At 33.2% G+C, this 131,433-nt stretch overlaps 2 protein-coding genes across 2 annotated transcripts; both read right to left on the bottom strand.

Moving 5' to 3' along the window:
- Nucleotides 1-22,635: 22,635 nt before the first annotated feature.
- Nucleotides 22,636-46,489, bottom strand: LOC118182281 (cathepsin L-like). The gene is made up of 9 exons (XM_035351606.2): nt 46,363-46,489; nt 45,009-45,101; nt 39,799-39,948; nt 39,481-39,627; nt 39,162-39,285; nt 37,867-37,967; nt 29,115-29,275; nt 27,256-27,366; nt 22,636-22,916 (listed from the first exon to the last, which is right to left on the bottom strand). Exons 2-9 carry the CDS (start codon nt 45,099-45,101, stop codon nt 22,817-22,819), a joined length of 987 nt encoding a protein of 328 aa, XP_035207497.1. The 5' UTR covers nt 46,363-46,489; the 3' UTR covers nt 22,636-22,816.
- Nucleotides 46,490-59,646: 13,157 nt separating this feature from the next.
- On the bottom strand, nt 59,647-129,255 carry LOC118182284 (cathepsin L-like peptidase). The gene is made up of 9 exons (XM_085808240.1): nt 129,211-129,255; nt 126,543-126,635; nt 124,467-124,616; nt 123,941-124,087; nt 114,503-114,626; nt 71,747-71,847; nt 63,887-64,047; nt 61,484-61,594; nt 59,647-60,616 (listed from the first exon to the last, which is right to left on the bottom strand). The coding sequence occupies exons 1-9, from the start codon at nt 129,253-129,255 to the stop codon at nt 60,520-60,522; spliced, it is 1,029 nt and encodes a 342-aa protein (XP_085664366.1). The 3' UTR covers nt 59,647-60,519.
- Between the last annotated feature and the right edge of the window lie 2,178 nt (nt 129,256-131,433).

Below are 131,433 nucleotides of genomic sequence, written 5' to 3'. Positions count from 1 at the left end.
GTAATGTTTCAATATGTTTGTTACAGAAAATGGGTTCTGTTTAAAAAAAAAGACTTTCTTCATTACCTAATAATCATTTACTCATGCTAAGAGTTTTTAACATTTGATAAAATGGCACCAAATGTAAAATTTCAGCTGAGACCAATTATATATTATGTTCTTTATTTAATTTTAAAATCCATTTCTGATATCTTTATTATTATTAAGGAATCTGGCTTCCATCTAGGTTTTGAATTAAGTAGACCTCCTTATACAGACAAGCTGTTCCAAGGTAACAAGACTGATAATCGACATCGAGTAATTTCTACTTGAGTGTGAGACTGAATTTTCAACATGAAAAACATGATCGCTACGATTGGCCGAAGGTATAATCACTGAGAGTGACGTTAGCGCTTTTAGTTATGTAATTTAACTTGATGGAAGTAACTACTTTCACTATCATAAAAATGAATATCTTTTTTTTTTTTTCGTCCCAGAAATTTCCCAGCAGCTTGAACCTAAATTGCCCATTAGCTGAAGTAATTACTCAATGTAGAAACCCCATGAGATTAAGAGAATGGAAAGATATGTTTCTTCAACTTAATCGTATAAAATTTATGTAACCTCCTTTTCTTTCAGAATCTTGAATACCGTTTACATCTAATTTTGAAGTATGACTTACAATTCTCCTTGAGACTATGTTTAACAGAGTTTCCAACATCGTTCTCTGATTGGGTGTGTAGTCTTCGCTAAAAATGTTTTACTAACTTTGGAAGCATAAATCACATTTTTACAGGTTTATTTATTACAAAGTTGAATGCAACCTTACTGATAGTAATACTGCTGATAAATTTCAAAGATCTCTTTTTTAAATGCATAATAAAATTATCTTTAATGGAAAGTAACAAAATTTTAAATAAAATATTTATCTTTATGCAAGGAAAAATGTTTCTTATAGTTTGAAGAAGGGACTGCATTTATTTTAGTTATAAATAAAATACTGTTATACTTAATCTTTCCTTTCTTCTCTAAATATTAATAGTTTCAAATACATAATCATAAATGTTTCAATTTTCAAGACGTATTTCTGGGATCCTGAAACAGTAAATCATCAGAAAATCTCCTTAAAAAGTCTCGGAAAGAAAACACTGCATTTTTCTAAAACTTAAATTTCTCTGTAATTTTCCAAAAGCCTAAATTTAGTGATTAATGCAAGAAATCAGTACTTGAGGAAACTGGGATAGCAGGAAGATTATATTGAGTAAAATCTGTCGAGATAATATGAATTTCCCGAAACCCATAAAATAAAGTTTCCTGTAAGGCTAGTCTTCGGGACTAAAGGATCAATCGCCATTCAAGAGTAGATTTTGAATACGCAAAACATATAATTTCAAGTGTGCATAACTACGTTTCCAAAATGCATATGTTTTGAAAAACATTCCTAATACGCGTTTATGTAAATAATGCTAATATGGCATTTGATAAAAAAGAAGTGAAAGAGAATTCTGAAATTAAATACCTGTTTATTAATGTGTCACTGTGTGAAGGGTGCATCTGGTCAGATTACATAAGTAGAGCGCTAATTTCAATTAGGTTACTTTATCAAGATCAAATCCTCTCCGTCTCATAGTTAAACGGAAATTAATGGTAACTTGTTAGCAGTTTTCTATACTGAATGATAGAGCCAAACAGCGATATGAAAAGGCCTTTCTCAAGTTTTCTTAACTACAGCTCCCTTGGTTGCACTACCCTTTTAATAACGTCTTTACCCTTTTTTGTACGAACACATTTAATGCATATGAAGCTATTTTTATGCTATACGGTATAAATATGTGTGTAATGTATATGTGTATTATATATAGAAGTATAGTTGTGATTTATTTATGCATAAGTATATATATATATATATAGTGAGAGAGGGAGAGAGAGAGAAAGAGAGTGAGAAAGAGAAAAAGAATAAAGCAATAAAGCTAAAATATAAAATTACAAAATATAACAGACATTTTATACAAACCTACGCGCACTTATATTTATATATATGCACAGTGTCCAAAACAATTCTTATCCGGCCTTTATTTTCGCAACCCTTGGTCGTAGACATCTATTTTAAATGACAAAAATGTTTTAAAGTACTCAAATATTCATGTTTGGGCACTTTAAAATTTAAAGATATCAACTTTTTAAAATTATGAAATTGAACTTTTCCTACGTTCATCTGAACCATATTCTATTATTCAGGAAAATGCTGTGTTCTCTATCAAAAATAAAATACAGGAAGTTTGACACAACAAAGTATACTTGCCTCAGATCATCTGCCACTGATAAAAATTAACTAAGATATTTAATTTTAAAATTTACTATTTTTGACGTCATATTCAATTTGCTATGAGACGTCGGTTCATAAATAAATTAGAATAATTCGAGATCGATTAATTCCCTTTAAATGCAATGATATTGTTTTATTATATACTAGTGCCTTTAATTTCCAGTTTTGTTACATTAAGCATACAAAAGAAAATTTCACACAAGCATCTTATTAATTTTCAATGTCTAAAAACAGATCGTTAATATTCTCGAAACGTTTTATGCCTTTAGCATTATAACCTAGCTAAACATTCATTAAACTGCATATATGTTTCACGCTTAGATAATACAAATAACATTACAATTTGGCTGTGCAAGTCTAAAAAATTTGCGAATAAGATCTCTATTTTGAAAACCTTTCATTGATCAATACCTTCCACAATAATCTGCCTAGAAACGCCCGTCACTTAAACTTTTAATATCAGACACTTTTTTTTTCTAAACTGATATTTTACTTACCCACACAGGCAAACATTTTTCTCTCCAATTTATGTACAGTCCCTAAATACGATTCCTGACTTAAATATCTCAGTCAATTTTTGCCGTACGGAAATGAAACGGTTTGTGTTTTATTTTTTGAAACAACAAACATTCATGGGCATAATAAAGAACATTTCAGCATTATGTCTATCCTTATCTATCATTATGTATTGAACCAAAGGTTCTAGTTATGCCACCGAAGAATCGTGCAGATATTAAAATTCGAATACGTAAGCGTATATGTGCATGTCCTAGGAGTTGTGATTGGGGAGGGGATATAAGCGCACGAGGAGGTTTCGGCGACTTGTGTGCTCGTACTTCTTCACGACATTCGCCCTGTTTCTCGCAAGAGCTAGTTAAATTTTATAAGGTATCAGGTAAAATGAGCAGCCACGAACGTATGGATGACGGAATGAGATGGAGAGCTGTCGGTAGACTGGAGGCAATCACTAGCACAGGTAGTTACAAGGCTCAATGTAACTGTTGAAATATTTGTAATCGCACTCTTATTGGTTAAAAAGAATTATAGCTTTCTGTCACGTCCGATGTATTCTGAAACTTAATCCTATTTTATTTGTTTATATTTTCTTTATGCTATTAGTGATTGGTTGTTTTCTGTGTTTTGTTTGTGATTCGCTAAACCATAATCTGCTGTTTGTTTTTTGAACATGGCGTTTTAAATGTTCAACAGCAGAGCGTGGTTCATCAAAATTTAGAATTCGCTGATCTTTTTTTTCATCTAACCTTCTATGCCAGTGTCATAATTTATCGTTCATGTGATTTTGATTTTGTTTTGCTTTTTCGTTAATGATAGCTTTTTCAACCGGAAGTGAAAAAGAAGTTTTTGGTGTTGCGCCATTTGATGGCGTTAATAACTTTAATGTTTGGTGTCGAAGGGTTCAAGCAGTATTTACTGCAAAGGAATTGGATACATTTTTAGAAACAGAAACAAGTGCGGACAGAACTGCAGATGTTTTGAAATCAAAAAAGGCTTAAGCCTTAATTCTTGCGCTTTTAAGTGATAATATTCTTGCTTCTCTTCAAAGTGAAGACACGGCAGGAAAAATATGGAAGAAACTCACAACAAGCTAAGTATAGTGCTAAAGGAGCAGTGAGTCAAATTTTAACGCATAAACGTTTAGCTACCATAAGAAAATCTAAAGTTGTGTCAATGAAACAACATATCGACAACATAATGAATTTGGTTAGTAATCTATGCATCTCTGGATCTGAAGTAAGTGACTTTGATGTTATTATTTACGTTCATCACCAAAGAAATATGAAAATGTTAAGGCATCACTAGAAAATCAACGAAGTGATAATTTGAGTTTGGATTTTGTTATAAACATACTTATTGATTATGAATCCCTTATAATCAATAAGACAAAAATGAAAATAAGTATTCTAAACCAAATATGGACAACTCTGTTTTTATTAGTGCCCGTACAGAACTGTTTTGTACTTATCGTAAAAGAAAGGGACTGTTTATGTACGCACTAATGTACACTAATCGAATCACGAATGTCGCTGCCTACGCATCTAACTATCTAACGACGTATCTAAATGCCACATCTAAATTTCTGCAAGCGGTGGTTCAGCTATAATTCTGTGATCAAACACTCAATCTAGTTTTAAAAGGATTTATTAAAATATTAAAATTAATCTAATCTAGAATCTAGAATCTAATCTAATGTTACATCTCAGGAGCAGCGTTCTAGCTGCGTCATAACAAATCTAAAGTCAAGTTCTCACTGTTGCCATTCTGAGGCAGAGAAAAGTTTGTTTCTAATCAAACCGGAACTTCGGCATAGTGAAAGTTTCTAGTCAAACCGGAACAGAGACATTCTGTTAAATTCTGTAGAAAAAAGAACTGCGTCTGTCATAGCTGTGGGAAAACTGGTCATTTCAAAAGTGAATGTTTTGATAATCCTAGAAAGCAGGCAAATTCAAATAATAATAAAGTATGCATCACCTGCAATATCTTTTACGGCTGGAAATCTTGTGCATGATCAATTTATTATTGATTCTGGCGAAACTTCTCACATGTCTTCTCACAAGGAATGGTTTACCTCAATTAAACCTAAGACTTGAACTGTTAAATGCGAGTCAGTCTAAATAGGCGGTTTTAGAAGCAGAAGGCATTGGTGACATTTTCGGCAAAACTATGAATGGCACTGAAATAATGTTAAAAGATATTCTTTACGTAACGAAATTAAACGGACAATTAATTTCTGTCAAGAATATTGAAGCAGCAGATTTGAGCATAATTTTTAAAAATGAAATAGCTTACAATGAAAACAAAAACAAATGTTTTACATTTGGATAATTGGGCAAATGTGGACAATATTTTAGTGATTTTTCACCAAACCTATATACAGCTTTAGCAGTAAAGAACGATGATTTATGGCACAGAAGATTAGGACTCTGTTGTGATCAAAAATTAAAACTAATGAATCTTCCTGCAAAAGAAACATTTTGTGAAGTATACGTGTGTGGCAAACAAAGTGCATTGCCTATAGAAAAGGGTCCTCGCATAAAAGAATCCAAAACATTTATAACTATACACACTGATATATGTGGTCCAATAGAACCCCAAACACTCCATGGGGAAAAGTATTTCATGACTATAATTGCTGACTACTCGCGATTTTTGGAAATAAGACTTCTCAAAAGAAAAAGCGACATTGTTGACAATCTTAAACTATTCTTTAAATTGAATCCAACTGTCACAAAACTGTACTGTGACAATGCCAAAGAATATGTCAGTGGAGAACTTTATGAAATTGCTAAAAGAGCAGATGTAAAAATAGATCCTGAACCTCCCTATACACCTTTTCTAAATGGTGTTGCTGAAAGAGAACTGTACTGGAAAAAGCTAGAGCAAAGATACTTGAGGCAAATTTCTAAAATTCCTTTGGGGTGAAGCAGTACTTACGCTTGCTTATATAAATAATCGACTCCCAAATAGTTCAATTGACAATCTTGTTCCTTATTTTCTGAAGTACGGTGAAAATCCTGATTTGACAAATATGTGTGTATTTGGCTATGATGCTTATACTCTTGTGCCACCATCCCAAAGAAAGAAACTAGATGAAAGATCTGTCAGAATGATATTTGTGGGTTATTCCACAATGGGATATCGGTTAATGATTCCAGAAACAAGACGCTTCATTGTTTCCAGAAATGTTAAATCTAATGAAGAAAAGAAGAAAGTAAAAAATCAAAAATACATTTCCGATAGTTCTGATTTGAGTGAAAATGACAATGATGACATTAAAAATGAAGCCAAATTAATTTCAAACACTGATAACGGCGAATTAAATGCTACAAATAAAAAAGAGGAACAAAGAAAAGTCTACAAGACAAAATACACAACCAGTCAGGTATCCTAATCCTGAGACTTACCAAGTGATGTTTGCACTCTGACATTTGAAGATATTGTAAATATACCAGAATGGGAAGAAGTATATGGAAAAGAGCTATGGACGAGGAAATGAAATCTATGGAAGATAACAGATAACGACGTCTGGGATCTACAAAAATTGCCCCCTGATAAGAGAGCCACTTCCTGCAAATGGGTTCTGCGTAAAAAACGAGATGGAACTTATAAAGCCAGGCTTGTTGCTCGTGGCTTCATTCAAAAAGAAGGCATAGACTATACAGACACATTTTCTCCAGTAATTAGTATGTGTTCTTTTATGTTTAATTCTGGTAACCATCAATAATGAAGGTTTACAAAACTTTTATTTTAGAGTCAAGACAGCTTTCTTGAACGGTAAGTTAGATGAAACCATCTACATGAACCAGCCCAAAGGATATGATGATATGAGTGGTAAGAAATGTAAACTTAAAAAGAGTCTCCTCGACAATGGTATCAGAAATTTCTTAATTTTGTTATTAAATTAGATTTTAAGCAATTGGACTCTGAACCACATATTTTCATCAGAAATCTAAATTGTAAGAAAGTAATTATGGCTCTTTATGTGGATGACTTATTAATTGCAGGTTCGGATGTAAAAGAAACGCAAATATTATAATATCACTGTCATCTAAAGAATTTCAAATGTGAAAATCTGAAAGTGTCTCAGAATTTTTAGTCATTAGACTGAAGTTCGAGTCCAGTTGTTTATATTTAGACTAGAAACCATATATTGAAAAATTACTTGATAAATTTAAAATCTCTATGTAAAATTGCTCAAACTCCCATTGAACCAAAATCTACAGCAGCTGATTTTCAGAACGGAAATGCATTTCATGGCCCATACAAAGAATTAATTGGATCTTTGCTTTACGTAGCGTATATTACAAGGCCAGATATTTTATTTGCAGTAAATTGCATAAGCCAACTGCGGGAACATCCGACTGATGTTGCCTGGTGTGCTCTAAAGAGAAGTCTTAGGTACTTGTAAAACACCTTAAATTTAAAATTGATATACCAAAAGGGGGATTTGGAAAGGGCAAATTTATGTTTGTATGAAGGTGCAGATTGGGGGTGAGGAGATACTCAAGATAGAAAATCGATTACTGGTTACTTTATAATGTTTTCAAACTGTCTTACTATGTGGTAACAAGCAAAAGTGTACTGCACTTTCTTCAACAGAAGCTGAAATAATTGCTTTATGCAAAGGTATTCAAGATGTTTTATGGATAAAAAATGTGGTAAATGAAATTTCCAGTGTTAAAAATGCTTATATTTTTGAAGATAACCAGTCATGTATGAAAAGTATTGTTAATGAAAACTTTTCAGGTAGGTTGAAACATATAGATATAAAATTAAAGTTCACTCGTAAGACTGTTAAGGAACCCAGATATGTTAACTAAGGCTCTATCCAAAACAAAATTCTATGAACTATTATCATTAAGCTGTTTACAAATTATGTAATTCTTCTATCTTTTCTATAATGTGCGGTTAAGGGGAGTATTGAGATATTTGTAATCGCATTCTTATTACTTAAAAAGAATTATAGCTTTCTGTCATTATTCTGAAACTTATCCAATTTTATTTGTTTAGGTTTTCTTTATGTTATTTTTGATTGATTGTTTTGTGTGCTTTGTTTGTGATTCGCTAAACGATTATCTGCTGTAAAATTATATATATATAACCTCTGTAAACGTTTTCTCTTTCTACGTGTTGCTCTGTAATAAATGTTTGTTTTCGAAACACGGCGTTTTAAATGTTCAACAATAAAACAATTTCATAAAATTCCAGACGACAATGAGTGTGACAAGGTGACAGGTGAAAGAGGGTCCGAACACCCGGACGGCTTACACAGACTAATTGGGTACTGTCTGGATCCCGCAACTGTTTAGTGCAACAACTCCGGCGCCCCACAAGGAAGGCATGGGGAGTTTATGAAGATGCTACATATGCTAATGAAGACATTAGACTATACATTTTACACGTTGCTACACAGATGCTAAATAACTAAAAAATAGAAACTAAGTAAATGAAATTTCACAGCTGAATACGAATGCTGAAACAGATATTAAATACTAATGCAGACATTATACAGATATATAGATGCTAAATATTCCATTACATACTACACAGATATTAAAAACATGTATTGACACATCTCCGAAATATTAATGCGAGTCGTTACGCAAATCCAACAGATACTAAATGCACACCACTACAGGCTACACGGATACTAGATATTGATATAGATACCCAGATACTATATTATACTGATAAATAGATACTATTTACATTATTATTTACTACACGGATATTAAATGCGGATGCAGACACAGATTCAAAATACTACTGCAAGACATTACTCGGATACACAGATATACGGATACTAGGGCTGTAAGGATCCTAAGTTTTACTAACGTTTATTTTATTTTAAATCTTTACTATCACTTCTTATTTTCTACTTCCGGCCAGAATTAAAAGCTTTAACTTATTTATGCAAATTTGTCTGGCGAACGCCAAGTACTTAAGTTGTGTTTTTTTTGCCAAGCTAGAGAGAGGAAGGAGTTATTGGAAGCAGGCCGCTTGCCATTGTCGTTTTACGAATTTTCACTCGGTTGCTGTTTGCCTTCAAGGCCAGAGGTTTAGTCCTCTTGATAATTGCAAAACGTATCGTAGTTTTAGCAGCTCGGCGTACTACATACGGGCTTTGTCAAATAAAGGCCAATCTTAATGCAAGGCACATGTATACTAATACAAAGTTAGTTTTAATTAGAGTTTTAGTTAGTAGTTTTTATATTCTTACGTTCAGACCACAAGTGGTTAGTCTCTGTATTCCGAAGTTCCGGAAATACCTGTAGAGATAGAAAAATAAAGGTTTTTGTATACCCTTCCTGCTTGTGTTGTCTACTTCACAATTTCTTGAACATAGCTTGAGTAAGCTCTCTGTTCCGAGTCAGGACAATTCATGTTTCCAAAGCAAGTCAAGAGGAATACAAGTCCTGATAGGGCAAGTACACAGATACGATAAGATACGAATGAACTCAGATATACAGTTACTACATACAATATTACGCAGATATTAAATACGAATACACTAATGCAAGTCTTTACACAAATCCACAGATACGAAATACACTACTCCATATTACACAGATACTAAATACACTACTCCATATTACACAGATACTAAATACACTACTTCATATTACACAGATAACTTAATACTGATACATTATCAGGTTCAGTGTTTCTCCTTACTTGCTTTGGGAACATTCAAAAACCTGACTCGGAACAGGGAGCTTACTAAAGCTATGTTCAATAAATGTGGGAAGTAGACAAGATACACAGGAAGGGTATACGAAACCCTTTATTTTTTCACTCTTTACAATGATTTCCGGACTTCGGAATACAGAGACCAACCACTTGTGGTCTGAACGTAAGAATATAAAAATATTAACTAAACTTTGGAATAACAAACAAGGGCCTCCGAGAAGATTGGCCGTATATTAACAGGAAGCCGTATGTAGTACAGAGAACTGTTAACACTACAATACGTTTAGAATTATTAAGAGGATTAAACCTCTGGCATGGAAGGCAACCAGCAACCGAGTAAAACTGCTAAGGCAAGCGGCCTGCTTCTACTAACTCCTTCCTCTCTTGCTTGGCAAAAAGCCACAACTTAAGTACTTGGCGTTCGCCAGACAAATTTGCATAAATAAGTTAAAGCTTTTAATTCTGGCCGGAAGTAGAAAATAAGAAGTGATAGTAAAGATTTAAAATAAAATAAACGTTAGTAAAACTTAAGATCCTTACAACACAAACACAGATACTAAATACTGATACACAAACACAGATACTAAAATATATTGATAAACAGATGCTATATACACTATTATTTTCCAACAGTTTCAGTATACTTGTTCCATATCGAGAAGACCCAAAGTCGATTAAGATCCACGGCGATGAATTAGTATAGTTATTTGGCATTTTCAAGGCGGCGATACCAGACCGCTACAATGTCACTACTCTCACGTTAGCTGTATGCTGCCACTGGAAGCCTAGTTTCATGATCTACAGTTACCTAAGCTTTTATGAGAAACTGTTGTATGTCAGAAGACCTGCTGTTTGCGTTGTACTTACTGCAGCACACAAGACAACGCGTTTAACATGGTGTCGACAACAACATGCACCTTGCATCAGACTTCAGAGGAGTGCCATGCTTTCTACAGATGAGTCGAAATTCAACCTGGACGCTGATTGTTTGGCGTACATGTATCTGGAGAGAGCCTGGAATACGATACCATCCCTCCCTCAACAGGGAAATGTTCATTATGGTGATGTAGTTGTAAAGTTTTGGGTAGGCATTATATTGAACAGCCGTATCCCCTACATGCGTTTGACAAAGGCTTCCTGATTGCTGAGTAAAGACAGCAGAGCCCTATGTTCGAATTTTCAGCTGCGCAGTTAGTCCTGGGTTCCTGATAATGGAAACAACCTCTCGGTCACATAGGGGCTCAGCTGCTCGAAGATTACCTGGAAGCGAGGACATTCGCCACATGGATTGTTTAGGCAAATCTCCAGGCCTTAATCCTATACAGCATTGATTTTCAAAGTAGGGAGCTCTCACCCAAGGGAGGCGTGATTACATCTAAAGGAGGCGTGGGAAGGACGAGCAGTACTCTGCCACCCGCGCACACCACCGCTCTGCGCTCGAGTCTTAGTTGAGCCTCAGTTCACTCAGTATCGATCCTACAAGCAATGAAGTTCCGTATACCTTCGATGGGAAAATAAAACTTGACATTGTTAAGTTATTCTTTTTATTTTGCCATGAGTTCGGCTAAAAATCACAAATACAATGATGATTATATTAAATACGGTTTTGATGCTATACAAAAAAAAAAAAAAAAAAAAAAAAAAAAAAAAAAAAAAAAAAATGGTTTGTCGAGCAGCCACAATGTTTTACTTGTTAATAAGTATTGCGGAATGATGCCATGAGACCTTCTCATCTGGAGCGGCATTTATCGACAGAATATAGCACCTTAAAGGAAATTCCGAAGCAGTTTTTTGCTGCAAAATATGCAAGCTTGAAACATATGAAAGCTGGATAATAACATTTGCTCAGCCACCTGGAAAAGTACTCGAAGCTTCGTAGGAGTTATCGCTGCTGATTGCAAAGGCCAAGAAAGTCATATTATCGAAGAAACACTCGTCAAACCTTTTTTGTTGAAAGCAACTGATATTGTTCTGTACTAAAAAGTAAAAAACGAAAATCACAAGTACCACTTTCTGACAACACTGTGAATGTTGCATTGATGATATGGCCGAAGACCAAAAAAATCAGTTAATGCAGGCCGAGAAAGAATAAAATATTTTCGCGATACAATTGAGCTAGAGTACAGATGTTGCAAAATGTTTCAATCGCTAGTTTGCGTTCGATATATTCAAAATAAAACAATGCTGATGAGATGCCGTTTTCTACAGTGTTAGCGATTACTTCAGAATGAATTCATCTAAAGACAGAAATCTCAGAATTCTTTTGCAAATATGAACTCTCATGTCAAAAATTGTTAGGCGTATGCTCAAACAGCGCCGTGTCAATGCTTGGATCTTGCTCGCTCAGGATTCGTACAGATGGTCACAGAAAAAAATTCTAGTGCTAATGTTATTCAGTGTGTTATAGTACACCGTCAAGCCAAAAGTACTCAACGATGTTCTAAAATTATGCATCAAAATTGTCAATGATGTTAAAAAGTGTGTGTTCACAATGGTTACTTTTTACGGTTCTTTGTGAAGATTTAGGAACAAAACATAAAACACTATTATTTCGTACTGAATTACGCTGCATCTGAAAAGGAAATATGTTAACAAGATTATTTGAACTTCGTGCTAAAATGATTAAGTTTTTGAAAACTCAAAATGTGGAATTCCGAAAACCAAGTGTTCAAGCTGTATTTTCTTATCTTTCATACATTTTCGATTCAATGAATTCACTCAACTTGAATTACAAAGCCGATATTCGAACATAATTTGCCATTGGAATGTCATTATAGCGTATACTGATGAGTTGCAAGTGTGAGTAGGTAATATTTCAGCCTGCAATTATTTCTGCTTTCCCAAATTACTTGGAATCCTAGAACAAGTTCGCTTTAAGGAGGTTTTTAAGAATATTGATACTAAGAATAAAATATCAAATTATTCGCAGCACCTTACTGATGAGCTCAAAAGTTACTTCCTCAAAAAAGTGTGATAATATTATTTATAGACTGGCGACGGGCTTTTTCAGATTGACATAGATGTGCTGCCAAAATACGCAAGACAGGCTTTAGAAATTAAAAATGATTCTACAGCCATTCTATTCTTTTAAAAGATGGATAAGCTATTATTTTGGGTAAGAAATCTCAAAATCTAGTCCAGCATCGCAGAACAAGCACTGCAATTATACCTACTTTTTTCACTTGAGTGAAAGGGCGTTTTCAACTGTTGTAGCAATAAAAAAGTATAGAAACAAACTCAATATTCTTAGTGATTTACGTTGCGCACTTTCTTCTATTCAATCATGAATTGAAAATACCGTCAAAAATATACAAGCTCATCCGTCTCATTGATTTATTTTTTTTCTTACCATATGTGGGAAAAAGCAGTATATTTCTATAATAAAAGCTTCATAAAGTATGTTTATTTTTCTTACTACCCTTACAGGTATGTAATATTATTATTCGTGAAGGGGACGCGGAAATTTTCATTTTTGGTAGTAGAAAGGAGAGACAAAAACATTTTTGGGAATCCATGCTATACAGCATGTCTGAGACGCTCCTGAGAGGGCAATTCCATCTCGCCATCCCCTCCGAGAAACATCGCGGAGTTGAAAACTGCCTTCTGCAGCAATGGAATCGGCTACCACAGGGACTCCTCGACTGTCTCCTGTCCAGATTAAACTCATTTTTAATTCGGTATCACAACGTGAATTTTGGACATCCCAGTATTATGAGATTTACTGATTTTTCATGAGTGCATAAAATGAATTTTGAATGGCATATCTCTTTCTCTGTTATAAAAATATGTTCATACAAGATTTCATTAAAATCTATCCATTAGATTTTCAGAATTTCGACATAAGGCGCAAATTCTCTTAATTTTGCGAGCAAGCGTAGTACAAAATTTTCTTTAAATGTAGGGACTAGGGGACACATACGATATTAGCTATCGTATTTTATACAAAATTAGTTGAGTAATTATGTAATAATATATATATATAGAGAGAGAGAGAGAGAGCGAGAGAGAGAGAGAAAGAGTTATTGATGGCCATTAAAAGTGCTGAACTATGAAAGCGCTATGGAAAATACGCCAAATTTGCATGAAAGTTACTATATGTTGCTACATGCAAATTATTAGCATCCCACGGTATACGCACAAAGTTGGCTTGTGTAATGCCCTCGACATTGTTTATAAATGGGAAGACTGCACAGCGGGCTTCTCATTTGGAAATCATAGCTGATCGTTGATTGTTTGTGTGAAGTTCATCTTATGCCTCGTGTAAAAAGGAACAATGACCCTCCTACCAGTACATACTAAGAATTAGACTGCAGAGAGATCGTGGCCTGTCGGAATTGCGGTTCCTAACTTCTCGACATTGTTCCTCTTGTTGGTCGGGATCCCATGACTGCCAAATGAATATTGAATCGATAGTCCAGGAGGGCCATAGTGAAGCAGGATCTCAAGAGCCGGAACACTAACGGTCGAGAGGACAGACAGACATGTTATTAGAAAGAACAGACAAGTTATTAGAGGACAGACATGTTATTAGAAAATATTTAATGATTAACCAAATGATGGATATCCATCAGGAGATGGCTTCCTGCAACTAAAATTAGTGTTAGGGATTTCTAAATTTTGTCTTTTATTCAAAATCGTTATACAGTTAAATTAGATCTTCTTAAAATCGTTCATGGATATTATTTTTCAATAAAAGTAAAATTCGTATCAATACAATATTTCTAATTCAGGAAGAGATTCAAATGCATCTTGTGTATCATTACGCAGCACATATAAATGGCAAAACTGCAGTGTATCATCAAATGTTTTACCTTCTTCGTTCTATTTACAATGTTTCGTAAACAGGTGTAACAGTTTCTTTAAAACACAGGAATAATGCCTAAATTGTAGAAATAGCTACAGTAAAAACTACATTCTCCTTTCAACTTTAAATCCGTAGAGTCTTCTTGGTTTTCGAAGCAGGAAATCCGAAAGACGACAGCTACCCTTGTCGGGTTTCGAACTCCAGACAAACGGATATGTGACAGAAATAAAAAGTAAACACATCCGTAACAAATACAAAAATAGGTTTTATTTTCTTTAACTTTTTATCGAGATTTCTTTTTAAAAATTTTGATAGTATTTCCAAACAACCTCGTAAAATCACTCAAAATTATTGCTATTTGATAACCGCTGAACTCCTGCGTAAAATAGCATTCTTTCTAAATTACATAGTATAAAATGATTATAAACCAACAAGAGAATATTATTTAAAATTATTGACAACTCTGCTTCGATCTTGAAACTTAAATACTCTTACAATCTTGCCTAGTGCCTTCCCAGATAATTCAAATGTCACAAATTAACGGTATTGCCCATCATGAGTAATACTAATATAAAGTATGAGATCCTGCCTTTAAACCACAATTGGAATCTGGTTATTACAATAGTAAAAACAATCATTGTATAATTCATTAAAAAAGAAATGGTATTTAACTCCTGAAGTTTACGGAATTATAAATCTGACGTTTCTTGAAAACAGGTTAAGGAATGACTTCGTGAAGGGATTTCTATAGGAATAGCCCGTATTCACGTTACACATGACGGAAACCGCGAAAGTCCGCCATGCAACCAGCCCACTAGCCTAGTATAGGCACTTTTAGTGGAAACGTAGTCGCAGACTCATCAACTGTCTAATTAACAGTAGGATGACTCACTATGTCACCTATGAGTCTGTTAGAGGTAACTATAACTTTTATTAATCTCATTTTAGGCACCAACTTTCTACATCGTTTTTAGCATCCCTGCTGCTAGGAGCGTTACTCATGAGCTGGTATTGTTGTAAGGCAAAAATTGTTGTCTTGTATTTCTTTGTAGTTATAACAAATTTTATTAAATTCTGGGACCTAGATATTGCGAAATTCGAAAACATGTACTTATTCTCTTAGTTTTGAACTCAAGCTATTTGGAATTCTCGCTTACCACTGCGAACTCTAGTGGTGTAAGAAGTAGTACGTCCAGATAGCATTGGAAGATCCAGAATTTGAATCTTGGTGAGGGTATAACTGATATTTTCCTAAATCCTGCTCCGAAAAAAGTAATAGTTGTACAACTGTATATGTGCAGGATTAATATTTCAGGAAATAAAAGTCGTAGTCACCATTTACGAAGGCGAAGTCGCTAAACCTTTTATAACTTGATATTGTGCCGCCCAGACGGAAAACTGATTAATGACTCTGACTGCCGTGCCGAAAGGTCCAGGTTACAATCCTGGAGAGTGCATCGATATAATTTGTCCATTCCTTGATAGGAGGAAACGGTGGCCTACCTATTAGGTGCCTGCTGAATAAAGTGATCACCAATTTAGGCCTTAGTAGTGGCCGACGCTTATAAACGATTGAATCCCACCATTAGCAAAATAATAATAATAATAATAATAATAATTTAATATTTTGCAATAAACTCTGCTAAATAACAATGCAAAAGATCTGTTCATACTCCGTGGTATTAGTCACACAAGTTAATGTGCCTTTAGATTGTCTAAGATATTTTCCTCAGTGTCTCAAGGTGGTCATTTCATGCGATGTAGAGCTATCTTACTGAATCTACAGCTCGTGCATTAGGACAATCCCATCCCACAGCTGGAAAAATAAAAGACAAAATACAAATCAAATCAAAACTTTTTAATAATGGGACTCTTAGACTGAGAGTGCGCATGCAACTGTTTCGTTAGACAGCACTTCTGTGTCTTGCAAATGTAAGATTATCCAAGAAGTCAGCATTCGTGACTTTTTTACAGTATTGGCGCGTCCTTCAAACAGACGAGAATCGAACAGGTCATGTAATGGCATGCGTGTGCGAATCATCATACGTGATGATTTGCGTATAATGTTTTGAAGGTTGCCAGAAAATCGTGGTTGAGAAATTATGTTATCTGCCGCGTCGATAGATGAAGAAATTTAATTCCGTTTTATCACCTTAAAATCGCATTAGTAGAGACATATAGAGGTAGACGCATTAAATATATATACACATGATATGTTCAGTCATAAGTACTGAATAAAAAAGTGCTTTCATACACAAAATTTGTTAAGGGGACTTGGTACTCCAAAATCGATGAAATTACCGATTTTTCAAGTTTTTGCTAAAACATTCTTTAAGGGATTTTGAAACCCCAAAATCTTCAAAAAATTGTGATTTCGAATTTTTGCATTTTCAAATTCTCTACACTTTTATCTTTCTAAAAATACCATTCTTTAATCTCTGTGAAAATTAGAACTGTAAAAATTCTAGTTTTAATTTGTCATTGATTGCTTTGATTAATGAGGATTTTTACATAAAAACGCGTTTTTCTCCAAACGTGATTTTTTTTATACTCGATGTATCTTTTCTCAGAAACTACTGCTCACAGGTATCTAAAATTTTTATGGCTTATTTATTAGGTTTCCTAATATTTACTGAAATGAGCTTTTTGTGATAAACTAAGAAAAAAATTTTAAAAATTTTTGTGTGAGAAAAGTGCTTATTCTGTAAATTACTTTAAAATTCAAAATGTTTCAAAAGCTAATTTTAGTATAATCAGATAGATATACTTTAATTACACAAAAAAAGTTCAAGCGTGTATCCACAGCAAATTTTGAGAAAAGGTACATCGGAAATGGCCAATTTAACATTGTCGGTATAGGGGTTGCTGATACCCATTAATACTCTCACTACACTGAAGAGAAATTTTGAAATGATCTGACGATAATAAATGGTTTAAAAAGAGAGGTTTAAAAGGAGGCTTTTAAAAATTTCGACCAAAAAAAAAATCCCTTTAAACACTCCCCCTCTCCTCATTGTTTATTTTTTTTAATTCTTAATTGTTTCAGTAACTTCATAAAAATCAGTGTAACGGAAGAGGAATGTAATTAAATATAATTAAAACTATTAGCACACTCTATTTATATGGATAAACTGATTTATTTAAATATTATGTGAAGTTGAAAAAAAAATTTCCCTTTTAAGCTGGCAAGTTTATATATATATATATATTCAGCTCAGCAAACATTTCTGTGTGTATTTTCAGTCAATTTTGCTAAGCTTCTTCAAAAAGTAAAATTATTCCTGATATAACACGAACAGAAAGAGATGGCATAATGAAAGTGATTAAGTTCCTGATTCTAGCATTATTGAAAATCGCCCTGGAACAAACATTAAACTCTCCAATTAAATAAAGCACGCATAATTAATTTCAAATGCAATTTATATACGAGACCAAAAGGTTGAAAGAAGAGGAATAATCTCATTGGCTGCTGAGCGGTTTTAAGTAAAATGTTTTACGATTCTTCAAATTTTGCTTTTTGAAAAAATGAACAAAACGACAAATTATTATTAATATTGATTATAAATATTTTGAAAGTAATTCATGCATTAAAATTGTTTTGACCCTTTTATGAAACATAAATAGGTAAAAAAAAATTGTTCTTGCATTTTTTTTTTTTTCAATATTTATGGCCAGATAAGGTTTTAAATAAAAGCTTGTAATTTACGTTTATATTAACCAATTTAATTGTACTAGGTTTATTTTACATATATATGTGTATAGTGAAATTAAGTAATAAAATTTTTAAGAAATTTGAAATTATTTAGTGACTATTTAGACAGTTTATATTCTTTAAACTGCGTTTTCTCAGTTTGCTTCGATAAATCCTTTTATTTAAAGTCTTAAAATATTTATACAGATATGGACTAAATTATTTAATTTTTACTGCTTGTTTAAAATTATATACTTAACAGAGACGAAAGGATGAATTTTGAGAAATACTGAAAAAAAAATTATTGGAAGTAAAAGTATCATTGAGATGATATTTTTTTTTTTTTTTCATAGAAAGATGCTTTTCCTTTTTTTCCTCAGAAACTAATTTATTAATTCCAAAAGCAATCCTTAAAGTTAGTATTAAAAACATTCTAATAAATAAATTAAGAAACTTTTGGGCGAAAAACATTGAAACTTTTAGGAGAAGAAAGATATTTTAATTGTTAGCTATTTGTTCAAAAAATTTAAATTAAAAAAAATTAGCAGGGAAAAAAAAAAAAAAAAAAAAAAACGTATTAAGTCATTTTGTCTTCCAAAACCATTTAATAATACCCATAAAAAGTAGATGAAAGTTATTAAATAAAAAAACGCTCAAAAGTTACAAAGCCCGTTAAATAAAACTTAAGAAAGGGCTCTGAATATTCAGATTACATTTCTAAGACGCTATATAAAATGGAACCATAACATCATTTTTGAGGAATATTACGTTTTTTGGTTTCGATTACTTTCGCTGTATATGTGCTTCAAAAGTTTCATAATTAAGAAATTAAAATCTTTATCATGAAGCTGTCTTTATTTTATCTTTCCTTTCTTGCAATTTTATCAATATGCTGTTCATACTAATCACATTTTATGCACTAATACTGAGTATTTTTACTCAATTTATATGCATTACTTTATTTGAATAAGTGATAAATGGAGATAGGGAAGGAATAACTTCCAGTGCCCAAATAAGAAATCAGTTCTCAGCCTTTTTTTTTTTTTTTTTTTTTTTTTTGTAATTGTCTTCATTAGTTCACATTTTGCATATTTTGATACATATTACAAAACAATCAGCAGTCACATTTGCGCAAGTAGTTACGTTTGCTACTCCTTCTCCGCAAATAATTGCGAGAAATTATCCTTTTTAGAAAACTTATACACAAGTCAGCCTGATATTAAAAAAATAAGTGTTTTTTTAGGCAAACACAATATTTCTTAATTTGTTACTTTTAAACCACACTTACTTGTTCACATTGTAAAATGTGAAAAAATTTACATAGAAAAAATTTACTAACAGTAAGAATATTCAAATTATAAACAACGATGAACTTGTCTTCTTTCTTTTGAAACAAGTTATGATTCTTATTAATAACTTGACCTCTCAAAAGCGGATCATTGTTTATTCTTTCACCCCATTCTTAAGAACATTTATCTTCTTATATCGCTAAAATGGTATTTAACAATATTAATCCGCGGATAGAACACATTTCTTGTAAGATGTTGTCTGAGCAGGAAGTCGTTACCGCCTGAAACAAATACAGTTTTGAAGTATCGACTTCAATCGTGGTTACTGGTGCGAAAAAAATTGAGAATCGACCCATATTTCCTTTGCAATTATCTGACAAAACAAAAGGGAAAATTAATGGAAGGTTTCTATCCTGAGAAAGTATTTTAAAGTTTCACAATTCTAAATTTCTTCAGGACTAGGTTATGAACATTGTGGCATTGGACAAGAAGTCTGGTGCAGTTGTTTGAACATAAAATATTGTTTCGTTGCGGGTTAGCTAGTACAAAAAAAAAAGGTTTAGAGAAAAATAGTTTTGAGCTTCTACAGCTTAAAACTATTACTGCGATTTACTCGTTAATAAATAAACTAATTTAAGAGAAAATTCAGACAAGGCTTAACATATGAAACAAATTTAAGACCCAGTTTAGCTCTTCTAGGAAGTCTATTTTTGAGTAAATTTCTTAACGAAATGGCATAAGAGTTTGAAATTACACTTGCGGCACGAGGGGGCATTCTAAACACAGAAGTCAGCGATGCGTTGCACAAGAGACACAGCATGCATCGCTGTCCAATCACCGAACTAGATTCGCAAAAAAAAAAAAAAAAAAAAAAAAAAAAAAACTTAAAGAACACACATATTATTCTGAATTATTGCAGGAAGTATGGAAAAATTCGATACTTTCTTTAATTTCCATTAGAGATTATGTAGATTAAGGATAAAGACGATATGGAAGGCAATTGTTTCTAAAGCAATTCTTTCCTGTTCTGTGTATCATCGAGAATTCCTGAAGAACTGAAATGTTTGAGAAAGCTGAGTGGAGCCCTAACAAGCCAGATTTCAAAATAGGCATATAAATAAAAAATATATCTGTAAAACTAAATATTTTTCTGTGTGTAATTTATTGACCTGCAGTTACTGCAAAGCAGTGAACAGAAAATGGCATATAAAATCAAGTAGAAATTTTGTTAATCAGCTAGCCAGATTAGGGGGCATATTAGCAAGATGATTTATTTTTAATATTGATGCTTTCAGCAAAAGGTGTGCAATAGTTATTCCATTAATGCAGCAATGGTTGACTTTTATTATAAAAACTACAAGTTATGAAAGTATACGATATTTTGGTGTTTTATAATTCTAAAAGTTTTATTTGACAGGATTACGGATTATATTTAATATTTTTGTAAAAATATATCGTTTTATTGTAGTTTTAATTATGTGGAGATAGTAGATATTCTTTAAATTTTTTCACTACTATTCTCACGCATAAATGAAAATATCAGCCTAATTATTCTAAAATTACCTTAAGATAAAATAAATTACAGAAAGTTTTGTTCCCCTTTGAAGCAATGAAACATTTCTCAGTGATTTGAATACTTCTTAGATTCATCGCTAATGTAATTTTACTTACATTTTATGAGATTCATAATAATTATTTCTAAGAATACGAGTGGCAAAGAAATTCACATAATATTATACGTGTAACATAATATTCACGAAAAAACCTTATGTCTCTGTATTTCTACCTTTTGGTATTTCGTGTGCAAACTAGTATGAGAAGTTGGTATAGGAAGCTGAGATATCTTTTGAAAAGAGATAAAGCACATAATTTTGTATGTCACGCATTAATTCTCACAACAAATAAGCCGAGGATATTCTAGATAATGCTTATTGCTTTTAGCGCTTGTAGTAAATCTGTGTCAAATAATAGCAGTTGAATAGTAAACATTTCATAAAGCAATATGCTTAAACTGTCGAGTGGAACGTTTAGGATACCATAGCTCTTTTAAGACCTTTCAAAACATGGTTAAACTGCTGCCTCAATAATAAATACAATCTATTAGATTACATCATAAAATATTGACATGTTTAGATATCACGAAAGTGGTGCATTAAAATATTACTACTTAGCTACATGTTCATTAAAATATTACTACTTAGCTACAAGTTTTGTAGACAAAATTTATATACTATTTAAATAATTACACAGATATTAATTTAATAATCTTTAATGATAAAATCTCCTTTTTCTTTCTAAAATTAATAAGAATGTCCAACACTGTAAATACAAACAAAAAATTCCATTTCAGATGTACTTTTTGAAAGGCATAAGAAAATTTAAGCATTTTAAGTAAGCTGGAAATTTCTTTTCATAGTTCGTCTTTCTAATATGCTCAGACATTCGTAGAAGAGAAAGATGCAATAACTGATGCATACCAAACAGTAAGTGGCTGTTTGAGACATAATAAATTGCTGTCGTAAGACGGATTTAGTTAATAATATATAAACTGTGTATATAATGCTAGAGAAACAACTTGAGTATATCTTGCATTTTGTAACGTTCATATTTATTATTTAGAAAACGAAAAGAATATTAATTTTTTTCCGAGTTAAAAATCGCAAATTTCTGAAAAGCCGCGATGAAAGGAAATTATTGCTCGAGTTTTGCATCATTTCGGGCAGGGAGCTCTCAGTTAGATAGCGATTAAAACAAAGTAGAATACATCCGTAACTTCTTATAGAAATATGGAAAGTTGAACTTGCCGTTTTTATTAACGCAGATGTAGTGATGCCTATCCAATCTTACGCTTTTAAGTAGGTAAACATTTTAATAAAACGAAATAAGTAATAGATTTGAGATAAATGATGTTTATATTTTGAAATTATAAAAGAAAAAACGTGATCTAACACCCTTTCGGTGAAAACGTATTTCAGCTGATATAAACTGAAACACGTACCATTTACAGTTTCTCAGATTATGGTACCTGTGCCACTAATTACGTTATATTTGGTGACACAGATTTAAATGAATGTTTAAAATGAATGTAAAATGTCACCCCTGTTGGTACATATATTATTTATATTCAGGCATATTTTTTTTTACTGTATTGATACATTAGGTGGATTTTTACATTTTGTAGCACATGTTTATGTGATACAAAATATGAAAAGGTTGAGAAAATTTGATTTAGCAGACTTACCGTTCGATACACTTGTGTGCATGTTTTTTCATGATAATGAGTAAAAGGTTAATGGAAAGATATTGCGATATAAAGATAATTAAAAACTCTCTCGGATTGAAAAATTGGACAAACTCATTTTTATTTATATTCATATTTTAATACTTAGTAATAATTATTTACATCAAAGTAAATTTCAAAACTTATAAAGTCATCAAATTTTAGAGTCTATTTTCGTTTTTATTGCAAACTGTTCTTCTTTGAAGCTTTATAAACGTTGAAAATAAGAAAGGATTGGTTATACCAAAGGATAACTTGCTGTGGTAGCTATTCCGCATTGGTTGTTCTTGTTTCTGGACATCTTGATGTAGCCGTTGAGTCCCCATGAAGGTCCCCAACTATTACAAAAAATAAGCAATTATTTAATATTATTTTATACCTGTAATAGAATGATTTACTGTGAAAGGTAGTCCTATGTAATTTGTTGGGCTGCAAATGAGTAAATACATTCAACTTGTTAAATTAATTTAAAACACTTTTAAGTACATATTCTTTATCAATTTTTTTTATTAGCATAGAATTGAAAAAAGCATAGTCAACGCGTTTGTTAGACAAACACCTCCACTACTCCTTAACCACAAGGCAATACGACATAGCTCCATGATAGGAAAAAAAGAATTTTTATGAAGTATTACGACAGCTGTGAATGACTTCTAAAAGTGAATACAATGAAATGCATTAATATTATCGATGTTTAAGATCACTATATTTAAGAATATTAAGAACAGCTTTTCCTAATGTTGCTACTTAATAAAGAGTTATAAAAGAGTTTTGAAGTCTACATCTTCTTTTCTAGTAAACAATTATATCATAAATTACATAGTTATATTGCTTATAACATTGATGTTATGAATTTATTCTAAAGAAATTGAAGTAAGGCTGAGTATTAAAGGAATTCGTAGGTAGTGAAAGTAAAAAAGAAACTAATTATAATATATTTATAGAATAATTTAGTTGTAGCATACTCTAGATCAGTGTTTCCCAACGGGGGGAGCAATTCGATTGTTAAGGAGGGTGATTCAAAAATGGACTCGTTCAGAGGAGACAAGAAATAATTAAATTTCCAAATTTTCTTCAAGAAGTCGAAATTTAATTCTTTGTTCCCATAAATAAAGAATAATGTAAGCTATGTATACCTAATTTTTTTTTTAAATTGCGGTGCATTTAAAATAATTTATTAAGAATTTTCGCTGTATACATGAACATTTAAATACTTTTAAAGGGCATGTAAACAGCTGACACATTACGCTTTCCAGACGTATTTTGCACATGTCAGCCAACGAATTCAATTTATTTTTTATTGTAGGAACCACAACAGGTATATCCCTTCTTCCCTTGAATTGTAACAGCGGGTGCTTTCAGCTTTGTCTGTATTTAGCGGTGTGATGAGGTTTCATACCTACTGTACATAATGAACTGTCAACTTTTTGTCTTTTATGCCAATGCTTGACCAAAGAATCAATGAAACGAGGCCGTCTTGAGGTACATTTGAAGACGAAACATAGTGCTCATATTAATTCAGATTTGAATTATTTTCGAACTTTAAAGAAAAATTTTGAAAAATGAGTAACATTAAAGTACCTAGTTTCTGCTCGTAATGCAGCTGTTAATCATACTCTTGAGGCTAATTATCAGATTTCCTTACTCATTGCTAAATCTGGTAAAAATCATATTATACGAAAGAATTTAATCAAACTATCAATTTCAATATTTCTCAAAACGGAAATGATGTAAAGCTATGCCACTAAATAGCAATACTGTTACAAGAAAACTGAAAACAAGAAACTTTTCGGTGCAAATGGGATGAATCAACTTTGAGAGACAGTGAGGCCATACTTAGGTAAGATATATTAATAAATGTGATTTTGTCGGAGAAACGTTGTTCTCTAATTTATTAGAAAGTGCCTACCAGCGGCGGAGCAGTAAAGTCGCTGAACACTGGTAGTTCGGTCCGAGGTTCGAATCCCGCGAACGGGCTGGCTGCATGGGTGTTTTCGTGGTTTTCCCCGTGTGTAACGTGCATACGAGCAAGTTTCCCTTAAAAAGTCCTCCACGAAGGCATCCCTCCCCTTAGGCAGATAGCCCTCGAGGCTTTGCCGTAATTAAATAACCTAACCTAACATTAGAAAGCACCACTATCTCCATAAATATATTTATATAGTAAGCTAGACAGTTATTAGATGGCGCTACTAATAGGATGCGGAAGCAAAAGGGTTGCTTAAAATTAATGAAAGATGAGAATTAAAAAATGCTTCTTGTGCATTGTGTTATTCAAACGAAAAACCTGGTAGCTAAAAAATTTCCCCTGTTATAAATGAAGTATTAAATTCAGTTATAAAGTGTATCAATGCTATTAAAGCTGAACATCTCTTCAAGTTATTTTGTGAAGAACAAAATGAAGACTATATGAGATTTATATACTTCACAATGAAGTAAGAAGGTTTTCGAAAGGTAACTGCTTGAAAAGATTTATGGAACTATTTGATGCTTAGCTATTTTTTAAGCAACAAACCTGAAATAAAAAATCTGTTAACTGTTGATGGTAAGGCATTTGTGAGTTATTTAGCCGATATCTTTGAAAAATTAACTATGTTAAACAATTTCAAAAAGCAAATAAAGCTCTTGTCGATGCAAAAACGAAGATATTTGGTTTTATTATATTTATTGAATTGTGTCAGGGACATATTTAAAATAAAAATTCTGAAAAGTTTCATTGGCTCGAAAAATGTAAAGTGACTGATACCGTTATACATGCGATGGTCGACCATCTGAAAATTTTATCAGCTGATTTAATAGAAAGATTTTCTGATTTGAAACAAATTAATTTCCCCAATTTAGATAATGCAGCCAATGTTAGTGGATTTGGCTGATATTTCAAATATGCATGATCAAGAAGAACTCGCAAAAATGCAAAATGGTGAGTCACTTAAAACTTTATTTAAAATAAAAGGAGCGATAACATGACTTTTTGAGGAAACCGAAACCAAGTATCCAAATGCAACAAAATGTGCAAGAGAACTATTGTTACCATTTCCATCTTCTCATTTAGGTGAAGGCGGATTTAATGCTATAAATGATTTGCTGCTAAAAAATCAGTTGGATATAATAAAACGGGGAGACTTTGAGACTGAAGTAAACTAAATTGGAACTTGACATGAAATCTCTTTGTAGCTAGTATCAAGCGCAAGGATCTAACTAAATTTATATAATAAATAATTACTGATACTTAAAAGAAAATAGAAAAATCTTTCATTAAAATTATTTTGTACTTGAATTTCAGTTCTCCATTATATGTTTTTAAAGTACACTTAATGTGTTTGCTCACAAAATTTCCTAGTGATTTCTTTCTAAACCCCATAATTCAAGTTTCTTTCGTGAACATTTCAATTTTTGAATATTAAGAATTATGTATATGCTAGGCTAGAATAAGAATTTTAGAGAGGATTAGGTGAGGCATAGCGCAAGAAAGGTTGGAAAACACTGCTTTAGATAATTAAACGACCACTACGCTTTTAGCTTATTAGCAGTTGTATTTCCATTTGTTATTAATCCTACCATTATTTTTTTCATATTACTCTCTTACAACAGAAATGTGCAAATGACAGGAATAAATCTTATAGTTGTTAAGATCAAATGCAAATGCGAATAATTCGACAAGGTACAGTGTACTTACTACAGCATGCTTTCTAGTTAAATAAATATTACATAACTACAGTATCTGTCTGAGAATATCAGCCTCTGATTTACCCAGAGGAATTTTAAGTATCTACTTGTACACGCTAAAATAAATTTACTCTATTTTAAAAAAGTGATTATCAAAAACAAGATTTCCAGCCCACAGTTTAGTTAACGTCTGAGACGTTTTTTTAACAAGCTAAACTTATTTCTTTAAATGACAGCTAGAAAGCAGAAGTTCGTTATTACTTAGTTTGCCTTGCTTAGTTTTGTTTCGATTTTTCGTTTTCTTCCAATGAAGAATTAAGTACTTTTTCCAAGAAAAAATTATTTTTTCTTCTACTGGTACTACTAATTATGTTCTCCTTATTTGTATGTCAGCAGTATGAATGTTTTTACTTTACATAGACCTCTTCTCCAAAAAATCTCTCTAACATTCAGTGATTTTTAACAGCTACGTAGGAAATAATGAAGTACATACGTCTTCAATATTTATGGAATTAGGTCTTTGTTCTAACAAGGATCCAGCTACTCTGATATAGGTCGAGTTATTCTGATAAGGAAAGGAAAATCAGCTATTTGTCTTTGTTTAATGGTTACATAACTCACAGTTAATATTTTCAGACATAGTAACCAAATTATTGTATCAAATAAACCAGACAGGCAATTGCATATACGTATGTACAGATAATATGTTTTACCGTAGGGTTTTAAGTAGAGGATTTTACAAGTCAAACTGTTTTTCTTACGAAAACCCAAAACTATTCCACACGACCAAATTGTTTTATTAGAGCCTGAGATTAAAAAGCCAGTGTTTAGTAACTTTATACGCAAATTCAAACTCGTGTTTTTTTTTGCTCTTCTGGATCTTAATATTTTTCTTTTCCTTAATGCTGAGGAATACTTTTAAACGCTTTTATAAATTTCAGAATACTTTACAGATATTGTTATACGCTCATTAAAGACTTTTAAACTAACTAATTGATTAAATTCCCACTATACCTGTTCTTTACTAGCCAATAATCCTGACCGTCTTCTGTTCCATATCCAACAGCTAAGACACCGTGATCCAGTTCTGTGCTGCTACAATCTTCCTCATCATAAACTCCTTCACTATAGAAAAGTAGAAAATTTTGATTACTTCCGTATTTATTAAATTTTATTTAATAATAAAAATAAATATTAAGTAAACAAAAGTGTACACAGAAAATTCAATTGATTTATGAAAATGAAATTTTATCTACAACGCTTAGATCTAAGACAATAAATAATATATTAATATTGACTCAAATAATCATAAATTTGTGCCAGAAAATTCCCTTCAACAACATGTGAAAACATGTTCGTTTGAGCAACGTGTGAAGTTTAATATTTATTACTGTTTTACACTAGGCGCTCTAGAAAAAGATCTTCCTGATTTCGTCTATCTCATTCAGCAAGCCTTCTTTCCGAGCGAAATCGTTCTAAAATTAATTCATCATTTTGCAATCAATAGTACTTATATTAAATGCTACTTTAAAGCAAAGTATAAAATGTACTTACAAAACTGAATTCAAGTGCTATCCCAACCCCAGACAGTGGGCCGAAGATATTACGGCATACAAATCTGGGTATACAAATTTTCTCTTAGGTAAATTTTATTTCCTAATATTGCGTCGTAATGTCTAGCCTTAATTTTCCATTTTTATTTGGCTACTTTTGCATTTAACATATGCTCACCCTGGCGAGATAACGCACTTAAAACAACTCAAAGTAAATTTATGGATGCATTAAATATTGTTTATATTTATTACACTGAATTAAGTTTTTACTCATGTTGTGAAGTAATTTAAAATTAACTTCATAATAAAAAAAATATAAACTATTGATAAAATTCATTTTTAACCATTCTCAGGTTTACACAAACTAAACTTTACTACAAACATTGCAGAAATTATAGTACACCAATATTTAATTTACAAAATTACTGAAAACTGCAGAAACTCTAAATTTCATAAAAAATGCAGAAACTGTAGTACAGCAAAATTTAATTTACTCCAACTATTACAAAAACATAAAATGAGCCATAATTTACTATTATTTTATATCTGTAATAGAATGATTTGCTGTGAATGGTTTTCATATGAAATTTGCTGTCAAGACTATCATCTAATCTGTTAGACTACAACTAATACGTGACTAATAACCATTAGACTACAAGTAATACGTGGTAATTAATATACTGACTATGCATGAATATAAGCACAAATGAAGTGCGCTTGACGGGGAGGAGATGTGGTGCAATAAAAAAAATGATTAAAGCAGCAATCAGTTTTCCACAGATTAGGTACCGTAAAAAATGATCAAAGCAGTGATCTGTTTTACACCATCAGCTCACAGAAAACTACAAATGCTCATTTGAAAGAACATTATGTTTTAAAATTTTTACTACTAAACAGGTATAAATAATAAATAAAAAAATAAAAAATTGACTTACATTTTGTGATACAATGCTGAACATATTATGCTATTTTAAAATTTAGCCCGATTTTGTCCGATAATTCGACTTTAAATGTTTAAAAATACATATATTTAAAAAGACATTTTGGCTGTCAATAGATATCAGCAGGTAAATGTTTTACTGTGTCATATTTCTATATGAGTAGATGCATATCTTTGAGAAAAATTGAGAGTTCAAGGTTGAAAGAAGTTCCTTATAGGATATAATCTAAGAATAAGTCTTCATACAGAAACATTAATAAGAATACATCATTTTTTGTATTTCGTTTTCTTTCTAATAATATTTTAATTACTACTAAAAGCAAGAATTTAATGAAGAAGTTATAAAATATGAATTCCCTTAATGTTACCGCATTTTTTACCTGTATTGTTGGAAACTGAACTGACTAGCATCAATAGCGACTGACACTGGGCCAACAGTTGCTACAGCCTTCATCAAAGCCTTTTCATCACCAGATGGGATATCCACGTAACCAGTGACTGTTGCTCCAACATTGGCCTTCTTAAATCTGCATGGCCCTTCCTGCATAGAAACCACACCTGTTATTTGCACTTAAAAATATTCACTTTGAACGAATGTATAATAACCTGAAGACTTGCTAATTATAACTAATTTAAAAATGAAATTTTTCTGCATATTTGCTTATTGAATATCTACGCCTTTTTCTTTTCGTTATATGTCAGTTATTAGATACATTTATTACACGTACATTTTCAAAAACAGATGTGCAATATTTTAACGAAATTTAGAGATTTATTTTTAAAATAGTAATTGTTTTTAAAAGGGGAAAAGCTGTTGTCTTGCTTAGTGTTTTGTATTGTGTCAAAACATGTTCCATGATTCAACAGGTGCATTGGGAAATAATTTTAAATCATGCACAATGAAATTTGTTAAGATGATAGTTTGTTATAGTAAGATAAGAATTGTAAAAAATTTTTATTATGAATGTATCTTAGATAATAGAAATAGAAATAGAAATTTATCAGAATTTTTTAAATAGGTATTTCCATGCAAACAAAAACTTTGAAGAGTTTAGATTTGAGTTCTCTTCAAGGGTAATTAGAAACTTAATCAGTAATAAAAGTCAGACGTGACATACAACGCTCAACTGTGAAACTGCCCTACATAGAAAGAAATGGGCAAGAAACTTGCAAATTGTAGGGCGGATAATTCTATTCATTATATACAAATGACATATAGTGTTCCTGAGATTAAGGTGCATGAAACTATAGAAATGTATGCCTCTTCTCTTCTTTTCACCGTCCAGGACCTCCTACGAGGAACGCATTTCATGTACCATTCATTCTAAAGCTCTTAGGCAGTAAAGCCCCAGAATAGCCCTGCAATATAGTAGAATGAATGCTAATGTGTTTCGCATATAGAAGCCTTAGTCATTTCGGATTTACCGAATGTTCTTGAAAACTATTCAGTGAACGAACATTCTGGATACATGATTCCTTAGGTTTATAGCAACTGAATGCTTTTCAGACATAGGCCTTGTAAGAAATAGATGGAGTCCTTAATAGTCTTTGTTCCACCACATAATCGTTTTTGAATTTTTAGGCTTTTTAAGGCTTTGCTAGAGATTTGTTCAAGGTGTTGCAAAATTCTGCATCTAGAGCTAAGCCTATGTACTTAGGATGTGAAATTTAAAATTTATTTTATCTCAGAATCACATAAATCCAGATTAAGATGAACAGGTTTCCTATTTTTTCTATCAGTACAGAAATTATAACAATTTGTTTTATTAGGATTTACAGTAAGCTTAAGTTCTTTTGACCAAGTTTCAATGCCCTGTATACAATTATTGAAACCTTTTTTGAAAAAAAAAAGAAAGAAAGAAAGAAAAGAAAAGAAAAGAAAAAGAAAGAAATATTTGAGAGAGTATGCCAGATCGCATTGTCGTCGGCAAAACAAGCCACTTTAGCTTCCTCACTGATGTGAGGGTCAATGGTTTTCAGGTACATGAGGAAGTAAAGAGGACTTAACGCAGAGCCCTGAGGGACTGCTGCCCAAGCGCAATCAATTTTCGAGAAAGTGGAATTTGCTTTGAATTTTATTCCTCTTAAGAAGTCATTTATCCAGATGAGAGAAAGCTACCCTAAATACTCGCAGTGTGGATGATATAAATCAGTTTCTGCCTCAAGACTCTGTCAAACACAGCAGAGAGATCAAAGACCTTGGTGGTCTTCTTTGATGGCCTATTCATCAATTTAATATGAATGAGTCTTTCCATTAGCTTGCAAGGATACTTGTTAGCTAAACGAGTCAATAATTTGTGCAGTTAGTAGCAGCCTTTATTGGCTTAATGCTAGGAATAATAATTGAGTTCTTCCAGTTCTTGGATAACTTGCCAGTACGCCAAGAAATACTGAACATTTTAAGCAAGGATTTCTTCGCCTTTTCTCCAAAGTGCATTATTATTTGGCCGCAGATGTGATCAGATTCTAGGGATTTTTTAGGATCAAGGTGCTGAATAACGGAATGAAGTTCCTCAAGGGTGAGATCAGACGTGAAAATGCAAGCATCAGATATTTTCTAGTTTAGTTTAATAACTGATTTATATGCTGTGTTTTCTGTCATGTGCGATGCACTTTGGTTTTCTAAAATTTCCGTAGTATTTAGTAAGCATATTTGCTGCTGCTTTATTAGTTCTGGCATTAACACCATCGACAGATGGAACATTTAACGAGGCTTTTCTTGAATTGGATTGCTGGAATTATTTAGAACTTCTACCAGAATCCAATATAGAGAGGTCCCGTTTCTTGAGTCAAGTTTTCTACAGAGTTCCGTCCACTTTTCTTGTCTGCAGGCAGAGATCTCCTCTTCCATCATATAGCGATATCCTATAAGTTTACATCTTAACTGCTGACTGTTGTTTCTTTGGAGCTCCTAACCAACAGAATCTCTCTCATGGATCAGCTCCTCTATATTGTGGTCTTTCTACAACGGGATCCAGTTGTCTCTTCTCTTTCCGCTAGAAATGTGATGTTTAGTTGCATTTAAATGTGGCAGGTGGAAACAAAGAGTAGATATCCAAGCTTCCGTATTCAGACGATCCTAAACAGAGGCTTTTCAGTTCTTGTGAAAACCTTCCTAGATGGCTTTATGGAAGTTCCATGAAAGCTTATACTGTGAACAGCATTCCTGATCCATTGAGAAAGTTGTGAAGATTAGATAGTTGATTTTAGCACTTTCCAGTGTGCCTTATCTACAGATTCCTAGCTTATAACAGTGATGTCAAGAGCGGATGCTGTAGCATTAGTTCTGGAGACATAGGTATTTTCTCAAGTTGTGAGGATTTGTTTATTTATTTTGACCAGTAATTAGTTTTGAGTTAAAGCAACTTTCCTGTCGCTCTCCTTTTCACCCACGCTTTCCTGCCAGAATGTAAATTATATAGGGCGCGTTTATTCAGATCAAGGGCAAAAGAAATGCTATTTAAGCGAAGGTTTCGCAAGTTGATTTTAGAGCATGTTCTACCTGTTTGAGGCCAAATTGTTACCGTGACTTATTAGCGATTTGATTCTGTGGCGTTGAGTGCTTCCAGCCATCAAGTTTTTCTAACCGGCTTCTGCGAGCCAGAGCCTTCCTGCGCGTTTACTTTGTCCTGTGAGACGTTAGGCTAGTCTAAATTGCATTTTATTTTAAGTTCAACATTGCTTGTTTAAAGTTAAGCCAGAAGTGTTGACTTATGTAAACCCAAGTGGAGGTCGACCGTTAATACTTTGTGATCAAATAAAAGGGCTATTTACACCCTTCTTCTGACTTTGTTTGCCTACAATTAAACATTATCTACAAACATTATCTCAAATACATTAATCTACAGTCTTTCTAAAGCTCGTGAGTTTATGCTACCAAAACATATGATGCAATATAAAATGTTACGTATTGTCAAGTTCAGATCATCAGCTAGGTTTTCAACTTGAATCCACTATTCAGCATTTATTTCCTATGTCATACGAATATCCCATTTGTGGTTTTTATAAATAAGCTTTAATATTTACCACAGCGTTCTTTCTTATTGTGTTATGTACAGATATCCGTGCGTAATTTGTTTTTGTATAAATACAGGGAGAAAATTTAATAAAGCGTTTGTAGATATTGTCATATTTTTGCTCTATTGTAATATATAATTGGTTTCTTTATGTATTTACTGATTTTCTGATCAATTTTCAGTGGAATTATGAGCGAAATTCTACAAATGATTTTATAGTTTTCTTTATCTTTTTTTTTTTTTTTTTTTTCGTTTATGTAATATATATCTCTTAAACATTCTTAAACATACTCTTAAGCATTTGATATTATTAAAAATTCGAATATTTATACCAATGTTATAATTGAAAAATACAGCGTTTAAGACTTGTATTAAATTGAGACATGTTCTGAATTAAAGCCGTGAAAAATGTACAATTATAACAATCATTTGAAATAGCATCTCCCATTCCATTTAACTTTCTGTTACTTTGAATGCTCTCAGTAGGAAAAGAAGATACTAACTTTCTTAGAGATTTATTATTAATTTAAATGTGCATACTTTTATAAATTATTTTGCATTGCTGTACATCATCCCTTTCTTGAGAATAAATTCTAACACTTTTTAAAAAAATTAATGTAAATTAATTGAAGCAATATTTAAAGTATTCCATTACTAAATTTTACAGGTCAAGTACACATATCATTAACGTGGAATCTTCTCCTTCAAACCATTAAATCTGATATTAAAAAAGTATTTTAAAATTATTGATTAAGCTATATTACACGTAGATAGTATTAGCTTCCATAATTTAAGCATGTTTTCTTCCTTTCCACATGCCTTCCTGGTGTAATTGGAAGCATAATCGACGAGTATTCGATAGGTTCAGAGTTCGAGTCACGCGAGGGCACTGCACATTTTTCTCGTCTCCTGCTTCCAAATCTCCTGCTTCTTAATGACTCCACAAGGTAATTAAAAAGTTAGAAAACTTTGCCAGAGGTGTTATACTGTTGTTTTTAAATGTTTACAAAAGATTTTCTATATGCTTTCGAAAAGGGAAATTAGATTTGTTAGATCTAAAATAAAATTCAAATTCTTAATATGGTCCAAAATTATCCTTTACTTATGTTTTATAATAACATGCAGTTGTATGTTATATTCAAATCTCTAAATATTTGTGGAATAATAATGCATCGATATTTGAGATCAGACTACTGCCCTAAACTAATTTTCATTACTTATTCATATAGTTTTCCTCAAGTTAGTCGTTATTGATGTAACATAATTTTGTGATATTTTCCGTAATATTTCATAATATATCATACCTTATAATGTTTCTCTTAGTTTTCCTGGAAACCATTTCTGCAATTTGCAGAGCCGTTTAAGATTGCCGGAAAGAAAATGAAAATTTTCAGACTCATAGCAGCTTTAAAAATCTAGAAAATCATCGAAGGGTTTAGTTGAAATCAAATTTCGGGAACAAAAGTTGCATTTCACTTTGTTGAAAACGTTTTTAGCAGCAAAACTAGCTATATGAAATTAAAATTTTAAGCGCAACAAGAGCAATCCGTAGTAAAATTTTCTGAATAATTCATCTGAACTTCTTCAGTTAAGATCGGAGAGTTATGCTCCGTGAATGGAAAAAAAAATGAGGGAGACAACTCAGTTGGAGTATACTTTTTTTACAAGGTCCATATTTTTATAAAGGCTGAACTCTAGGCTGTTTGAAGCTTGCTGGACTACAGAAAAAAAATGCAGCAGTTCAACACAGAATAAAATAAAGTTACAAATTCGCAGATGAAACGTAAGAAATAAATATACAAATAAAGAGGAGAAGGGCCATTTTATATTGAACAAACACATGAAGAAGGGGAAGAAACTTAATATTTAAAGAATTTAACGGGGAAATGAGTTCTTTTATTCCTACCGTAAGCTTTGAACTATAGAACAACAAATGTTCAACATTTTACTCTTCCCCGAAGCTACAGAAACACATGTCTGTATCAGACAGCCCAAATCTTTTCAGGTATGAGTTAAAATTAACGTGCACGGTTAGAAATTTAGTAATTTCGAAACTTCAGAACAAAATTTTATTATTGAGTTTGTGAGGAATAAAAGGAAAAGATAATTGAGTCAAGGAAGCAGCAGAATTTCTAAATAATTCCTTCCATTTGAAAACTTATTCCAACTTAGTTTCTTGACGAATGACTTAGGCAATGTCATTGTGGTGTTAACTTGAAGTTTTGTAGCTTGTTTTGTTAACCAATAAACTCTTTCATTTCCTAGATTGCCAGTGTGGTCCTGTACATGAAAGAAAATGATGTCAGCACCCTTTTTTTTTATTAAGCTCTTTTAGAACCAGTCTACATGTAGAATACATATAAAAGATGGAAGGTCTAACATGTATCAGACACGCTCACATGAAGCACGTTGTTTACATATAATACCACAGCATGTCTATTGGGATACAGGAGCCTTAGGATATTTCTAGTGTCATAGTAACACGAAATGTGTAAAGTGCTCTAGAGAAGCAACAGTGGAGTTCTATAAACATCACCATGATTTCGACACATTTGATCGTCCCCTCAGATCACACCAGGAGATTTTAGACAAACTGTATTATCAGTCATAGTTAGGTTAAATTAGGTTACATTGTTAAGGAAAAGCACTTAAGAGTTATCTGCCTAAAGGAGAGATGCCTTTTTGGAAGGACATTCGAAAGGAAACTACTTTGTATTTAACTAACTAGTTTCCTTCGACACACGGAAAAAATCACAAAAAACTCATTTAGCCAGTTTATTCACAAAGATTTGGAAACGGATCGAACTGTTAGTTAGCGGTCTTATTGGTAAGACTATAGACCCATGAGCCTTGCCATTACGACCCAAGGTGAAGATCAGAGGTTTCAATAGGCAAATATGTGCAGAAAGCAAGCGATATGTTAACTGCCATTGATTGGAAGCGTTATTGAACTTGTCTGACTCATAGCTAAAATCGTGCTAACTGAGATCAAAAATGGACAAATACAGCGTTCAGCGGTAAATTCTGTTTCTATCTGACTGCTTATTATTGATAGATAATTTGTATCTTTCAATAATAATTTGTATCTTGCAATGATTTAGCGAGAGAGAGAATGTTGATTTCGTTTGCGATCACCACATCTCTCTTCAATCTGGCTTTATGTTTGGGGTATTACTGCATATTACAGCAAATCAGCTCTTGTCCTCATGACGGGTATTGAACGCTGCTTGGGTATTACGAAGGTTCTTCAGCTCATTTTACTAGCATTGTGTATGGGCCACAGCATTCTGTTTTTGAAACAGGCTAATTGATTGGTTAGTTGATGAAAACGCACACAGAGCTATCTGTTCAGATTATGGTGCCTTCACGTAAAGCTTGATGAGAGATATTGGTTTGTATTTTCTTTACACATTGGGAAAACCGTGAAAATACTCATGCAACCTGCCCGTTCGGCCAGAAAGTGAAACCGAGTAGATCTATCCGGGTAGGTCTATCAGTATCCCGCAGTCGTAACTACTTCTCTCCTACGGAACACTTTTTCTTCAGTAAGATAATGTCCATGCACGTTAGAGATCTAGAAAATGCTTGCTAAACTCTCGAGCCTTGCTATAACCAGAGATAGAAGTTCGAACGATTTATGCCCATTTAAAATTCTGTAGAACTATATTAGGTGCAGTCTGGAGCCCGCGAAATATGTCGATGAATTACGGGAGCAATTCACCCGAATTTAATTTTCAGTTATATACATAAACTATTCGCGGCAGAGCATCTACTGTCTTTACATTATACTGCGTTATCTTATCTTTAAATTTGCTCGTCGCTGAAAATATAATCCAGATATATATTATGAATTTCTATTTATTTGCTGCATTTCATCCACAATACTTCTCTACTGGAACTCCTGAAAGTTTCACTGTCAAGCATTATCTATACCTAACTTACATTACCCACACAGAAATCTATCCTTGTTCCTTTTGTGCAATATTGACAGGCTGCAGCCAGGTGTGCAAAGAAATAATATCTAGCTATAAAAACATTTTGATAGTTTTGCTCGTGATAAGGGATTAAGTACCTTCTCTTAATCACTACAAAACAAATCAGTGGGCCAGTATCTTATTTCTACTCAAATGTCTTCAGTATGCTTAGTTGATCGATTAACCTCTTGAAGGCTGATTATTCGCATTTCTCGAAGTCTGTCAACTGCATATTTTACCTTCACAACTTTCGCATCTTTTTAAATTCACCTAGACATAACTGATTTTTCCAAAGAAGTTTTAATTAAAATGTAATTTGTAAAAGAGACTTATTTGATAAATGCACATGATACTGCTTACGATTCACTTGACAGGTTTTACATTATATAAACAGCACAAAATACAGGTATCCTACATAACTACGACCAGCGACGTATTTCATATCTTATCGTGACCCTTTCTATGTAAATTTTCTAACATTTTCAATCAAAGATTTCAAATACCGCAATTTAATTTCCTTTTTTTTTATACAACGGTGGTTTAAGATTTTAATGATTTCTTCGCTTTACGTCTACGTGTGAGAAGGTGATTACTGGCTTTTGAAACAGTTAGTTAAGATTCATGTTTGGTTACCAGTTAAAGTTTTTGAAATGCTTTCTTCATTTAAAAACGTTCGATATCAAATGGCGAAACCATTATGAGCGTGTTAATATGTACAAAGAAAAAACGTTTTCTGAAGTCAATAGCAAGGTTTCAGACCGTATTGATTTCAGTGATTCCTTGTATTGTTAGTTTTTACAAATTTTCTTTCCTTTTGGTATTTAATTTCTGTTTTAAATTTATAATTTAAAACTAAAAGTCTAGAATAATTTATGCTTCTGAGGTGAAATATATATATATTGTTTTAAATCCTGATCAGGTAGTATTACTATTGAGAAGGAAGTTTATTTCATTATTTTAGAAGTTTGGATTTTTAGTTTCAGATTTGACATTTTGAAGTTCAAAGGGTTTCTTTGATAACATCATTAATTTAATTTAACATTTTTGATTCTAGGATTTTTTAACATAAAATTAGTTTTTAAATTCTTTTGATCTGCGTAGATCAATTTTTGCTACCTTTTGAAGCAAAATTTAGTTCTTACCATTTCTTCATATGGATATGACTCTTCAGTGTCTATTCCTCCGTTTTCCTTGATGTACTCAAAAGCATTATCCATTAACCCACCGTTGCAACCTTGGTTTCCTAAAATAAGTTAAACATAAATTTTTAGTTTTTAAAATATGAAGAAAATATACATACTTTAAGAATGTTGGTACACTAGCATTTGATCAAAACAATGAAGGCATAGTTGAATGACAGTTTCAGCAAAATTTTCCTAATATGGTAACGTATTTAGAGAAGGTTTCCGAACCCTTTTCTTGAATCGGCTCCTTTTAAAAGAACTTTTTTATCGACCCCCCTTTATAATTTTTTCGATAATATAGAGGAGTAACGTAACTGTAATGCAGATCAGTAACTTAAATATAAAACTTAAACTAAGAATATGAACATAAATTTTGAAGAACAAAATAGTGTGTGAGATGTTTCATTGTTTTATATATTAATTTTAATATTACAAATATAGACCAGTTTCCAGAAACAAAATTGAAAATTGTAATTGCACAAAATTTCGATTCTAATTAATGGGATGGCTAATTGACGCAATTTTTTTTAACATTTGGCCCAAAATTGCTTAAATTATCTCTTTCAAAAATATTCAATCTGTTGCTTTTATCTCTTTGTAAAATATTAACTTGACCTGTTTTGGTAGGTAAAATGAAGGAAAAGACAGTAATGTTGGTTCGATAACAGCTCTTATTTCGGGGAAGATATTATTAATTTTTACTTAAATATAACTATGTTAAGCAAGTTTAGTGTATTTTTTATTCATATTTATTTCATGTGATTTTTTTCGGTACTTCAAGTTATAACCTTTATTAACTAAACCTCTAATTATCAGTTTCATGAATAATTTTTAATCAATGTACTCTTGATTATGTTCATCATTTGTCGGCGTATGTTCGGCTGTCAATCCTCAATTGAACCCTCAGTCATCATTGACAGTCTTTAAAATTTCATCATTCCCAGTGGATCAATAATTAGGAACTCCTGATTTAGAGAATGTGGAAGATTGCTGTGACAATCACAGTATGTATTTTAAAATTGCTCTTTGAACCGGAAATATAAATTTGAATGCAATTAAATCAAGATGAATTTATTTAGTTTGTGTATAAATGTATCATTAATTCGAAAATTCCCTCATCTCATAGCTTGCATAGTTATAAAGATGAGATATTTATCAAAAGATCATAAGATCATTGTTGCACATCATTTTCAACCTTACAAAATAATCATTTCTGTTTTAAAATTACTTTTAAAACCTGCATCAGAGCATACCTTGTTCTGTAGAACAGTCCATCAGATTTTGCTCACTAAGAGAAACAAGTTTTCCAGTTTTCTTTTTATGCTGCCCTTCTAAAGAGCCAGTAGTTGAAAATGCCCAGCAAGATCCACATTGACCCTAAAAAAGTGCATAAATAAATGTGCTTCAGTTTGCTGACCTTGGAGTACAAAATATCCATAAATCAGTTTTAAAAATTTTTATTAAGGTTATAGTTATTAATAAATAAATGCTCCATTAGGGGCATAATTTTAATAAAACAAAAATTTATATTTTTAAAGACCTAGCTCAGAAGCTACCTGGTCATGAACGTACCTGGTCTTTTACTTTTGTTACAAGACCCTCTTTTCTCCAGTCAACCTCGTCGGGTAAAGAAATATGTGATGGAGGAACGAATGTTGTTGTTGATACTTTTTTGCCTGGTTTGTAACCATTGAGAAGAGAATTCACTTCTTCCGTTGTCTGTCATAAGCAATAACAAAATAATAAAAAAAAATGTGAGAACTGCTTTGATCCCACAATGAGATCATAATTATGTTTTCAATGTTAATATGCTAACTAATCATTTCTCCACAGTGAAAATTATTCTAAGAAATTAAAAAATACATAAAGCAAAGATGAAGTAATAATTACCATATCACTTAGATGATTGAGACCTAATTTGAATGAGTGCTGTTTCAAGTCTGCTTCGATGTTATGTTTTATGATTTTAGACAAGTTAATTTCCCATATCATGCGCCTGGAATACTCTTCGGAGGCTTTGTAGGATTTGCCGTGAAGTTTCTAGGAGAAAATAAGCACTTTGAAACAACTACACAAGAATTACTTAGTGAACGAGACTTTCTTTGTCATCGTTTTTAATGCAAAAAATGGCTCTACTGCTTGTATTACTTGCTAAGACTACTTAAAATAAATAATTATATTTAAACGCAAATTTTTCAGTAATTATTCTAAATACGCAATAGCAGCAAAAAGCAAATATTAATAATATAGTCATATCTATATCAATTAGACATTAAAAATTATCATGAAATTTGATCTACTATGCATATGACTCTGAGGCATGAAAACTCAGAGTCTCACAGTCAACAGTATCCCGTGTCATTTTTTTTATATATACCATACATTGAAGACAAAAAAATTCTTAAACGCATATGGAATTAGAGGCATCCCCTCCATGTGTTCTTGCAGTGTAGTGTTCAGCATAACCAGTTAGAAACTGGATCGTCTTGCATTCGACTAGCAGATGGAATTTTGTTTATTTGTCTTTTGTTGATGTTTTAAGTCTTTTATTCACAAAATCTTAGTAGTCTAGTTAATTTCATTACTTTTTCGATTCTTAGCAAACGGACATTTTGCTTGCTTTCTGTGATATTCTGTAAAGATTCTAGCACTGTTTAAGCAATGCCTGTTAGAAAGGCATTTCTTGAACACATGCTAAACACTTCTTGAATACTTGTTGTTGCACTTGTTGAATCTTCAATGCAAGGGCCAAACTATCATGTAATAATGTTCCTCAGTTCTATGTCTATGTTAAAATGTCGAGGAGCCTAGTGAAATAAGTAGCGAATTATTGCTGAGTTCAAGTCTGTATGATAGTCTCGAGAAGGGTTAAAATAACCTTTTATTTAGTCAAAAAAATAATAACAGATGGTCCCTTCTCGGGCTTACAGGAAAGCCTACACTCGCGCTTTTAAATTAGGATAAGAAAAGAAGAAACTAATCTAATACTAAACTAAATAGACTTAGCCGAAATACCGAACGTAGTTGGCCCTTGATTTAATCAGCCAGCGATTATTAACAGGCACGTACAATACGGCCGAGCGTAGTAAATTCAAGAACGAAGTAACCAAAAGGCAAATAGCTTTGATATTAACCCATGCTAATTCATAGCTTTGATATTAATCCATGCTAATTCATAGCTTTGATATTAATCCATGCTTTGATCTTCATAGCTTTGATATTAATCCACTAAAAGGACTCCTAAAGACTCTCTGTCGAAGTTAGTTGAACTTCTCTTAAATACTCCTTTTAACTCATTTGCATAAAATGCGATACTAAAAACACATTGAGGTAGGCAATAGTAGATGAGAAACGAGAATAGCTAGTAAAGCATGTTTAAACTTAAAATAATTGTCAGAAACTTAAAGCAACCTCTACAATGTCCTTAACTATAATTAAGTTACTTATTTCTTTCTGATATAGGAAAACGTTTATTCAGCATAGATCAGATTAATCACTGTCATAATCAAATGAAATGTTTATTGCCAAATAGAAGTATAAACTCTCTAAACTCATAACCAGTTGGCTTATTTGAGTACTAATGGCACAAAGGTGTCATAGGCTGCTTAGCTACCTTTAAATTCTCGGAAAAATTTTGTGATGTAATCGTGAAATTTAATTCAAATATTTCACATGGTTGTAATTTTTTTCCTGCATTAAATTTGCTACTGATCTAAATTGCTGAATTAAAGTGGAATGCTTGTTGTCTGCAATTACCAAGTATTGAGCTACTACTAAGTGTTGTGAGTCTAGTCACAATCATATTAATATTAAATGTGCATTCTAAAACTGTAAGTATAGAAAAATATTAACAATATAATGTCTAATGTGTTTTAGTTATAGGTAATCATTTGCTAATTGCACATTCTGAGAGTGATAAAAAAAAGCTGTGTTCCTTCAGATATTGTTAAACGTGTGCATATTTTAATTACGAATTTGCGAGATAGTAGATAGTATTTTTACAGCTGAATACATTTATTTTGCTTTGAATTTGCATTGGTAGCCTTGATTTTCAATAAATAAATCAAGCACTAATCTAAAGTTTATAAGTTTTTAAACAGCAAACCTAAAATTTAAAAGTAATATAAAAATAAAATTTGGTGAAAAAATATTTTTGTTCGATTTAAAACACAAAATAAGAAAATCAGTATCTATTTTTTTTTAAATCTTTTGCTTTTATTTTTTAAATCTCCAAATATTTTTAGATGTTTTCGGTTTGATAAAAAGAAGCATTACTTCACTGAAAAGATATTTTTCTTGATGACATAAGTTAAATCCAGTTAGCGAGTCTTAATGTTTAATTTTTAAGTATGGTTTATTCTCAGAGTCATTTTTACAGTTTAATAATATGTAGTTGCTATCTAATGTTTTCATGCATGAAACCGAAAGCATCTACAAACATTTTAAGAAAAAAATTATTTGAAAACACATAAACGCCGATTTTCATATTTTATCGAACAAAAATGTTTTTAGTTAATTTTAATTTTTACAAAATTTATGAATTCCAGGATTAATGCATGTGCACTCGTCAATCTAGCATAGATATTAATTACCGAGCTCATAGCTTATCAATAATCTTTTTTGTAACTCTGCGGATACTTCAAAATTTTGAAATTGATGCAAAAGAGGAAAATTAAAAATTAGTTTATATAACATTTTCTGTCAACCAAAAGGAAACTAAAGCGCTCCATTATCACAAAGTAAACATATATTTCCTGGAATGTTTCTTTTGCAAGAGTTATTTATTTTACATTTCATTATATTAATCAGATACGCAACTATATATAAGTCCAAGTAAGGAATTTCCTTCTTCCTTTGTTATGCGCCTTTGTGATGTAAATGGAAAACATGCCCGGCTAGCAATAGGGAAGTGCATTTTAGTTCGAATGTCTGCAACGTCATCGTTGACTCTCATCTTTCCTACTCGATAAAAACCAAATCGCTTTGCAACCAAACCTTGCTTTCGACGATTTTAGACTATCGATTTCAACTTTGAAAGCTATTCAAGAAATTGTGAAAAATTTTTTTATTCTTCATAGCTTTGATATTAATCCATGCTTTGATTTTAATCCATTGCTTACGCTACTCTTCATAAAAAGTTGTAACAGCTTTATGCGAGGCCAGTGAATACAACACTTTTTTAACCTGCTTTGTGCGTTTACAGAATCCAAAATGCAATGTAACGTACTGCCATAAAATTTAGTAACTTTTTTCAAATTGTTATCAACTAGTTTTACTAACAATATCTATACTTTTCAAAATAATTTACAAGCTCCCATATAATAATATTTAACTTTTGCACAATCGAAATATGACAGGAGTCTTAACTAGGTGAATGGAAATAAAGATTTTTTTTCATCAGAACCTGACGATGAAAACTCAAAATTGAGGAAAATCGCAGCATTTATAACTGCCTTCTCGTCTTCGAACGAAAAGTGTTACCAAAGCCGAGCACCAAACCGTTGGGCTTTGGGTCATTAGAATTATGTAACATCTTTTCGAATAAATAGACGTTTGTAATTATGTAACATCTTTGCGGCATGGCGCTTAAAATTTATGGATAGTTAAGTACTCTAGAAAAGTTGTTGGTATAGTAAATTGATGGCTGTCTTTAGAGTGAGATGTCTTCGAATTTCGCCCTCCTACTCTTGATTGTAAGCATATGTCCAGGATGGTTTTTCTCTTTTCTAAGTCTGACAATATTTTTATAATTGAAAGCAATACCTAGTTGTTTTTCGTATCCTAAGTACACTCAATATTTTACACTTTTGTGTCCTGAGCTGACTTATTTTGTTTAATCCCAATCTCAAACAGATTCTTTCTCTAAGGGAACGTTTTAGTCGTACGAACTTTACAGGACAACTATCTTCCTGTACCTAGACATATTAAGCTTACACATTATCAAAGAAAAATAATGTATAAGCTTACGAGGTATTTCGGGAATGTGACTATTCGCCGTGGCCATTTCGCCATGGCCGTTTCGCCGTTAAGACATATTTTACTTTACACGACTGTATTATATTATATCTTGCCGTATTATACTATTAAGTTGATTTAAATTAATAACTATGTTTAGTTTAATAATTTAATTTAATTTAATAAACACTTTATATAAAATAATATTTAAAATGTTTTGTGTACAGTACAAATACACCGTTACATATGACATATTAATTTTAAGAGAGTAAAGTGCTGACAAGTTTTCAAAGTAATTCCCTTTTCCATTCAGATTTCATAAAAATGTGAATTTTCTGCTTATATGAGTTATTTCTCTGAACTAGCCGATTAAAATTTCAAGAAATTTTTTGATGAATCGTGTAAATATTGTACCCGTATAAGTTTAAAATTGATAATTAATAAATCGAAATCGATAACTTCTGTTATGTCAGAAGTGTAGCCCCGGTTTGCTTTGATACTGACATATTTTTCCAACTATGTGTAATTTCTTTATATCTCACACTTGTAAAAGCCCACCAGCGGCCTAGCGGTAAAGACGCTGAACACTGGTAGTTCGGTCCGAGGTTCAAATGCTGCGAACAGGCTGGCTGAATATGCGTTTTCGTGTTTTCCCCATATGTAACGTGTATACGATCCAGTCTCCCTTAGAAAGTCCTCCACGAAGGCATCCCTCCCTTTAGGCAGATAGCCCTCGTGTGCTTTGCCATAATTTAATAATCCAATCCAATACTTGTAAATAACTATGTACTATATTAAAAGCAACCTTTATTAAGTATAAGAAAGATAAACAGAATTATTAAACTAAATAAATTTAATGCGAGTATAATACGGCAAGATAAAATACCGTCATGTAAAGAAAATATGTCTTGACGGCAAAAAGTCCTAGACCCAGGTATTTTCTCCCACCTTTCCGCATGCCTTCGCGGTGTAATTGGATGCATACTCCAAGCGTATTGAAGATGTCCATGGTTCGAGTCCCGGCGAGGGCAATGCCCATTTTTCACGTCTCCTGCCTCATAAGAAAAACCTAATGACTTTACAAGAGGCTCCCGAACTAAAAAATGATAAATGATAGTTTCCAAAAATTACAAATATATACTTACTTTATAATTTTCCCAGTGAACATCCAATTCAGGGGTAAAAGGAGCAGCAAATGCTAAAGCTACAAAAGCCAACACAACTGAGACGCGCAGCATCTGAAACAGAATTTGCTCATCAGAAATAACTGCTTTCTGAACTTTTGACTCTTTAGTATAGTAATAAACACTTTTTAGGAGCAAAGATAAAATAATTAAAGTTCTTAAATTAATATTTCTTATTACCTTAATGCAGGCTAAAATCTTAAATATATATGTGAAATTTCTTTGTTTTTTTCCATTACTTTGCAAAACGTTTTTTCTGAAGGTAAATTATATAAGATAATAAACAGGGCACTAAGTATTTACAGAAGACTAAATATTATTTATTTACTGCGAAACTAAACTTGTTTTCTTAATTCTTTATATCTGAGCTGTCTTTGTTAGTTTTTCTTCATAACTAAAGGGCATAGTAATGGCTTTTTAATTCTTCCATACCATTTTGTAAATGCACTATACAAATACTTCACCTCTTCGGAAATATTCCTTTACTTTGAAAAGATATAGCTTTTCAAAGTAAAGGAATTTTTTATTATTTGCTCTTTTAGAAGTTTTCAGAGATAATAACGCATGAGAAGTCTAAACTATTCCCTCATAAAAAAGCATTTTAAACTACTTTTATGCGTGTAAGAAAAATATTTCATATCCCTATAGAAAACATATTTATTTGTTTCGCAATTTACATTTTACTTGTATAGGTAATGATATAATTTTGGCAAATGCATAATTGTAGTGCTTTTTCTTATTACTTTGAGCCCACTTTAAATAATAGGGCATTTGTTAGTAGTTTTATAGTACTTTAAAAAACAAATTATAATAGTTATAGTCCACGCTACTGACTTCCAAATTAACAATCTTTAAAAATTAATTTGCTCTATTATTTACAGTTCTACACCATTAATTTTAAAGCCTACGTAATTAATACAGTCTTCGTGTCAAAAACTAGTCATTTACTCATGTATCATCTATCATCATCATCAGCTTCATTATATCTGTCATCATTTATAATCACTTAATCAATAATATTTTCTGTGCTATAAATCTGTATGCCATACTTCAAAATTATAAGACTGCATATCCCAGTTTCAGAGTTTCCAGTTTCAGTTCCTCTCGAATATATAGTCACATATGAAAATCTGGGACTACTTTTCAGTGAATTTTAAATATTTCACATGAAAGCTAATAATAAATATGAAATCTTCATTCCCCCTGCATGCATAAGCTGAACTTTTAAGTGATTTAGTACATCTGCTTTCATAGTTTTCCAACGCCTTAAAAGACTTTAACCGATTTCAAGCAACAATGAATACGAAGAACTTACCTTGAGATAATTTGTCGCAGGCGTATTAGAGTGTCACAAATATTCTTTCATACTAAAGCTCTTCCTCGTTTTCATCGATTATTTAAGGTTTTCATTTTGAGATAACAGAATTTCCTGATAATGGTGCTTCATATTACGTCTCCCATGTGATTGAAACGCTTAGAAGTTACCCTAACATATTTGTTATTCATTGCACCTATCCTGATAAGATAAAAGATTTCTACCTTTATCGCTATTAAAAAAAACACAATTTTGGTCTATTGTATCGTTTGAACCTTATAGTCATATGCTTTGTTATCATATGCTAAACTACAACATTTTGATATAGACGTTAAACTGCTCTGATTTTTATTTTTTTTAACAGCACTGAAATTAAAATGCTGCTTGAGAGGGTTCTTAAAGTAGATCATGTTAGGGAATTTAATTACGCAAAACACACTGAGGACTATGTGTCTGATAAGAAGGATAACTTCGCAACTTAATAAAGGAATACTAATAAAGGAAACTGGCTGATTATTTGCATTACAAAATGGAAAAAAGTTAAATTCCATACAGCTTGGCTATTCGAACATCAAATGCTCAGTCCTAAGCAAACTGCCACTGTTTTACGGCGGGTTAGGGCCGTTAATGACCTAAAAGGGCACGGAATATGGGATTTATTGATATAGACTTAAAATAGCCCTACTAAAAATCAGGAGCAATTAAGTCCGGAGAACGAGGAGGTCATTCAGTGTCACCAAAGCAAGAAATCACATGACTGGAAAATGTCTCTTGCCTTGTTTTAAGACCTATGTGGCTTATTGAACCGTCTTGCTGAAAGAATATGCCCCTAAAATTGGAGTTCCGAAGCTTTAATTAAAAAATAAAAATTATCTAATTTCTCTGTAACGATCCCTATTAAGAGTTATGGTAAAATCATTTTCATTTTCAAAAAAATATGGGCTTGTTATCCATGATAGGGATATTGTGCACCATACAGCTTTTGCACTATGTATAGAACGTTCATGAAACTCACATAAATTTTGTTCGGTTCATATTCTCACATTCTGTTTATTCACGGAACTGGATAATGGAAGTGTGCTTCATCAGTCATTATGAGCCTCTCTCTAAAATTCTGATTGGTAAATTCAATTCAATCATGATGCTGAATAACGCCAAACGACGTTGAAAATCAGCTAGTTTCAACTTATAGGATACCTGAAGTTTATATCAACTTTAGTAATATCAACATAATCCAAGGAACTTCTGTCGACGTAATATAACTCCTTACATTTCCACGTACTTGTAAAATTGTAATGGAACTTGAGAGAAAGTGAAAGTGAAAGTGACAGAATTGTGTACACTAGAAGTCACTGCGAGGAAAGTTTCTAAGTATGCAAAGTGTAATGAAAATAGTGAACAAAGTTAGAGTACACGCAATTCAGAGACGTTTGTTAAGAGCACGAGCTGATGAACTAGATTGCTAGTATGGTGATCTAGTGCTTCATACGAAAGTTCGTTGTTTGAGTAGAGGCAGAGTCTTACAACGTTTTTCAAGAGTTGCTCCCTGCCTTAGTGGAATTTTTGAAAGAACGAGGCGAATCCTTCCGTGAACTAGAAGATCCAGTTTGGCTGCAGGATTTTGCTTTTCTGGCAGACATCACCGAGAAGTTAAATACCCTTAGCTTGCAGATTCAAGGTAAGGATAAAGATATCGGCAGAACAATGTCAGATGTTATTTCATTCTCAAGAAAGCTGGAACTGTGAGTAAAAAGTACCATCCAAGGTGAGTACAAAACCTTTGCCTGTTTGAAACAAACTCTTGACAAGCAAGGGTCTTCAACGCCTCCTTACAACAGCAAACAATACGCTGAAATTATTTCAGATTTGAGAATTGGATTCAACAAACGCTTCCAAGATTTCAAAAGCATTTCAGTTGTTGTACATTTTATCAAATTGCCTTCTATACAGACTGATGATGAAGCGTTCTCTACTTGTGTTGTGCAGCATTTTGATTTTCAAGAAGACAAGGCTGCAGTGGAGTTGGAACTGGTTGATTTTTATAATGATTTTTTTGTAAAATCGCATTCTACATGTTTCGAAAATATTTGGCCTCTTGTTCCTTAAGAAAAATACATAACTTTGGTCCAAGGTTGCCTCAAAATGAAGATAATGTTCATCTCTAATATCTGTGTGAGATTTCGTTTTCCAGCGTGAAATTTTTTAAAGCAACAAAAATACTCTCTGATTAACACTTGGATAACTGTATTCGAAAGGTAGCTACTACGTACTCCGCAAACATTAAAAAAAGTGTTGATGACAAAAAAAGTTTAAATTTTTCTCATTAAAAAATAAATAAAAAAATCTGTTCTTACATTTTTATTTATTACCAACTACACTTCGATTTCTTTCTTATGTATAATTCAATTTCATTTTCTTTTTGTTATATGCAATTTAATTAAAATTGATATTATATTTACTAGAAATGTAAGTTTATAGGCAATAAACAAAGGTAAGATTTTTTTTAAAAAAAATTTGGTAGTTTTTTTGGTTGGTAGCTCACGGTAGGATTTAAAAATGGTACGGTATCTCAGAGATTTCATAAGTTTTCCGACCACTGATCTACACTGTTCTACAACCTATGCCTATCGTTCGTTTTATACTGCTATAAATTTTTATCCCATTCCCACAGATTAAGGAACCTCAGGTTCGTGCATTTCATACCACCAGAGAAGAAGCTATTAGAATACATAACTCATCCAATATAATAAATGACTCCGAAGGCGATACAAAAAAAGAAGTCAAAACAAATTAGGATTCTTTAAGTTTACATATTTCTTCAGATTCTTTGTTATAAATGCTGAATTATAACAGGTGTTCCCTCAATCTTTCCAATAAATATGTATATGTATATTTTGACCTTAAAGAGCAAAGGAAGCTCTTATGATGTTTCTCTAACAAGTTCTATGCAAAAGTAAAATTAATCTTAAGCTTGTTTGGAAGCCTCTGAATTGAGGAGAAATCATCGTGAGAATGCGGAATTTGTGCTTATTTTGTTTGTGAATATCTGTTCTACAAAAAGACACAAAAGCTTTGGATGCATCATTTAGAAAATATCGGATGCAACGTGATGCAATGCTAGTCGTGAATATAGTGTTCTGTTTTGGTGTTTTATGTGTTTCCTGTGATTAAAAAGTTATATGGTGGTGTTCTCCAATCCTCTGTGGTTCCAGAGGTGCAATATTTAGATACCCTGATTAGCGGTGTACTTCAGTTATAACGTCCTAAGTGCTATATCGTATATTATTCATATTAATCGATTATTGCGTTCATAAGGAAAGGTTGGTACTCAGAATTAATTTATATAAAACCAAAAATAACATACAACGGTAAGTCACTTTCTCGTTTTGCTAAAAATGCAATCAATGCAGAAGCAACAACAGTTCAAGCTGTTATGTATATTCATTATTTTCAAAATACAAAGAAATTATTGGACTGATACCAGTACCTAATATGAGTGCTGAAGCTGAGTTAGATATATGTAATAACAAGAAGCAATACATTAAAATTAATAATAATGTACATTCTATAGTATGTTGTCTTTTGTATAGTATGCAGAAAAGGTTAATGATTTTAAACAGTGTATTAAATGTATGATCTAAAAAATAGTGTTAAGGAAACATTAGCATTTCTATGAAATATTGTAATCTATAATTATGTGATATTTAATTGTGTAATATTAAAAAAACGCTAAATATTTTTTATTGATTCCAAATTGCAATTTTATTACATTTTGTTTGGTATCTATTCTTCCAAACACTGTGTGATTCGCTTTTTTTCTTGAATATTGCCGTTATGTATGTTTATTAGATTACCTCAATAAATGAATATTGGAAATTAGGTTTTATTTTTTATTAAATTTTAATACATTCTAGTTCGCTTACTTTTTATGTCCTTGTGATGACAAAGAAATTCATAATAAATAGAAACAAAACGTTTCATCGTGTGCTATTTAACGAAAAGCTTACTTTAACGTACTTAGCTTACTAACGTATACTATATTATTCAAATTGTTTCTGTACAGTAACAAAAGGAAAAGTTATTGATTATATAAAGTGCATGAAAAAATCATTGCAATCTACCACTATTCTAAAATGTAGAAACTAAAAATAACTAAATACATTTACATATGATGGAAAGAAATGGTGTTAAGAAACATCAGCATTACTAGTAAATACTGCAATCCATAATTATTGCACGTTTAGTTACTTACTATTTAAAAAACACGAATAATTTTTTATTAATTGGAAATTTTAGTTCTGTTTGTTACCTTCCTTCTGCTATTTATACTTTCAAACACTGCCAGTTAATGTTTTTTTCTTAAATAGGGCTGTCATGTATGTTGTTTGTTATTATTTCATTTTGGATATGAATATGTGAAGTTTTTTTTGGTTATTAGATTTAGGTATATTTTTGTATTAAATATTTTTGATCACATTTATTAACTACTTTATACAGTCTTACAATTGCATATCTTAGAGATATAGAAGTTAATGGTTATATTTTTTACTATGAAACGCGAATAAATTTATACTTGAGTTAAGGTAAGATACTGATTATGTTACCTAAGAACCACTTCTTAATTTATCATGACAGGGGCAATTTCCAATGTCTATGAGATTTAACAGAAATAAATGTGATAATGCTGTTATAATCATAAACACTCCCTTTTTTACCCACATATATATCTTTACTTTTATTTATGTCTGATTGAGTTTTATTTACTTAAAACCTAATATTAATGTTATATATTTATAATAACCACTTTCATTATTACTCTCGCTTACTCGCTTACATACTAAAGGAAAAAATGATGAAATTTAAATAATCGTAACTTAGAATTTAAGTTATTTAAAAAATATAGTTTAAAGCGCTGAAAATAATTAAGGCTATTATTAATTATGCATATTGAGTTTAAAGAGAAAAAACTGTATTATCTTCTGGTTTTCAGGAAGTGATAAAATATTTAAACTTGAAAAAAAGGCAGGGAATACAAAATTTAAAAAAAAAGAAAAATATATTAATTATTAAGATTATTTTTCTGCATAAATCAATATGTAACACAAGGACATAATAACTACCTTTTCACAACTGTTGCAAAAAGTTGGAATTTTGCAAACATTTAGGCTTCGTTACGACGTCGTGATACGATGCTTTCACGACTAAAATATAACCTGCGAAAGACGCAATAACGACGTCTATGCGACAAAAACCTCATCTGCAAAGATGTAATAAAGACATCTTTGCAACGGTTGCAAAACAGTGGAGTTTCACGGAGATCTGGGGTCTTAAAGACGACATATTACAACGCTTTTGCACCATGACTCGCGACCAGTTTGCAACGTCGTTACGACGTTGCCGTGCTACTTGGGGTTTGATTTTTTTATTCAATTAAATTTTATGAGCTCTTCATCTGATTTGCAGAGCTTCTAATTCAATTTTAACTTACCACTTTGATGTATAAAAGCAAAAATCCTAATGCCTAAGATATCGGTAAGGATTTGATGTGCATTTTCTGATGCAAATAATTGTGATTTACTTCTTTGCTTATATTTCCTATACATTATCTTTACCTATATTAATATAATCTGCACATTATTCTATTTTTTCATTAAAATTCATTCTATTCTATTTCTCTTCCCTTGTCCAAGGCATTATAAGGGAAACAGCTATATGAGACCTGTAAATTATAATCTGTTGATATCAAAACGTAAAAAAAAAGATAAAATACTAATGTTCTTGGGGATACGTAAAATAAATTTGGAAATAAAGGAATGAGATGATTCACTTTACTGTTTTAAATATCTATGTTTTTAATTATTTTCCTTATGTTTTAGGAGTCGCTGATTTTAAAAATAGACAATGGCAATTAATATTTGTGTCTTGTGGAAAAAGTATAGAATTCTAAAGATTTATAAGTATTAAATAAAAGTGAATTTTTTCCTAGTGGTTGATTAACATTTAATGAAGTATCGTTTCCTAAATAAGTTACCTGAACGAATCATTTAATTTAAGTACAAACTGAATTAGAAGAGAGTTATGACACTAATACTGGCAGAGCTTTCCTGTATAAGGTTTCGTTTAGTTTATTAACCAGTTATTTTATGTTAATGTGCTTTTTTGTCCTCGTTTCCCATTTTCCTGTCAGAACGTAAATTTCTAGCTCGCGTGTATTCAAATGATATAGAAAGGATATGGCATTTAAAGGAAGTCTTTATAAGGTGGATTAGAGCATGTTCCGCGTGTTGAAGGTCACGTTGCTATTTTGTTTCTCTTGAGAATAGTATTCTGTAGCGTTGCGTTATTCTTGCCATTAGGCTTGTCACGCCGACGTTAGGTCAGGGCCAACTTGCGCGCACTTTTTATCTGTGCAGCCATTGGGCTAATTTGCATTTATTTAGTTAAGTCAAACACCTTATTTTTGATTTAAGCCATAAATACTGGGTATACTGTAAGCACTAATGGTGCTTCCTGTTAAACGTTTAGTTGAGTTAAAAAGGACCTTTACACCCTTTCTCAGTCTTTGTAATACTTTACAAGACATAGTGATAATTCACTTAAGTTCTTAGAAGTTTCGTACCTTTGATGTTACCAAAGAAAATGAGACTTTATACCTATTAAAGTAGTTTTTGTATGTTTCGATTTTAGGATTCTAAATAGTGTGTTCTGCATAGTGTTTATTTGTCATCATAACAAAATTAATTCTTACTCATCCTTCTCCTTCCTTAACAGCAGATTTACTCCTAGAAGAACAGATACCAATGTAGATATAAAATGAGAATTTTTAAGCGTTTTCATTTACTTAGAATTAAATGAAAGGTTAAAAGTTTCTATAAAAAACAATATACTTAAACTAAAATTACTAAATATTGCTGAAATGTTTATACTGGGTTCATTTGAATTCTAATCTTCAAAAAATGATTTTGAGTATATACAATATTTCCAGCTGCACGGTGTGCCTTTTTGTTCTTCCTTGCAATAAAGGCAAGTAAAATAGTTGTAAATTATCACCTTTAAAGAAAAATAACAAAGCTAAAACTTTACTGAAGAAGATAGTATCATGATTATTTTTTGTTCATCATTATCACACAGTTCTCTTCCCAAAATGTTACTCACTGCGCAGCTATCTTCCTGTCTTGAATACTTAACGTACTTGATAGACGCATTTTCCATTTCATTATGGTACAGAATAATACAAAACATTTATGTGATATTGCTTTCCAATTCTAGGTCTGTTTACCTTAATTTGTAGCATCTCTAGCCCTATTTATGTAAAAATTGAAAATGAATGCAAATTACTACTTTGATTCAAGTGCTATGGAATTCATACGTAACAGAAAGACTGCATGCTAGTACACTACACATGACGGAGATTTTAGATTTTAACAAAATAATTTACTAACCTGAAATCATATGATATCATAATTTTGTCTTAACCTGAATCATAAGCTATTTTGTTTTAATCCTAATCTGATCTTCATGCTAGTAACCCTGATTTTAATTAAATAGGGAGTCATAAGTTTTTGTGTGATATCTGAAGTAACAAAATCTTCCTGAAATAATTTTCCATAGCAGACTGAGTATTTATTTGACATATCTCATATGTAATGAAGTGTAAGTTCCTTAAGTGTCTTAGGAACAAACTGTGAAAGTGGCGACATTTTCACCCTTATCTTATCTTCGGCACTTGACTGTAAATATCATATCGAAACTAAAGTTTCTTTTATGCATATTTTGAGACGTTTTTATTTCATTTTGGTCTTTGCTCTTCAATATAAGAAAATGGTATTTCATCATAAAGGAAACGGAATGAGACTCGTTTACACTGAAATTTTCCCCGTAACCATTAACTGTAATTAATTACTATAACTTTCATAATTTCACAGCATTTCCACAGACATATATTCATAGATTTTTTTAAATTTTCAGCCAATTGCAATTATTATTTTTTTCATTTTAAAGAAGTTATTGTGTAAGGATCTTAAGTTTTACTAACGTTTATTTTATTTTAAATCTTTACTATCACTTCTTATTTTCTACTTTCCGGCTACGCCAAGTATTTAAGTTGTGGCCTTTTGCCAAACGAGAGAGAGGAAGCAGTGAGTCAAAGCAGGCCGCTTAACTTAGAAGTTACTTAGTTGCTGTTTGCCTTCCAGGCCAGAGGTTTTAATCCTCTTGATAAATTTAAACGTATTGTAGTGTTCACAGTCTCTGTACTACATACGCTTCCTGTTATTATAAGGCCAATCTTCCACGTTTATTATTCTAAAGTTTATTATTCTAAAGTTAAATTAGAGTTTAGTTTTATTTTTATACTTTTACGTTACACCCCAAGTAGCGGGTCAGTGTATTCCGAAGTACGGAAGTTATGTATATAGAGAAAAATAAAGGGTTTTGTATACCCTTCGTGTGTATCCTGTCTACTTACCACAATTAGTGAACATAGCTTTAGTAAGCTCTCTGTTCCGAGTCAGGTCCTTGTATGTTCCCGAAGAAGGTAAGAAGGAACATTGACCCTGATACTGGCGCCCAACGAAGAAGAATAACCATGGCCGAGTTTCAAGAAGAACCTGTGCTACCTGCAGAAACGGCTCAGAATCCAGAAATGCCAGCTTCCGCCCTGGAAGGATTTGGTTACATCGTCCAGACCATGCGCGCTTCGATGAAACCAGAAGCAACTTTTAATGGAAACTCACCGGTAATCAGTTTTTTGGAAAAATTGGATGACCATTTCATGTTCTACCCCGTGCACGAGTTTCAAAAAGTTACCTTAGCTACCAGCGCTTTGAGGGGCCAAGCGCTTAACTGGTTCAAATGTATAGGCAGAAGTCTCTTGGGTCAAGCAGGAAGTCCCACCTATACTTACGAAAATTTCAAGACTGCCCTACTAAAAGCCTTCCCTGTTGTAAGGGATCGTGCGAAATTAGAAACGGAACTTTTCAGTATATATCAACAAAGAATCGAAAACCTCTCGAGCTTTATTTTAAGAAAAATTCACGTTTTCAAGCTCTTGTATGGAAACCGTCCGGATCCTGAAATAATTCAAGTGATTTTGCCGAGGTTACTACCCCAAGTGCAAGACTTTATTGAATTGAGAAATCCGACTACACTGGAAAAGTTATTTGAGCTAGCAATCCAGTTTGAAAGTAGAAGAACGGCGGACGTCGAAAGAAGACGCCAATATCAACAGCGAAACCAATTTGGTACGCCAAGACTACAGCAAACTCAAGCACACGGCTACGGAGAAAAAGCGAATCAGTGGGCAAGGAAACCCGAGCATTCAAAAACAGCCGGCGAACGTCGACAGTTCAATAGCAACCCAGGAAAAAAGTCTCAAGACCAGCTGCCATCAAACGGCCAAGACCGCAAGCAGAGGAGAAAAAGAAGGTATTCAAGGGTGACCGAACTGGTGAAAAAAGGAAGCTTCCAGAGAAAAGCACTGAAGGGCGAGCCCGTACAAGAAGGAGGATAAATCACACTACTATCTGCAATACCTTTAAAGACTGGGCCCAGAAAAGGATGTCCGAATATTACAAAGATAAGTAAAATTTTATGTTACTTTGCAAACTTAAGTTAATCTTTCATTCTTACTGCAAGTGGCAGATTTCAAGAAGTTTTACCTCATGCGAGGTCTACCTTTATCGCCAAAAGGGCGAGAAATGAGTTGTTACCGATTTTGGTATTATGTTTTTCAATTACTCGCGCGTAAAACTAAAGTTGATGTATAATAGCGTTGTGTAAAGACTTAAATATTGAAAAAAGTTATTGTATAAATTTTATTTAAAACATTCTAGCAAGAGAGAAGTTTTAATCTGAAAGACTTTTTGAAATGTAGTATTTCAATGTAGAAAGAATTGGCACTTGCTTTGAAAAGAATAGAAGTTAACAATGTACTACTAATGTATGTTTTCAAATGTGTAAAATTAACGGCATGTTGATATGTTCTTATATACAATGTGAACTGTTATTTTAAATGTTAAGAAATACCGTGATATGGTAAAAGTGAATGTTAAAATTTTTTATTCGTGTGACTGTAAAAAGACTAAAGCATGGCGAATATGTGTTAAAGGTTGAATGATGTAGTTAGGCTCTCTGACGCTACACTTTAGAGTTAGACACTTTTAGAATAGTACCTCAGGGTTTAGAGTTGAAATTAGGGTGTGTTAAGAGGTCTTGTTATGTTGAATTTTAACACGTTAGTGTTTTGATTGTAGGATGAAGTGTGGGACACGTAGACAGAAACACATTCGTGTTTGGTGTTCTTTTACAACACATGTCAGAGAGCACGGGGAGAGATAATTAAAATGGTCATGAATGAAATAAGAATGTTAAGAGAAGTATAATTGTATATGTTACTTGCCATTTCATTGTGTAACATTTGATTAAACTAGTTTTCCTTCCAGATCTCTGGAAGGAACCAGAATTGAATAAAAGCTCCTATTTAGATGCAGTACAGATGAAAAAAAATTGTTGTATATCCTGGGAGCTGCTATTGTAAAAAAAAAAAAATTTCTTTCTTTTTAATTTCTAGTTTCTAGCGAAGTATGTTTGTAAAAGATTGGCCTCGCGTTAGATTCTAGAGCTAAAAGTTTTCAACAAGGTCGTTTTAGACCTCAGTTTCAAACTAATTAACTCTGGCGGGAAGTATGTAAGGATCTTAAGTTTTACTAACGTTTATTTTATTTTAAATCTTTACTATCACTTCTTATTTTCTACTTCCGGCCAGAATTATAAGCGTGAAGGTTTTTATGCAAAGTTTGTCTGGCGAACGCCAAGTATTTAAGTTGTGGCCTTTTGCCAAACGAGAGAGAGGAAGCAGTGAGTCAGAGCAGGCCGCTTACCTTAGAAGTTACTTAGTTGCTGTTTGCCTTCCAGGCCAGAGGTTTTAATCCTCTTGATAAATTTAAACGTATTGTAGTGTTCACAGTCTCTGTACTACATACGCTTCCTGTTATTATAAGGCCAATCTTCCACGTTTATTATTCTAAAGTTTATTATTCTAAAGTTAAATTAGAGTTTAGTTTTATTTTTATACTTTTACGTTACACCCCAAGTAGCGGGTCAGTGTATTCCGAAGTACGGAAGTTATTGTATATAGAGAAAAATAAAGGGTTTTGTATACCCTTCGTGTGTATCCTGTCTACTTACCACAATTAGTGAACATAGCTTTAGTAAGCTCTCTGTTCCGAGTCAGGTCCTTGTATGTTCCCGAAGAAGGTAAGAAGGATCATTGACCTTGATAATTGAAATTCACATCATATGATGCTATAATATCTCTAAAAATATTGTTAAATTAACAAGCTGTCTGTGCACCTTACGTATTCCTTTTACCCATGACAAAGATTATTATGTGAAACTGAAGTCTTTTAGATTTAAGGGAACGGTGGACTTTAAAAATGAGTTTTTTAAGTTTTTGTGTTTTCAACAAGAAGTTTTACACATATACATATTATAACATCAGTTTATAAAATATATGTTCAAAATTTCAATTTATTTTAAATTAAAAAATTTTAAAACAAATAATTAATTATTTTAATTAAAGATTACAAATGCTCCTTGCGCTCTAATTTTATTCTATATTTATCCTATAACTCTAATCTAGTTATAGGGAGAAACGATTTATACATTATATCGAATGAAACCTTTAAAATTCACCCGCACTTCTATGTTTTACCTTCATTTGTCATATTTACATTATCTTTTAATGCTTTACAATATTTTTTACTATTTCTGTTTCTTTCCAAGGAGGTAAAATTCTCTTTTTGCTTTGGTTCAGGCATTGATTTAGGTTAGGGCGAACATGTGGTTTTAAAGCAGTTTTTTTCCTTAGTATGCATTTAGAAACGTTCTGTCTTCGAATGCCTTTGTTTCACACTTTGGCGGATTTCTAAGCTAAAAGACAGGCGTGGTTTCCCATTTCTTCAGATTCAATAATTTTTTCGAAACTCTTTTCGTTACTTTTGTTGGAAATTCCGAGCATGAAAGGCAAAATCTTTTCAGATGTTTCAATCCAATAATTTAACAAGTTGCCCGTTTTATAAGAGGCTCGTATTAATATTACATTTACCAGCAGTCTTCTTAGAAACGTCCGCCACCACAAACCAAAATATCATCTGAAACAAAGAGTAACCGTCTGACAGAAGATTCACTGTATTTGCTCTACATATGTATCTTAAAAGCTACATATGTTCTTTATTATGATGCCATTGCACAAAGTTTTCCGAAACTGAAAATAACAGCTGATTCTTGCATAATTTGATTGAACTATTAATTAACCCCTTCCACATAAAATAGCATTTATAATGGTGCATACAACACCAACATTGGACACAGGGTCAGTGGGCTAATGTTCTCTTCACGGACGAGTCCAGTTTTAGTCTACAATATGATTTTCGGCGATTATTGATATGGAGGTAACCTGAAAGCCGATAACCATTCCAGCAACATCATGGAAAGGGACCAGCATAGTGGTGGAGGAGTGTCATGCAAGATACCCGTATGCCACTCCATTGGTTTGACACTGGTTCCATGAAGGCTCAAAGGTACAGGCAGGAGATCCTAGAGCCCTATAAGGAACTTTTCAGGAGTGCCGTTGGCCTTGAGTTCATTTTTTTAAGGAGGACAATGCTCGACCCCAAAGAGCTCACCTTGCTGATGACTACCTGGAAACCTAGGATTTTCACTGAATGGATTGGCCAGACAAATTTCCTGACCTTAATCCTATTGAACATGCTCGGGATATTCTTGGGAGGGCTATTGCAATACGCCAAACCCCACCCAGAACCATTTAGGAGTTCAAATCTGCTCTGGTGGAGAAGCCGGTGCGACTTTCACAGGCGCTCCTGAACTTTCTCATTAACAGCATGGCTACTCTTTGTGTATGCTGTCTGTCTTTCAGACGCGACCACAGACCACACTAGTTACATTTTCACTGTCATCTTTCAACCTCAAGTTTGGACCACACAGGACTCTTGGCCATAATTCATGCTAATGAATGGTGCTTTCATTATTGTTTTCTGCACATTATATTCATACGATAAACTATGCTATATAACATAGTAAATAAGTATAAAACATACTTAATTTCATTTATTTCTATCCAGTGTTTCTCGAGATAATTGAGGAAAAGTGTTCATTGTGTCCACCAGTGTACATATTCAGTTAATAAGAACGCAAATTCTAACTTTATATGAATATTTTAAATGACACAAATTTTGTATGAAATTATTTATTGAAAAATGAAAAGATATAAACATGTGTTACAAGTATATACAAATAATTTTAACAAATAAAAACATAAAAATATTAGACAAACTCATTAATATTTAAATTTCGAAATATTAAAATAATTTAGCACACATTAATAGTATTTGATTCAGGAAATAAAATATTAATATAATATTTTTCTCTTGCAAAAATAAGTTACTTTATTGCAACAAAATGTTTACTTTTTTACACCAAAAAGAGGACTTGTTACATTCGTTTTATCAGTTTTCTTACATCAAAAAGAGAAAGCCTTCCAGTCCTTTTTGCCAATAAAGCCATTATGAAACCAATATAAAATCTTATGAAGAGCTGATATATTCAATGAGTTTGCTCCTTCTATAGAGTACTAATAAATTATAATTTTTCTGATGCTTGTGAGCGCTAAGAATGGTGAACCGTCTTATATACCTATTAACGCTTAATGACTGACTAGTTAACCTCATGCAACGCAATAGCTGTATTTATGTTTACCTAAAATAGTAAATAATAATATGGTTTAAATACGCAGTAATTGTCTAATAATTATTGCAAAGTAAGAAAATTAATATTTAAATAAAGAAGCTTCTTTTTGGAAAGTATTTCAATCCTACTTAAAATGTATAACTATGTTTAGCTATATTTGCTCTATAAAAAAATATATAATGTATACCTATAGTTATCATTATATAAAATATACAGCAAAATATATAAAAGATATAAATGTATGCATTTACATATTTGAAACTTATTCTGTACATACAAAAACAGTATTTCAAGTTGGTTCCAAAGCTTTTAAATTTTACGCACAGAAGCATTCTTCAGAATATTTTTCCTCTCCACTGGCTTTGCGTATTCAGTTTTTCTGATCCGTGACTAAACTACCGGATAACTGGCCATTTCAGCGATACCGCATAAGTTCTTGTTTCTGGCTATACGAACGTAACCATTTTCTCCCCATGAAGTTCCCCAGCTATAAGTAAAAAATAATTGCATGAATTCTAATAGCAATGCTACGAATTAAATAATAATGACATGATTTCTAATAACAATGCTACGAATTAAAAAGTCATTGCAGGAATTCTAATAGCAGTGCTTCGGAACTGTATTAAGTTTTACATTCCAACACAGTGTCATAAGTAAGTTCTAAAATTGAGCTTCTAAGCGTAGGCTCGACAGATATATTATACCAAAGACTAGCCGTCGTATTACAAGTATAGTTACAAAAAGTAAAATTCATTTTCAAACGATATAAAAATTTCAAATATTAATAAAGTAAACACGTAAGAAACACATTTTCATCTAGAAGACTATATGCAGATATACAAGGTAAAATTCAGGGCAGCTTTTTTGAATTCAATCATAAAGTAGAAGAAAATAAATTCTGCTTTTGACCTCAGAACTATACAGTTAGAAAAAGAGTATAGCAAAATTACAAAAGGAAAATATATATCTTTGAGGTTAGAAGTTAATTACTTCTAATCTCAAAGACAAGTTCATATCATAAGCAAAGCAGCTTAACTACCTATAGAAAAATATGCCTTCGTGAAAGACTTTTTAAAAGTGTACCCATATTACACATGGACAAAACGATGAAACTTTGTCTGCAGACAGCCCGTTTCACCGGGATTCGAAGTCAGCTCGAGCTACCAATATTCGGTGACTTTATCGCTCAGCTGTTGGTGGGCTGAATGAGTCTTCGATTTTACTTACAAAGCCTCTTTCTAACTGTTATTAGAACTAAAGGAAGTCTAATTGTTATTAGAACTGAAGGAAGTCTTACTAATTGCACTAACGCACAAAATTTCGAAAGCTTTGGTTAAAAACAGCTTTAACATACCTATTTTTTATGATCCAGTAATCTTTTCCATTTTCCGTTCCATAGCCAACAATTAAAACTCCGTGATTTATTAGCTTTGGGCTACAGTTCTTCACATCATAAATTCCACTTCTGTATAATGAAAAGTAAAACTCTTAATGAATGATACGCATTTCCTTTGAAATGTAGTGCTTGAAGATTTACATCATCATAACATATTTCGATAAAATAGTATCAAATTGAAGGGGAATATTATTTGCTGAGAAAAGGTAAAGGAAATATATTTAATAATAACGGAATAAGCTTGTTGAATTTCATTGCATGCACGTTTAAAAATAAATGTGCTTAAATTTTAATAAAATATAGAATAATTTAAAAGTCTGGATATAACTTGCTGCTTTGTACGAAACAGAAATATACACTGTTGCAGGAATCGGAATTAAACATCGGGTGTAGGTGAGGTATAGAAAGCACTACATTATCAGATGTACGAGCATCACAGCGGTATATTAATTTTCGTCAGAAATTCTTAATTTGGAAAGGAACGTATGATACATAGGATTCAAACGAATTTTCTAAAATTATAGTAACACAAATGTTTTATATTTTTAATTGTTAAGATGCTAATGTCCTATGTTTCAGTTTCATTAAATTATCAACCCCCTGTTATTTCTTCTTTCCTGGTGATCCAGGAGGGCATTGATGATTCAAAACAAGTTCATATCATCCTTACGAATGGTTCAAGAAGCTCCATACCATGGTAATGGACTCAATAAAATTTCGGTAGGATTTGCCCGTAATGAATTTAAATCACACCGGTATCTATGGTTTTGTTTGTGAACTTCCCAATTTTACAAAGGTTACAGCTTCACTACTAAACTAGGTTAGTTAATTGATATAGCAGAGGGCAAGAACAATATGCCTTAGCTCTTGAGTGCTTTGTGGAGAATATTCTCCCTTTGTGAAAGACTTTCTAACGGTAACTGGTTTGTACTCCCATTACAATGGAGAAAATCACTAAACTACCTCATTCATCAAGATATTTCGCCGGAGCATAAGTCGAGACCAATGTTCAATTGCCTCATTACCGAATAGGGTTCTTTCTGCGACCATGGGATTCACTTTCTTGCAGAGTCCGTGTTGCGAACAATAACTGTTTTGAGATGTCATCTTCATTTAACTTTTGAATTAGTTGAACCTCAAACGGGTGGAATGTTGAACGCCCTTGCAATCGAAATTCCTTGGTTGAACCTTTCCAAATTTACTTGACGCGTACTGCAGTGGGTACCCATCACAAAAGTAGTTACAACTTCAGTGTTGTTGCTTCCTTTGTTAAAGTTTACTTAAATTATTTCAATAACTTCGATACTGCAGTGGGAATAATGTTACTTTCGTAAAGTGAAGGCTGTTAAATTCGTGAGCCTGGGAGCTTCTTCCTGTCTCACGGACAAACTCATTTCATTTTTGGACCCGCAACACTGTGCAGTGTCACACGAAATGAAGAAATACTAGCACAACGGTCGTATTTCATAAGTTTCTTAAGCTGCTTTCATAAGTTTCTCTTCATCCTTCTCCGGAATATCAACCCAGCTACTCAGAGTTGCTCCTATATTTTTCTTCGAAAACCGGCAGAAACCGTTCTGAAAAGCATAGTTTCTCAGAGTTATATATTTAAAAGACAAAGTTTTAATAACTAACACATCTTAATTTTTATCCCTCTGTTTCCTTCCTACGATCACATTTACAAGGTATTATATTCTTGTTAACCTTATGAGCATCGTTAGAGCAGTTTCATAAATTATTACTTCCTTAACGAAAGGAGACACCCTAAGAGAACCTTTGTTTTTGATGAGCCCTCTTTCTTTTTTAAAAATTTCTAGCGAGATTTTCTAGATTTCTAGATGCAGCAGTGATATTCACCTCCACCCCCGCACACACACACACATCACTTGTACCTGATATTTAATAACTATTCTTGTTACGATTTAAAAAACTGAAAGACTTTGCCAAGGTTTTTGAATCATCCGGTATAAGATGAAAATAAGTTCATTAATCCATAGAAATACCTATTCATGTACGAAGAAAAAATGCGGAAGCATTGGCATATAACGTACCTATAAATTCAGTATGAAACTGAATCATGTCGAAGATAAAACATGTGTTTGCAAAGTGAAATATATGGTTTTGAAAGAAAGCTTATCATCGACCTTATGAATTACTGTTTGGAGAAAACTATGCAAGCAATCTAATATTCCTTTTTCAGTTTTAAAATTAATTGATAATTGTTCAGCTAAGAATGATCTGAATTTTGACTTTATTCGTTCCACTTATGATCATATGAAAGATTATAAGAACAGTTAGGATCTTTATTCGTTTCATGAGTTCAGAAGTTAAAAACTATATACTTCTGATTTCGAATCTTACTTGTATTCCTCAAATCCATATCCTGCTGAATTAATACCAACTGAAACAGGTCCAACAGTCGCAACAGCTTTCATAAGTTTCTCTTCATCCTTCTCCGGAATATCAACCCAGCTACTCAGAGTTGCTCCTATATTTTTCTTCGAAAACCGGCAGAAACCGTTCTGAAAAGCATAGTTTCTCAGAGTTATATATTTAAAAGACAAAGTTTTAATAGCTAACACATCTTAATTTTTATCCCTCTGTTTCCTTCCTACGATCACATTTACAAGGTATTATATTCTTGTTATATTCAATTAAATTAGTAGTATCTAAAAATTAATGTTAAAGTTCACAATATTAATAATAAACTAATACTTACGCAGAGTGTTTTACACATTTCTTTAAGATATGACATATTCATACTCTAAAAGAACAATGGCTTACCCCATAATTTCGATAGCCATAGTCAGCTGTGATAGGTATTTCACTGTAAAATTTGGCATTTTAATTTCTCGCTGCAAAATTACATTTTGAGTAACAGTTTCCCACATAGAGTTTAGTAAGAATATTTTGTAACTTTTCATTTTTAATGAAAAAGCTATTAAACAAGAACATAAAGTAAGATATATAAGATGTAGTATGCTTCGCCATCATAAAATGTAACTAAATCTATTGAAGTGTTGATCGCTGCGAATTCTTACACAGGCTTCATGAACACAACTAGGGGAAGAGTGTAAAAGAGCCTTTTATTGAACACAAAATATTTAACAGATGGCACTGACTTACGTGCTTACGAAACACCAGCCGCTTGCGATGAGAACTTAAAAGATAATGTAATACTAAATTTAGAGGTAAAGTGTAGTGCGAGACTACACAATTCAATTTAAGCTAAGAAATTGACTCAGAAACCTACACATGCAGGATAATAACTCCGCGGCAAGAAGGCATAGCCACTTTTAAGTTTAACAGCTGGTGGAAACTAACAACGTGCACTCACAATAGACGCTCCGTCTAACATTTTCGCTCCCAACAGTTTAAATACTGTCGTTCACCCTAACTCATTTACGTCCTGACAAGGAAACGCGGGTTGGAGGGAATAAAATTCAGGAAAGGCTCACAAGATAAAATAACTCTTTTCAAAAATAAATAAAACCTCTAGTTACGCTTCATACAGCTTTGGCCTGAGAGGCAGATTTTATGCTTTTAAAATAAATGAGCTGTTTGAGAAAATATAAAATACTTACGTTTGAAAAAGCTGCGTTTTTTGATTTCATAGATTTTGTAAGATCAACTGGTACTTTTCCTCCATCTGTCTGGTTGTCAATTACCTTCCTTGTCTAACAATAACATCAGAACAAGTCCGCGAATTTTATTTTGGCGTAGAACGCAGAGTTGTGTTTATCATTGGCATGGTCATTCGGCGCCTAACAGGTGACATCGATTTTGCCAAGCTTAGACCTAGTCTTGAATGAGGATCCCCCCCTCCGAGCGGTATAACCTAACTGCATGAATCAAGCCCCCCCTCCTTGTGTGCCCACTACTCAACTGTGCGAATAAGTTTCCCCCCTTGGCTGCCCGGGAATTTAACGACCTCATTCCTTTCAAAAAGTTGAGGGTTATTATCTAATTTTACTTTTCGAAGCCAAAAACTGCCAACAGGAAAAGAAAGAGAAATAGGATGACATATCACAAGAACAAGTAAATAATACTTGATAAGAAGGCTAATTATAATTCAATTATAGTGATAAATACAAGAGCTGGCAGAGAAAATAAAAGGTATACTGGCACTAGAAACACATTTCATTGATTACAATACTAGAGCGAATATTGTCATAATAGTATTATAAACTAGATAAATGTAAAGCATACGAATATAAATTACATTTGTTAATGCCATTATTGATTTAATATGTTTCTTTGATAATAATATTTATGGTGTCTAAACTAGACTAGAAAATTTAATATAGTTAACTGGCGTGCGAACGATCATTCGGTACTATAACCTAACTGCATGAATCAAGCCCCCCCTCCTTGTGTGCCCACTATAGCACACAAGGAGGGGTAGTTCCGGAATAAACATGGTAAAGGACAGTACTTAGTACTTTCAGAAAAATTCCGGAATAAACATGTTAAGCAAATTAGATGGAGAATTAATCCATAATTTATTGATATCCATATAAAGTCTACGTTTTTGGAAAAACATACGTATAATTTGCACCAAAATGTCAATCACAGAAATCGTATTCATTTCTTTATTATTTTTTAATGGGATTTGCAAAGAGATGCGCTAAGGTAAAGGTGAAAATTACCAATGAATAGAACTTTGTAGTATTTTAAAGAGAAGGTACAGTACAAACATAAAAGTTTGCTGAATTACTGATTTACATGTTTGGTAAATCAGTTAAACTTACCTGCATGCCATTATGAAATATTAGGAATATAGCATAAAAGTATCAGTGAAAAAGGAAATGGCAATTTAAATCATTGCAATCTAACTGTATAGCATTAGGAGTATCTGCTATTAATTCCAATACTGATGGAAAAATTTTATATAAATTATAAATGAGGTATATTATAAATCGCATGAACGTGTTATATTATAAACTACAGTAGTTAGATTAGCGTGCTTTAGCGACCGTCATTCTTTACAAATAATTTCAAAGAATTAATTTTACAAATATTTAAACCTTTTAGTAGATTGGAAAATACGCTGCATATTGAAGAATGTAGATTAATCTGTACCAAGGTGTTCGAAACATCTTCTGTTAACTGGAGTTACGATGCAAGAGTTTGTGAAAATTATAATTTAAATGTAAGTTGACATAAATACAATACAACAATATGTAAATTCTAGAAACATGAAAACTTGAATACACTACAACAATATATGGAAAAGAAATGGATAAAGAGGCAATTGAAATCCCTAGATATAAGGGAGTTCGAAAATTTTTTATGAATTATGAAAATGTTACAGATGCTCATAATTATCACCTATTATCAATTTAATGTGTATTATGTATCAAATGTATGTTAAAGTAAAAGAAGAGTAAAGTATGGTTAGAGTTACAGGAAAACAGAATAAATATTTAAACGTTTCTAATATTAAAATATAGAATTTGTAAGAAAATAAAAACTTTAAAATAATTTCAATGATTAAAAATGGAAAGCTTAATAAGGCATATTATTTCAAAAATATTGGCGTGAATTTAGAACAGAATAACAATTCTAATTTTTAGATTTAATCAAGACAAATCTTAAAATTGAATTAGAACTATTTACCTAAAATGGGAAATTTGAAAGTTAAAAACCATTCCATACTATCTAATACATAATCCGTTTTTTGTGTCATTAACTATCAGTTTTATATAGGTCAAAATTTATACATCTATACATATACGTATAATTACAAAACAATTCTTTTGAAAATAAAACACATGAATTTAAATTTCTGGGCTTTGTTAAATATTAATTCTAAATTTCTTATATATATATGTGTAATGACCTTACTGATGAATAAGGCACCATAACGAAAACGAAACAAACATTTATTTATAATTAACGTTCAATTAATAATGGTAAAAAAAATTAACGTTCAAAGAATAATGGTAAACTCGGAGCACAACCTCGCTCCTACAACATAGCTAATCTACCACCTGCCTCCTCTGAGGCTAATATGCAACTGTCGTCTCTCACTTGCTGGGCTCTGCCAGGCAGCTGATTGGCTCACCGCAGCCAGATACATGACAATATATATATATATATATATATATATATATCTAGCTAAAATCTGCTATTTGGGAATTTTTTAATTCCTGTGTTCCTGTGGAGAGTAATCAAGATTTTGTTCATTGTTTTTTAAGCATTATAAAACTATATGATTGTAAAAGAAATTAATTTTTACTCTAGCACATAGCAGATTTTTAATTTAATATTTATTTCGTATGCACAATTTTTACATCTGATGAACGAAAATAAAGTGTTGCAGTCTCAATGAAATATCCCAATAATAAAAATAAAGGACATTTTGTAGCACTCATCTTGTTGCGAGCAAAGTCGCTCAGATCGTGGATTTACTTTGTTCTTTTTCAGCCTTCGCATATAAGATGGCGGATAGCCCCTGCACGCATTTATCGAGGACGCTTCTGCGACAGGCATTAACCACACCACAGTTTTTTGCACGTCTGCATCAAAATTTGTGCGAATACGGGTCATTAAAAAGTGGCAGACAAGTGAGGGCAGGCCACTATCGACTCGTTCGGTCATTAGGGAAGAAAGCGTGTTAGATGCGGTGGAGAGTAATCCAAGAACAAGCATATGTGCCATGCCTCTCGATTAAGAATGTCTCGTACCAGTGTCCAGTGTGTCTTGAACGTCGAGTCCTTCCACGCTTTTCGTCTCCAAAGCGTTCAGTTACTGCTCCCCGATGACCATCCTGAACGTGTGCATTTCGCATAGTGGTGTCTGCAAGAAAGTGCCCGTGATGTTAATTTCCCAGCTTATGTGTTGTTCACCAATGAGGCGACATTCAATAGGGATGAAGTATTCAATCACCACAATCAACAATCACCACAATCAATATTTGTGGCCTCAAGAAACCTCCCATCCGCTGTGCGGCACAACAACGCTTTGAAGTTAATGTGTGGGTTTGATTACCGACTGCTTAGTCGAGCCGTACGTTTTAGCATCCAGGTTGAATGCCGCGAATTATCTGATCTTTCTGGAGTAGGTTCTTTCCGACGTACTTGACATGTTCCACCAAATGTGAGGTGTAACATGTTGTTCCAACATGATGGGGCGCCTGCTCATTTTGGACTGGATGTTCGTAGCCATTTCAACAGATCATTCCCGCATCGATGGATTGAGAGTAGTGGACCGCTTCCTTGGCCTGATATCCCTCAATTTTACTGCAAAAATTGCTTTTCACTCAAAATTGAATTAGCTAAAATGCTTTATCGGAATGAGTTCTTTGGTTCTTTGCATTGGTTCTTTATCCCTTCTATTCACGGAAATGTTTGGCCTAGCTTGAATTGCCGGTTTGGAATCGCCTTATTGCTCGAGTGAAGGACGAAACACCTTCGTTTTTATTTCTTAATTATTGTTCATTGAACGGGAGTTGGTTTGTTCCCCTTGAAAAGTCAACTAATTTCCGATCAATGATTACTTGCATTTAATTTAATTACCTGCTTTTAATACGTTTCATTTAATTTAATTACTTGCTTGTAATTTATTTCTTTTTACAATTGAAATTTTGCTATTCATTATTTAATTCAAGTCCGCGTTAAACATTTTTAACATTTTTCGAAATTGAACTTACTAAATATGGATTCACTCTTTTAAGATAATTCTACTAAAATTAATCTTGGGAAATAATATAATAAATATATGTATATATATGTATATATAAGATATAAGAAAATACGATAGCTGCTTTAAAGAGATAATTACCTCACATTAATTTAAAACAAAATTTTTCTTTTTCTTCTTGTCATTGTAGGGTAATATTTAATGATATTTTTTCAAAATTTAAAAGAGTCTTTAAAAGACTTTTATACAAGTTATTTGTCTTAAATTTTAGTCTTAATTTTGTATAGTGTTGTATTTTTATTAAGTATTATGAAAAATTTTTGAAAGAAACCAGAAAAACTTTGACAATTGTGCAATGCCAAAAATCAGTTATCCTTTTTAAGGAACGGAGGTTTTTCGAGGTTATTGTACTTAAGCACCCCCAACCATCAGCAAAGTGGTACACTGATTTTGTTGGAAAGGACTTGCCAAATTAATCGTCAAAGTATTATTGTATATTCCATTATATTATTATGTTTTTATATTTAATTTTCTGTTGTATTAGGTATATGTATTATCTACAATAAGAAGAGTTTATGCAATTAATTATAAAATTGAATATTATATTTCACTGAATATAAAAGTTCATTTCACTGAATACGAGTTTCGCTAAATATGAAAGTTATATTTTACTGTATATGAAAATCCACAATTCAGTTTGTATTATAATGGAAATATTTTCATCAACAGAAATTTGAAAGAGTTTTTTAGTGAACACTTACTTTATGAAAAACGTGTGAACATTTTCTTTGAAAGACCTTAAGTGAACATTTACTTTATAAAAGTATTTGAACATTTATCTGGTGGAATTATTTTAGTCAACAGATTTTACGAAAGTTTCATTTGAAATTCAAAAAGACATTGGACATTTTTTTCAAACTATATTTTCTTAATTTATTGGTTAGTTTGTTTATTGATTATATTTTTATTGCAATAAGTGTAAATTAGTTGTTTAAGTATTATATAATCTATGTATGAGAAAGGTCATGAATCATGACGGGACATAGGTAAATACGCAGCCTATGTCCTTAATGCTACTTCACGTCTTTCCTCATTCACTAATTATTCTCTTGCTTCGCTCATCCTTTTCTGTCACCCTGCTCTCCCGATCTTTCTTTTGAAGGGGTGAATATGTAAGATATAAAGAAATACGATAGCTCCTTTAAGAAATAATTGGCGATCTGAAAATTAACATTCTAGATTTGGTGATCTCCCCTAAATTCATCTGTTCTCCCAAATTCGAAATTTTTCTACATTATATAACGCTACTGGAAAAGGGTAATTAAAACCAATATTAACCAATCATAGCTTGTTTCTAGAATCGCACCTACTTTGGTATAAATACCTGTGGCGAGCTAATTATGTCATTACTCTGCTAGCTTCTACATTGCTAATATCTACTCACTTCGCTTCTTTAAAAATGCGCGCGACATTTCCTGTTAAAAACTAATGAGTATAAGAAATTATCGTATTTGTATGATTAAAGCTTATGCTGTCTATGTGAAGTTATTCTGGTGTGCCTGGAAATCTGGAAATAAAGATGATAATTGGCTGAACTTAGTTTGGTATCAACTCCTTCCTCTCGCCCTACCACTCAGCCATCGCAACTATGCTTCGAAATTAGGACATATATTATGAACAAACCGTAAGCATATAACAAGCTTGCACAAAGCTGTTTTATCAACAAAGTTTGATACGCAATGAGCCTACTAGCACCTACAAAACAGAGGTCCGTGAAACCAAGAACAGAAACTAAGTGCTCTTGCTTAGTTTTAGAGACATCTTCTAGACTTCCCTTAAGGTCACTTAATGGCTCGTTTTCTTCAGAAGGCCCTCCATAAATGCATCCTTCCAGACCAAATAGTTTACTTCAGTTTTAGGCAGTTAGTTTTACATATTTTCTATCCCTAAGCAGATAACTGTTCAGTTCTTTGCCATAAAAGAATTAACTCTAAAATCTTTACTATAGAATAGGGTTTATTCAATGTTTAAGTCTGATTTCAGTTATATTTAGTCGGTTTTTAATTATCAAATGATTGTTAATTTGGGTTTAAATGAAGGGGTTGAAATGTTGCTGCTGCTGCTGTTGTGACTTATCTCACTTTTCTGACGGCAGAACAAGCCCACGAAATAAATTGTGGTAAGTGCAAGACTGTGTCTGTCGTTGGCAAGAGCCTTGACCACCATACAGGTGACAATACAACTTTAGTCAGCTCCGCGCCCAGTTCTGATGGAGAGCAAACCGGGGTGGACGGGTCCGAGGGTCTTCCAACCCTCTTCCTCCCTAACACCAACCTCTCAAGAGGACTTTCTGCTCGCCGCATATTTAGAGAGCCCCCATGAAACACAGACATTATACATTTACAAACATCTGTGCTTTCTCCGATATTCGAACCCGGCCCCTTCGGTACGGCAGTCAGTGTCACTAACCACTATCCCGATTGGGCGGCAGAGGTTGAAATGTTTATAATAACATTTATTTTCCAGCTTAAACAATTTTGTGCCTATTATTGATAATTATTGATAAATGTATCTTACCTTTGCTTCATATGGATAAGAAACTTCAGTATCTATACCATGATTTCTTTTTATGTATTCAAATGCCAAATCCATCGCTCCGCCATCACAGCCTGAATTACCTATAAAATAAAATGTTCGCACTATTCAAGCTGAAGTATTCTTTATTTTACTTTTGCAAGCTTTGCATAAATCATACTTCTAAATTTATATGTCTTCTTATGTAATTAAGAAGGAGCTGATACACTTGATGTTTTCGAAGATAGTTAGCACTGATACAAGTCTAAAGGCATGTTTACACGAGGCAGCAAAGTTGCTCACCGCCGCGATAAAGTTTCTCTCTTAAACTTTTGCGATGGGAGAGTTCAACTTTCTGTTTCGCTGTTAGCAGATTTTTGAATTTTCATTAAAATTAAAGAAAGAAGCTTTCTGATTATCTGTGGAATAAAAAAATCTAAAATGCACAAATTATTTACAGACGGGGAGAAATCTATACCGTCTTTGACAAAATTCTGGATATCTAAAGAATAAAATGCTCAGAGTAAAAATTAATTGAGCTGAAACATCTCCATAAAATATTAAACATCAGCAAAAATTACTGGAAGTTTAGAAAAGCAAACTCAGATTTATATGTAAATTGATAAATATAAATTTATATCTGAATAAATATCTATTGAGATTTAAGCTCACTGGACACCATTTTACACTAAGATTTATTGGGTGATGATCTTGAAAATAAGGTAGTATTTTAAAAGATCCATGCTTAAAACTACTCGGGAGACAATTTTTGCAGAGACAATGGAAAAAAGACTCATACCTAATTCTAATCATTATTTAGAAATCCTTTCACCTGTCTTTGAACAAAGAAATGCTTTCCAAGATTTATTAGCCTCTTAGTCGTCTTTCCTGAGAACTAGACTCAGTGCAGTTAATGCAAAAATCAAATGAACTTATGCTAATTTTTGACGAATGTGGTAGATTAACAAGTGTAGAAAACTTGACTTTCGAGATCCCATTTCAAGGCTTTTGAAACTGACAAGTAATATTGAACGAGTCCAGCCTCAGGTTGAAATAACTATATCTTTTATACACTTCCAACGGCACTCTTTGTTGTAAAAAGAAAGCCCCTAATGATTTAGGAGTACATTATCTCAGGACACTAGACTTTTATTTAGAAAAAATAGATAATTGGATAGATAATTGGGACATTAACTAGTAATTGTATTCATCGTTGCCACTTTCTTCTGGTGGCTAAGCTCTTTTTAACAAGGCTTTTACTTTTGAAGCATTGGATATTGTTCTTAAGGACTTTGATCATGGTAAATCGAGTCGTCTGAATGGAACGCATGGGTAACATGTTGGCCAACTTAAATCAAACAGGCAGAAAATATCTGCTGGATTAATAAAAGTTTTCTTGGAGATTTGATAAACTTCCAAGAGACTGGCATGAAGTTGTTAGAATTTCCATCAAAAACCGGGCAATGATATATAGTTTTAGATCTATTGCATTAACCAGTATCCCGTGTAAGCTCACGAAACTAATTTTGCGCAGAATCTTACATCACCTTAATGTAAGTAATATGCTTCCCGAAAACCATTATGGTTTCAGAGAGGGTATAATCAGATAGACCAGGTAATTTACTATTTTAGGCAGAAGGTCAGAGATGTTCAGAATATGACGCTTAGGAATTACATGATGGCTGCTTTTCTTGACCTCGGAGAGACCTCCTTGCTTTTCTGCTCAGAGAAATATTAATTTGTGTCTTGCTAATTTTCAAAATTTTGCTGGAAATAATTTTCAATCCTTCAAAGTCTGTCACCAATAGCTTTACTACTAAAAGACATGTGTACAATCTGTGGCTAAATATCTTGCTTTTGGGAAAGATATTTAACTCTGAGAGACATTCAAAATATCTCGGATTCACCTTGAACCGGGAAATTCTCATCTATGCTCACAATGCTAATTTGATATTTAGATAGAAACAGAGACTTGAGATTTTAAAGTTTATCTCCGACAGGTACTAGCGGGCTGATGCCTTAACTTTAAGCGATACGTACACTGCTCTTATTGGCCCCTTTCTGTAATATGGTATTGGTAGATATTTACCAAGTTGCCTCGGTCAGTTACCATAAAACTGGAAAGAATTCAGCTCAATGCTGCGAGAATTGTCACTGGGTAAATCGCTGCTCAAATGATATCATTTCATATGAGGCTGCTCTGAAACCTCTCATACTCAAGCGTAAATAACTGCTGATTAAGTATTTTGCGAAGACAGAAATTTTCGGAAATCAACGCAGAACATCAGATTTTAAATAAAATAATTGGATTAAAAAATCGCAACCTGCCTCAAGAGAAACAGCTTGCTTAGAGCCGCTATGAGAGAAGGTTTGCTGCAAAATGAAGTGGAACAAACCTTCCTGTTCTGCTGTCTCTATCCTATTTTTTTTTTCCTTTTCAGTCCGAGTATTTTTAAACTTACTCGTTAATAACAGCATTCGTCTCTCAAGGCAACTGGTCCTGGAGGTCATTTGTAACGCAGTACAGATCTATACTAATGACAAGAGAGGGGATTAAGCTATCTCAAGTATCAGATTTTCATCAAGAAGGAGAATGATATTGTTAAAATTGGTAAGAAAAGTTCGAATTACTTCTCGGGTTTTAGGTCAGACTTGATAAGTATCGATGAAGGCCTTGAACTGTTACGTAAATACTAATCTTGACAGAGATATCTGAATTTTGAGTGACAGCTGTAATACAAGGGAGAAGTGGTAATTATACTACTGTGAACATTGCGTAAAAATTAAAATCCGCTAGTGAACACCATTGGGTGCTTTTCCAGTGGATTCCATTGTATGTAGATATCTATGGAAATGAAATGGCTGATAGGTTGGCTAAGAGGGAAGCTTTGAGGATACACTAAATTTTAGTGCAGTTACTTCAGTTCAGTTTTGTTAGTTACACCAGTTTAGTGCAGTTCTTTTGTAGTTACTTCTAGGCTGATTACTGATGACAAAGGATTGGTACACCAGGTTTTAAATTTTTTTATAGTTAAACAGGTGTATGTCCTACTCCCTCTCCTATCTACAGCAACACCTCCTAGTGACAACAAGAAAGCCATCTTGAGAGTTTATGTATTTTACACAGCTAATGGTTTTAACATTGGCTACCATGACATATATGGTACAAAGTGGCATCTTTTGCTTATAGAATTATAAAATATAGCATAAATGCATATGCCATAAAACTATACATAACATGTTATATATATATATATATATATATATATATATATATATAAAACATAAACATACAATATATAACATGCACATAACACAAAACAGAAACATAAATATAAACATAGATCATAAACATGAATATAAACATACAACATAAAAGTATACATATAAAGAAATGTAAAAAATAAATATGAGGTAAAGTATATTGCTGCCTTTTCATGATTAAACTGTTATTCTATATCGTACAGCTGTGAGCTCATAATTTAAAGCTTTTACAGTTTTTAAAATGTTCACAAGTTTATTAGTTTATAAGTTCATTAGTTCATCAGTTCAAATGATGTATGCATTGTCACTGCTGAGAAAGTTCAGAAGATTATTGGAAGAAAAATGAACACTGAAACATAAATAAATAAAAAATAAAATAAAATCCGTTATGAAATGTTAGTTTAATATATGTTTGAATTTATCTTGGCTGGCATCTGTCTTGCTCAATCGTTTCTGTTATGTAGATACTTCAACAAGTCGCTGCTACTTAGAAGCGTCGGTGATATAACTATTAACACAGCAACCTTCAGGCTAAAGTTCGAGATCAGCTCCCTCCGGGAGAGTTGCCCTTGATCATGACTGGCATGATTGCAAATAGCCTGGAGTCGTACTACTTGAGGCGAGTAGTAGAGAGACTCAAATTATTGTTAGACAAGAGATAAGCCAAAATAATATAATAAAGCGTACATTTTAAATACGTGAAAAAAGGAAAACAAATTTTATTAGTTTATAAATAACGCAAGTCTAATAATTATGTTCTGAAATTAATGTAAAATAAGTGTCATACAGTTAAATAAATATTATCATTTATTAATACATAATTAATGTTAATTAATTGATTAATATGTAATTAATATTTCTTATTAATTGTTATATGCCAAAAAAAACATGGTAACATGGTACCAATATGTTATGACAAAAACGTCATGGTACCTAAATTGTTATGGTTTCCTAAAGGTAAGGTACCTAAAAGGTTTCCTACTCTGTTGACATAACACTTAAAATTTTCTAACAGTAATATACTAATATCAATAAGCCCTGTACATTTGCGTTGTGTTTTCGGATTAACCCTGAAATCAATTTGAGAATGAGACGGGTAAAAATCATGAGCACACACACAAAAATTCAAAAATTTAACCTTTGAATGATCTAGAAAAACTTATTTATTTAACTATTAATGCCAATTATAAATATATATATATCCATTAGTTGAAAAAAAATATCAAAATATATTCAACAAAATTTGAACTATTGTTTTTCACATCAAACATTTCCAAGTAATTATTTTTTTAACATCCTTGTAATTACTATTAAATTTAATATTGCAAATCTGGTAAAACATACCAAAATAAACTATAAATTTAAGAACACTACCCTCCCCGGGGAGAAAAATAAAAAAAAAATTTAACAAGTTACACTTTCCACTTCACACAGAATTCCTCAATACAACAAAAATTATTGCTTAATATTGCACTCAATATCATCATTTAAATACTATTATTGCACATAACAATTTTTATTATTTAATTTTTTTTCTTAGATTAATTAAATAAGGTTTAACCGGATAAAGATAAGTAATGACACATTTACTATTCTACAAACAAGTTCGTCCTGAGAAACAAGAATGCTCTAATACAAACACTATTTCAAATCATCCTCACCAATGAGTAATTCAAAAAAACATTCAAGTAAATAATTTCCTGAAGAACTTAATTTTCTTAACCATTAAGTTAAGTTACAATAATTTTAATAAGGTTATAAATCTTTATTCCATTTAAAGCTTTTACTTGATTGATACACCAAAGAAAAATGATTTCTATAGAGTTAGGATAAAGTTATCAACTACAAAAAAAATTTAGGGTTCAACAAATTAACAAATTAAGTTAATTCAATCATTTTAACTGCAGAAATCTATAATATTTAACTAACCAAGAATTAACCAAAAAAGAAAAGAACTTATCTGTTAAAGAGCATCAAACAAAAGAAATCCATCGAAGCTCATGAGGAATGCTGGCAGCCTGTTGAATGAAAAAAAAAATGTTCGTCGAACAGTTTGGATTCATTACGGTAGCCTAGAAGTTCTAGTAGATTTTAGGATGAACAAATGAGGTTCCAATACGGCAAGATAAGTGAAATACAGTGCTGGCGGCCTGTTGAATGGAAAAAATGTTCGTAGAACAGTATGGATTCATTACGGTAGCCTTGAAGTTCTAGTAGATTTTAGGATGAGCGAATGAGGTACCAAAAGCAACGATTGTAAATTATTCATTATGGTAGCCTTGAAGTTCTAGTAGAATTTAGGATGAGCAAATGAGGTTCCAAAAACAACGGTTGTAAATTAACGCTCTGGTCTCGAGTGAAGCGACGAATCAATGGTGCGCATCATTTTTCTAGAAATTTACTTCTGTCTATTTTTCTTGAGATACACAAACACACACAACAAAAAACTGATGAAAGAATTTCGATTTTTTTTTTGAAGACATAGATGCCCATACTTACGGCCCGCGCTCACAGCGCTTAGCCAAGAGGCCCGTAGGTCTATCGGGGCGAAGCTCCATTTTCTTCGTCGGACTCAGCTGTCGCCTCCGGCCAATTCAAAGGGCAAAAGAAGTAAAGTGCAAAAAGTGTCAAAAAGTGCGCTCGTCCCACAAAACAACCCGTTAAAAGGGAAAGCGCCGGACTGCCAAGTTGGCGCAACCCATTTTTCGCCGAAAGTTGAAATAGTTGCAACCACAGCATACCCTCATGTTATCAAACTCGCCAAAACCACTATTTTGAAACCTCAACGGAAAATCTATGTCGCCAAACCCTCGCCAAATAAACACCACCTGCGACCGGGGGAGATTAGGAATTTCAACAACCCTGCAAGGGTCCCAACGAAAGAACGCTGAAAACTCGCAAAAAGTGACTTTTCAACCGGAAAGAAGGCATTTCATCCCCCTTTAACTAAATCACAAGCGAAACGAAGAAAATCTACTAATTAAAGCTCATAACTGAAATGCAATTAAAGTTAGAAAAATGAAAGTTATGCCAAATTAAAGAGCTAATTTTTCTGCAACTAATGATATTAAATACTAAGAAATCAAATTGATTTTTGACATGAAAAACTGAGTTTATTACGTAGAAAAAAATACTTATCCATTGTTTGCGTGTACAAGATTGAAGACGCAGTTCGCGTAAACTCGGAAAGCCAAAATATATTACACTAGAATTAATAGGCCCAAAAAGAATATAACCAAACTTGCGTAGCTCAAATTTTGAATAATTACAAATTAAAATTTTGATTTTTATGAATCACTTAATTAAATTAAATTCGCTACACAACATCCCTCCGATGATCGTGAAAAAAAATTTTTTGGCTTCGCCAAAAAAATTTTAGTACCCACAGACAATGGAAAAGTTTTACATAAGTTACTAAATACGAAGAGAAAAAAAAAAGTACATAGTGGTACCACATGTTAATCACAAAGAAGGATACATATACCTATTTATAATTAATCCTACCATAAGTCATGGTTAGCAAATATAAATCCTACCAAAACAATGGTTAGCAAATCCAAATCCTACCATAATTGTATGGTTAGCAAATCCAAATCCTACCATAATTGTATGGTTAGAAAATCCTTTAGTGAACCGAGTAAGAGGGTCAAGAAGTGTCCCTGGCACACAACAAGCATACATCAAAACAAATAAAAATGTTGTCAAACAACACGTGACACGCCCTAAAATAAAATGTGAAAAGTAAAATGTAAAATCACGAAACCCCCCCAAAGGCAAATCAAGTGAAAAGTGTGTAAAAACAAAATATATGTAAATAAACAAACACCACTGAGTATACGAGTGTTTAAAGCAAAACAATTCAAGAGCTACTGGCGCTTGACACAAAATGTAAACAAACTAGTTCTTGCAATCACCCATTGAAGTGACAATATCAACTCAAAAGTACGCTTAAGGAAAAAGTGTACCGTATAAATCCTAAGTTTCCCTAACACACAGAATTTCACTTCCCTAAGAACTGACACCCCACCAATACGAGAGGGCAAACAAGTAAACACCGCGACTGTACAGCGCCGACTAAACTACTAATAAATCCTTGGCATAAGAAAACCAAAAACGAGTTGCACTAAGAAGAACAGAAGACCATCACCACGAAGTGTTGGCTGGAAAACTATCTAGTCAAAAATTCTAACCGAAACAAATCCCGACTACCATGGCTAAGGGATTTCAAGAGAGAGAAGAAAAAAAAATTTTGAACTTAAGAAAAGGAGAAAAGCGGGGACCAGCCCAGCAAAACCTCCAAAAAAAACAAACCTGGGCTATTGAGACTAGAAAGTTCCAAGCCAAGACAACTTGATCACAACCTCACATGCCAAAACATGTAAAATCCAAATGCAACACTCGACCAATGATAAGCCAAGAAGACTACAACAACTATACTAATTGATTATAAATTTGACTACAAGAATACAATTATCAGAAACAAATAATAATTTAACCAAAATTGTATACAAAACACACTATTTCTTAAAATATTTCATTTCACTTTTTCGACACAAAACCATGTGTATCTCTAGGCCTTAGATGGTAAGGTGAATCGTGTGATGAGTTCTTTACATTATCTGTCAAAATTGAGTCATCCTTTTGAAGTGTGGGGAAAATAATTCTCTCTGGTACCTTCGTGAGTCTGTCCACGTGTATCGTCTGAATCCGATCAGGATTTGTAATTGAAGAGATTTTATAGTTAACTTTAGTCAGTTTCTCAATAACCCTGAAAGGTCCCTGATTCAATTTAGAGAGTTTTCTAGCCATACCTGGCTGAACTACTGGAGTGTATAAATACACCAAATCTCCCACTTTTATGTCCTTATCATGAGAATTCTTTCCACGTAAATTTTCTTGCTTATCAGCAGCCTCTGTTAAATTCTGATTGACTAATTTAAAAGCCTTTTGTAATCTCAAAACCAAATCTTTAGAATAATTGTTTGTGTCATCATAAATTCTAAAATTGGTTTGCAATAATAAATCAATTGGTAAGCACAAATCCCTGCCATATAAAATAAAAGCTGGACATTCCTGAAGTGCACTATGACGACCAGGTCTGTGTGCCAATAAGGCAAAAGGCAGATGTCTATCCCAATCCTCCTGAGTTTGAGAAACTAAGTGGCTAAGTGAATTAATTAAGGTGGCATTTAATCTTTCTACTACACCATCAGACTGTGGATGATAACTCGTAGTAGTATGTTTAGTGATCCCCAATTTTTATAAACTTCCATTATAGCTTGAGAAATAAAATTAGTACCTTTATCTGTAACAATGTGCTGAGGTATACCATGAGTTGAAATAAATTGTTCTAATTTCTCAATTATGGATATGGATGTAGTGTCCTGCAAAGGATAAGCTTCAGGCCATCGTGAAAAATAGTCAGTTACGACCAAAATATATTTGTTGCCTGCCGTAGTAACTGGAAGGGGACCCACTATATCCATCGCAATTCGCTCAATGGGACGGGTAGCCATAGGCATTCTCATAAGGGGAGCCTTATGAGCAGGTCTATGACCCCTCCCCTGGATACAGGAGTGACAGGACTTAATGTAATTGTGCACCTGTTTATTCATACCCTTCCAGAAAAAAGACTTTTGAACTCTATGAAGTGTTCTGTGATAGCCTGAGTGTGCAGCAGTAGGAGAATCATGATGCTCCTGCAAAATTCTTAATACTAGTGTTTTAGGAACAACTAATCTATCTTGTTTCTGCCAACGTGACTTGGGTTTCTTGTATTTGCAATACAAAACATCTTCCTTTACAAAAAATATCTGAGAATTAGGTGTAGGAGACTTATTATTCTTAAGATCAGTTACAATCTGTTGGCAAGAAGGATCAGAAGCTTGTTCTTTTTTGAATAATTCCAACAATTCAGGAGTAATGGAAGTTTGAATTAACTGTGTAACATTTACTGCTCTAGATAAATAGTCTGCTGTTAAATTTAATCTACCTGGTTTGTGAACAATCTTATAATCAAACTGGGATAAACCCATAATCCAACGTGCAATTCTAAAAGTGGGATCTTTAAGTTTTAAAACATGAGATAATGAAGCTTGATCAGAATATACTGTAAATGGTTTACCAAGAAGATATTGTCTAAAATGTGCTGTGGCCCATACAACTGCCAAAATTTCCCTCTCTACAGTACTATAACGTGTTTCAGGACCTTTTAATTTTCTACTAGCATAACAAATTGGATGTTGGAAACCGTTAGAATCTTCTTGACACAAGACAGCACCCAATGCATAATTAGAAGCATCTGTACACAAGGAAAAAGGTTTAAGAAAATTAGGTAAAGCCAAAATGGGTTCATTCAGAAGTTCAGCTTTTAGAATATCAAAAGCATGCTGAGCTTCATGTGACCAATAAAATGGAACTTTATCTTTAGTGAGCTGAGTTAAAGGAAGTGCCTTTTGGGCAAAATTAGGAATGAACCTTCTGTAAAAGCCAATAAGGCCTAAAAATCGCCTAACTTCTTTCCTATTTTTAGGTGCAATAAAACTCTGAATGGTCTTTAAATTTTTATCATCAGGCTGTATAATACCTTTGGTAACTTTATATCCCAAATACGTAATTTGTTCTTTCAGAAAATGACATTTAGAAGGTTTAAGTTTTAAATTATGCTGTTTTAGTCTATCAAAAACTAACTTCAATTTTTCCAAATGTTCATCAAAAGTTTTAGAAGCAATGACAATATCATCAATGTAAATCCCTATTTTTAATGGTGAAAGATTGGCCAAAACTATAGACATCAACCTTTGAAAGGAACTAGGAGCATTTCGCATGCCAAAAGGTGTTCGTAACCACTCATAGTGCCCAGAAGGAATCGAGAAACCACTTTTGAAGGTGTCATCAGGATGAATTTTCATCTGGAAAAACCCTGAAGTTAAATCAAGTGTGGAAAAATAATTTGAATCTCCTAACTGTTCTATCAGTTCAATCATGGAAGGCAGAGGAAAACTGTCTTCTATCGTTTTCTCATTCAACTTGCGGAAGTCAGTGACTAAACGGTAGGTGTTATCCGCTTTCTTAACAAATAAAACAGGAGCACTGTAAGGGCTGTCACTTTCTTGAATGATGTTGGCTTCAAGCAGCTCTGCTACCTGTCTATCTAATTCATCCCTGAGATGGTAAGGTACTTTGTAAGGCTTTTGCCTAACAGGAATATTATCACGCAAGTTGATGTTGTGTAAGATGGTGTCACACCCTGTTAACTCAGTGACTGAGGCAGCAAAGATGTTACTATACTGATTGAGAAGGTGTGATAAATGTTGTTGTTGCTGCTCAGGTAAATGTGTAAGATCAAATTCACCAAGACTCGAAATCCTCACCTGTTTCTATGGTGGTATTGTTTACAAGTCAGAGTTATGTGTGATGACATTAACAGGTTGGGCACTGGCCAATTTCATTCCTTTATTGAGATGTAGTGTATTCGGTGAAAAATTTGCAATTTTGACATAAAATTCGTTAGATGAAGAAGTCTGATTAACTGACCTGGCTATGGAAAATTGACTTTGAGCATGTTCTATTAAAGGTTCAATTAAGACAGTATCAGTAGTGAAATTTACAGAACGAGCAGTGAGCTTAATGATATTTTCAAAAAAAGGTGGTAATTTATGTTTGGTTACAGAGTAACAAAATGACTGAGAAACTGAAGTTGAAAAAACCTTATTATTCATAGCACTAGGCTGACTTAGATTCCATTTAAGAATTACATTTGATCCCAAGAGTTGAGAAGTGGAGAAATCCAAATGCATATTGTGGTCTGCAAGAAATTTAGTTCCTAATAAAGCACCATACTGAGATGAAAGAGGTGTGTCAGTAATTAAAAATTCTGTTTCAAAATATTGTTGTTGAAATTCTATTGTTAAATTCATTTTCTTATTTATTTTTACTTTTTCTGCAGCAATACCCTTTAAATATATGTTACATGAATCCAATGAGAATTTATTTCCAAAACATTGAATGTATTTAGCTTCTATGATGTTTACAGTTGCCCCCGAGTCCAATAAAAACTTTACTTTATTCCCCAAAATAGATCCCTCAACAATATGCAAAGACGCCTCACTAGTGGATACTGTAAAAACCGATGGCACCTCCAAAAGGGTTTTAGGAGACGAAACGGAGACTGGTTTCTCCCCACCCTGAATTAGTTTAAATTAAAACTTGGTGCTTGGGGATTCAAAGCATTTGTAGCCACACTTGTGGTATTTGGAGCACCCGAAACAGCTGGTGTGATGTTATTAGAATGTCTCCTGGCTGTTTGGTTATTTCGAAATCTCTGTTGACCCTGTCTAGAGTGCTGATTAGGCACAATATTCGCATAGCAGTCCCTGCTAACATGCCCTATTCTGTTGCATCTGTAACAACGAGGCTGTATGGGTCTTGAACGAGTACCTTGTGATATTAAACTCTGCACCTGTGTTTGGAGAGAGCCCATCATTTTTGTAGGCTGAGCTATATTTTCCTGCTGCATCTTAATAGCTGTAGTGAGCTCTGAGTTGGTTACTGATGGTGGTGTAACTGCCTTCTCGACTGCTGGCTTAGCAGCATTCACTGCTCTAACCTCAGCTGTTGCAAAATCACTACTAGCATGGCTCTTAGCCCACATGTCTTCCTCAATAATTGCATGCTGTTTAGCAGATGCAAAAGTTTTGTGATTCTGTGGCAGCAACAAGCGTCGCAAATGCAACTGCAATCCTTCGATAAACACTGACAGAAGTAAATCCTGTCTCTGTGCTTCTGCTGCAGGGTCACTGCTTCTTTCCACTGGTACAGTTTTGTACGAAAGAGCCTCTATACGTGCTGCAAATTGTCGCACTGACTCGTGTGGTTTCTGAAAAGCCTGAATAAGAGCACGGATGTTAGAGTGCAAATTGTGCACGCACTGAACTGAACCTCTCTTTCAACGCTTTCACAACATAGTCAAGACTGGCTTCTTTCTTTAACCTAGGATTATTCCTAATTAATTCTGCAGCCTCACCTGCCACCTTGACTCTGATCACTGTTAACTTATCTTCATCTGACCAACCCACATGAGTGGCAATGAGATCAATCCTATCTAAGAAGTCATTCAGACTAATTCCCTTGTCTGCACCTGAGAACAGAGGAACAGAATCCAGAGGATCAGAACCAAAAACTGATAGAGCCATTACTTCTTGACTCTCCTCCCAGTCTATTGCACTATTACTAGCCGCTCTGGCTGCTCGTTTTGACACTTTCTTTGGCATTTTAAACCGCGATCAGCAATTTCCAGCACATAAAATAGGGATGTATCCCAATATGTGATTAACACGCGTGCCTTTTAACCTTATGTTGCAAACATACAGTTGCAAAAGTGTGAAACAGTAATCCTCAAAATCAATATGTAAACATGCAATACAAAATTTGCACAACAAGAAAATACTTAACTAAACAGGTACTGCGTGAAAATGTTTGTGTTGGATACAATAGTTTTAAAGTTCAAATGTGTATCAGTAGTACATATCTGGTATGCAACCTCAAACAATAAGTATAAAATAAGCACAGTAATACGACCACTGTATAGGCCTGTCACTGTAACTAACTAACGAGTAGGGTTTCAGTAAAAAGCCTAGACATGCGGAAGAAAACTTTCACATAAATATGCAATAGTACACATGACAATCACCAGTCTCAAGTCAAAATTAAGTTCCACTATAAGCGCAATCCAAAAGTGATGCAAAAAATAAACAGCACAACAAAAATTGTTAAGTGCTAAAATTTGGTTCGAAGGTTCACGGCACCAATATGTTATGTGTTAAAAAGTCATGGATGTTATGTTAAAAATCACGGTACCTAAATTGTTATGGTGTCCTAAAGGTAAGGTACCTAAAAGGTTTCCTACTCTGTTGACATAACACTTAAAATTTTCTAACAGTAATATACTAATATCAATAAGCCCTGTACATTTGCGTTGTGTTTTCGGATTAACCCTGAAATCAATTTGAGAATGAGACGGGTAAAAATCATGAACACACACACAAAAATTCAAAAATTTAACCTTTGAATGATCTAGAAAAACTTATTTATTTAACTATTAATGCCAATTATAAATATATATATATCCATTAGTTGAAAAATAATATCAAAATATATTCAACAAAATTTGAACTATTGTTTTTCACATCAAACATTTCCAAGTAATTATTTTTTTAACATCCTTGTAATTACTATTAAATTTAATATTGCAAATCTGGTAAAACATACCAAAATAAACTATAAATTTAAGAACACTACCCTCCCCGGGGAGAAAAATAAAAAAAAATTTAACAAGTTACACTTTCCACTTCACACAGAATTCCTCAATACAACAAAAATTATTGCTTAATATTGCACTCAATATCATCATTTAAATACTATTATTGCACATAACAATTTTTATTATTTAATTTTTTTTCTTAGATTAATTAAATAAGGTTTAACCGGATAAAGATAAGTAATGACACATTTACTATTCTACAAACAAGTTCGTCCTGAGAAACAAGAATGCTCTAATACAAACACTATTTCAAATCATCCTCACCAATGAGTAATTCAAAAAAACATTCAAGTAAATAATTTCCTGAAGAACTTAATTTTCTTAACCATTAAGTTAAGTTACAATAATTTTAATAAGGTTATAAATCTTTATTCCATTTAAAGCTTTTACTTGATTGATACACCAAAGAAAAATGATTTCTATAGAGTTAGGATAAAGTTATCAACTACAAAAAAAATTTAGGGTTCAACAAATTAACAAATTAAGTTAATTCAATCATTTTAACTGCAGAAATCTATAATATTTAACTAACCAAGAATTAACCAAAAAAGAAAAGAACTTATCTGTTAAAGAGCATCAAACAAAAGAAATCCATCGAAGCTCATGAGGAATGCTGGCAGCCTGTTGAATGAAAAAAAAAATGTTCGTCGAACAGTTTGGATTCATTACGGTAGCCTAGAAGTTCTAGTAGATTTTAGGATGAACAAATGAGGTTCCAATACGGCAAGATAAGTGAAATACAGTGCTGGCGGCCTGTTGAATGGAAAAAATGTTCGTAGAACAGTATGGATTCATTACGGTAGCCTTGAAGTAATAGTAGATTTTAGGATGAGCGAATGAGGTTCCAAAAGCAACGATTGTAAATTATTCATTATGGTAGCCTTGAAGTTCTAGTAGAATTTAGGATGAGCAAATGAGGTTCCAAAAACAACGGTTGTAAATTAACGCTCTGGTCTCGAGTGAAGCGACGAATCAATGGTGCGCATCATTTTTCTAGAAATTTACTTCTGTCTATTTTTCTTGAGATACACAAACACACACAACAAAAAACTGATGAAAGAATTTCGATTTTTTTTTTTTGAAGACATAGATGCCCATACTTACGGCCCGCGCTCACAGCGCTTAGCCAAGAGGCCCGTAGGTCTATCGGGGCGAAGCTCCATTTTCTTCGTCGGAGTCAGCTGTCGCCTCCGGCCAATTCAAAGGGCAAAAGAAGTAAAGTGCAAAAAGTGTCAAAAAGTGCGCTCGTCCCACAAAACAACCCGTTAAAAGGGAAAGCGCCGGACTGCCAAGTTGGCGCAACCCATTTTTCGCCGAAAGTTGAAATAGTTGCAACCACAGCATACCCTCATGTTATCAAACTCGCCAAAACCACTATTTTGAAACCTCAACGGAAAATCTATGTCGCCAAACCCTCGCCAAATAAACACCAAATGCGACCGGGGGAGATTAGGAATTTCAACAACCCTGCAAGGGTCCCAACGAAAGAACGCTGAAAACTCGCAAAAAGTGACTTTTCAACCGGAAAGAAGGCATTTCATCCCCCTTTAACTAAATCACAAGCGAAACGAAGAAAATCTACTAATTAAAGCTCATAACTGAAATGCAATTAAAGTTAGAAAAATGAAAGTTATGCCAAATTAAAGAGCTAATTTTTCTGCAACTAATGATATTAAATACTAAGAAATCAAATTGATTTTTGACATGAAAAACTGAGTTTATTACGTAGAAAAAAATACTTATCCATTGTTTGCGTGTACAAGATTGAAGACGCAGTTCGCGTAAACTCGGAAAGCCAAAATATATTACACTAGAATTAATAGGCCCAAAAAGAATATAACCAAACTTGCGTAGCTCAAATTTTGAATAATTACAAATTAAAATTTTGATTTTTATGAATCACTTAATTAAATTAAATTCGCTACACAACATCCCTCCGATGATCGTGAAAAAAATTTTTTTGGCTTCGCCAAAAAAATTTTAGTACCCACAGACAATGGAAAAGTTTTACATAAGTTACTAAATACGAAGAGAAAAAAAAAAGTACATAGTGGTACCACATGTTAATCACAAAGAAGGATACATATACCTATTTATAATTAATCCTACCATAAGTCATGGTTAGCAAATATAAATCCTACCAAAACAATGGTTAGCAAATCCAAATCCTACCATAATTGTATGGTTAGAAAATCCTTTAGTGAACCGAGTAAGAGGGTCAAGAAGTGTCCCTGGCACACAACAAGCATACATCAAAACAAATAAAAATGTTGTCAAACAACACGTGACACGCCCTAAAATAAAATGTGAAAAGTAAAATGTAAAATCACGAAACCCCCCCAAAGGCAAATCAAGTGAAAAGTGTGTAAAAACAAAATATATGTAAATAAACAAACACCACTGAGTATACGAGTGTTTAAAGCAAAACAATTCAAGAGCTACTGGCGCTTGACACAAAATGTAAACAAACTAGTTCTTGCAATCACCCATTGAAGTGACAATATCAACTCAAAAGTACGCTTAAGGAAAAAGTGTACCGTATAAATCCTAAGTTTCCCGAACACACAGAATTTCACTTCCCTAAGAACTGACACCCCACCAATACGAGAGGGCAAACAAGTAAACACCGCGACTGTACAGCGCCGACTAAACTACTAATAAATCCTTGGCATAAGAAAACCAAAAACGAGTTGCACTAAGAAGAACAGAAGACCATCACCACGAAGTGTTGGCTGGAAAACTATCTAGTCAAAAATTCTAACCGAAACAAATCCCGACTACCATGGCTAAGGGATTTCAAGAGAGAGAAGAAAAAAAAATTTTGAACTTAAGAAAAGGAGAAAAGCGGGGACCAGCCCAGCAAAACCTCCAAAAAAAACAAACCTGGGCTATTGAGACTAGAAAGTTCCAAGCCAAGACAACTTGATCACAACCTCACATGCCAAAACATGTAAAATCCAAATGCAACACTCGACCAATGATAAGCCAAGAAGACTACAACAACTATACTAATTGATTATAAATTTGACTACAAGAATACAATTATCAGAAACAAATAATAATTTAACCAAAATTGTATACAAAACACACTATTTCTTAAAATATTTCATTTCACTTTTTCGACACAAAACCATGTGTATCTCTAGGCCTTAGATGGTAAGGTGAATCGTGTGATGAGTTCTTTACATTATCTGTCAAAATTGAGTCATCCTTTTGAAGTGTGGGGTAAATAATTCTCTCTGGTACCTTCGTGAGTCTGTCCACGTGTATCGTCTGAATCCGATCAGGATTTGTAATTGAAGAGATTTTATAGTTAACTTTAGTCAGTTTCTCAATAACCCTGAAAGGTCCCTGATTCAATTTAGAGAGTTTTCTAGCCATACCTGGCTGAACTACTGGAGTGTATAAATACACCAAATCTCCCACTTTTATGTCCTTATCATGAGAATTCTTTCCACGTAAATTTTCTTGCTTATCAGCAGCCTCTGTTAAATTCTGATTGACTAATTTAAAAGCCTTTTGTAATCTCAAAACCAAATCTTTAGAATAATTGTTTGTGTCATCATAACTTCTAAAATTGGTTTGCAATAATAAATCAATTGGTAAGCACAAATCCCTGCCATATAAAATAAAAGCTGGACATTCCTGAAGTGCACTATGACGACCAGTTCTGTGTGCCAATAAGGCAAAAGGCAGATGTCTATCCCAATCCTCCTGAGTTTGAGAAACTAAGTGGCTAAGTGAATTAATTAAGGTGGCATTTAATCTTCCTACTACACCATCAGACTGTGGATGATAACTCGTAGTAGTATGTTTAGTAATCCCCAATTTCTTATAAACTTCCATTATAGCTTGAGAAATAAAATTAGTACCTTTATCTGTAACAATGTGCTGAGGTATACCATGAGTTGAAATAAATTGTTCTAATTTCTCAATTATGGATATGGATGTAGTGTCCTGCAAAGGATAAGCTTCAGGCCATCGTGAAAAATAGTCAGTTACGACCAAAATATATTTGTTGCCTGCCGTAGTAACTGGAAGGGGACCCACTATATCCATCGCAATTCGCTCAATGGGACGGGTAGCCATAGGCATTCTCATAAGGGGAGCCTTATGGGCAGGTCTATGACCCCTCCCCTGGATACAGGAGTGACAGGACTTAATGTAATTGTGCACCTGTTTATGCATACCCTTCCAGAAAAAAGACTTTTGAACTCTATGAAGTGTTCTGTGATAGCCTGAGTGTGCAGCAGTAGGAGAATCATGATGCTCCTGCAAAATTCTTAATACTAGTGTTTTAGGAACAACTAATCTATCTTGTTTCTGCCAACGTGACTTGGGTTTCTTGTATTTGCAATACAAAACATCTTCCTTTACAAAAAATATCTGAGAATTAGGTGTAGGAGACTTATTATTCTTAAGATCAGTTACAATCTGTTGGCAAGAAGGATCAGAAGCTTGTTCTTTTTTGAATAATTCCAACAATTCAGGAGTAATGGAAGTTTGAATTAACTGTGTAACATTTACTGCTCTAGATAAATAGTCTGCTGTTAAATTTAATCTACCTGGTTTGTGAACAATCTTATAATCAAACTGGGATAAACCCATAATCCAACGTGCAATTCTAGAAGTGGGATCTTTAAGTTTTAAAACATGAGATAATGAAGCTTGATCAGAATATACTGTAAATGGTTTACCAAGAAGATATTGTCTAAAATGTGCTGTGGCCCAAACAACTGCCAAAATTTCCCTCTCTACAGTACTATAACGTGTTTCAGGACCTTTTAATTTTCTACTAGCATAACAAATTGGATGTTGGAAACCGTTAGAATCTTCTTGACACAAGACAGCACCCAATGCATAATTAGAAGCATCTGTACACAAGGAAAAAGGTTTAAGAAAATTAGGTAAAGCCAAAATGGGTTCATTCAGAAGTTCAGCTTTTAGAATATCAAAAGCATGCTGAGCTTCATGTGACCAATAAAATGGAACTTTATCTTTAGTGAGCTGAGTTAAAGGAAGTGCCTTTTGGGCAAAATTAGGAATGAACCTTCTGTAAAAGCCAATAAGGCCTAAAAATCGCCTAACTTCTTTCCTATTTTTAGGTGCAATAAAACTCTGAATGGTCTTTAAATTTTTATCATCAGGCTGTATAATACCTTTGGTAACTTTATATCCCAAATACGTAATTTGTTCTTTCAGAAAATGACATTTAGAAGGTTTAAGTTTTAAATTATGCTGTTTTAGTCTATCAAAAACTAACTTCAATTTTTCCAAATGTTCATCAAAAGTTTTAGAAGCAATGACAATATCATCAATGTAAATCCCTATTTTTAATGGTGAAAGATTGGCCAAAACTATAGACATCAACCTTTGAAAGGAACTAGGAGCATTTCGCATGCCAAAAGGTGTTCGTAACCACACATAGTGCCCAGAAGGAGTCGAGAAACCACATTTGAAGGTGTCATCAGGATGAATTTTCATCTGGAAAAACCCTGAAGTTAAATCAAGTGTGGAAAAATAATTTGAATCTCCTAACTGTTCTATCAGTTCAATCATGGAAGGCAGAGGAAAACTGTCTTCTATCGTTTTCTCATTCAACTTGCGGAAGTCAGTGACTAAACGGTAGGTGTTATCCGCTTTCTTAACAAATAAAACAGGAGCACTGTAAGGGCTGTCACTTTCTTGAATGATGTTGGCTTCAAGCAGCTCTGCTACCTGTCTATCTAATTCATCCCTGAGATGGTAAGGTACTTTGTAAGGCTTTTGCCTAACAGGAATATTATCACGCAAGTTGATGTTGTGTAAGATGGTGTCACACCCTGTTAACTCAGTGACTGAGGCAGCAAAGATGTTACTATACTGATTGAGAAGGTGTGATAAATGTTGTTGTTGCTGCTCAGGTGTAAGATCAAATTCACCAAGACTCGAAATCCTCACCTGTTTCTATGGTGGTATTGTTTACAAGTCAGAGTTATGTGTGATGACATTAACAGGTTGGGCACTGGCCAATTTCATTCCTTTATTGAGATGTAGTGTATTCGGTGAAAAATTTGCACTTTTGACATAAAATTCGTTAGATGAAGAAGTCTGATTAACTGACCTGGCTATGGAAAATTGACTTTGAGCATGTTCTATTAAAGGTTCAATTAAGACAGTATCAGTAGTGAAATTTACAGAACGAGCAGTGAGCTTAATGATATTTTCAAAAAAAGGTGGTAATTTATGTTTGGTTACAGAGTAACAAAATGACTGAGAAACTGAAGTTGAAAAAACCTTATTATTCATAGCACTAGGCTGACTTAGATTCCATTTAAGAATTACATTTGATCCCAAGAGTTGAGAAGTGGAGAAATCCAAATGCATATTGTGGTCTGCAAGAAATTTAGTTCCTAATAAAGCACCATACTGAGATGAAAGAGGTGTGTCAGTAATTAAAAATTCTGTTTCAAAATATTGTTGTTGAAATTCTATTGTTAAATTCATTTTCTTATTTATTTTTACTTTTTCTGCAGCAATACCCTTTAAATATATGTTACATGAATCCAATGAGATTTTATTTCCAAAACATTGAATGTATTTAGCTTCTATGATGTTTACAGCTGCCCCCGAGTCCAATAAAAACTTTACTTTATTCCCCAAAATAGATCCCTCAACAATATGCAAAGACGCCTCACTAGTGGATACTGTAAAAACCGATGGCACCTCCAAAAGGGTTTTAGGAGACGAAACGGAGACTGGTTTCTCCCCACCCTGAATTAGTTTAAATTAAAACTTGGTGCTTGGGGATTCAAAGCATTTGTAGCCACACTTGTGGTATTTGGAGCACCCGAAACAGCTGGTGTGATGTTATTAGAATGTCTCCTGGCTGTTTGGTTATTTCGAAATCTCTGTTGACCCTGTCTAGAGTGCTGATTAGGCACAATATTCGCATAGCAGTCCCTGCTAACATGCCCTATTCTGTTGCATCTGTAACAACGAGGCTGTATGGGTCTTGAACGAGTACCTTGTGATATTAAACTCTGCACCTGTGTTTGGAGAGAGCCCATCATTTTTGTAGGCTTAGCTATATTTTGCTGCTGCATCTTAATAGCTGTAGTGAGCTCTGAGTTGGTTACTGATGGTGGTGTAACTGCCTTCTCGACTGCTGGCTTAGCAGCATTCACTGCTCTAACCTCAGCTGTTGCAAAATCACTACTAGCATGGCTCTTAGCCCACATGTCTTCCTCAATAATTGCATGCTGTTTAGCAGATGCAAAAGTTTTGTGATTCTGTGGCAGCAACAAGCGTCGCAAATGCAACTGCAATCCTTCGATAAACACTGACAGAAGTAAATCCTGTCTCTGTGCTTCTGCTGCAGGGTCACTGCTTCTTTCCACTGGTACAGTTTTGTACGAAAGAGCCTCTATACGTGCTGCAAATTGTCGCACTGACTCGTGTGGTTTCTGAAAAGCCTGAATAAGAGCACGGATGTTAGAGTGCAAATTGTGCACGCACTGAACTGAACCTCTCTTTCAACGCTTTCACAACATAGTCAAGACTGGCTTCTTTCTTTAACCTAGGATTATTCCTAATTAATTCTGCAGCCTCACCTGCCACCTTGACTCTGATCACTGTTAATTTATCTTCATCTGACCAACCCACATGAGTGGCAATGAGATCAATCCTATCTAAGAAGTCATTCAGACTAATTCCCTTGTCTGCACCTGAGAACAGAGGAACAGAATCCAGAGGATCAGAACCAAAAACTGATAGAGCCATTACTTCTTGACTCTCCTCCCAGTCTATTGCACTATTACTAGCCGCTCTGGCTGCTCGTTTTGACACTTTCTTTGGCATTTTAAACCGCGATCAGCAATTTCCAGCACATAAAATAGGGATGTATCCCAATATGTGATTAACACGCGTGCCTTTTAACCTTATGTTGCAAACATACAGTTGCAAAAGTGTGAAACAGTAATCCTCAAAATCAATATGTAAACATGCAATACAAAATTTGCACAACAAGAAAATACTTAACTAAACAGGTACTGCGTGAAAATGTTTGTGTTGGATACAATAGTTTTAAAGTTCAAATGTGTATCAGTAGTACATATCTGGTATGCAACCTCAAACAATAAGTATAAAATAAGCACAGTAATACGACCACTGTATAGGCCTGTCACTGTAACTAACTAACGAGTAGGGTTTCAGTAAAAAGCCTAGACATGCGGAAGAAAACTTTCACATAAATATGCAATAGTACACATGACAATCACCAGTCTCAAGTCAAAATTAAGTTCCACTATAAGCGCAATCCAAAAGTGATGCAAAAAATAAACAGCACAACAAAAATTGTTAAGTGCTAAAATTTGGTTCGAAGGTTCACGGCACCAATATGTTATGTGTTAAAAAGTCATGGATGTTATGTTAAAAATCACGGTACCTAAATTGTTATGGTGTCCTAAAGGTAAGGTACCTAAAAGGTTTCCTACTCTGTTGACATAACACTTAAAATTTTCTAACAGTAATATACTAATATCAATAAGCCCTGTACATTTGCGTTGTGTTTTCGGATTAACCCTGAAATCAATTTGAGAATGAGACGGGTAAAAATCATGAGCACACACACAAAAATTCAAAAATTTAACCTTTGAATGATCTAGAAAAACTTATTTATTTAACTATTAATGCCAATTATAAATATATATATATCCATTAGTTGAAAAATAATATCAAAATATATTCAACAAAATTTGAACTATTGTTTTTCACATCAAACATTTCCAAGTAATTATTTTTTTAACATCCTTGTAATTACTATTAAATTTAATATTGCAAATCTGGTAAAACATACCAAAATAAACTATAAATTTAAGAACACTACCCTCCCCGGGGAGAAAAATAAAAAAAAATTTAACAAGTTACACTTTCCACTTCACACAGAATTCCTCAATACAACAAAAATTATTGCTTAATATTGCACTCAATATCATCATTTAAATACTATTATTGCACATAACAATTTTTATTATTTAATTTTTTTTCTTAGATTAATTAAATAAGGTTTAACCGGATAAAGATAAGTAATGACACATTTACTATTCTACAAACAAGTTCGTCCTGAGAAACAAGAATGCTCTAATACAAACACTATTTCAAATCATCCTCACCAATGAGTAATTCCAAAAAACATTCAAGTAAATAATTTCCTGAAGAACTTAATTTTCTTAACCATTAAGTTAAGTTACAATAATTTTAATAAGGTTATAAATCTTTATTCCATTTAAAGCTTTTACTTGATTGATACACCAAAGAAAAATGATTTCTATAGAGTTAGGATAAAGTTATCAACTACAAAAAAAATTTAGGGTTCAACAAATTAACAAATTAAGTTAATTCAATCATTTTAACTGCAGAAATCTATAATATTTAACTAACCAAGAATTAACCAAAAAAGAAAAGAACTTATCTGTTAAAGAGCATCAAACAAAAGAAATCCATCGAAGCTCATGAGGAATGCTGGCAGCCTGTTGAATGAAAAAAAAAATGTTCGTCGAACAGTTTGGATTCATTACGGTAGCCTAGAAGTTCTAGTAGATTTTAGGATGAACAAATGAGGTTCCAATACGGCAAGATAAGTGAAATACAGTGCTGGCGGCCTGTTGAATGGAAAAAATGTTCGTAGAACAGTATGGATTCATTACGGTAGCCTTGAAGTTCTAGTAGATTTTAGGATGAGCGAATGAGGTTCCAAAAGCAACGATTGTAAATTATTCATTATGGTAGCCTTGAAGTTCTAGTAGAATTTAGGATGAGCAAATGAGGTTCCAAAAACAACGGTTGTAAATTAACGCTCTGGTCTCGAGTGAAGCGACGAATCAATGGTGCGCATCATTTTTCTAGAAATTTACTTCTGTCTATTTTTCTTGAGATACACAAACACACACAACAAAAAACTGATGAAAGAATTTCGATTTTTTTTGAAGACATAGATGCTCATACTTACGGCCCGCGCTCACAGCGCTTAGCCAAGAGGCCCGTAGGTCTATCGGGGCGAAGCTCCATTTTCTTCGTCGGAGTCAGCTGTCGCCTCCGGCCAATTCAAAGGGCAAAAGAAGTAAAGTGCAAAAAGTGTCAAAAAGTGCGCTCGTCCCACAAAACAACCCGTTAAAAGGGAAAGCGCCGGACTGCCAAGTTGGCGCAACCCATTTTCCGCCGAAAGTTGAAATAGTTGCAACCACAGCATACCCTCATGTTATCAAACTCGCCAAAACCACTATTTTGAAACCTCAACGGAAAATCTATGTCGCCAAACCCTCGCCAAATAAACACCAAATGCGACCGGGGGAGATTAGGAATTTCAACAACCCTGCAAGGGTCCCAACGAAAGAACGCTGAAAACTCGCAAAAAGTGACTTTTCAACCGGAAAGAAGGCATTTCATCCCCCTTTAACTAAATCACAAGCGAAACGAAGAAAATCTACTAATTAAAGCTCATAACTGAAATGCAATTAAAGTTAGAAAAATGAAAGTTATGCCAAATTAAAGAGCTAATTTTTCTGCAACTAATGATATTAAATACTAAGAAATCAAATTAATTTTTGACATGAAAAACTGAGTTTTTTACGTAGAAAAAAAATACTTATCCATTGTTTGCGTGTACAAGATTGAAGACGCAGTTCGCGTAAACTCGGAAAGCCAAAATATTACACTAGAATTAATAGGCCCAAAAAGAATATAACCAAACTTGCGTAGCTCAAATTTTGAATAATTACAAATTAAAATTTTGATTTTTATGAATCACTTAATTAAATTAAATTCGCTACACAACATCCCTCCGATGATCGTGAAAAAAATTTTTTTCGCGAAGCCAAAAAAATTTTAGGACCCACAGACAATGGAAAAGTTTTACATAAGTTACTAAATACGAAGAGAAAAAAAGTACATAATGGTACCACATGTTAATCACAAAGAAGGATACATATACCTATTTATAATTAATCCTACCATAAGTCATGGTTAGCAAATATAAATCCTACCAAAACAATGGTTAGCAAATCCAAATCCTACCATAATTGTATGGTTAGAAAATCCTTTAGTGAACCGAGTAAGAGGGTCAAGAAGTGTCCCTGGCACACAACAAGCATACATCAAAACAAAATAAAAATGTTGTCAAACAACACGTGACACGCCCTAAAATAAAATGTGAAAAGTAAAATGTAAAATCACGAAACCCCCCCAAAGGCAAATCAAGTGAAAAGTGTGTAAAAACAAAATATATGTAAATAAACAAACACCACTGAGTATACGAGTGTTTAAAGCAAAACAATTCAAGAGCTACTGGCGCTTGACACAAAATGTAAACAAACTAGTTCTTGCAATCACCCATTGAAGTGACAATATCAACTCAAAAGTACGCTTAAGGAAAAAGTGTACCGTATAAATCCTAAGTTTCCCTAACACACAGAATTTCACTTCCCTAAGAACTGACACCCCACCAATACGAGAGGGCAAACAAGTAAACACCGCGACTGTACAGCGCCGACTAAACTACTAATAAATCCTTGGCATAAGAAAACCAAAAACGAGTTGCACTAAGAAGAACAGAAGACCATCACCACGAAGTGTTGGCTGGAAAACTATCTAGTCAAAAATTCTAACCGAAACAAATCCCGACTACCATGGCTAAGGGATTTCAAGAGAGAGAAGAAAAAAAAAATTTTGAACTTAAGAAAAGGAGAAAAGCGGGGACCAGCCCAGCAAAACCTCCAAAAAAACAAACCTTGGCTATTGAGACTAGAAAGTTCCAAGCCAAGACAACTTGATCACAACCTCACATGCCAAAACATGTAAAATCCAAATGCAACACTCGACCAATGATAAGCCAAGAAGACTACAACAACTATACTAATTGATTATAAATTTGACTACAAGAATACAATTATCAGAAACAAATAATAATTTAACCAAAATTGTATACAAAACACACTATTTCTTAAAATATTTCATTTCACTTTTTCGACACAAAACCATGTGTATCTCTAGGCCTTAGATGGTAAGGTGAATCGTGTGATGAGTTCTTTACATTATCTGTCAAAATTGAGTCATCCTTTTGAAGTGTGGGGAAAATAATTCTCTCTGGTACCTTCGTGAGTCTGTCCACGTGTATCGTCTGAATCCGATCAGGATTTGTAATTGAAGAGATTTTATAGTTAACTTTAGTCAGTTTCTCAATAACCCTGAAAGGTCCCTGATTCAATTTAGAGACTTTTCTAGCCATACCTGGCTGAACTACTGGAGTGTATAAATACACCAAATCTCCCACTTTTATGTCCTTATCATGAGAATTCTTTCCACGTAAATTTTCTTGCTTATCAGCAGCCTCTGTTAAATTCTGATTGACTAATTTAAAAGCCTTTTGTAATCTCAAAACCAAATCTTTAGAATAATTGTTTGTGTCATCATAAATTCTAAAATTGGTTTGCAATAATAAATCAATTGGTAAGCACAAATCCCTGCCATATAAAATAAAAGCTGGACATTCCTGAAGTGCACTATGACGACCAGTTCTGTGTGCCACTAAGGCAAAAGGCAGATGTCTATCCCAATCCTCCTGAGTTTGAGAAACTAAGTGGCTAAGTGAATTAATTAAGGTGGCATTTAATCTTTCTACTACACCATCAGACTGTGGATGATAACTCGTAGTAGTATGTTTAGTGATCCCCAATTTCTTATAAACTTCCATTATAGCTTGAGAAATAAAATTAGTACCTTTATCTGTAACAATGTGCTGAGGTATACCATGAGTTGAAATAAATTGTTCTAATTTCTCAATTATGGATATGGAGTAGTGTCCTGCAAAGGATAAGCTTCAGGCCATCGTGAAAAATAGTCAGTTACGACCAAAATATATTTGTTGCCTGCCGTAGTAACTGGAAGGGGACCCACTATATCCATCGCAATTCGCTCAATGGGACGGGTAGCCATAGGCATTCTCATAAGGGGAGCCTTATGAGCAGGTCTATGACCCCTCGTCTGGATACAGGAGTGACAGGACTTAATGTAATTGTGCACCTGTTTATTCATACCCTTCCAGAAAAAAGACTTTTGAACTCTATGAAGTGTTCTGTGATAACCTGAGTGTGCAGCAGTAGGAGAATCATGATGCTCCTGCAAAATTCTTAATACTAGTGTTTTAGGAACAACTAATCTATCTTGTTTCTGCCAACGTGACTTGGGTTTCTTGTATTTGCAATACAAAACATCTTCCTTTACAAAAAATATCTGAGAATTAGGTGTAGGAGACTTATTATTCTTAAGATCAGTTACAATCTGTTGGCAAGAAGGATCAGAAGCTTGTTCTTTTTTGAATAATACCAACAATTCAGGAGTAATGGAAGTTTGAATTAACTGTGTAACATTTACTTCTCTAGATAAATAGTCTGCTGTTAAATTTAATCTACCTGGTTTGTGAACAATCTTATAATCAAACTGGGATAAACCCATAATCCAACGTGCAATTCTAGAAGTGGGATCTTTAAGTTTTAAAGCATGAGATAATGAAGCTTGATCAGAATATACTGTAAATGGTTTACCAAGAAGATATTGTCTAAAATGTGCTGTGGCCCAAACAACTGCCAAAATTTCCCTCTCTACAGTACTATAACGTGTTTCAGGACCTTTTAATTTTCTACTAGCATAACAAATTGGATGTTGGAAACCGTTAGAATCTTCTTGACACAAGACAGCACCCAATGCATAATTAGAAGCATCTGTACACAAGGAAAAAGGTTTAAGAAAATTAGGTAAAGCCAAAATGGGTTCATTCAGAAGTTCAGCTTTTAGAATATCAAAAGCATGCTGAGCTTCATGTGACCAATAAAATGGAACTTTATCTTTAGTGAGCTGAGTTAAAGGAAGTGCCTTTTGGGCAAAATTAAGAATGAACCTTCTGTAAAAGCCAATAAGGCCTAAAAATCGCCTAACTTCTTTCCTATTTTTAGGTGCAATAAAACTCTGAATGGTCTTTAAATTTTTATCATCAGGCTGTATAATACCTTTGGTAACTTTATATCCCAAATACGTAATTTGTTCTTTCAGAAAATGACATTTAGAAGGTTTAAGTTTTAAATTATGCTGTTTTAGTCTATCAAAAACTAACTTCAATTTTTCCAAATGTTCATCAAAAGTTTTAGAAGCAATGACAATATCATCAATGTAAATCCCTATTTTTAATGGTGAAAGATTGGCCAAAACTATAGACATCAACCTTTGAAAGGAACTAGGAGCATTTCGCATGCCAAAAGGTGTTCGTAACCACACATAGTGCCCAGAAGGAGTCGAGAAACCACATTTGAAGGTGTCATCAGGATGAATTTTCATCTGGAAAAACCCTGAAGTTAAATCAAGTGTGGAAAAATAATTTGTATCTCCTAACTGTTCTATCAATTCAATCATGGAAGGCAGAGGAAAACTGTCTTCTATCGTTTTCTCATTCAACTTGCGGAAGTCAGTGACTAAACGGTAGGTGTTATCCGCTTTCTTAACAAATAAAACAGAAGCACTGTAAGGGCTGTCACTTTCTTGAATGATGTTGGCTTCAAGCAGCTCTACTACCTGTCTATCTAATTCATCCCTGAGATGGTAAGGTACTTTGTAAGGCTTTTGCCTAACAGGAATATTATCACGCAAGTTGATGTTGTGTAAGATGGTGTCACACCCTGTTAACTCAGTGACTGAGGCAGCAAAGATGTTACTACACTGATTGAGAAGGTGTGATAAATGTTGTTGTTGCTGCTCCGGTAAATTTGTAAGATCAAATTCACCAAGACTCGAAATCCTCACCTGTTTCTATGGTGGTATTGTTTACAAGTCAGAGTTATGTGTGATGACATTAACAGGTTGGGCACTGGCCAATTTCATTCCTTTATTGAGATGTAGTGTATTCGGTGAAAAATTTGCAATTTTGCAAAAATTCGTTAGATGAAGAAGTCTGATTAACTGACCTGGCTATGGAAAATTGACTTTGAGCATGTTCTATTAAAGGTTCAATTAAGACAGTATCAGTAGTGAAATTTACAGAACGAGCAGTGAGCTTAATGATATTTTCAAAAAAAGGTGGTAATTTATGTTTGGTTACAGAGTAACAAAATGACTGAGAAACTGAAGTTGAAAAAACCTTATTATTCATAGCACTAGTCTGACTTAGATTCCATTTAAGAATTACATTTGATCCCAAGAGTTGAGAAGTGGAGAAATCCAAATGCATATTGTGGTCTGCAAGAAATTTAGTTCCTAATAAAGCACCATACTGAGATGAAAGAGGTGTGTCAGTAATTAAAAATTCTGTTTCAAAATATTGTTGTTGAAATTCTATTGTTAAATTCATTTTCTTATTTATTTTTACTTTTTCTGCAGCAATACCCTTTAAATATATGTTACATGAATCCAATGAGATTTTATTTCCAAAACATTGAATGTATTTAGCTTCTATGATGTTTACAGTTACCCCCGAGTCCAATAAAAACTTTACTTTATTCCCCAAAATAGATCCCTCAACAATATGCAAAGACGCCTCACTAGTGGATACTGTAAAAACCGATGGCACCTCCAAAAGGGTTTTAGGAGACGAAACGGAGACTGGTTTCTCCCCACCCTGAATTAGTTTAAATTAAAACTTGGTGCTTGGGGATTCAAAGCATTTGTAGCCACACTTGTGGTATTTGGAGCACCCGAAACAGCTGGTGTGATGTTATTAGAATGTCTCCTGGCTGTTTGGTTATTTCGAAATCTCTGTTGACCCTGTCTAGAGTGCTGATTAGGCACAATATTCGCATAGCAGTCCCTGCTAATATGCCCTATTCTGTTGCATCTGTAACAACGAGGCTGTATGGGTCTTGAACGAGTACCTTGTGATATTAAACTCTGCACCTGTGTTTGGAGAGAGCCCATCATTTTTGTAGGCTGAGCTATATTTTCCTGCTGCATCTTAATAGCTGTAGTGAGCTCTGAGTTGGTTACTGATGGTGGTGTAACTGCCTTCTCGACTGCTGGCTTAGCAGCATTCACTGCTCTAACCTCAGCTGTTGCAAAATCACTACTAGCATGGCTCTTAGCCCACATGTCTTCCTCAATAATTGCATGCTGTTTAGCAGATGCAAAAGTTTTGTGATTCTGTGGCAGCAACAAGCGTCGCAAATGCAACTGCAATCCTTCGATAAACACTGACAGAAGTAAATCCTGTCTCTGTGCTTCTGCTGCAGGGTCACTGCTTCTTTCCACTGGTACAGTTTTGTACGAAAGAGCCTCTATACGTGCTGCAAATTGTCTCACTGACTCGTGTGGTTTCTGAAAAGCCTGAATAAGAGCACGGATGTTAGAGTGCAAATTGTGCACGCACTGAACTGAACCTCTCTTTCAACGCTTTCACAACATAGTCAAGACTGGCTTCTTTCTTTAACCTAGGATTATTCCTAATTAATTCTGCAGCCTCACCTGCCACCTTGACTCTGATCACTGTTAACTTATCTTCATCTGACCAACCCACATGAGTGGCAATGAGATCAATCCTATCTAAGAAGTCATTCAGACTAATTCCCTTGTCTGCACCTGAGAACAGAGGAACAGAATCCAGAGGATCAGAACCAAAAACTGATAGAGCCATTACTTCTTGACTCTCCTCCCAGTCTATTGCACTATTACTAGCCGCTCTGGCTGCTCGTTTTGACACTTTCTTTGGCATTTTAAACCGCGATCAGCAATTTCCAGCACATAAAATAGGGATGTATCCCAATATGTGATTAACACGCGTGCCTTTTAACCTTATGTTGCAAACATACAGTTGCAAAAGTGTGAAACAGTAATCCTCAAAATCAATATGTAAACATGCAATACAAAATTTGCACAACAAGAAAATACTTAACTAAACAGGTACTGCGTGAAAATGTTTGTGTTGGATACAATAGTTTTAAAGTTCAAATGTGTATCAGTAGTACATATCTGGTATGCAACCTCAAACAATAAGTATAAAATAAGCACAGTAATACGACCACTGTATAGGCCTGTCACTGTAACTAACTAACGAGTAGGGTTTCAGTAAAAAGCCTAGACATGCGGAAGAAAACTTTCACATAAATATGCAATAGTACACATGACAATCACCAGTCTCAAGTCAAAATTAAGTTCCACTATAAGCGGAATCCAAAAGTGATGCAAAAAATAAACAGCACAACAAAAATTGTTAAGTGCTAAAATTTGGTTCGAAGGTTCACGGCACCAATATGTTATGTGTTAAAAAGTCATGGATGTTATGTTAAAAATCACGGTACCTAAATTGTTATGGTGTCCTAAAGGTAAGGTACCTAAAAGGTTTCCTACTCTGTTGACATAACACTTAAAATTTTCTAACAGTAATATACTAATATCAATAAGCCCTGTACATTTGCGTTGTGTTTTCGGATTAACCCTGAAATCAATTTGAGAATGAGACGGGTAAAAATCATGAGCACACACACAAAAATTCAAAAATTTAACCTTTGAATGATCTAGAAAAACTTATTTATTTAACTATTAATGCCAATTATAAATATATATTGTAAGGATCTTAAGTTTTACTAACGTTTATTTTATTTTAAATCTTTACTATCACTTCTTATTTTCTACTTCCGGCCAGAATTATAAGCGTGAAAGAGTTTATGCAAAGTTGTCTGGCGAACGCCAAGTATTTAAGTGTGGCCTTTTTGCCAAGCAGAGAGAGGAAGCCGTCAGTTCCAAGCAGGCCGCTTACCTTAGAAGTTACGCAGTTGCTACTTTGCCTTCCAGGCCAGAGGTTTTAATCCTCTTGATAAATTAAACGTATTGTAGTGTTCACAGTCTCTGTGCTACATACGCTTTCTGTTATTATAAGGCCAATCTTATTCTAAAGTTAAATTAGAGTTTAGTTTTATTTTGATATCTTTTGAGTTAGACCCCGAGTGGAGGGTCATTGTATTCCGAAGTACGGAAGTCATTGTATATAAAGAAAAAAATAAAGGGTTTTGTATAACCTTCGTCTGTATCCTGTCTACTTACTACAATTAGTGAACATAGCTTTAGTAAGCTCTCTGTTCTAGTCAGGTCATTGTATGTTTCCGAAGAAGGTTAGAAGAAACATTGAACCTGATAGTGGCGCCCGACGAAGAATAACCATGGCCGAGTTTCAAGGAGAACCTGTGCTGCCTGCAGAAACAGCTCAGAATCCAGAAATGCCAGCTGCCGCCCTGGAAGGATTTGGGTATATTGTCCAGACCATGCGCGCTTCGATGAAACCAGAAGCAACGTTTAATGGAAACTCACAGGTAACCAGTTTTTTGGAAAAATTGGATGACCACTTCATGCTCCACCCCGTGCACGAGTTTCAAAAAGTTACCTTAGCTACCAGCGCTTTGAGGGGCCAAGCGCTTAACTGGTTCAAATGTATCGGCAGAAGTCTCTTGGGTCAAGCAGGAAGTCCCACCTATACCTACGAAAATTTCAAGACTGCCCTACTAAAAGCCTTCCCTGTTGTAAGGGATCGTGCGAAATTAGAAACAGAACTTTTCAGTATATATCAACAAAGAATGGAAAACATGTCGAGTTTTATTTTAAGAAAAATTCACGTTTTCAAGCTCTTGTATGGAAACCGTCCGGATCCTGAAATAATTCAAGTGATTTTGCCGAGGTTACTACCCCAAGTGCAAGACTTTATTGAATTGAGAAATCCGACTACACTGGAAAACTTATTTGAGCTAGCAATCCAGTTTGAAAGTAGAAGAACGGCGGACGTCGAAAGAAGACGCCAATATCAACAGCGAAACGAATTTGGTACGCCAAGACTACAGCAAACTCAAGCACATGGCTACGGAGAAAAAGCGAATCAGTGGGCAAGGAAACCCGAGCATTCAAAAACAGCCGGCGAACGTCGACAGTTCAATAGCAACCCAGGAAAAAAGTCTCAAGGCCAGTGGAGAAAGAAGGAAAGCACCGAAAGGAAAAATAATTTAAACTAAAACGGATTTCTGCTGACGAGAGGGTGCGAAAATCCGAAGGCCACGAAAACCCCTCTTCCTACAAGTTAAATACAGTAATGGTGAAAAATTTAACTCTTCCGAAGATTGAAGTCTTGGTAAATAATATCCCGGCCACCGCACTCCTGGATACCGGCGCGCAGTGTTCCTGTGTGGCAGAAGTCTTTTTTAGAAAGTATTTTCGCAAATACCGCATATATAATGCGGATAATACAACAGTATTAGCGGCGCAAGGAGAACAATGTAAGTGCGTAGGTAAAGTACCTTTGTACATCCGTATCAAGGACGAACAAGTAAAGGTGATGTTTTTTATAGTAAAGAATTTGCAAGCACACTTAATACTAGGAATAGACTTTCTTTCAGACGCACAAGCCACACTGGATTTTAATGAAGCGTCTCTTAAGCTGACGATGAAACCAGTGCGTGTAGAAAAGGTTGAACCGCCAAGGTTAAATCTCGACCACCTGCCTGATGACGAGCAAGATAGAATCCGACAAGTGGTAAGTGAATTTGCTTCCTTATTTAGTGATATTCCAGGATTTACCCAGGTTACTAACCATAGTATTGACACCGGAGATGCATTGCCGGTTCGTCAAAAACCATACCGGTATGATAAGAATAAGGAAAAAATTATAGAATGGCATATTACCGATATGCTACGTAAAAAGATCGTAACGCCTATCTCAAGTAGTTATGCTAGTCCGGTGGTTTTATGTAAGAAAAATAATGATTATCCTTTGGAGCATCCAAAAAGGTGGAGATTCGCTATTGATTACCGTAAATTAAATTCCATAACGAAATATCCGGTATATCCGTTACCGATTATAGAAGAAATTTTAAGGAACATAAAATCAACCAAATTTATGACAACTTTAGATTTAACGAATGGTTATTTTCAAATAGGGATCAGGCCTGAGGACGTGCCTAAGACTGCTTTTATAACCAAGTCTGGCACTTATGCATTTTTGCGAATGCCGTTTGGCCTTTCAGGCGCCCCAGCAACATTTCAGCGATGCATGGACATTGTGTTAAGACCTGTTCTCGGAAAGTCCACATTTATCTATTTAGACGATATCATTATTACTAGTGATAATCTAGACCAACATGTACAGGATTTAAGACAGGTGTTTTCTTTATTAAATGAGGCCGGTCTAAAAGTTAATGTCGAAAAATGCAAATTTGCAGCCCCTGAATTAAAATATTTAGGTTACAAAATATCGCAAAAAGGGATCGAGACAGATGAATCAAAAATAATCGCTGTACAAAAGTATCCGACTCCAAACACGGCAAAGAAGCTCTCTTCTTTTCTAGGACTTTGTTCATATTATAGGTCCTTTATAAAAGATTTTGCGGCTATCGCTGAGCCATTGTTAAAATTAAAAAGGAAAAAGGCAAGATTCTCGTGGACGGCCGAAGCCAATAGTGCTTTCGAAAAATTAAAACAAGCATTAACGCAAGCCCCTGTGTTGAAATTTCCTGAAAAGGATAAAAATTTAGAAATTTCAGCGGATGCTTCGGATTATGCGGTAGGAGCGGTACTTTCGCAAAATCAGCAGCCAGTAGCATTTTTTAGCCGAACTTTAAATCAAACACAAAGAAACTATTCCGCGACCGAGAGAGAGGCACTTGCAGTTCTGTTAGCAGTGCAAAAGTTCCGAGTCTATTTTGGAAAGGCGCCGATAACAGTATATTCTGATCATGCGGCGGTAACTAGATTGTACTCTGGGAAAAATTTATCCCCAAGGTTAATAAGATGGGCACTCAAGCTGCAAGAATATAATCTGGTAATCAAGCATACCCCCGGAATGGAAAATATCGTAGCAGATGCCCTGTCACGAATTAAATTAGACGAACAAGGTAATACCGTAAAAGTTGCAATGCTGACAGCGTGTACAATAAATTCCCGAGAAACTGTAATAACCGAACTGGGTAAGGATCCTGAGTTTGGAAGTATTTATGAGTATTTGAAGGATCCTGAAAATTTTAGCCACCAAGATATTGTGGCGATAAGAAATAGGGCGGCCCATTACGAACTAATAGATGGTCTATTATTTTATACAAAAACTACGAATTCCAACAACGAATTTCGACCTGTTATCCCAGCTAGTCTTAGATTAAATATCCTGCAAGAGCTCCATGACAGCCCTTTAGCTTCTCATGCTGGTATTCGAAAAACTACTCAACGCGTACGCGAGGCAGTCTACTTTCCTGAACTGCAAAAGTTAACAAGGGCGTATGTCCAGTCCTGCCCAACATGTCAAGCCGTTAATTATATTAATTTCCGCCCGGCCGGGTTTCTAAATAGTATTAAATCCGAATTTCCAAATGAAATAATCGGCATCGATTTATTGGGCCCTTTCCCAAAAAGTCAGTTAAACAAAAGTCGCTATCTCCTTGTTATAGTTGATCATTTTAGTAAATGGACCGAAATTGTTCCCTTAAAACGAGCCTCCGCGAAATTAGTTACCGATTCTATTTTAAATAAATATATTTTAAAATACGGGGCGCCCCTAAAAGTTATATCGGATAATGGTCCTCAATTTGTAAGTAATATATTTGAAGACATGTGCCAAAAACTGGGCATACGTCATTTAAAAATGGTCCCGTATCGGCCGCAATCAAATATAGCGGAACGGGTCAACAGAAATATAGTGAAAATTATCCGTAGTTATGTTAAAAATTTTCATAAAAGCTGGGATAACTATGTCAATGAATTTGCTTTCGCCCTTAGGACCGCAAAACATGATACAACGGGCAAAACTCCTGCTGAGTTATTTCTAGGCAGAAAGGTTATAACACCGTTAGATAAACTATTTTATGTGCAACAAAGAGCCCCAGAATTTAAAATGGGTGATATAGAAAAACTAATAAAAGAAGCAAAAAAGAATACGGAAGTAGCACAAAGAAAACAAAAATTGTATTATGACTTGAAACGACGGGGAGTAACTTATGAAGTAGGGGATGAAGTACTAAAAATTAAGCATCCACTTTCTTCAGCACCAGAAGATAAAACTGCCAAATTTTTTCCACGCTTTGAAGGACCATATGTTATAGAAAAAATAACTCACGCTGTTGTAGTATTAAAGGCAAGAAATGGTGAAACCTGTTCCGCAAACATTGACCAGATAAAACCATTCTATGACCGTAATAAAATGCAAATCTTTTCAGATCTTTTGCAGGATCCGGTACGGCAGACACCGCAGGTACAAGTTCCAGAGGTGGGAAAACGACAAGTACAAGGGCAAGCCAATGAGAGACAGAAGCAAGTGAAAAGAAAATTGCCCCGCGGAAAAATTGAAGGTACAAAGAAAAAGAAGCCGTTCCACCGTCCAAAAAACAGAGTTCACGAACACCCCCAGAATGAAGAAGGGAGAAGGACGACGTATGTGGAAAAGACCGGGAGAAAGGACGGCAACTATAACCCGGCTGTGAAACGGAAGATTGACTCATCCGACAGAACTCTCCGCAGTAAAAGTCGCCGCACTGCGGAAGGGCCATCAGCGGCGGAGGAAAAAGTACAAGAAAAATTTGAACGGCCAACAACGAGGTCCAAGCAGGATCACGACAGAAGTTTCCCGGTTCCACCAAGACCAGCTGCCTTCAAACGGCCAAGACCACAAGCAGAGGACAGAAGGAAGATGTTCAAGGGTGGCCGTAGTGGTGAAAAACGGAAGCTTCCAGAGGAAAGCACTGAAGGGCGAGCCCGTACAAGAAGGAGGATCAACCAAGCTACGGTCTGCAGCACCTTTAAAGACTGGGCCCAGAAAAGGATGTCTGAATATTACAAAGATAAGTAAAATTTTATGTTACTTTACAAACATAAGTTAATCTTTCATTCTTACTGCAAGTGGCAGATTTCAAGAAGTTTTACCTCATGCGAGGTCTACCTTTATCGCCAAAAGGGCGAGAAATGAGTTGTGACCGATTTTCTTATTATGTTTTTCAATTACTCGCGCGTAAAACTAAAGTTGATGTATAATAGCGTTGTATAAAGACTTAAATATTGTAAAAAGTTATTGTATAAATTTTATTTAAAACATTCTAACAAGAAAGAAGTTTTAGTCTGAAAGACTTTTTGAAATGTAGTATTATTTCAATGTAGAAAGAATTGGCACTTGCTTTGAAAAGAATAGAAGTTAACAATGTACTACTAATGTATGTTTTCAAATGTGTAAAATTAACGGCATCTTGATATGTTCTTGTATACATGTGAACTGTTATTTTGAATGTTTAGAAATACCGTGATATGGTAAAAGTGAAAGTAATGTTAAAAATTTGTTATTCGTGTGACTGTAAAGATTAAATCATGGTGAATATGTGTTAAAGGTTGAATGATGTAGTTAGGCTCTCTGACGCTACACTTTAGAGTTAGCCACTTTCAGAATAGTACCTCAGGGTCTAGAGTTGAAATTAGGGTGTGTTAAGAGGTCTCGTATGTTGAATTTTAACACATTAGTGTTTTGATTGTAGGAGGAAGTGTTGAACACATAGACAGAAACACATTCGTGTTTGGTGTTTTTACAACACATGTCAGAGAGCACGGGGAGAGATAATTAAAATAGTCATGAATGAAATAAGAATGTTAAGAAAAGTATATTCTATATGTTATTTGCAATGTCATTCTGTAACATTTCATTAAACTAGTTTTCCTTCCAGATCTCTGGAAGGAACCAGAATTGAATAAAGCTCCTGTTTTGATGCAGTACAGATGAAAAAGAAAAAAGATTGTTGTATATTCCGGGAGCTGCTATTGTAACAAATTTCTTTCTTTTAAAATTTTCTAGTTTCTAGCTAAGTTATGATTGTTAAAGGTTGGCCTCGCGTTAGTTTCTAGAGCTAAAAGTTTTCAACAAGGTCGTTTTAGACCTCAGTTTCAAACTAATTAACTCTGGCGGGAAGTATGTAAGGATCTTAAGTTTTACTAACGTTTATTTTATTTTAAATCTTTACTATCACTTCTTATTTTCTACTTCCGGCCAGAATTATAAGCGTGAAAGAGTTTATGCAAAGTTGTCTGGCGAACGCCAAGTATTTAAGTGTGGCCTTTTTGCCAAGCAGAGAGAGGAAGCCGTGAGTTCGAAGCAGGCCGCTTACCTTAGAAGTTACGCAGTTGCTACTTTGCCTTCCAGGCCAGAGGTTTTAATCCTCTTGATAAATTAAACGTATTGTAGTGTTCACAGTCTCTGTGCTACATACGCTTTCTGTTATTATAAGGCCAATCTTATTCTAAAGTTAAATTAGAGTTTAGTTTTATTTTGATATCTTTTGAGTTAGACCCCGAGTGGAGGGTCATTGTATTCCGAAGTACGGAAGTCATTGTATATAAAGAAAAAAATAAAGGGTTTTGTATACCCTTCGTCTGTATCCTGTCTACTTACTACAATTAGTGAACATAGCTTTAGTAAGCTCTCTGTTCTAGTCAGGTCATTGTATGTTTCCGAAGAAGGTTAGAAGAAACATTGAACCTGATAATATATATCCATTAGTTGAAAAAAAAATATCAAAATATATTCAACAAAATTTGAACTATTGTTTTTCACATCAAACATTTCCAAGTAATTATTTTTTTAACATCCTTGTAATTACTATTAAATTTAATATTGCAAATCTGGTAAAACATACCAAAATAAACTATAAATTTAAGAACACTACCCTCCCCGGGGAGAAAAATAAAAAAAAAATTTAACAAGTTACACTTTCCACTTCACACAGAATTCCTCAATACAACAAAAATTATTGCTTAATATTGCACTCAATATCATCATTTAAATACTATTATTGCACATAACAATTTTTATTATTTATTTATTTTTTCTTAGATTAATTAAATAAGGTTTAACCGGATAAAGATAAGTAATGACACATTTACTATTCTACAAACAAGTTCGTCCTGAGAAACAAGAATGCTCTAATACAAACACTATTTCAAATCATCCTCACCAATGAGTAATTCAAAAAAACATTCAAGTAAATAATTTCCTGAAGAACTTAATTTTCTTAACCATTAAGTTAAGTTACAATAATTTTAATAAGGTTATAAATCTTTATTCCATTTAAAGCTTTTACTTGATTGATACACCAAAGAAAAATGATTTCTATAGAGTTAGGATAAAGTTATCAACTACAAAAAAAATTTAGGGTTCAACAAATTAACAAATTAAGTTAATTCAATCATTTTAACTGCAGAAATCTATAATATTTAACTAACCAAGAATTAACCAAAAAAGAAAAGAACTTATCTGTTAAAGAGCATCAAACAAAAGAAATCCATCGAAGCTCATGAGGAATGCTGGCAGCCTGTTGAATGAAAAAAAAAATGTTCGTCGAACAGTTTGGATTCATTACGGTAGCCTAGAAGTTCTAGTAGATTTTAGGATGAACAAATGAGGTTCCAATACGGCAAGATAAGTGAAATACAGTGCTGGCGGCCTGTTGAATGGAAAAAATGTTCGTAGAACAGTATGGATTCATTACGGTAGCCTTGAAGTAATAGTAGATTTTAGGATGAGCGAATGAGGTTCCAAAAGCAACGATTGTAAATTATTCATTATGGTAGCCTTGAAGTTCTAGTAGAATTTAGGATGAGCAAATGAGGTTCCAAAAACAACGGTTGTAAATTAACGCTCTGGTCTCGAGTGAAGCGACGAATCAATGGTGCGCATCATTTTTCTAGAAATTTACTTCTGTCTATTTTTCTTGAGATACACAAACACACACAACAAAAAACTGATGAAAGAATTTCGATTTTTTTTTTTTTTGAAGACATAGATGCCCATACTTACGGCCCGCGCTCACAGCGCTTAGCCAAGAGGCCCGTAGGTCTATCGGGGCGAAGCTCCATTTTCTTCGTCGGAGTCAGCTGTCGCCTCCGGCCAATTCAAAGGGCAAAAGAAGTAAAGTGCAAAAAGTGTCAAAAAGTGCGCTCGTCCCACAAAACAACCCGTTAAAAGGGAAAGCGCCGGACTGCCAAGTTGGCGCAACCCATTTTTCGCCGAAAGTTGAAATAGTTGCAACCACAGCATACCCTCATGTTATCAAACTCGCCAAAACCACTATTTTGAAACCTCAACGGAAAATCTATGTCGCCAAACCCTCGCCAAATAAACACCAAATGCGACCGGGGGAGATTAGGAATTTCAACAACCCTGCAAGGGTCCCAACGAAAGAACGCTGAAAACTCGCAAAAAGTGACTTTTCAACCGGAAAGAAGGCATTTCATCCCCCTTTAACTAAATCACAAGCGAAACGAAGAAAATCTACTAATTAAAGCTCATAACTGAAATGCAATTAAAGTTAGAAAAATGAAAGTTATGCCAAATTAAAGAGCTAATTTTTCTGCAACTAATGATATTAAATACTAAGAAATCAAATTAATTTTTGACATGAAAAACTGAGTTTATTACGTAGAAAAAAAAATACTTATCCATTGTTTGCGTGTACAAGATTGAAGACGCAGTTCGCGTAAACTCGGAAAGCCAAAATATATTACACTAGAATTAATAGGCCCAAAAAGAATATAACCAAACTTGCGTAGCTCAAATTTTGAATAATTACAAATTAAAATTTTGATTTTTATGAATCACTTAATTAAATTAAATTCGCTACACAACATAATTATTATATAATTACGTAATTAAATAAAGTAATTAGTGTTCAAATTATTATATTTTTAGTAAAGTAAAATAATTATACTTCACATGAAAACCTTTTAATAATTTTTATATTAACAGAATTATTTACAGAAATAATGAAACAGCTTAACAGAAATATTAAAGCATTTGTTCTCGGCGAAAAAAAATCAGGGAATATCTCAGCTAGGTTGGAGCTTCCAACCTGATGGACCATAAAAATTTTAGCACTTCGGGAAATGCGCCAAGCTCATAAGCTAGCCAGATGTAATCTTAACAGTTGAAAAATAACTTAGGAAATCGGATAGGACAGGAAATAGAAAATCGGATAGGACAGGACATAGGAAATTGAATAGGAAATAATATGTTTAGTATAGGAAATATGATCACATGCAAACAGTCGATATATTAGGCTTTCCTTGTTTAAAGACTTCTCAGATCATAAAAATATAGTAATACCCTTAAACAAGAAAAAATATTCTAACAGACTTAGTTTATGTTAACAAATGATATAAAAATACATTGCTCTATAGCTTACAATAATTCACTTTAACGCAAGATGAAAAAAATATATTCTATCTTTTATGAAGAAATCAATCGGAAATTATGACCGATTTTGATCATAAATTAAGTTTTTTAAAATGATAACAAAAACTAAATAGTTCGCGTCATGTGTTCTTTATTAAACAAAGCGCTGATTGAGCTGTAGCCATTGCTCTTTGAAATCTTGATTACTACACAGAGTTTCATTTTCATTAGTAGCCAGCAGCTTTGTGTCCCTTCATGCTCAACGATCACGACTTCTGGCGAGGAGCAGGCGCCGAAGACACTATCTGACATGCAGGGGATATGTTTTGCAATGCAGACCGACTGGTGCAGGCATCGTAGACGCCATTGCTCTTTGAAATCTTGATTACTACACAGAGTTTCATTTTCATTAGTAGCCAGCAGCTTTGTGTCCCTTCATGCTCAACGATCACGACTTCTGGCGAGGAGCAGGCGCCGAAGACACTATCTGACATGCAGGGGATATGTTTTGCAATGCAGACCGACTGGTGCAGGCATCGTAGACGTCGGGACATGTTTCCTCGGGTTTATGTTGTCTGGCGTAGACGGACCTTTAAAAAGAGCCACGAAGCTAAATAAACTTGTAATTTTTTATCAAATTTGTACCGATTTTCAACTAAGTTTCTAATTTCATATTTGGTTTCTCAAATGAAATAAAACTAATTTCGCTCTTCTTGCACGCTATTTTTATATTTAATAACCAATATCAGAAACATTTAACTAACTTGCAACATTAAAACTTGCATCTGCTTCTTTTCGCAACTATATTTGCAAAATTTTACACAAATACCTGTCATTGAGTAACGTATATTTGATTTACTGTGTTAATTAACTTAGGAATAAGTTATTCTTCTCGGATGTTCTGCCGCAAGTTGCAACCGATTATAAGTTGAAAATGATGACATGAAAGATGCACGCAGTCAAGTAATGCATCTGAGTATCACTCAGATCATGCCGGCAAAATAGAATTATTTGAAACTGGTTCCCGATGCCAAATAACTGATTTCTTAAAAAAAAAAAAAAAAAAAAAAAAAAAAAAAGAAAGAAAGAAAGAAAGAGGGACAGTACAAAGCAAAAATATCCTAGATTCAGTAAGCTTGGCGCAGGAAAATGCAGACTCAAATTCTGAAATGATCCTAGAGTTTTCATCAGACGTTTTAACGTTAGTATATTAATATTTATTAAAACCATGAAAGGGAAGTGGTCTTTCACTTACCAAATATTTTAAGAGAATTAGCAACAACTGCATAAGTTAGCATTTCTCAACCGGTGGTGGGCAAGAGAAAAATAGGTGGTACGCTAAGAAGCAAAGTATTTTTAAAATATCGTGAAGAAAAGAACAATTGATAGAAATTTCCTGTGATCAAAGTCTAACTGAAGATTTCAAAAATAACACACTTGTTAAATTTTAATTTAACCCAAGAAAGAATTTAAATGCATTTCAAATAAAGCTATTAAATTTTTATTACCTTTTTCCACGACCTATTTGCTTGACCAAGGATTTTTTTCCATGTTTTATTTGAAAAATAAAAACAGAAAAAAATTAGAAGTAGATCCTATGTTAAGCTAAATTTAAGGTTATAGCAAAATGAAATAAGAATAGAAATAAGGAAATTGATCTCTCTTAAACAGGCCCAAATTTCTCACTAAATTTTAAAATTAAAGTACTGTAGCTTAAATTTTGATAATTAAAATGGTAACCAATTTTTAATCTAATACTTTTAATGTGTACATATTTAATACAAATAGCCAATAGGTTGTGAAAATGGAAAATATATATATATTTTGTAATATTTCTATTGAGAAATTGAAAAATAATCATTGCAAAATGTAGTAGTGGTACATAAGTTTTTCAGTTTTTGTTTAGATGGTACGCGTCAATCAAAAGATTGAGAACCGCTGGCATAAGGGATGAAATAAGGATAAAAACAGAAAAATTAATTTTATTTCTAACCTTCTTCGGAAGAACAATCAACGAGGTTTTGTTCACTGAGGGATACAAGTTTTCCCGTCTTTTTTTTATGTTGCCCTTCTAAAGATCCAGTTGCTGAAAATGCCCAGCAAGAGCCACATGGTCCCTGTAAAGCGAATTTCATTACATTATGACTAATTATAGCAAGTTAAAATTAATTTTCATTTAAAAAATTTTCATTTTAACCCATTCCCTGCCATGATCCCCATATGGGGATCGCCTACAATTGCATACATTGTGACGTCATGCTGCACCTGGGTGGTCCCTTACGGGTAGTCACGCTTTCCTGGAGATTGCAACTAAGGGTAGAAATCTTAAACAAACACGTGGACTCAGTTAGTTAAGATCAAGAGTTTATTTTTCTTGCTCTCTGGTTACTTTCCACGAGAAAAATAATACGGTTATTTTCAAAGCACAAAAAAGTTACTTAGGAACAAGTATTTTTGTTATACTGAATTTCCCTTGATCATTGGTAAGTAATTAATGTATTTATATATTATTTATCCTCATACTGTAATTTGGATGGGTACAATGAACCTAGATATATCGATCTCCATTTGGGGATCATGGCTGATACTGACTAAAATTGTAAAAAAAGCTGTTTTCTTTTTTTTTCCTGGAAATGTCGCGTAAAAGATATCTTTCTTTAAAAGAAATAGAAGAAATTGTAAATTCTGATGATTTTTTTGCATCTGACGATGACGACGATAATAGCCCCATAGATATTGTTGAAATTCTACCAGAGCGGGTTGATGAGACTTCAGATAATGAGGACATGGATGACAACGTAATTGATGATGAAGAACCACTTGATGTTCCCGGGTATGTTGAAATTCACCGTGTGGCAGGATTTGAGGAAAATGTTTTAGTGAATGCAACTGAATCTTCAGCAAATGAAGCAACAAAAGGTACCGGCTTACCACCTGCTAAAAAGAGAAAAGATGTATTGACTTCCGATTGGAAAAAGAAGCAACCTAAGTACTCGAAACTATATGAAAATTCTGACATTAGAGAGAGAAGGCGAAATGATGTCATTAGAAAACTCAGGGGGAAAATCCCCGGTAGAGTGTTTTGAAATACGTTTTGATAATGAAACTGTCACCTATATTGTCCAGCAGTCTGTAATATACGCCAGACAGAAAAACAATCATCAATTTCAGCTTTCTAATAACTGTCTAAAAAATTTATTGGATTACTTCTCTTCACTGGCTATCATTCACTTTCGCAAGAATAATTATATTGGTGTGAAGATGAAGACATGAACATTTTGTGTGTTAGAGCATGCATGATTCGGAATAGGTATCTGGAAATTAAACGGTACCTACATATCAGTGACAACTCCGATTTAGAAAGGATTCCACTAGGTGAACGTGATAACCTCTTCAAGATTCGCCCATTGATTGAAAAGCTGAATGACAAATTTCAACAATTTGGGGTGTTTTCTAAAAGTTTGAGCATTGACGAACAAATGGTTCGTTACTATGGACATCACTACCTCAAACAATTTATACGTGGTAAGCCAGTGCGGTTTGGGTTCAAACAATGGGTTATCTGTTGTTCACAGACTAGATATTGTTATCAGACTCAAGTGTATGAAAGCAAATCAAAGAAATTAGGAGATGATGAAAGCATCAGGGGGCTTGGGACATCTGTTGTCCTTCAGATGGTATCTATTCTTCAGACACCAAATGCTCATAAAGATTAGACAATTTTTTCACATGATTTTCTCTGATGAAACATTTGCAGGACATTGACGTTAGAGCAACAGGAACTGTTCGATTCAACACAATGAACAAATGCCCTATTGCAACAGACAAAGATATAAGGAAAAACGAACGCGGGGCATATGACTACAGATTTGATTCCCGTAAATGAAATTTTAGCTGTTACGTGGAATGACAACAGTTGTGTAAGGATTCTGTCTAATCATGAAACTATCGATATCAGAGGTGAAGCACTACTCAGTATCAGAGGTGAAGCTATGGAGTAGCACAGAGAAGAAAGATATTCGAGTACCACAACCCAAACTGATATCAGAATATAACAAATACATGGGTGGAGTAGACAAGATGGACTGGAATGTTCAAAAGTACAGAATCAGAATAAGGGGAAAAATGGTATTTTCCTGTGCTTACTAATGCCATCGACGTAACACTGGTTAACGCCCACACACTGTATTGTATTTCAAATGATAAAATTACATTGTTAGATTTTAGGAGGATGGTTGCTAGAGGATATCTTGCTTTATCTTCAGAACTCTCTGATGCATAAAAGGGTGGAAAGAATTCTTTCACTAAAGCATCAATTAATCGTGTTCCTACTGTTATCAGAACATCTGGTAATCATTATATTGAACGGACCGAAAATGGTAAACAAAGAAAATGTGCAGTGTGCAAAACAAATGCAAGAAAACAATGTGGAAAATGTAATGTTGGATTACACGTAGACTATTTTGAACGCTGGCATTAAAAGTAGATAGTATCAGCCATGATTCCCATTTGAGGATCGGACTTAAATTTGAAATTTCTGGAAAACAAATTGATGCATTTATGAAAAAAACATGTTTTTCTTATTATTTAGATGTAAACTAACAGAAATAAAATAAAAATTGATGAAATAAAAATTTTGCAGTTAATGGGTTAACAATGCAGTATTTAAATAGAATAAAAGTACTTCAAAGTATAATTTTAGATCAAATGTAACAAAATCTCTGATAATTTTGCGAAAAACTGTCTCAAGGTGTAAAAAAGAACATATCTAATTGTTTCCTCAGTTTATGCTTTCAAGTAAAAATTCGAAGATTCGGCCGTTCTCCACATTTTTTATAAATAAATAAATAAATAAAGGTAAAGTTTTCCATCGGCACTGGTGCCGAATAATTATAAAATAGTTCTCTAGGAGTCCAGGATTCCGAAGAAATCAACGAAAGCAGCTGCCGGATGACTTAGTTTATCAAAATTTGAACTTCATGCAATTAAAGGAGTTAATACTGAGATTACTAAAAGCAAGCTAAGTAACTTCTTCTTTACTTTATGAACATTTTGGTTTGAGCTATGAATATACGCAATCATAAAAAGTTTCTCAAAAATTTGCATAGTATAAGATGAAACATTCTGAAACTAGCTGGAAAAGAAACATAAGCAAATATGCAACCTTAGATTGGCGTAGATTTTAAATAGACTATATCAATTTCAAGGGAGATCTTAGTTCCTCTTTTTCATGAAAAATGTTTCCTCTTTCCAGGAACTTTTGTCTTTTGAAAAATGAAAAAATTATATTATGAAGCGTTTTCGTTCCTGAATCTAAACAAATATCCATTCACATAGGTGTTCATAATATTGAAAAATGAGTATATGATTTGGCAGCTGCAGTCGCTTCTGTTTACGCATACATATCTGCATGAACTTCCTCTTTCAGCGTTGATATCGCTTTCAGCTTATGAACGAGAATAAAAGTAAATTTAAATTTTAAATATATTATTTTATGTAAGTGTAACAAAGATAATCAAAGCTATAGTAGAAACGGTTTATTCAGATTAACTGGGTTGGAATAATTTTCAACAATGATTTTTTTTTTTATTTCTTTTCTCATTTTTTTAAGGGGAGCAGATAAACAGGACTTTTTTAAATAGAAAAAGATAAATGAAATTTTCGACATCATTTCTGTATTATTGTATTTTCGACAATAGGTTTGTTCTTAAGTATGTTTACAATAGAATAAACTTGAAAATGCCTTTTTAAACATACTTTTTTATTCACAAAAAGAGCATAGTATGCTTTTGTAGTTTAAAAAAATTAATTTACGTGACAGATTTCAGAAGCAGCATTCGTTGATTTCCTGCCGTAATTCATGTTTTTCACAGAACTGAAAATTTTCATTTTCGATGTACTTTATTGGCGAGATTTTCTTAGTGCTTATTCAAATCTTCTATATTCCTTTTTTGGTAATTCATTCATTTCAACATTAGAAATCATCACTAAAAATCCTCTAGCACAGTACAAAATTGATTGGTATAATCCATCTGTGGATTTAGGTACATAAAGATAGCTTCAAAGGACAAATCTCAAAGCTCATTATTACTGTGTCTAAATACAATAGATTACTTCTTTTCTTAAAAAAGTACGTTTACGTCTTAACAATAAGACAATAAAAAACACGTGCTAAAACATCTGTTGAAAGTGGTTGTTTTCGGGCTTAATAACTGAGTCTGAGGCTCAGTTTGCTTTACCATTTGGCTAAATGATAATTCATTTAAAGAGATTTTACTGTATATAGGTGACCATTTTTAGCACTAGACTTATCACTTTTTATAAATTTTTAGTGATCTAGTAAATTGACGATTTCAGTATTATTTCTTCCGTGTAATAACAATGCAAATTACGGAAAATAACTTCCCTCGTGAATTTATACTTCAACTTGAGTTCAGTAGAAGATTGTATTGAACAAGCTAAACAGGTTTCGACTGCACTGTAAAATCGATTAATTAAAGCACATTGTTTCTTACTATTATTCACTCTCCCAAAGATAGTAAATCTAAACTTGGGCTAGTACTTTTGATTGAATACCCTCTGCCTTTTCGATTTTCATCACTAGGAAATAAAAGAAAAATTATCATGAAATATTTGATAAAATTAAAATTTTCTACAAATAACTTTGACTGAAGCAAAAAATTAATTCATGTAAAACAATTCTTTTCTTAGATGTAAAAAATGCATAAACAATGTAGGTAGACACTCTTCTGAAATTAGTTTAAAGCAGAATATAGTTCTGCAAAGAGGGATTAAAACACTGGTAAAATATTTGTCGATCTGTAGCTAATAAATTTCCGAAATGCTGTATAAAAACTCTACAGCAAAAATGATCGTATAAGTGCTATTAAATCTCAGAGGTGGTGGTGTTTTTATTTTGATAAGAAAATACCTCTGGTCAAATTATGCTGCCAATTTAAAAATATAAAATCAAATTCTGAAATATGGAAATTAAAGTGTATTTAAATTTCACTTGCTTCGTATTTCTTAAATGTTATTTGGCTTTAAAGCTTTTTATAGATAATTTTATATATTGTGCATTAAATAAAAGAAGAAGCATTAAATTAAAGTAAAGAATTTGCGGAATAAAATTTTCTAAATAAAAAATTTTGTAGGATAACAAAATTTTTATATTTAGTCTGATGTAGAATTATTAGTTAAAGCTACACAACGCCTCTCTCATTCATTATCAGGAAACTGAAGGAACATTTCAGACAACGAAAATGACTAAGAATAAATTGAGAAATCAACTAAAATACTCCTAAAGTATTAGAACAATGTACAAAATAAGAACTCCTCAAGTAACGGATTTTACCATTTCATAAAAGTTAATTAATTTAGCAAATCTGCTAAGAATAATGTGAAATATATTCACTGGTATGTGTAACAAGAATATTAAATAAAATATATCTATATGTCAGTTGCCTAATAAATAACTCAAAAATTTATATGTAAACCGGAAAATTAAATAAATAAGGGTTAAATTTCGTAGATATCTACAGTGACGCAAGTTTTGACATTTTCTCTTTTCGTAGTTGTCGAACGCTTGCTAAGTTAGAAATGTTACATTGAGCATATGCAAAACAATAAAAATAGTAATATCGTAAAATATTCTAAAGAGAGTGAAACAAAATAATTGGCAAAATTAGCACGTTTTATTTTTAGATCTATTATCTTGCGCCAATTTAGTACAAAATATTTTTACTGGGTATGACTGGCTCACCTTGAATGTATAATTTATAATCAAAGGAATCAAAATTTTATGATTATAGCAGACTTTTTAACACATGTTTTTGCTAAAATATGCCTGCGAACATACGTTAAAATATATAAATCATGCATATAAAACAAATACTCTTTTTATCATTAAAAATGGCTTGTTCTTTCAAGAGGTTGAAAGTTTTATTGATGTAAAAGTGAAGTATTAGGATATCGTTGCTCTAGACAGGACAGGACAGGAACAAGTACAGGGGGCACCACGCCATCGCCATTGACAAAAATGGTATAGCCCCCATACACTACCTCTCTAGCGTACCGCCCCTTCCACAGGGGACCTGATTACGGTATACATAGGACATAGTACTAACAACAAATAAGACATAGAACATCATACTGTTACAACATACTTCGACACATAGGACATAGCATTAACATATGGTTACAGATTATTTACATTATTACAGTGCAAGAATTTATTATTATAAATTATTTACAGTGCAAGAATTATTTACAGTGCAAGAAGTTATGTTCATTATAGATCTTGTTGGTTTTGGCACCGCCCTTTCCACAGGGGACCTGATTGCAGTAAACAGAGGACATAGCACTAACAACGTATAGGACATAGCGCAACATACTGTTACAAAATACTTCAACACATAGGACATAGCATTATCATACTATTACAGATTATTTACAATGCAAGAAGTTATGTTCATAGGACATAGCATTATCATATTATTACAGATTATTTACAATGCAAGAAGTTATGTTCATACGACATAGCATTATCATACTATTACAGGTTATTTACAATGCAAGAGGTTATGTTCATTATAGAGCTTGTTGGTTTTGGCATAGCATATGCTTTATCATACCTTAGTTTGTCCAGAAGAGAAAAACACTGACTAACAGATACTAGAAATTAGCAAAATAACATAATAAATTAACCCACTAGCCTTTTTAAAACTCTGAAAAGATACTCGTATTATATCATTATGTACTATCATTTTTAATTTAGAATAACGTTAAATTGCATTTTAACAATGCTTGTGAACAAACATAAATGAATATTTGGCTAATTAACAACTAAAATGTTCATATAATTATTAATAAAGTTCAAGAATGTGATGGTATTGTTGTTTTGCGAATACATTATACTGCCAATTTAAAAGACATAAGATCTTTCCTTTTTTTATTGTCGTCTGATAGCCTCTCCTTAAAAGTAATTCTGGAAACACTAGCTCTGGGTACCTTTACTCTATGCTGTGTAACGTAACACTGTAGTCAGTGAAAGTAAAATGAAATATAATAGCAACCATCTGCCAAAAATTTTTCAGAGTGTAATAGTAGTATATTATTTATCGATTTGGATAAAGGGAGTCATTTGAAATCAATATATAATATACATAACAGTTTCATACTTTCTGATGTTAGCAAAAATAATCAGTAATGCATAAGTGCTCAAAAGTAAACTAATAAAAAAATTTTCAAAATATTTTAAAATCTATCATTTAAAAGAGGTCTTCGAAACTTGCAAGATTTACATAGTTTTAAATAACAAATGTTATTCGCGTATGCATTTGAATCTGTCAGTTTACAAAGAAAATTTTAAAAAAAAATATTTTTGGTAATTTACGGTTTTCATGTGTAGAGTAGGACTGTATTTAGATCACAATTCATTATGATGAATTTCTATAATGAATGAGATGACCGATTTTGATGGAATACCTTTAACAAACTTCAGTGGAAATTTAACTGGAGGTGGTGTGATGAATGTAAGTTTCCTAAAGAATCCCACTCATGTTGTGTAAATAATTCCAAGAAACTGATAACATAGTCAGCAACCTAAGATCTCTCAAGAGCAGCGATGCCTCTTCAAGACCGTGAGATAACCGTGAGTTACGTGTATGATACCGTATAGAGATTGCAGCATTCTCTTGAGCCTGCAACTGTCTATGGGAAAAAGTTACTCGCCATTCTGTTTATAAAGGCTATTATCTGTTTATAAGGGCTAGCTTTAAGCATGACGACCAGTAAGCGCTCACATCAGTAGTGCTCGTTTTCCCTGGTGTCCTGAAAAATCTCCCCTTGATACAACAGAAATATGCTCTTGTAATTTGATCGTGTGAGTCGAGATGTGATAAATATAAACGCTAGCATGTGATAGCGTGAAGCATTTAAGCATGAAGACCAGAAAGCGCCCACATCAGTAGTGCTCGTTTTCACAGGTGTCCTAATAATCTCTACTTGATACAACAGAAATATGCTCTTTTAATTTGATCTGGTGAGTCGAGATGTGATTAATAAAAGCATTCTTGACGAATTGTATCCGGTAAGACCATGGGACTGACAATCATCTCCCCAATATTAGGGAAAGCAACTGATATAATAGAACAGAAATATTATTGTTGTATTGTATGCTAGACGATCATACGTCACTGGTATGTTTAGTGGAGGAACTGTTACTCGGCAAGCTAAAAGGATGATGTGTTGCATTCCTGTGTGAAGCTTTCTGGAGTTCTGTTAAATCGCATTTCATTTTTCATTGAATACATCACTACGCACACAAAGCTCAACTAATGCTGGACTTTCATTAGCTGAAGTAGCTAACAGAACTTTCTGCACCTAATTAAGTATCACGTATCAAATACTTAGCATAACATCAGCAATAATCATCAAATCAGTTAGATACAAGCATGGCTCATCTTATTCCCATGCCTTTCTATGAGTTATTATCCACTCTTGCATTTTAATGGGAACTGTAGCCACAAAAGTTTCTCAACAAAATTTTCAATTGCACTTTTTTGGAAAAACATAGCTTTTTGGAAAAACACTATATTCACTTACTATTAAGGCGTTGTTTTTTAGTTTTTCAGATTTACACATACTTTTTTATCGAATTTTGTTATCATTCATTTCTATTTTGTGCTACTACACGAATACGTTTTTATTTTGTTTTGCTATATTAATTTCTTTTTTATTTTGGTTTGCTACGTTAAATAACTCTGTATCAAATTCCATTAAAATTTCGGTCTACTTTTCGAAATATGTCTTTTTTTTTTGTTGCTGTTGTTACCTTAATTCTGATTACCAGTTTATTAATGTGTTCCATGTTCTGTTTCTTCTCAGAAATACTTTTATTATTATTTGCAAACAGGATTTTGAATTTTTGTAAAATTTATTGTTTTATTAAATTATATAACAACCGAAAGGCTAAAGGCGCTTGTGGTAACGTAATGTAACTTGAAAATGTAATTCTTCTCTAACGCTTCTAAGTACAAAGTGTCGTTTGTATCAAAAATAAATCCTAACTCTCAACATAATAAAATTATGTAACAGCAGTCTCATGAAAGCTTCTTATTTTCCTTTAGTTTTTATTTAAACAGTAAAGCTTCATTTTATTAGATATCTACAATGCTTACTAGTTTTAATTTAAATACTAAATGAAATATATTTTTGACTTCTAACTGATTTATATTTCAACATATGGTGATTCAAAAATTAGTAAACTTTGTACAGCCTATTCAATTTATGTATCATTATACATCTCCGGTTAGATACTACTTCCCAATATGAAAAGCAGTTCGAATTCTAACATTTAATAGACTCAAAATTTCAAAAGACAGAATTTGAATAATCAATCTAAAATTTCTTTTTAATTATTAATTAGTACCTGATCTTTTACTTCCGTCACTAATCCTTCTTTTCTCCAGTCAACAGCAGTTGGATATCTCACATGCGAAGGCTCCACAAAATAAGATAGTACCTTCGTTTGATTGCTTATTTTCAGTCCATTTCTTATATTGAATTCTTTAGCGGCCTGTTCAAAATAAAATATTACATCATCAGCATTAAAGTCAGCTGAATAAATCTTCATTAAAACTTAAGTGTTACTGAACTGAAATTTTTGTTTTTTTAACTTCAGAAATTTAAAAAAAAAACATCAATCATTTTAAATGCAACTGTTGATTATTAATTAATAGTCACTCTTATAATTATCTGAACTTTTAACTGCAAATAAATAAAAAGTGTTACCAAATGGTACTATAGTTTTATTTTTCATGAAGCGCATGTAGTATTTAAAAAAGGCAAGAGTGTTGTACAGTAATATGAAATATTTTTCTGGTATAAACTCCTCTTACGCGTTGTAAAGAAGATGCTGTTAACGCATAATAATATAAAAACCATGAAATTCTTACTAGGTCTGTGAAATTGGAGATTCCGAGCTTGAAGTCATACTTCTTCAAATCAGCCTCTAAATTATGTAGTTGTATTTTAGCCACATTAGCTTCCCAAATAAAACGTCGAATTGGTTCTTCATAAGAGTTGTATTTCTTCTTGAAAACATCCTAAAAATCAATTGAGAAGTAACTTAAATGGGAGGCGAAATAGTACAAAATATTGTTTTAATCGCTTCTTTTAACTAAAAATTCAGAAATTTTATAACATAGCAATATAAATATATAATTTTATTCTATGTTAGTATATATGATACATTGACTGTTAGTATATACGATACAGTGACCCTTTTACACTCGGGGCAGCCGAGTGGTAAAGACGCTGAACACTGGTAGTTCGGTCCGAGGTTCGAATCCCGCGAACGGGCTGGCTTCATTGGCTTTTTCGTGGTTTTCCCCATGTGTAACATGTATACGAGCCAGTTTCCCTTAGAAAGTCCTCCCCAAAGGCATCCATCCCTTTAGGCAGATAGCCCTCGTGTGCTTTGCCATAACTGAATAATCCACTTTCCGGATTGTATAAACAGTTGCTCAACATAAAATGCTTTACCAATTACACTATAAATAAAATTAAACAAAAGAACTATTTTGTTTTTACGTAAAATGAAATATATTACACTTTTTGCTTAGCTAAAATTAAACTGAATATTGGTCATGTTTGTTTCGTCTGATTTTCAAGAACAGCGTTATTATGACTAAAAAATTTAGTTCTGTATACGGTGCGTAATAACGTTTATGTTGATATTTATAAACCATATACTTTCCACACGATATGTTATATTGAGCGTAAGAAAATATGTATATTAGAGATATGTGATGACGAAATGAGGAAAATATGTAGGACTTGCTTATTCACTTACAATAAACTATTTTCTTGAATCCAAAAACATACGATGCACATACGTTAAATTAATTTAATAGTTCATTAAAATACTTGAAAATTTTGTGTTTCCGAAATCAGCGGGAAAATTAAAAGCTCGTAAATAAATTAACAGCAAGCTTAAATTTACATGGCCTTGGAAGAAGAACGAGTTATCTAAATAACTGAAATAACCAAAGAGTGGGCGGCCGGCTTACTAACTCTGGATAATTAGAATTCTACTGTATACACAGAATTAAAATTATTCGCAAGCTATAATAAAACTTATTTTGTCTTCCTAAGCTTTCGACTCGGCATGAAACAGAATATCATAACATTTTATAAAGTTACACTGCATCTAATACTGGAACTTTAGTCCTGTAATCCTAACATACATGTAGCAAGTTATCGCTATGTATGAGATAGTTCGACAAAGACTGGCCCAATAATTTAACATCACTCAGTTTAAAATATCTGCGACGAGATAACGCAAAACCGAGATAGTTACAACTAGGTAGAGCTGGCAGAATCTCATTACGCAGCACGCATGCCATAAGCACTCTGTCTCCTGCAAAACCCTCAGCTTAAATACGCAACCAATTATTTTGCATTCTGGGTAGGGAACGCTGAAAGGAGTTAAAGTAAAGATCCAAATCATAATAACTGGTTAGTTTAAAATAAGATTTAATTAACATTAAGAAAACAATTTAATTAATGTTAGAGTCGCTGAACACTGGTAGTTCGGTCCGAGGTTCGAATCCCGCGAACGGGCTGGCTGCATGGGCGTTTGCATCGTTTTCCCCATGTGTAACGTGTATACGAGCCAGTTTCCCTTAGAAAGTCCTATACGAAGGCATCCCTTCCCTTAGGCAGATAGCCCTCGAGGCTTTGCCATAATTACACAAACAAAATAAAAGCAAATAATTAACATTAGGAAGATTTTTAAAGTGTGTTTAGCTAGTATTAAAAAATACTTGCACTTGTTTCAATTTTGCATTTCAAAATTAAACAAGTCATCAAAATTCATAAAAACCAATTATCAAATTGTATACATAGCAAATCATGAGTCAAATAAAATAGTTAATAAATCATATGTCATGTTACTAAATCATTATGCCTATTTTCAAGACAAAAAATATTAAAACGTTATCCTGTTGAACAGTGTATTTTATGCTTACCTTATAGGTTTCCCATAATTTGTCGTAATCTGGTTGGAAAGAAGCAGCAAGAGTCGTTGTAAAATACGCCAGAATTAAGGCAATGCGAATCATCTAAAACGTATAAAAAAGTAATTAACGTAAAGAAATTAATGCGTTTGTTAATCATTTAGGAAGATTTCATAGGCGTAGTCAAGTTAGATGGACCTATTGCCTACGTAAAATGCACACAGATTATCAGCGGATGTAAGACAAACAGACATCTATATATAAAACAGATACATTACTCCTATTAGTAGACATTTGTCGGTAGTTGAGAGATAAACAAAGAGTTAAACTTTTAGGTTAACTCACAAATTCCTGAAAAACTTACAGTTCACATGAAGCATTTTGTGTTGTTATTCTAGTATACTATAAATATATTCCACTTTTATTTCGATAGAAAAGTATTCCTTCCAAAAGCAAAAGGCTGTTATTGGTTTTGTCAATAGTCATTTCATTAACTCATCCTAGTAGGAAACACTTGAAATTTCATGAACAGATTTCTTTCTACCCAAAGAATCAGTAAATACTTATTCCTTTGATTATCTTTGTCCAGTATTGAAACTTATATTATTGCTTATTTTGTGTTCATCAGTAAATGAAAATGTCTGTTATAACGCTAGTAATATACCTAACATAAATATATGAACAAAATCGAAACGAATAATGCTTCTCTAAAACATAATAATTGTTGAATTTTATCATCTTCAAATTAATAAAATTTTTGCATAAATTGCCTTAAATCTATTTTAAATCGCTATTTTTTAATAATATGTTTGTTTGCATAATTTTAACTAACGCAATCCAATCAAAATGTTCCAATTAAAATGACCTAATGTTTTGAAACAGAGTTTAGATAGGGAGGGAAAAGGGTTGCCTTAAAACTTGATATATAATTTTACAAATTACTCTATATCAGACTATAAGAATTTAAACATGCAATACGTTTAGCGAATGCGTTTTCGCTAAAGACATTGATATGTCTTTACAAAAAAGAAAATTAAGTCCTCGAAATTTTTACTTAAACTGAATTTTCACCTGAAGCATTTTTACTCGAGAAATTCAAAGATCAAAAGTATATATATATATATAGAAGTCAGTAGGCAATCTAAGAACTTTACGCAAATCTTACCTCGATTAAGTCACTGTAGAAGGAACACTATACTGTCTTTAAATGCTCAAATGAGCAGTAAATCTATGTTTAGGAGGTGATATTTGTTCCTTATATACGCACAGCTTTCAACACACAAAGCAGTGTGCAGAAAGTCACATGAAGGGAAATTTCCAATCTTACTACTAAGAGAAAGATTATGTTAGATAAAGTGTCTTATTTAAAGAGGAGTCATTCTTGTAAAAATAACATTAACAGTTCAGGGATTTTTGGCTAGTCAGAGTTTATTTGAACATGATAAGGTGGCACGAATAGAGGATACTTACTGCATCTGAAATTAATAAATATGAATTAAATTGAGTTAACCTTCATTAATGTATAGTTTTAAAGCTTTCTAAAAGCTTTTTAAAATAATGAGTACTTTACATGAAAAGCTATGAAATTATAGCTCTTACTAACTTCTTAAAATAAAACGTAAAATGCTTGGCTAATGCAAATCGAACATTTCGGAAAGCATTTGAACATTAAATTAAGTAAAAATACAAAACTAGGTACTAGGGTTTACATAAACTAGTATTTTTGCCTAGTTACAAAATAAACTAAATTTAAAAACATGAGCATTAGTTTAGAATCCCGTCTTCTTGTAAATTTTTAACTATTCTTTGCAAAATAAATACCGAAGATACATGTTTAACGTTTATTTAATAAACAGTTTAACTAAACTTCTGATTTTAAATTTATTTTATGAGCAATTCAACGAAAATTATAATTTAAAATTAATTTTATAAGCAGTTTATCTAAATTTAAGGGAAAACTATTTCCATACTAAATATAACTGTTAAAAAAATTCATATAACCGCAAAGGGAAAAATAAAAATCTGGAATAAAAAATATATGTGTATAAATTATTATTATTTAATTTACGGTTTATTTTCACTTACTGTTATTTTTATTTTAAATTAGACATAATTTAAAATAAAATTTATTTATTTTATTTAAATTAGACATAACACTATTATTTTATTATTTTAAATTAGACATAATTTAAAATAAAAAACACGCTGTTTTAAATAAACGCAGTAAATAGTGTAAAATAACTTCTGATAATTGTAATATCATTAGTCATATATAACTAAAAACAAAATTTAAAATAGCTTATTTTAAATGAAATTATTAAAGAGAAATTTAGTGAAAAAAGTGCAATCACTCTTAGATTTTTTATTTCTGTTGTAATCTTCTATTGTTCCTTGAAATTCCATTAATGTCTGAACAAAATTCTTGTATTTTCGCCCCACATTGTTGCACATGAAAAAGAAATTTTGATGCAAAAAAAAAAAAAAAAAAAAAAATTATTTTTCACTTTTATAATGTTTAATTAAAATTGTGCTATTTATATAGAATTTATATAACTAATTTTATATATTTTAATGGAAAAGGGAGAAAAATTGTTTCATCGGAATGTGGAAAAATTAATCCTTATAATCAGTGTAGCGTAGAAGTGCGTAGATAAGTGCGTGTTCTTAAGATTAGACTTACATATTCGTACTTAGTTGCATCTTCAGATAGTTCTCTGGCTAACATATTGGAGATTTCGGTAGGTAAAACACCCAAAAGATTAGCCACCCAATCTTTCTTTGGAACCTGAGCCCTTTCAGCTTTTCTCTCAAAATTTTCAAATATAGTCCCACTTCACTCCTTTTTTCATAAAATTTTGGAGTAATTTGTGACAACTGGATTTTGTTGCTCGATTCTACTGTATTCGATGTTGATTCTCTAGCTCGTATTACTTGATTTTCAAATTCAAGCCGTATTATTTCAAATTCATATGCTTTGCATCCCGAGCCAGACGTTCTTGTGTCGCTTCCTGAGCCAGTCGTTCTTGTCTCGCTTCCTGAGCCAGACGTGCTTCTTTCGCTTCCTGAGCAAGACTTTCATCAATTACACGGTTTAGAATTAATTTAACTTCTTCCTCGTTGTGAATTCGACTTTCAGTGATTATTTTTTAAATTTTTGTGACCTTACTAGTTTCCAGCTCTTCCTCACCTAATTCTTCGGCTACTTCTATTAAATCTTGTTTTCTACCATTGGCAAGAAATTACATTTTTAGAAACAGAAAAACTGTTGGACAGAGTTTCAAAATTAATTTTAAAGGGCTTTTAGCCAATATTCAAAAATTAAAATCAACTTTTTGGCCTTTTTTTATTAGAATTTCAAATATGACACAACTTTTTTTTCTTAAACTCTTAATGCAATAAAACACATGTGCTTTCCGTTAAAAAAATCTGCGAAGCTTCCTCTTAATAAATTATACTAAAGTAAATAAAAAAAATCGAGCATCTAACTTGATTCATACAACAAAATTCTTGATTTGGGATTTTAATACAAGAGCTCAAATTTAAGAAACGAATGAAATTTGAGTTTCATTACGAAACTGTAATGAAATTTACAATACTGTAATGAAATTTGCTCAAATTTCATTACGAAACTGTAATGAAATTTGAGCTCTTGTATTAGAATGGCAAATTTATTACGTTAATATTATATATCAGAAATATTATAATATTAATGTAATAAATTTGCCATTCTAATGCAAGAGCTCAAATTTCATTACAGAAATATTCTAATACAAACGAGATAAATTTGCCACTCTAATACAAGAGCTCAAATTTTAAAAGAACATCCTAAGCAGGCTAAATATTTTGACGCTTTAATCCAAAAGCTTAAACTTAGAATATCGTTCTATCTGTTGAATTCAATAATAAGATGAAACATTTTCATATAAAATAGCACAGTATTCATAAAAAATTATAACTCACACGTACAGGTATTTCTTTTGATTTTAAATAAACACTGATTTCACCTTTCAATCCCAGCGACTACCACCAGATATTTATTCTTTTACACGTTTGTAATGAAGTTTTAAAGATATCGCCATTTTTTGATCGAACAACCAACTTTATAACAAAATAACTGAAAAACATTTTAAGCACGTGCATCTTCAAGCACGGATATTTTATGCGCGAGGATTCTTTACATTTCTTGCTGGTATTATGTTGGTAGCGTGGCAACGCAAATACGTTACACAACGAGGTATGTGGTCTTATGCCATAATACCGAAGGGACACCTTCTGAAATACATTGCATCTCCTTTTATTTTGTAAGATTGTTATGTTAATTAAGCAGTTATTGTGATTCCGATTCTTTACTTCTTCTTTCCGTATTCCAACCCAGAATGCAAATTAGTTTCAGGTGTATTGAAGCTGATGTTTTTGGATCTGAGACAGAGAGAGTTTCTGGCTCTGTTAGATTTTTGCCACTTCTATCTGAAAGGTATTATCTAGGCTTTTGTATTCTTTCGCAGCCGATTGCTTCGAACTTACGCGCCGGTTAATGTTAGTTGAACAAGCTTATAATAGCTGAGTTTATTTCCTGTGTAGTCTTAGACTACTTTTAACAACGTTTACATTTAAGCATCTGTTACTGATTAAATTGGCTTATTTGTAGCGCAAGTTGGACTTTTTTTTTCTGTTCAAAGTTAACTTTAATAAAAGGGATGTTTTAATCTTTGCAAGTCTCTGTCATATAATATTTCAGACCTAGCGATAACTCCCAAATTGTCTAGAAGGGTTGTGGGGCTCAAATTCAAGTATCAGCTCAACTGCAACCTTACAGTTAAAAACATTAACCGGAAAGTACTGACGAAAATTCTTATAATATACAGGTATCGTAGAGCTAATTCGCCATTTTATGACTCATGTT

This window comes from Stegodyphus dumicola, chromosome X1, assembly GCF_044657685.1.
Source record: "Stegodyphus dumicola isolate Sdum_Otavi_A_Nest chromosome X1, ASM4465768v1".
In the NCBI taxonomy this organism is placed as follows: Eukaryota; Metazoa; Arthropoda; class Arachnida; order Araneae; family Eresidae; genus Stegodyphus; species Stegodyphus dumicola.
Note: the sequence above shows the minus strand (reverse complement) of the source record. Positions and strands in the feature narration are given on the sequence as shown.

Coding starts and splice junctions, on each gene's coding strand:
- LOC118182281 (XM_035351606.2), bottom strand. CDS start 45,101: ATGCTGCGCGTCTCAGTTGTGTTGGCTTTTGTAGCTTTAGCATTTGCT. Junction 39,286..39,480: donor TAACAAAAGTAAAAGACCAG/GTACGTTCATGA, acceptor GCACTTTTTTAG/GGTCAATGTGGATCTTGCTG. Junction 29,276..37,866: donor CATATCCATATGAAGAAATG/GTAAGAACTAAA, acceptor GTTTCTATGCAG/GAAGGGCCATGCAGATTTAA.
- LOC118182284 (XM_085808240.1), bottom strand. CDS start 129,255: ATGTTAGCCAGAGAACTATCTGAAGATGCAACTAAGTACGAATAT. Junction 124,088..124,466: donor TCTCCAATTTCACAGACCTA/GTAAGAATTTCA, acceptor TATTTTGAACAG/GCCGCTAAAGAATTCAATAT. Junction 71,848..114,502: donor TGATTGTTCTTCCGAAGAAG/GTTAGAAATAAA, acceptor TTTATTTTATAG/GTAATTCAGGCTGTGATGGC.